This window comes from Chanodichthys erythropterus, chromosome 13 (genome assembly GCF_024489055.1).
Source record: "Chanodichthys erythropterus isolate Z2021 chromosome 13, ASM2448905v1, whole genome shotgun sequence".
Classification (NCBI taxonomy): domain Eukaryota; kingdom Metazoa; phylum Chordata; class Actinopteri; order Cypriniformes; family Xenocyprididae; genus Chanodichthys; species Chanodichthys erythropterus.
The window spans coordinates 35,288,834-35,414,641 of record NC_090233.1 but is presented as its reverse complement, the minus strand read 5'-3'; the positions used below and the strand labels follow the sequence as shown (position 1 = coordinate 35,414,641).

Genomic DNA, 125,808 nt, shown 5'->3' with positions numbered 1-125,808 from the left:
AATAACCAAATACACTGAAGAGAAACAGAATCAGCTTGAGGAGAAAGACACACAACTGGAGAATATGAGCAAACAGATAAGCGAAAAAGAGAAACTGCTGGAGAGCACAATTAGAGATGGAAACCAGTAAACAACAACTAGAGACATTGAGACAGGAGCAAATGAGACAGCAAGAAATGGTGGAGAAGAAAGAACAGTTGAGGATTTCAGGTAAGAAATTTAGTCAATGATATAAGCCTTTGTATATTTTAAAATCTGCTCAAGCACATACATGTTAATATAGTTGTTTTTTAAGGAAGTAACTTGCTTGATCTAACATCTTGGTTTTATATTTATTCTTCCTTTAGAGTTGAATGAAAAATCCAAATGTCTTGATGAAACAAAATCTCTAGAAGAAAGAGAAGGAAAGATTAAAGATCTGGAGAAAGAGAAAGAGAAAGACAGACTTAATGAAGAACTTCAAGACAAGGACAAACGTCTTAAGGACATTAATGCTAAACTGATACAAACATTCAGAGAGGTTGAAAAGAAACAAAATCAGCTTCAGGGGAAACACACACAACTGAAGAATATGCACAAAATGTTGAGTGAGAAAATGAGACGCCCAGAAAACAAAGAGCTGGAAGCCAGTCAACCAGATGAACAGGAAACTAAAAGCAAACTGGAGAAATAACAGCTGAAGTGTTCAAGCCAGATTTTTTTAAATAATGTATGGTGGCAGCTTCTTTTTAAGGACATGCATTTAAGGTAATGTTTTTAACAATCTGTGTCTATGAATATAAACAAAACAGAAAAGCATAAAACTATTTAAAACAAGAGATTTTTTATATGAATTTTCAGACCAAATTTAAACAAACAACTCGACAATGAGCGTACAAATGCAGTAGGAAGCCATTGTATTTACAGAGACAACTTTTCTTTCTTTCTTTACTGTATATATAGATATTCTTCAAAACTTAAGATTTTAATGATTTAATCAGATTTTTATATAATTCGGTTGACAAATAATGTACGCCGTTATAATGTATACATACAGTATAAATGGCAATAATTGCAATGTTGTGGTTGTGTTCATTTTAATAGGCTAGGTATTTATTTTGTGGGTTGTGTTACTTCATACTTCTACTATCTGCTACTGTGCCTTTAGGCCTAATGGTAAATGTGTGTCTCCCACATCTATAAATGATCTATAAATGACATTCATATAGATCAGTGGCATCTCTTTTTATTTAACTGTGTTCATGTAACAGGGTCATGACATTCCTCAAGTCGCTGGTGGTGTAAATGGGGTTTACAGTTTACTTAGTTAGTTAATAATCCATCGTTTTTAGGCTGAACCCGATGAAAATTAACAACTGATCTTTTATTTTTAAATCATTGAGTGATGCTATAAAGTATAGACTTTGGCTACGTTCACACTGCAGGGCTTAATGCTCAATTCCGATTTTTTGAAAAAATTAGATTTTTTTGCAAGGCCGTTCACATTTTCAATTAAATGCGACCTTTTGGCTACGTTCACACTGCAGGGCTTAATGCTCAATTCCGATTTTTTGAAAAAATTAGATTTTTTTGCAAGGCCGTTCACATTTTCAATTAAATGCGACCTTTTGTGATCTCCTGTGTGAACGTGAAATGACCCAGAAGTGACCCGCATGCGCAGAAGAGTATGCAACGGTCAACGACGTCACTCGTTGTTTGCGGAAGTAGACGGCCACCTCGTTTGTTCCAGTCTTTAACCTCCTTGTATTTGGATCGGAGGCTTTTTATTTTTCGCTGACATTGGAGCCAGGATCGTCTGTAACCACGCTCGGCCATTCCGCTGGAAATGTTATCGTAAACCGCCCGGTTCCGATAAGAGCCCTCGAGTTTGGCCTGAGTGGAGCTGTCACCACAAATATTAATTAAATCTGTGACCTCGCTTCCCTTCCATTGACTGGTCTCAGCAGCATCGTCCGCCATGGTTGTTGTTTATCTTCTCGTTCCCGCCTACTTCAACGCACAATTATGACATTTGTAGCGTATCAATGACGTACGGGTCGGATACATGTGGACTTCGGTAAAGTTGGTTTTATATTCGCACATTCGGACTCCCGCGTTTGAGATTTGTCTAATTATATGTGCTTTGAAGTGAATATTTGCAAATACAAAGCATGGCATGCTATTCACAGCTAATTATTATCAATCTGTACATTTTCCAGAATCGAACAAGACGGCCATATATTGTTCAATCGCTTACTTGCTGAATGTCTGCTGAATGTCCAATGTTGTGCGGAAAACCACACAGGGAGCGTCTCAAAAGTTCGATATTGTTTTATTTTGTGCAAACAGACAACTACATTTTATCCAACTATGTACAATATAGAATTTAGATATTTTTCTTTTTCTGTTTCTATACCTACAGAACATACAGCCCATGTATTGCTTTTTTATTCACCTCTGTTTCTCTGGTTTGAAGTGGTAATAAAAACAGTGTTCACCACGTGTTAAATAAAATAAATGGCTAAACTTCTAAACTATCTTTTATATTTTCCTGTTGTATGACACCTTCGTTTAACAATAAACTCTCACAATATCACAAATCATGTGCATTGAAGGATGTTTAGTCCTGCAGAATTATCACTGTCCATTGTACTGAATCAATCAGATTATTGACAAGCATTCACAAAGTATAACAGCAAACAGGATGTTTAACTTGGGTGAACACTTCAAAAAGTAGTGTAAAAACTTTTTTTCAAGATGGTTTACTGGACATTTATGAGAAAGGTAGGGTACCACAATACCACAGGTTTATTCACCCAATTTGTAGGCTACTGCATTTAAAAAAAGTAATAGGCTATGTGATCATAAAGATGTTACTACTTTTACAAATCATATTTGTATATCCTTTTTTTATGAACACATCTATATTGAAATATTACAAAATCTGAACATATTACAAAATTATTTTTTATGTTTTATCACAAAAACGGAGATTTGCGTTTGTGGCTACGTGATGATGTCATCACGCAATGAAATCACAACGTAATTTAGCAACTTATAGCAACAAATCGACCAGCCTGAAATCAACTGAAGGCAAAAGACATTAAATCTCTTAATATCTCAGCAGAGGAGGATTAAAGAACTCCACAAACAGCATTACCAGCTTCACTTATTACTAACTTCACTGACATTTATTTCTGTCAGACGTCTGCAGCAGTTCTTATTGTTAATTAACACAACATATTTCTTTCATTTAAGGTTACCGTGATGGTGATTGATGTTTCCATTTATTGGTCTGTAAAGTTTTGTTATAAGAAGCGGCGTTCTTTGGTTGCTAAGACAGTTTGTTTAACAAACATGTTAGCAGTATATCAATATTTGTAATGTTATGAAAAGATAAAAGATCGGAAATTACGGTTATATACGAATCATAGATTTTCCTTACTATCCAGTGTTAATTTGAATGTAATTGTTAACATGTACTATATTAATAAATTTAAATAACTTTTTCTGCAGTGACACAAGAACACATCAACAATCAACCCATGATTCTCAGTAACGGTGACCAAAATTTCATGCCGCAATGCATGCTGGGTACCATGGTAAACAAAACAAAAAAACCTCCCAGAATGCATCACACTATTAATAAATAATGCAACTGAATTTTTCTAACTATTGTTGGAAAACGATAGTTGTTTGCTGTGATTTTTGTTGTGTTTTATTCGCTTTTTATGTCGAATTTATCTTTATGAATATTTTGTTTATTGTCACCATTGTTGAGATTCATATGCTGATTACTTATATCTATATTTCTCATTAGAGTCCGCTTTCTTTCAATCCTGCAGTACAGTTATAATCCGTGTTGTGCTATCACCGGATTAGCGAATACAATTTATTACGGGCTCATATGAATTATTATATTTCAAACTCGTTGATGAAACAAGATATAATTAATGACATCTAAAAAGAACTACCCATAATACTACTCATATATTTCCACTTCAGTTTATTGCTTCAATTGTGTTAAAACACACACCGATTCAGCAGCAATGCATAAACCAAACGTTTAAACGTTTAGTGGCCAACTACTGGAACCACCTATCACCATCATGGTAACCCATCTTTATCAAGCCTCTGACAATTACTCACAAGAACACTACTGAAAAAAAATCTTGCCTCAAATCTGCGCTTAAAAGTTACTTATGAAGCATCTCAGTCATAATTGAAGTGAACTACATTTCAAGTGGCAGAGCGTCAGCGTCTTAGAGATGATTCACGACACTTTGCTGTGCCACAAATGGTATTTTGGATGACGACATAGGCATGGACCAATCACTGAATAGATTTCCTTATTTAAGAATATTCTCAGATAAATTCACACTGAATGGTGTAATTCCTCAGAGGACTTTACATTCAACACATTTGACAATAAATATTTTTCAAGGTAATACATTACGATATACACATTGGAAATTAAAGATACCCATGTTTTCCACCACGTTTTAATAGTAATTTTTTAAACGGTATTAACTGACCTGCCTAGCCTAGATTTTATGATCATTCCACGCCAGATCATTCCAGATGTGACAGATACCTTTATATAGCCCACGTTCGTGATTTTTTTTTTTTTTTTTCCAGCGGTGAAGGGGAGTAGTGTGGAATCCTGCACAGAAATCACCAACATTGTATTACAGTGAGGTTCTTGACTGTTCGAAGTAAAGTATTTGGAGTTTCGTAGGACTTTGCAGACGGTTCCTTTCATTCTGTCTCTTAGCCGTGTGCGTATAGAGATTAGTGCGTGTTTTCCACTGCGGATGAAAGCTGGTTTTGAGGAAAATAAGGCTGTTGCTGCTTGTCCCTGTTACTACGATTAAAAAGAGGTGTTATTTGTGTAGTAACAGCGTTTAGCGCACACGTTATTGATCCGGGAAATTGGAATCTGTGAATATGCGGCCAAGTTTACTTTTACTCTGAAACCCTGTATTAAGTAGCTTGATTAACCAGTCGTTTATGTTTTGTTTGTGTGTCATTTATGTTTTAAACTTCTTCAGTTAAAATTATCATTAAACACTTTTTATTTGTTCTTTGCATTAATATAAATATTTTACAACTTCTTTTGAAAGGCTGTGAGTGTGTTATCAAAAGCTATTGAACTGGAACTGTCTGTGTCCATCAAAACAGCCTTAGACCTTTGATACTGAACTTTTTCAGTTAATATGACTTCATTAAACACTTTTCAACTGTTCTTTATACATTAAGATAACTATTTTTTAACTTCTTTTAGACTGATATGAGGCTTTTTTCAAAAGATATTAATTTTAGAAGTGTGTCAATACAAAATAGCTTTATTAGACATTAAGGGCACAAACTACACTTTTACAGTAAATATTACTATATTAAACACTATAAGTGTGTTCTTTACATTGAGATAAATATTTTGCAACTTCTTTTAGACTCATATGATGCTTTTTCCCAAAGATATTAATTTTAGAAATGTCAATACAAAATAGCTTTATTACAGTTTAAGAGTAAAAAGTATCCTTTTCCAGGCAATATTTGTACATTAAACACTATGACTATGTTCTTTACATTGAGATAAATATTTTGCAACTTCTTACACTGATTTGATGCTTTTTTCAAAAGATATAAATTTTAATAGTGTGTCAATACAAAATAGCTTTACTACACATTAAGGGTACAAACTACACTTTTACAGTAAATATTACTATATTAAACACTGTGACTGTGTTCTTTAAATTGAGATATATATTTTGCAACTTCTTTTAGACTGTTCTGATGCTTTTTTCCAAAGATATTAAATTTAGAAATGTGTCAATACAAAATAGCTTTATTACACTTTAAGGGTACAAACTACACTTTTACAGTAAATATTACTATATTAAACACTGTGACTGTGTTCTTTAAATTGAGATAAATATTTTGCAACTTCTTTTAGACTTTTCTGATGCTTTTTTCAAAAGATATTAATTTTAGAAATGTGTCAATACAAAATAGCTTTATTACACTTTAAGGGTACAAACTACTCTTTTACAGTCAATATTACTATATTAAACACTATGAGTATGTTTGATTAACGAGTAATTTATGTTTTGTATCTGTGTATTATTTATGTTTTAAAGTACTACCATAATAATGATAAATCAATGACAACTGCATACATAACTATAAATGATTATGAATTTTTTTATAAAAACAAACAAAATAATGTTCAAAATAATAAGAAAGTAAAACACGAATGTATAGTTGCCTTTGAAGAAGATTTTACTATAGTAAAATTGATAATAATACAGCATAATATAAGCATGTCTCACTCCACAAATATAATCATACATGAACAAAGAGCAGAAAGGGTGTGCGCTTGCTAGTAAAAAAGTATGCTGTATGAGAAAATTTAGGAATGTGTTTACATGTATGGAAATGTATATTTCAAGCTGAAGAATATGTGTCACATGGTAAATGTTAAATTTCTCAGAATATCTATAAAATGTATGGCGAAGGGCTTTTGCCTGTATATATAGTGAGACGATAGCAGAAATCAGGAGCGGTCTCCTGAAGAGGCTATCTCCTTGGTTGTACAATAAAGTAAAAATACTTCTGTAATCAAAGATCTTTGACAAGTCATTTTTTTGCATAAACCACAACACTTTCTTAAAGTAAAAGAGGTTGTTATTGAAAACCCTTACATTGTTCATATCACTTCACTTGCATCCTAATTATGAAAAAAAAAGAAGAAAAAAAAACATTTTAGGTGTTTTAAATGTTTTTGTAGATAATAAAAAGTAAACTACCCAATATCACAAATATTTCAACCTCCCAAATGCAAGTATTTCTTCCCCCAAAATTCATTCACATAAAAGACCAGCAGAGGACAACAAGCAACACAGCAATATGAAGCCTATACCAAATACTAAAAAAGTGTAAAGCATTTGCATAACATATCAAATAAACATTTTTTCTTACAATGTAAGAACACTTTCAGCATAAGCTCCTCTAACTGAATTACAGACACAAATCACAAGTCCATGGTTCTTCCTGTGCTGGCACTTTAAGACGATACCACCTCAGATAAATTTCACATTGAACCTGGGAGGAAAATAGGAAATGTTGTTAGATTTATTTGCACAGTGTTGTAATTATTAAATGTAGTTGTGAAAACACATGCTTTCACTTAAAAAAAAAAAAGTCAACAGCCGGATAAACAATACCCAGTCGTAGAGCACATCTACACTGTAAAAAATTTACTGTGAAATTTACAGTAACTTACTGGCAACAATTAGCCAGTAAGTTACTGTGAATACGTTTTACAGTAAGGGTACTGTACTTCCATTTACAGTATTTTATGTATACACTGTGAATTCAAAAACAATTAAATACTGTGATTTTAGTTGTATTTACAGTAACTTACTGGCTAATTGTTGCCAGTAAGTTACTGTGAATACGTTTTACAGTAAGGGTACTGTACTTCCATTTACAGTATTTTATGTATACACTGTGAAATCAAAAACAATTAAATACTGTGATTTTACTTGTATTTACAGTAACTTACTGGCTAATTGTTGCCAGTAAGTTACTGTGAATACATTTTACAGTAAGGGTACTGTACTTCCATTTACAGTATTTTGTGTATTCACTGTAAAATAAAAAACAATTAAACACTGTGATTTTAGTTGTATTTACAGTATTGATTGTTTTACTGTAGAAGAAAAAAATACTGTGATTTCGATTGCATTTACATACAAAAAACAGTTAAGCACTACTTTTTTTATGTATTGTATGCAATACAGTACTATAAACAGTAGATAACAGGTAATCACTGTAAATTCAGTTTCTCGCTGTACAATTTAAATACTGTATCACTGTGATTTAATATTAGCCATCATTAAAAGAATCACCCATATTCTAAAACATAGCAATCAACTGCAGACAATAAGATAATTGTTAACAGTTATTTATTTAAAAACATTTGATGAACAGGAATGACAAAACAGGTACAACATAAAGGGATAATGGACATTGGACAACATGCCATTATACCATCCAAAGTTAAACGAACATTCTGTGTTCCATGCACAGAATCTATGCAGAACTGAACACTTAATTCTCTGCTATAAAATATTATAAATTCTAATTGTATGATAGAAAATGGCTAGAAACAAACTGCATCCATGAAATCATCAGCATTGTTACTTTGTAAAATAAGCCAATACATTAACATTACCATGCAACCAAGTGTTATTAAGTTATGAGTACAGAGAATTGAACATGAATTTATAAATCAAACACATTCATAGACCAAACAATACAATCAATAAATAAATGTAACCAATGATTAATGTTTTGTTCTTTTTATTGAAAAAGTGTTTCATCATTAGAGAGATGGGTATAGTTAAATAATGATTTTATCAATTATATTTATACTCTTATGATTACTACTCTCCAAAATTTAGCACAAAAATGATATGTGAAAAAGAATAAATATTACTTTATTTGCAAAAAAATGTTTTAAACCATTTCCTAAGTGTCCTGTATGAGTAATATATACTGAGGTAATGTGCTTTAATACTGCTTTACTAGAACTTTTACAGTCCTTGAGCTTCCCAAAAGATAAAAAAAATCTAGAAGATGACACTCATAAAGAGTAAAAGATATGTATAAAGAGCAATATAGAGATTTTTAGCATTTCTTCAAATAATACTTTGGCCCACCCAAAAATACATGTACAGTTTTTTGTTCAAGAAAATAAACATGTGGACTTTCTCAGGAAGAATTTGAGATCTCTCATTACCGTGTCCTCAGCTGTGTAGAACACTCTTTCCAACAGTGTTGAGGAGGAAGATGATGGAGAGCTGTGAGAGAAGAGGAAGTGTGTCTTTCTCAGGCTCTTCTGAGGCAAGGATCACTTTGGATTTTTGCAAACTGGAAGCTAAAAAACAATGTTATTGTAGTAGTTGTTGTAGTCAGGTTTATTATTTGTTAGAAAGGAATGAGGAAAGTGTGTCTAACTTACATGTTCCTCCTCCTCTTCATCTCGGTCACCACTGCCATCATCCTCCTCCTCCTCTGGCAGCTGAAAGAGAAGATTACATTGATAGAAGCTGCATTTTGAAAGCAGTCTCTTCCACTTACCAAGGCTGCATTTGTTGAAAAATATAGTAAAATAATAATATTTTAAAGTAGTTTTACTTTAATATTCTAAACAATTTTACTATTAGCTATTTCCTTACAGATTTTAAACACTGACTGAATGCAACTGGCTCTGACTAGGTGAGTTTGGGCAAGATCCGTTAAATTACCGAATTACATTTATAATCGTGTCACTGTCAGACTTACTCATTTTTCACCTTTCCCTTAAATCTAGGGTCTATCATAGCAGCATCCTCAAAAAATACATCTTCATGTACACGAAAGCACAAAAAAAATAATTTAAATATTACCTAAATGTTTTTTGTATTCTTCAAAGTATTTTGAAATCATTAAAATATTATCATGTATATATTGTAAGTTATAACATTGTTTTTATCATGACATGAGTTCATGTCGTTCCAAACCTGTTAAGACTTTCATTCATCTTCAAGACACAAATAAAGATAATTTAATGAAATCTGAGAGCTTTGTTCCTTTTATTGACAGTCTACACAACTGCCACTTTGATGTTTAAAATAAAACAATTTCATACAGATCGTAAATCTAATCTAATAAAGAGGTTTAGTCCAAATTTTCTGAATAAACTTGATCACCTTATATAATAAACAAATTCAACACACTAGTGCATTTACAAACAAGTTGAGCTTCCATTTTCCATTGTTTGCTAATTAATGTTTATATGTGAAAAAAGTCTAAACTCAAACTGTATATTGCATTAAGCGAACAAGTCTCTTCAAAAAATTTGGAATAAACTTCTCCATTCATATGGATCACTTTTACAATCACTTTATGAACTTTTTGAAGTGTCAAAGTGTTAGTTGCATGGTCTGTAAATTGAGGGATGGAAAGCTCTCAGATTTCATTAAAATATCTTCACTTATGTTTCGAAGATGAACAACAGTCTTGGCAGGCGTACACTGTGAAAGTTCTAACAGTTTGTGAGCCTTTGCATACAAGTTAGTTAACCCAATAATCATATCAAAGCAGTTGGTACATTGCACGACTGCACTACACAGATTTTTTAAAAACAAGACTTAACATTTATCTATTATGGGTCCTAATTAGGAGACAATGAATACATTAAGCTTTGTGCCATGCTGTTTATATTTAAGCAGTAAAAATGCTAATTTCAACGGCCAAAACAAGGAGCTTGTGGATAAGATGATGAGTGGAAGGAGATTTTGGATTGTATTTGATAGTATCGAACAGATTTAAAAAAAAGTTTTAAACATGCTCTTTCAATCCGAATGAAATGTCAATTGGACCCGGCCAATTCATTCCAATTAACATGTGACTTCTTGTTCCATCTGTGCTACTAGTCTGATTATTAGAACCCATGTAAACACAGCTAATGTTGCTGCTATAGTTTTAGATAAAAAAATATATATATATATATATATATAGGGTTGCCAAGCAGCCTATGTGATGTGATTGTGTATCATTTGTAAAGGATAAGTAAAGGATGACAGAATTTTCATTTTTGGGTGAACTTTAAGTCACATGCAACAATGTCATTCAGAATAAATTTGCCAAATCAAATTTTTTAAAATTTCATTCTGAATGTAAGGGGTGGTTTAAACCTTTTCTAATATGTTCGATAGGACATGTAAACACTTGATTAAAACAGAAATTTGAAAGTGTAAAGCATGTGGAATGATGTAGAAATGATGCAATGACGTACGAAATCAACCATTGCTGTTGAATGAATGGAGTGTAATAAATGACTGTTTTCATAAAATTTTTAAATGCTTGTTTTTAGTTTTGAGCATTTTTACTGCTTGATAAATATAAGCTGCACGGCACATACTGTAGCTTCATGTTCTCTGCGTCTCCTTATCAGGACCTGGAATGATAAAGTCTGCTTTTTGAAACATAAAAGAAGCAATGACAGGATGATGGTTAACATGCACCAACAGCAGGAAAGTCTGTAATTTTGGACAGACAGTGCATTTTAAGATATCAAATCTGATCTCTAAATAAATGTACACATCAACTATGTTCAGATTCATCAATCAGAGATTTAATTTTGACTGAAATAAAAAGTGTAAATGTATCAAATAGTAAAATTGCTGACCCCTTGAATTCAGAATTATTAACATCTTGTCTCTGTGAAATTCAACCCTGTGAATTACCTGTTTGTCCTTCTGAGCCCTTTAACGAGAAGGCTGCTTTTATGGCTGGATGCTGATTGACACACCTTTTGACCATGTTCTCACATCCAGGACAACAAAATGATCAAGCAGACCTGAAAGACATGACCCATGATTGAAATCAATTTAAATACATTTAGTCTTACCTGTGATATTGGAAAAATGAGGCATAGTTTTTCACCCAGTATACGCTGCTTCTCCTGGAACATCGTCCTCATGATGGATGATCTCTAGATCCTGGACCCGTGCAGTCCACCTGGAGATTATCTGAATGATATGTGGTTGTATATAAAGGGTAATTAAAGACTGAACGTTACATACATATCAATAGCAGTCAGAAACGAATTTAATACCCACCCCTGCTTTTAATCATCAATTATTGTCATGGCATCATGGCTGTCTCTCCTCAGCTACTGAAAATAAAAAGTATGTTAGATAGGAATGAATAGACTAATCACACATAACGTTAAACCAGTAAGTGGCGACAAACGAGAATATTTCGTTATGAACAACTCTAAATCATTGACTTACCAGGATTATTGAAAGTCATTACAAATAATTTTAGTAAACGAATCGTTAAGTAATTAACCGTGTCTGATTAACGTTAACCGTTTTATACACAATGGTTCACGTGAGCTTCAGGAGACCAGGCAGGGTCTAAAATTAACAAACACTCTACTACAGTTGCCATTTAACGAATATAAGTGATTATTCTGCTGTTTATAGCATTAAACAGTTAACATTACATTTAAAATAACTAAAAGAAAAATGTAAAACTGTCTCAGATTTGAACGTTACCGCCTCACGGGAGACAACGCTCGTGCGCACATAACCAAAACGGAATTTATTTATTAAATACATTTAGAAAACCAAAAACACTGCACTAACATTACTCGTCACAAGTGATATTTAGTGTCATATGGGCAAAAACGATGAATAAAAGAAGATTTGCAGGGCTTACCTTTTACTCTGTGTCCGTCTGCTGGAGGTCGACCGTTGATGCGCATGCGCAGTACTCAGATTCTCCTAAAGTCCGTTTGACCTGCTTGTTTAAAAGTTCGAATTTGTCTCGCGCATGCCCCATCCAATAAATATCCGTAATTCACAAACACGACATATATATATAATATATAAACAAGTCTTTTGGCACTCTAGCAGTTCATAAACAAAACGGCATATCTTGCGGAAGAACACTGTAGCCGGAGCTACTTCTCTCTGTTATCTCTATGACGAGTCACGCAGGTATTTGTGCTACTCCGCAGCGGTTTCTACACGGTCTAAAATAATCCAAATATACACACTTATTCTAGGTGTACCATAATAATTCAGGGTAAGACAAAAACACGGTATGGAAAATAGATTCATGTTGTACATTCCCATTGTAGATTTTTTTGTACATTTTGAACACAAAAAGTTACACGTCTGGAATGTTATCAGGAGACCATGGATCGCGTCGCTACAACATTCTCCGTGGGATTAACCAGCGACGTCTTTTGAGGACGTGCCCACGACGTTTCTGGAACGTTAGCCAAGATTCTAAAAAATGGAACATTACCACGACGTCCTCATAACGTTGTCATAAAGTAATGTCACACTGACCAAATGACGACTAACACTGACGACGTCGTCACAATGTACTGTGTTTGCTGGGTTGCAACTTATAACCAATGGTCATGCTTCAGTTCAAATCTGAGGATGATATCTAAAAAAATTATGCATTTATGAAGCCTATATTGTTAGACCATGTCAGGGGAGACTTTGGAGATTAAGATAAGGCTTATCAAATATTTTATTGCCCTGTTAACACCTACACCCAAACACCCATTTACGGTCACAAAACAAACAAACAAAACATATTCTTGGAATCTAATGTGAATTCTTTAAAAAATATATATTGTATGGAATAGAAAGCTCCTGCAGCAGGTCCATCAGAGTACAAGTTACATGACACATTTTAATTTATTAATATTACACTTTTACTTAAAGCTCACTATCGAGTATTTACATCATATTCCGGTAATGAATTCTGAACAACAATAATCTGGAGCCGTCCATGTGAAAGGGGTACAAAGAAAGATATGATAAAAAAAAGGAAAATTACAGTAGTTTACTTTACTATTTACAGTACTATAGTGGCTAAATTGTGATTTTTTTACAGTAATGCTTTGACTACTGTGATTTCAACTGTAATTCTTGGACTACTGTGATTTTTACAGTCTTACTGTAAACTTTACAATATTCTACTGTAAAAATCTTATACAGTAATGTTACTGTGAAATCGACAGTAAATAACTGTAGATTTCACAGCCATTTTTTACTGGATCTCTTTGTCTGTATCCACAGTTTGAGCATTGATCATCTTTGTGACGCATTTCTTTGCGTTCACACTTAATGCATTGCTTCTCTTTTGGGGGTAATTCTTTTTGCAGTGTGTGATTATAGTCTTACACAACATGAACTTTGCTTAGTTTCCATTATTACTGTTTTGGATCTACACATGCTAAATATCTTTTTTAAAACAGACTATCATACCCGAATTTTTGGCATGCCTTTTCATTTCATTTCATTTGTACCACTCAGAGAGTCAAGCATGAAAAGGGTGTCAGTCTGAGCATATACAAACTAAATTGGATAAAAAGAAACAAATAAATTAGCAAATAAATGTCACTGAAAGATCAAACATGTCTAAATGGGCATATGTAGTAGCTTATCATTGAAATTAGAACTCTTTTACTTACCACAAACCTCCAGTGATTTTTGGTGATATTGACAAAAGTGATGACCCCATCATATTGCTGTAAGTTGACCTGTTTATCAAAAATTTAAAAGATCATGTCTGTGCAGTGTACATGTGAAAATTAAATATCATAAGTAGTTGCACTCTTCAAAATCCTTGCTGTTCCATCTGCTCTCTTGTGCCATTTAAAATGACACCTGTGGTGTCATGGCTTAGCTGGTAGAGATTTGCATCCTCCTTATTAAGTACAGTTATGAAATAGCACTCAATAGTCTAAAATGATAAAGCATTTCAATTTGAATCACATTACTTGATTGACATACATTGAGGACAACATTTACTGTTACATTCAAATATAATTGTAATTATGCATTTAGATTTTTGTTCTGTAATGTGTACCTCTCCAAATAACCATTCATGTGGCCTCAGTGCATTGAATTCCTTGTGATGTAAAAGGAACTCGAGATCCTGGCTAGGAGTCTGAACAATTACAACAACTAGCAGCTCTGTATGTTCCTTCTTCTTCAATAGCATCTGGATCTGTAATAATATGAAGTTCATAGAGTAAATAATAGCGTACCTTCATATATGCAATTAATAGTTTAACGTTTTGTTCTAATGACTTCATCACCTGTTCATCTACATGGAGTCCATCTGCAGGAGGCTGACATGCATCAGAACTTGAAGTTTCCACTTCCACATCCTTCTTGATCCTCTTTTTGGGGAGCAGGTATTTTATGTGGAACAGAAAAGAATTTGGATTTGGTGGATGGGAAACGTTCTTCCTTCTTCCAAGTTTCTTGAGACTGATCAAGGTTCAAAGGTGCCTCAGGTTGCCGCACAAGCTTTTGAGGGAGTTCATGCTTGATGATATGCTCTGTATACCTCGCTTGTAGAGACTTGTGCATTTTTCTTATGAAGGTCCCTGGTTTGACTTTTTTTTCTTTATGCATTATGGAATGTTTGACAATTCCAAACCACCTTTCAATGTGACAGTTGGCATCTCTTGTTTTTGGTTGTTTCTTTGTTGTCTCCATGTACTGTTCATGACATTCATCCATCAGGTCTCTCAACACTCCAAAGAGGAAAGATAGCAAGGTATACCAAAGAGGACTGGGGGATGCCTGGACAAAAGTATGGGTTGTTTTCTGTTGCCAACCCTGTGTCATCATCAACCATTTCTTCCTTCACCTCTTTCATAATCAGCTGAAAAAAGGCATAGAATTGTAATTTGCCACGAATGGTCATTGCATGTGTTCTGTCTTCCCTTTCACACATTTCCTAGTCTTCAGATTGGGGAGTTTCTTCCAGTGGCTCCTCTTTGGATCTTGAAATGACACTCTCCAAATACGCAGACTTTCTTTGATGAGGTCTGTGTTTTGTTGGGTTGTGAGCAAGGCACATAATGCACGGAACATCTTTCTTGATTAAGTCATGTTGCTGGCATTTTGTCTTGCAAAAGCATATATGGCATAGTATCTCAGTCCTTTGTCATCTGTTTGCCTACAGATTGCCAGTCTGACAGCTTTCAGGATGTGAGCAGAGCAAATGTGTAGTACAGTATGACTTCATTTCATCCACTGATTTTTTTGTTCATGCAGAAGTTATATGCTCTGTTGAGGTAAGTGCTGATGTGCTCTTTGTTGAAAGCGAGCATCACACTTTGTATTAAAGCCCAGCTATTATCAGTTTCGACCTGGTGAATTTTTATTTGGGTGTACTTTGATAAATGCAAAGTGAATTGCATGAGCCAAAATGTGATTGGTGGTACTGAGTGCTTCATTGGAGAGCATTTCACAAATAGGCAGTGGTGGTGCATCTCGACCTGCATTTCCTGGAAGAGTGAGCGCATAGTACAACACCGGTTTGGGCTGTTCTGGAATTTTTGACACTACACCACCAGTGGCATCAAGATAGAGGGACACAGGAGACTTACTTCACAAATGATGCACAAGAATGCTGATCCTCAACTAAGAGTACAAATGAACAATGAACCAATTCACACTGAAATGCTGTATGTAGCCTGGTATTTTGAAGTATTTTTCGTCAATGTCCTTAAATATTGTCTGCATTAAGGATATTTCCATCTTGATGTTAGAGTGTTTAATGAAGTCATATTAACTGAAGAAGTTCAGTATCAAAGGTCTAAGGCTGTTTTGATGCACATACACAGTTCCAGTTCAATAGCTCTTGAAAACACACTCACAGCTTTTCAAAAGAAGTTGTAAAATATTTATATTAATGTAAAGAACTAATGAAAAGTGTTTAATGAAGTCATATTTACTGAAAGAGTTCAGTATCAAAGGTCTAAGGCTGTTTTGATGGACACACACAGTTCCAGATCAATAGCTTTTGATAACACACTCACAGCTTTTCAAAAGAAGTTGGAAAATATTTATATTAATGTAAAGAACAAATGAAAAGTGTTTAATGAAGTCATTTTAACTGAAAAAGTTCAGTATCAAAGGCTTAAGTCTGTTTTGATGGACACACACAGTTCCAGATCAATAGCTTTTGATAACACACTCACAGCTTTTCAAAAGAAGTTGGAAAATATTTATATTAATGTAAAGAACAAATGAAAAGTGTTTAATGAAGTCATATTAACTGAAAAAGTTCAGTATCAAAGGTCTAAGGCTTTTTTTTTTTTTTTTGATGGACACACACAGTTCCAGTTCAATAGCTTTTGATAACACACTCACAGCCTTTCAAAAGAAGTTGGAAAATATTTATATTAATGTAAAGAACAAATGAAAAGTGTTTAATGAAGTCATTTTATCTGAAAAAGTTCAGTATCGAAGGTCTAAGGCTGTTTTGATGCACACAGACAGTTCCAGTTCCACATAATGCGCATTAGCGACATCTGGTGGTCAGACTTGTTTCTCCACCATATCTAAATCATCTAAATCACATATCTACGGTTTGAAAAAGCACTTGACCAAAGCTTCGGAAGTCCGTGACATACGGAATCACTCTTGTCTTGAATCAGTTATATCTAATAAAAACTAATCTCATCTAAATTAATTAATTTGTGCCTCGAAGCCTCGGTATCAACCGTCCCATCACTAGACTTAAGTACCATGGACAGTAAGTCTTTATCACGCTGTCAATCGAAACTTGCACTTTGTAGACGGTGCCTCAGATTAACAATGACGTCACAGCACTCCATAGAGGTAAGTGTGTTTGTTTGCTGTCGAGTTCTACAGAAAATTGTGTTGTACTTTGTGCTCATAACAGTCAGTAACGATAATAAAATTAAATTAGCCTTTTTTAATGCTGATTCACAAAGTTATTGAAAGCGGAAGTCCGAATGTGCGAATATAAAACCAACTTTACCGAAGTTACATGTGGCCTGGCCGTTCAGACGGAGGTCGCATTTCAAAAGATCGGATACGTATCGGATTCAGGACCACATACCCAAGTGGCCTGGGTCACATTTGAAAAGATCGGATCTGTGTCGTTCAGACTGTCATGAAAAGATCAGATACAGGTCGCATGGGGCAAAAAAAAAAATCGGAATTGGGTCGTTTCAGCCTGCAGTGTGAACGTAGCCTAATAGAAACACCCAGGATACTTGATATTAATTATTGATATAAACAGCAAAAGCTACATGTCGGTTTGCTGGAGTGTGTGGGAAGTGTTTAACCTCAGTAAAGTGAAAGTGAAAGTATTTTTCCTCAGAGGGTTGTGCTTGGGTAAAGTTGGTTTTATATTCGCACATTCGGACATCCGTATTCAATAGCCTTGTTAATCACACATTTGGACATTCAGTGGACATTCACAAGTAAATATGACATTAAATCAATACTTGCCTATTTTGATCGACTGTGAAAAATGTTGTAAGTTGACAATCGTTGGTTGTCAATATCATGTCGCTGCTTAAAATTCGCAAACATTAATTTATTGCACATTTATTGGAAAGTCGGAATTTATCAGAAGTCCGAATGTGCGAATATAAAACCAACTTTACCGAAGTGAGGGTTGTTCTGTTCAGATTTAGTTCGGCGCTGCACTTCAGCTGAGGCAGAAGATTTGAAGAAAGGTAAGTTAATGCTAACATACATTCTAACCATACACAAAATGTCACTTAACAACCGAAATCTACAAGTTAACATTTACTGTAATTTATTTTCACTGTCGTTGATACTGGCACTGTCAGACTGACCAAATTTGCTAAACTGAAAAAGTGTGTAGGCTATCTACTGATCGGGTGATGATCCAATCCAATTTTCTTTGAAAAACCGCCACAAATATAAACATTGGATTTCCAAGTTCAACTATGGCCTACTTCACTAAAACAACTTATACCCAGTCCAAATATCCACATCTTGCGATCTTGGCCACTTGAGAGCGCGTGCACGCGACAGGAAGTAGCCTAAGTGCACAAGACTGCTGAGTGATCCCAAATGGCACCCTAAACCCTCTCAGCCTATCGTGTAATGGCCTCTGGTCTCCCTCCCTGGGTACCGCCGGCCAGAGCCGGAGCGTTAGCTTTAGCCGTTACACCTTTTTGGCTAAAGGTTGCAGGCTTGCCTTCCAGTGGCTTTGCCGCATCGTCGATGGCGCATAGAGGCCGTAAAGTGCGCGCTCGCGAGCACAATTCTAAAACCTAAAATAATAAACCAGAAATGCACAAGTGCAGTGCCCTAAGCGTATCCCATCATGCATTATGTTCGGGAACTCGCATGCCCCGAAATCGCGAGACGTCAAGGAAAACATAAGACTGTAGGTGTGTTCGACATCACTTAAAGAAGCACCACAATTTTAAAATTGTATTCTGTTAGTTACATAGCGACCACTGAACAGACATTTAGAAATGTATTTTAAAATGCAAAGTACTGAAAATAATAATAATAATAATAAAAAAAAAGCTGGGAGTGCTCCTCAATATCCCTCCTCGTCTCCTCGCTCCTCCGCCCTCCATCCTATGACCCGGAAAACGATCGAGCTGAGCCATCTTGAAGGACTTCTCAATTATCTAATTGCACCGCCGCGAGGAGGCAAGGATCGAGGAGTGAGGAGGCTTCCCGAGGAGTCACGAGCGAGGATACACAGGTGCATCCTTTGCGGAAGTCTTTCTCATCGAGAAACGTGACACACGTATAAATTCTCCTCCTCCTTCATATCTGTCACAATAATATAAATGTATGCTTTACTTTTACAGTTTAAATAAACTTTATACCTCTTATATTTAAATGGGGCATCTTGCTTTATTAATATTTATTATATTTTTTTTAAATAACCAAACTTTATTAACATATGGATAGGTCCCTGAAGTGCAATTGATGACGCTTTGAAGTGACGCTAAAGGGAGTGAGGATATATCATTTCACTTGATTCAATTCCTACGTCCTCGCATCTTTTCCTTGCGTCCTTCCCTCGCATCCTGAAGAGGTGGAGCTAAGACGCGAGGGAAGGAAGCAAGGAAAGGAAACGAGGATGCACAAATAAGAATTGAGAAGCACCCTGGGTATTTGAACAGGGCAGTACAGCCCCCCCAGCCACTGACAGATCATGTGACTGGACACTATCAAACTTCCAATCACTAGCATCTGTCGAAAGTTTTACCGTTAAAGAAAAAACAACAAAATTACAGTGTGAAGTCGTAGGGCTGGAAATTTTAATTGTTCAGTCTGCGTAACAGTGAAAGATGCCTTTAAGAATTAAAATAGAGGGTATGCACATGACGTCACCGTCAGCCGGAGTGACTGCAGTTACGCCCACTGAGTGTCAAAAAGACTGAGTGGCAGCTTTTCAACGTGAATGCCGTGAAAAACACACAAAACTCTTCTAAAACTGGAAAGAGCTTTGAGATTGACTGTACAAATAGATTTGACAAAAAAATCTGAGGTATATTTTTACAGACTGCCGAAAGCTAAAGAAAAGAAAAGCAAATGAATCACTGCAATTCACAGAAACAACTGGACTCCAGGCAGTGAAACATGGATTTGCAGTTATCATTTGGTCAATATGTTGAATTTTTGGGTAAAAATCATACCCTATATATTGTATTGTTATATATTGTATTGACAACTCAATTAAATATTAAATCAATTAAATATTTACTTATGTTATATTCATAATTGGGTGTTTTTAAACAAACACTTCCAAAAAACTATAGCCTACAAGTATTAGGACTGGATGATATTACATTGATATAAGTAATCACCCGGATTTAGACCTACCTATAAAACATTCAAATTTACTTTGTGTTTCCCCGGCATCCAAATCAGGCACACATAAATGTCTGGAAACACGATTCCTTTGCCACTCATTCTGGCTGAGGGAGCATGTTCCATGTGGGAAAGTGACGTCAATGCATACCCTCTGCATAATAATGTACATTGAAGTTGAAACTGCTATGCCCATATCAATTTGCGCATGTTTGAAATCGGGGCTTTGCACCTCTGACATTAGGGATTATCATCCCCAACATGGCACTTAAAGCTTAAAGCTCATTCTGTGTCACTTTGTGTCTTAAGTTCCTGTTAAGGAGGCAAAATGGAAGCTTCAAACAACAGTAAGTTCTGTTAAAAAATCTATTTTATTTTCCTTCATAATCAAAAATACCATTAATATGATATAAAAATAATAATCATTTATGCAAGTCCACATTTTTTCTCTTTTTTCCCAACACAGATGAGTTTCAGATAGTTCTTTCTGAAGAAACTAAATCGGATACCATTCTGTGCCATCTGTCTCATAACATCAGTGCTGTTGCCATGGAGATCAGGTGGTTTAAGGAGACAGATTGTGTTTGTTTCTATAAGAACAAACGGTTGATAGAGGGGATAAGATATGAGGACAGAGTGAGTCTATCCATTGATGAGCTGGAGAGAGGAAATGTATCTTTACAACTAAAGGAATTAGATGTTGGTGATTACCTGTGTCAGGTCATCAGTGACAACAGAACAGAGGAGATAACAATACACACATGTGAGTGTTTCATATAACCCCATTCTACATCAGCTCTAATCACCTGTCAGAATGAACTAAAATCTAGAGGTTTGCTAAGCATTGGTTTGTCACTGATCTCTCATCAGTTTGTGATCAGTAAACTGTAGAAATAAGAAATGAGACCTAGTTCAAATGTGTAATGGTGGAGCTCCTACAGGGGTTCAGACTGTAGGTTTGCCGAATGACTAAAGAAACGTTGACTATAGGCCTTCATCACTTTCAACACCTTTGTGCTTTCCAAATGGCCCTTATAGCAAAAGAGGGGGGGTTGAAACAATAAAGCAAATGTCTTTGTTCATTTTAAAATATCTTTGGATATTTTCAGCCTTACAAATGTATTTTTAAGACTGTCTTATCAATGTGCAAAAAAATAACTTAAATTAACAAACCCTCATAAGATATTGAGTGCTAAATTTCAATCCCTCAATTTCCCAATTATCAGTATTTTCTCTATCTCTGAATTTAACTGGTTAAAATTTTCAACATATTTTTCTGATCACTCTATTATTTTAAATATTTTCATGTGATTTCACTGTTACTCATATTTTCCCAACAGCATTCAAGACTGATGAAGATGTAAAAAGGTCCAAAAAGGTAACAGAAAAATATACATTTTACTTTAAATACAGTATTTTTTTTTATTTATTACAGTATTTTTATACAGTAAATACAGATATGTTTCTAATATTTATGAAACAAATGTAAATAAATGAAAGTATATTCTGTAGTTCACTTTGCTCCAATAAGATTTATTTAAATAATTTTCTTTTTAATTTATATAATAATTTTAATTTAATTTGCCATTGCAAAAAATAATCTGCATTTTTTTAATACAAAACCTCAAAAGGTCCACACCTTCATTCAGTGAAGTTCTCTCTAATCTGGTTTCATTGATTCTAATCATCCAGAGCGCTTTAACTAGAAGGTTGTTGTTGTCCAATTTTGTCTTCTACTGTCAAAAACATTTGCAGTCACAGCTTACCACTAGGGCAGTACCCTTAAAGGGGCAACTTTGTACCTTATCTACACCTAAAAGATGCCTCATAGTAGAGTAGTATAATGGTACTACAATGAGTAAATGATACAAAGAAGTACCTTTAAGGGTACTGTCCCAGTGACACGCTATTGTACCACTGAAGGTAACATCTTTGAACATTTTTTTCTGAGAGTGTTATATCATCAAACCTAGTGGAATTTGATTGCTTACTTATATAGATTATATTCTCACCATAGTCAACAATACTACTCAACAGTACTTATATCAACCTGAACAGTCATATGAGTATTTCACAAAAGTTTGTATTTCATATAAGGTTGTTGGACAATGTTCTTCTCTTCAACAGGTTGACAAAAAATGGACTGATGAAGAGAGAACAGAAATGGCAAATTCTGCTTTATCGGCAGGTGAGATCTGTTAGGACTTTTTTTGTGTGTGTGTCAATAATCAGAACAAACACAAGCAACTCAGTGGACTCCATCTGAAAAAAAGCTTAAAATAAATGAAGTTTAAACACTTGATCTATTCAATATAAAATAAATAAAATGTGGTTATCTTGTATATATGAATGTTTATTAAGGATACATTATGCTTGATTTTTTTTTTGGGAATTGTGTGTACAGTTTTCCATAGTCTAGAAAAAAGAGATCTTCAGAATAGTAATTCTTCAGTGCTGCAGACAGAGAAACAGACAAAGACTGAGGAGAACGACATGCAACAGGAGCATTTGAGCAATCAACAACCAGGATGTTCAGATCAGAAATTACTGGACAATGGTGGGTGTTTATGGTATATCACATTCATAGTTTCTCAGGATACATCTAAATAAATAATTTTTGTGTATTCCAAAGTTAAATCTTTACATTAACATGCACATTATCCACATGAAGACAGTGGATGGAGCAGGTCAGCCATGATCAAGGTTTCAGTTTCAGTTGAAATGAGGGCTGTGCATTCAGAGCAGATAACAAACAATGTTGCAATGTACCACACATTCTAGAATGTATTCTGTCTAATCATTTTATCTTCATTTCTACTGATTTTACCAAAATGTTTTACAAACTCAGGGCCCGGACAAAACCGAAATGAAAACCCACACAAATCAAATAAGGTAAGCCTCATTTATAAAGCATGTATATGCACAGATTTGATGTTAGAGTGTGCGTACATATAAATCGCCAACGCATATATTTATATAAATGGTCTTTAAAATGGAAAAATGCTTAGTGTCACGCCAGGGTCAGAGCAGACGCATTTTTCCTCGTCAGTGTATTGCAGGTTTTTGGAAATCTAAGCTATTCTTGCAGCTCACGATTGTAAATTAAAGGATTTAAACGATGACTGGTGATTTTTTAAGGTAAATGACATTAATTAGGCATTGTTTACAAGGCAGAGAACTAAAACCATTCAGCTGCGTTCAAAGTTCAAAATCATTTGCAATTTATACATTTCACATCTGAAAGAGAGGTGTGTTTTGAACACGTGTTTTACACATGTTTTCTGTGCGTAGGTTCATTCTATGAATAAAATGTACGTATAGTTGTGAAATGATTGTAAGATTAAATGTAGGACTGTTTCTATACAACATTTTATAAATGAAGGCCCCTGTCTTAAATTGTTACACCTAAGATTGTGTTTAAAATGTCAGACTTTTTTATTTCTCTGGTAAACACATCTACAGAATGAAGGTGAATCTCAGTCAGTTTGGAAAATGTGGCCAAGAGGGGAGAACAATTCTAGTAAAAGTGAGTTTTTTTTTGTTTTTGTTTTTTTTGAGGAATCACTTATAATAACCAATTGTTTATTTACACATATTACATGCTTGACTTTTTGATTATAACTCATCTTTCAGGACACCATTCCAAAGAATGGAACTGATTTTTAAAACTGTGTTTTTATCTTGCATCTATTTTTATGATCTTATTTGTACATTCCCATTTTACTTAGTCCATCCCAATTTATTTTCCAGAGGGGGTCAAAGTGTCCTCCATTTTGGCTGGAAAGACAAATAATTGTGATAAGGATTTTATCAACATTCTGGAGGAAAAAATTGAGAATCTGGGAGAAGCTGCTACAGTGGAAGAGAGTAACATTATTTTGGTTTTCTGTCCTATTGTTTCTCGAGCTGGAACTGACATTGAAGCAGCACTGAACAATTTCAATTACTCTACAGGTTCTGTGATCATCACATTATTTTAATTTTTTTTAAGAGTAATTTGAGTCAAGGTGATACATTTATAAGTGTTTCATATTTGTTTGTCCTTGAACAGACTCTAAGCTGGTTGTTCTAGTGGTGCTTCATCACACGTTTGACCCAGAGAAAATTGTACCAGACAGCAGCAAATGTGTTACCAGGACAGACATGCTCACAGTGGATTGTCTGTTCTATGAGGATGGAGGATTACTGAAGTGTCAGAAGAATTCAGATGCATATAAAAAAGTTGTGCATTGGTTAATAGAACAGGTATTTAACAATATGATCCAAAATACGAAAACTGTCATAAAATGTAACATTTGAAAAACGTGTCACTCGTAAACTCATGTTGTAATCATTATTTTACAGGGGAAGAAAATGGATGTCAAAATACATAAAAGTAGGTATAGATTAACTATAATCTATATTATTTAAAATCATTTAAATAAAACATTTCCTGCATGAAAAGTTATGCATATGATTTCTGTTTGCTGTATGTCCTAATGCTTAGTAACACATTTTAAACTTTAAAACTCTCTCTGTCTCTCTCTCCAACAGAACATTTACCCAACAAACCAAACTGGTTTTCCAGAAAATCCTCCCAGCATTGAGGATCAGTACACACCTTTCGCTCTGTCCACATAATTTACTGCAATGCTAAATTATTATTAGCTATTATAGAGTGTGAATATAGGTTTATATAAAGTATGAAAATAGAAATAGTCTGATTATAATAAACCATTTATGTGATGTGGATGATGAATGAAGAAAAAGTCTACTATAGAGTCTAATTTATAAAGTCTACTCCAGTGCTTTAAGTGGGCCGGTACGCACCGGTACTCAGTACCGCCACTTCCAAATATAGCTCTTGAGCGTACCGCCACCTCTCCGTGCGCCCAGAACGTGCTTTTAGCGTACCGGTACGCTCATTTGGACTCATCTGTTTTAATAGAGGTTTTAATCCTTTGCCTGCGCTGTCGCTTTTCAGAGCGCCCTTCACAATGCACGTTTCTTAATTCGTCCCATATTATTTTATGTACATTTTGTTAAAATTTCAATACCCTTTTGCACATTTTATTTATGTTCAGTAGCTCTTTCTAGCTCAAGCAAATCCTCAAACTAATAAAAGGATTTATTATTTTTTAGGTCGTCTGTTGACTGTTGTATATAAAACCCCATTCAATATTGTTGTTACCTCAGGGGATAAGGGGAGTCATCAAAAAAAAAAATATATATATATATATATATATATATTGTGGCAGCAGCTCCAATAGCTGCTGATGGCTTGGTTATCCAACGCATCCTTTACGCACACTCAAAGTTCTCTCTTAGTTGATCTTTTGATTACTTTATTAAATATAATGCAAATGGTTAAATTACACAATGATAATGATAAAGGTAAAGGACATCCAACGTGAGGCCTCCACTGCCCGTATGTGTGTGTGGTAAAAAAAAACTGCATGCGTTCCCCTCCACCAAGCCAAGTTCCTCTATGTGTAAAACACCTGTTTAAAAACCTTCTGTGCCCACACTGCCCCCACCTGGTGACAGCCCGCAATACACGTACAACACTGGCTCCTATATATATATATATAAATTATATATAATTTTAGGCTATAATAGAGTACCGGCACCTCTTTTGGGCCACTTAAAGCACTGGTCTACTCTATACTCTATGTACTGATGAAGTATATCCATTTTTGCATTTCTCCTCTAATATTTGCCTGAAACCTAAGAGATATAAAGCATTATTATATAAATAATTAGGGTGTATAACTATTAAATGGGTATTTTATTGCTTACGCAAATTTCCTTGCAGTGGTCAAATGTGTTTGTTCCACCAGTTCAAAATACAGTTCAAACTATAGCTTTTGCAGATGCTAAACTGAACATGGAAAATGCTGGAAATAGTCAAGTCAGAAAGGGAAATCATTTGAGAAGTTACATTGAGGCAAGACGTTAGCTTTAAAATGTGACTTAACACTGTCTCTTATAAATAATACATTCTCTAGGTGCATCCCAATTCACGTATGCACTATTCTATGATGTTTTTAAGTACAAATAGTGTGAGTAGTGTGTTCACACTGAAAATGTAAAAAATTATTGCACTTTAAATACCCAGTTAATGGAAAAAATGAAGTGTGGAATGTTGGACACTTCATGCACTCAACTGTTGCAGCTTTAATTACCTTGCGGAGGGGGAGGGGGATATGATGTTGATGTTTAATGACAAAATAACCTTATAAAATGTACACACTACATGGATGAGTACATAGTGTAAGTGCATAGTGTTATTATTTGGACGCAACTTCTCTTTATCTGTAGGCCTATACCGCTCAGTCATGTCTTTTAAAGAGGTTTCTTTTTAAATGATCTGTGAAGGTTTTTTTTAATTATTGATGTTTAAATGTAAAGTGATGTACTTTAAAAGTGGACTGTCAAGTAATCATTAGTAAAGGGCCAATTTTTCAAACAATTGTATAGATGAATAAATATAATTTAAACATACCTGCAAATAAGACACAGTCACCAAAATCAAAACTCCACAGCACAGTGATATATACAACCTGTATTTATGAAGTAGTGCAGATATCAGTACATAAATTATTTAATGTTTAATTTCAGCTATACAAGTGATCTGCTCATTCCACTCATTTCTCCATCATCATCATCATCATCATCCAAACCCAGTGCTTTGCTGAAGATTGAAACCCTTTTGATAAACATGCACAGCTGTTGCATAGAAATCACCTCTATATTCTCTTTCATGCAACTTAATAGTGTTTTTCTTTGATGTAATGTGTGAACTTTGAATAAAGAAGGGCAACCCACACTGTGTATTTTAGGGCTTGTGTTTTTTTTTTGTTTTTTTTTTTTCTTTTGTTTTTTTTTCTCCATTCTTTCAGAAATGAATTAAAATATAAAGACTTGCTGGTGAGGTCAAGCTGGGGAGATAAGTGAGTGGCACTGCTAAAGAAACAAAAGAAGGTTTAGCAAAGTAAAAACTGACGACATGGTCTAAAAATCACTGACATATGCAGTGTAGTGACTCTGTATATTAGCATTGCTGGGTTAAAGAGTTGAAGAGTTCAAATAAAAGTTATTTTAGCACTGCAGTGAAATTGCAACACTGACCACATGTGGCAGCTTTAGGAAATGCAGGGATCATGGTGTAGTGCTGCCCAGTGTCTTTTTTAATACTCCAGATTGTTGTTTGGGGAAAAATTGTGCTTTTTGCAGGTAGACCATAGTCAATGTAACTCTGAAACAAATGTTGCATATGTACAAGAGTGTGAAAATGATTTCAAATTTTTGTTTTTTGTGGCTATGTTTTGGGAGGGGGGACTTGGTTGACTGGTTGTCAGGAGTGAATTTGCTTCAGCAAAGATAAGACAGAGACATACAGAGCAACATTTTGGTAACAGACATTCATTCAATCACATTTATCAGACAGATACATAGTGCAAAACAGGTTTAGACCCCATTTATGCAGTTTCTATGACATTATAATCAAAGACACATCCAGATTTGACTCCGCCATAATAAGTCTAAGCCAGTGTGTGACTGTTTTTGGCTGTCATAAAGGGCTGTTTTGTGTCATGTGACCGCAGGAACTAACTACTTCTGAAAGCAAATGCACATAATCAGCTCAACAGCCAACATGCAGGTCAATATTTGCATGTTTAACTGGAGCTGATCAGGGGTCAAGCGTCTGTAAGCAATGCTTTCTGTGATCAAAACTAACTGAATTCATAAATGCAAGTTTTATCTGAAACATACTGAATGTAATACTGGATGAAGTGCCTGCATCTGCTTATTACATGCATTCATAAGGCACCCACAGTGAGAAAAAACTGTCACAAAAACCCATCAGATGAGTCCTAATGTTTTTTTTTATCTTCCAAGCAGAGGTTTGTTGACAGTGTTAGATTATAATGAATGTGATTATTCACAGATTTAGATTCACAGGACTAGTTTCTACAAGGTCTAATGTCAAGTTCAGACATTGGTCTTAGTTTGAATATGATGCTGTTGCATAGACAATGAGGCCAGTCAGAGTTTAAACTCAGAAGATAAAATTTGTGTGGTGAAAACAGAGCCAGAGATTAAATGCTTGACCTCACCAAAATGATTTACAACGTAAATTAAAGCCGTATAGGACCATCAGTATAAACAAGTGGAAAAAAACACCTTAAAAACAGACAAATTGTAATGTTTATTAACGATTCTTGTTTACTCTGATATTTTTGTTTGTATCATATCTGTGTAAATATAATTTGCACATATATATTTGAACTATTTTAGGGGGAAAGTCATGGTCTTTGTTCTCTTAACATCTAAATTAAACACAGAAGTATTTTAATGGTGATTTCTTTTTTACAAGGATCCTGATCTTTCTCCCTGGCCCAAAAAACAAACTGTAAACAGTAAAAGTTGCTTTCCATATGCAAGAGATCTCGGAAAAGGCGGCTAACGCGCATGTTAACCACCTAAATTCAGCCAGGGGGACTTTAAAACAACTTTTTAACTTGTTACATTTTCATAAGTTGATAAAAATGATATATTTTCTTTGTGTAATTAGACGCTGCAGTTCATAGAAGTAAATCTCGTTTACTAGTATATATACAAATATATATATATACAATCTTTTTCTTTATAGCATGACAAAGTCACAGACACCCTATTTTATGTGTACTAATTTTACAATCAAAGAGTGATGTAAGGGGGCAGAGATGATAAAAAGCAGCATATTTGTACACATACAGGGGGGTGATCGTACTTCCTCTTAGTTCAGGGAAGAATAACCTTGCACTTTAAATTCGAATCACGATAACCTAATAAATACGATCAATGAGATTATACGTAGTACATTTGAGCTCTTTCTGGATGGAGCTGTATTCACACACACACACACACACACACACACTGCCACATTATGTTCACATATCATGATTGAGACTTTGTCGAGTGTACTTTGGACTGAATCACACTCACATCAGCACTGTGAAGCATCTCACATGATTAAAACCATTACTACGAGCAGCAGGTGGAAGACGTGTGCGGCCTCAGGTGAGAGAATGGTGTTCCATACCGAACATTTTCCCATGATGCACTGTGCATGTGCGTATGCATGTGTTGGGCTGTGTAAGGATGTCGATCAGGAGGAACACTGTCCCTACTACCGCACCAGATTTCTCTCTCGGAAAGTCCTCTCTGTCACTTTCTCTCTCTCTCTCGAACTCGCTTGGAAGAGCAGAGCAGCTAAAACAAGCGGAATCGGTTACTACATACAGTATATTGCTTCAAGAAAACGCTTCTAAAATATTAAGGGCTATAGTCATCCTCAATAATCTAAAGTGCCTTTTCTGTGAGAGTCGAGTAGGGCGGCTGAACGGGCCCTCTGATGCTGGGATACGTTCATATACTGATTCTTTCACAGACGTTCTCTTCAACACATTGGCACACGCACACAGACACACATCGACACATTCAAGAAACATAATCAATTACATCTGTCCTGAAATCAGGCTGTCAGGACAAACAGAGCGACAGAGACAGAGAAATGCAAGTCCTGTCTTCTCTCTGGAAAGATGGAGGGATGGATGAGTAAATAAACGTGTCGAGAGATGAGTCATTTGCTTTTTCCCGAAGTGCTGGAACCCCTGGAACCCCTGGAACCCCGGTCTCCTCCTTCGCCCCTCTCTCTCTCTCCCCTTTCACCTCTATCTCCTCTCTCTTTATCAGATGCGTCCCTCTTTTCTGAGCTTTTGTCCGATGCTTCTATTTTATCTGATCGGTCTGAACGCTCAGACTTCTCTGACCTCTCTGATCTCTCCGCCCCCTCCAATGGCTCCGCCCCTTCAGAACGCTCCTTGCGCTCTGATTTATCAGGGTCAGTTGAGGAGTTTGTGGCTTTTTCCCACTTGGCAATTTCCTCAATCTCTTTCAGGCTTGCGTTGATACTGTTGACCCAACCTTTTAGATCCTCCTGTCGGACAGAACATAGACACACTTGTAATAGGGCCACAATAGGCAGAATATTTATCAAACACTTTTGACCAACTCTGATCTTTTTTTTCCTCAGATGGGGCTTTGTTTGACGTACCTCGTCCTTAGCCAGGAAGATGTAGTCCCCTTCAGCAGTGGTCCTGAAAATAATCATTAGAAACATAAATATATATATGAAGAGTATTAAAAGGGAAAGATCATATGAAGCTAAGTTTGTGGCTTTAGATTTTTTTACATTTTTTAAAGTTTCTTATCTATTTTAATATATTTTTTAAATGTATTCAGTTTATTCAGCAGTCATTCCTCCAGTCTTTAGCATCACACAACCCTTCAGATATCATTCTAAAATGCTGGTTTAACATTTCTTCTTATTATTATTAATGTTGAAAACAGTTGCGTTGCTTAATATTTTTGTGGAAACTGTGCTACATTTCCCCACAATATATTCTTTAGAAAATATACAAATTTCTTTCATTTATTTGAAATATAAATCTTTGTAAAAAATATGTATTTACTGTGACTTTCAATCAATTTAATGCATCCTTGCTGAATAAAAGTTCTTACTAACCCCAAACTTTTGAACAGTAGTACAATATTTGGTTATTTCCAAAGAAATAAGTAAATCCTTCTGTATGTCCTGCCCCCTATCTTTCAGTTTAAATAGAAAATAAATCAAAACAAGAAAAGCATGGAGTCTTTAATGGAATGTTTACTGAGAAGTGCATTTCCTTCATGGTTGTTTGTCTTTTTTTTTTTTTTTTTTAGCAAGCAATGCAGCAGTGCTAGTTTTACCTGAGAATAAAGACATTCTTCTTCTTTTTGTATCCATTGGTAGTGTCAAATTCGCAGATGGACAGGTTGAGAAGTGGTTCATCGTTGTAGGGTGTGGTCTTGTGTCGTGCGTCCTTGTAGAAACCGATCTCCCCTTGTTTGAGCACGCAGAACAGATTAACCCACGACTTGCTGCAGTAGGTGTAAAAGGTTAGAAATAACTTTGTGAGATATTAAGCCTTACCATGGCATTTAGTATTGCTATTATCAGACAAACACACTCAGAACAGCATTACTAATATACTATTCCATGAGCACCATTGAGTCCCCAATATTCAGAACAGCAGTTGATCAGTATGGGTTTTAAATAACTAAAAAAAAAAAATACATTTGGTCTCGCAATCTTGACTAGTACATCTTTGACTATTCAAATTACATATTTATCATATTGGAAATGAACCTCAGTATGCCATATTCAAACTTAACCCTATACTGAATGTAGTATACTTTCAGTATGTAAAGGCTCAAATCACACTAAATTCATAAAATTCAGTAAGAGCTCTCTTAGTGTACATAATTTACCAGAATGTAATCTACCCCTAGCTTTTAAAGCGGCAGGTTGTAGGTCATGCAGTAACAATTTATTGTACAACAGTTAATGTAATTTATGTTTGCATTATTACATACTGTGTTTGTTAACTATCTAACAACTTGCATGCTATTCTGAAAACAGTGTTATTTGTGGATAAAATTAGCATAATTAGCTAATAGCTTGGTAACATGATTTCTAGTGCATTAGCAGGAGCGGTGAGAAGCATTTAGATGATCCACAATAAAATTATAATGATCAGAAAAAAATTCATAAGTAAAGATAGAGATTATGTCAGGACATTGCAATCAATTACAAGCCATTAGCAGCTAGTAAGAAACACACCTGTTTGGGCTTCTTTCTTTCCCCTCCTCTTCGTGTTTCCTGTACAAGAAGCCCTCGTGATTGACAGTGTGGGTAGGAGGCTGAGGTGTGGATGGGACGCTCTGAGCAGGCGCAGAACGGGACCTCCGTGGCTCTTCTGGTTCTTTTGGACGAGGTCTTCGCCGTGGTTTGGGGCGGTCACGAGCTCGAGGGCGATCCAGGCGGCTGACTGGTGCAGAGAGGCTACTGGATGGTCTGTACGCCTCTCCCCTCGCCTGAAAAAGAAGATATTCTTTGTGCATGTACGAACTGTTTATTGATACTGAATCTGTGTATATGGAAATTAGGTGTTTTTTGCATGACATTCTCACTTCATGACATTCAAGTGCTTTTTTTGCTTATAAAAATATATGTACATACTGTACTGTATCACACTTTTACTTATATCTGCATACAACAAAGTCTGCATAAGATCAATCTTACCTAACCAATAAAATGAGTATAAAAATACTTCAGAGACTGAGCTGAGATCACAGTTCTGCACTATCACCTCCGTGCCCTTGAGCAAGACACCGAACCATACTTCAGAGACACTTTATGTGCATTAAGTCTACACTTATTTCTACTTTGAATGACACACATGGCACACAAATCTTAAACCTTTAAATCAGTGGTGTGTGGACTGATTTAAAGGTAAAGAGAATCACCTGAACATACACTACCAATCAGTTTGGGGTCAGTAAGACTTTTATAAAGCAATTAATACTTTTATTCAGCAGGGATCCAATAAATCGATTATTAAAGACTTTTACATGGTTACAAAAAAAAACCTTTAAATAAATGCTGTTGTTTTGAACTGTCAATACATCAATGAATCCTGAATCCAAAAATGTATCAAGGTTTACACAAAAATATTCAAGCAACACAACTGTTTTCAACATTTATAATAATAAAAAATGTTTCTTGAGCACCAAATCAGCACTTTAGAATGATTTCTGAAGGATCATGTGACACTTGGAGACTGGAGTAATGGCAGGTAGGCCATCACAGGAATAAATTAAATTTTAAAATGTATTAAAATAGAAATAATTTATTCTAAATTCTAAAGCCTTGTTGTGAGCCTTTCAACGTAATAAAAAAATCTTACCAACCCCAAACTTTTAAATGTAGTGTTGTACTAATTGTTTGGAGCATGAAGCATTAAAATGGTGATTGGGAATATGATGCATGATTTGAATTAAATCTATGACAAATATAAAATCCAGTACAGACACATGACACATACATTGCAAGCTTCTCTCTCCTGCACTTGCTCAACAATCTCAGCCATAGTGGAACGCTTCTCCCTAAAAAAGATGAGAAAGCCAACTTAGAAGTTAGATACCCATATACAGATAAGAACACACACATACACAGATTTGCTATTTTTTCATGGCAGAGACTTTCTTTTGACTTTTATGCTTTTATATTGAGCTAATTATAGTTTCTAAATCTTAACCACAGACATAACCCTCACTACAAACTCAGCATTTTTATATTTTCATTATCATTTATATTTCATTATTCTGTATTATTTTGTATGCATTTTTATAGTATCATTTATATTTTGAATTAGCATTTGTTTTTATATTTTCAGTTTTCGTATTCATTTTAGTTTTTGTAATTTTGTTGTGCTTTTGTCAGTTTTATTAGTATTTTTTATATTTAGCTTTATTTTTATTTCAGTTCTAGTAGTAATTTTAGAACTTTAGTACAACTTCTTTTATTTCAGTTAAATGCCAATGAAACATTTTCAATATTTGTTTTCCATCTAATATTTATATTTTACTTTATTCCCACTCAATTAATTAATATTTCAATTAACAAAAATGATTTTAATAGTTAGTTAATAATTACAGCACTGTTCATTAATTAGTATATTTATTAAGCTTCATTGAGACTGTTGGCTGATTTCAGCTTTTACTCTCCTCGTGTGGATCTTTAACATTAACCCAAACCCTAAACACACCTCTAAAAGCAAATGCATTTTAGAATTATTTTTATTATTTTTTTATGAATAATTTTTACTTTAAGGACATCACAGAAAGGAGGATTTGGTCCAAAGTATAGCCAAACAAACATATACACACTCACCCAGATAGTTTCTTGTCGGATGGCTCTTTCCCAGACTCTGCATCGCTGGAGTCATGTTTCTGTACTCGCTGCCTACCGCTGCCCTCCTGCTCACTGGACGACTGTCTCTCCATTCTTCGGCGGTAGCGTTCCTGCCTAACAATCAGCGGGAGCTCGTTAAGTCGTGCCTGGATCTCCTGCTCGCTGGAGGTCTGCCGGCCAAGCCGGTATTCTCTCTCCCGCCGCAGGTGATCCATCTGCGGGTCAGAGCGGCTCCCACGGGGGTCTCTTTGTAAACGGCTGTGGATCATCTCCAGGGAGGGGTCCAGGCCCATAGGAGGAGCTGGGACACTTGCTCCTCCACCAGCGAGCTGAGCTCGGTGAGCCTCCAGTAAAGGTGGAACAGCTTTGTGAATGTGGTTGATTTTGGGCTGAAGGCAGTCAGCTTTAAGGTGCTGCCAAGCATATCCTACTTTGGGCTCTACCATCCCCACAGCACCTAAATGGTTCAGGCTATGGTAGCTGGAACCGTCCTCTCCTAAAACACCTTGTTGGTTTAGTCCAGTGTAGCTGGAGCTGTTCACCCCCAAGACACCAACTTGTTGGTTTAACCCCTGATAGCTGGAATTATCCAACCCTGAAACACCCTGTTGTTTTAGCCCATGGTAGGAAAGACCCTCTGCCACAACCCCTGATGGCTGGTTTAGCCCGTGGTAGGAGGAGCCATTCATAACGGGCGTGTAGGGGTTCAGGGTGGACCCAAGCCGCTGAGCGAGTGTGTGTGCCACCATGTGTTCTGTGGCGTGCATGAGGTCCGGCCCGGGCTTGGACTCCAGAAGTGAGTCTTGAAGAGGGTTACGGAAAAGAGAGGAGGATGAGGATGAGGAAGAGGAGCTGGGCACAAGACAGGAGAGAGGGAACATCTGCCTGCTGAGGAGAGAGGAGGTAGAAGGTGGCTTGTTCAGTTCCTCCTTCATCTTCTCTGCCTGCAGATGGAGGAGAAAGAGAAATAAATAAAGATACAATAAGCATTTAAATAAAGATACAATGAGCATTTAGTTCCTCACTTTATGTTATTTATATAATCTTTGTTTTAATAATGACCTGTCGTAATGAGCTGAAATGGTCCTTCCATGTGGCTGCAGCCTTCCTGAATGCTTCATGCCGGCGAATCAGCTCCTCCACCTCATCTGTCCCGCCCCCTGCCTCACGAGTGTTTGGAGTGATTGGTTCCTTGATTGTGAGCCAGGATTGCTCTGCCAATCCTGGCTGGGTAGACTGCAGCCTCTGCTGGGCTGAAGGGCACAAATAAAGCTTATGGATAACTAGGATCAAATTAGCAAACCTTTGACATGACGTCACAACAAAGTGATCACTGACCTTGCTGAAGCTTCTCCCAGTGCTGTTCCCATCGGTCATTCAGGTCTTTCTGCTTTGCCATGACATATTCTAGCTTTTCCTTTACCTGGATAAGAGGGTATAGATATTATGATCATTTATGAGCTGAACGCAAATTGTCCATGTTCCATGCAGGGGCACACAATGGGGGTATGCAATGCAAAAGTGTGCCACAGAAGAAAAGCACTAAAACAATGTCTTTTTTATTTTTTAAACCATGTCTTTCAAGACATATTTAATGTGAGTGTCATATAACACAAATAAAAAAATGAAATCCTTAGATCTTTACACTACTGTTCAAAAGTGTGGGGTCATAATTTATTTGTTTTTGAAGAAAAAAAAAAAGTTTAATAAGGATGCATTCAATTGATCAAAAGTCTTAAGACATTTACACTGCCGCCAAAGATTTTGATGTCAAATAAATGCTATTTTTCTATAATTTTATTTAAAAGAATTATCACAGTTTCCACAAAAACATTTAGCAGCAGAGCTGTTTATAACATTGATAATAATAAGAAATGTTTCTTGTGCACCAAATCAGCATATTAGAAGTATTTTTAAAGGATCGTTTTACAGTGTAAACAGTAGTAATGGCTACTGATAATTCAGCTTCACCATCACAAGTAAAAATTGCATTTTAAAATATACTCAAATAGATGTTCATTTAAATTGTAATAATTTTACTGTATGTTTGATCAAATAAATGCAGCCTTGATGAGCATAACAGACTTTTAAACGATAGTGCGATGGTCTCTAAAGTTTTAATAAAAATCAACTCCTGAATCATAAAACATTAAAAAGGCAAATTTTAAGACATGAGCCTGTCCATCTGCATTTTTACAAAAACTCTTTTACTAAGAAACTTTGACAAATCCAGCATTTGTTTTCTTTGAAGCATTCTTCTATTCTCTAAAGAACACTTAAAAACACTAGGGGAGTCCATCTAAACTGTGCCTATATATACTATGCACAATTTTTGTGGCACTATGAAAAGGGCAAAAAATTATATTCTTAAATTGTACATTTTTTCCTTCAAAATATCTTCTTTTTTAACTACAAAGTTTCAAACTCCATAGCGATTAAAACACAGTAATGGTTAATGGGACTTCTTTAGTTTCCCTGGTTTCATGTATGCATTTGCATGTTTTAAGGTGTGCACATAAATGGTTCAGTGTTTGAGTATGTGTCTACCTCTTCAGCTGCGGGGTTGCGTGCAGCGAGCAGCATCTTTCCCATCTCCACACAATGCACAAAGTTCTTGCTCTTGTTATCTATCTTACTCTTCAAATTCTGATGTTGGGACATCATGCCCTCCAGCACAGAGAGGTCCCTGTCACGTACACAAGGACCCACCCAACACCAAAACCCACGCCCAGACACAAACAAGAAACATGCACAAACATTATCCTGATGCACATTGTCAATCTTGATTGGTTTAAATCCAACTGTATATTCAGGATGATTCAGATAGTTCTATAACTGATCTGGTACCTGGCATCATCAGTCGAGCCAATCTGTCCCATGATTCCATCCATCCACATGCTCAGTTCTCGCACCACAGCGAAGAACTGGATCTTATCGGTTACTGTGGTAACCTGCACACGGCTGCCCTCACATGCAACAAGGAGCTCTTTCCAGGCCTGCATCACTTCCTGCTCACGGCACAAAATGGCATCTGCCTTCTCCCCTGCGTAAATTGCACGTAGCTGAGCTGCATTTTCTTGCAGTTGGCGCACCTGAGGGGGTAAGAGTAAAAACTAAAATTACTTGAGTCTCTATTTACTGACACTAGACAGCATCTGAAAATATTCTTTATATACACACACACACACACACACACACACACATTAAATCATGCGCCCTCATAATCTTCAATCAAAATAACTTCCCCCTCCCTCTTCAAACAACATCTCTTTTCCGTTGACGTGTTAATTGGCACGAGGGCGGGACCAGGGTTGGGCAAAAATACATCAAAATGTATTTTAAAATAAAATACCAAATACCTTAATTTTAAGTGTATCAAAATATACTACAAAATACAGCACCCACACCATGTATCAAAATAAACTATTGTATTTTTGTATTTTAAAAATACTACAAAATACTTTTACAAGAGACCATGAAATTTCTTCACAAACCTTCCATCAATTGGCCTATTTTATCGATCCCTTCACCATTATACTGACTCAGTTGATTAAGTACACAATGTTTGATAGCACCAGCTTTTTCAATCAATAAATCTAACATATGCAACCAAAGGCACAATATGTACAGTAGGATTTTTGGATTAAAATATCCAAAAACCACTAGATTAGAACAATGATATATATTTTGTTGACTTGTGTACTTGCATTATCCCAAATGTTTCCAAGAATGTTTAAATCCAGAGAAATAAGCAGTTTCAACCAGGACACGGGCTGTGTTCATGTGTCGCCTATCAACTACATACCCTCAATTTCCGGTTTTATTTTGTAGAAACCATGGAAACACCAAAGACACATTATATTCCTCATATGACTAATAAAACATATTATATGTTTTATTCGACAGATAAGAAATGTTTGGATTCATTCATCGACTGAAAACTAATCATGTTATATAGCTTCTTGTTTAAATCTCGTTTTCTTGATTTACCGCGAGTACCATGACTAACATCGATCTAGCTTACTGTAGTGTACAACAATTGTCTCATAGCAGCCACCAAGCAAATGCAGAGTAGCATTATAACAACTTTCAACACAAAAATGTATCTAATATGATAAACAGTGCCACATTTACCCCACATAAGCTTGGCCGAAAAAAGTGGAAACGACGACTGTGGCATAATAAAAGTTCTGCTGCTCTCAAGACATGTCGCTTTCGTCTCTCATTAATAATCTCTCCAGCGATTAACAGTCTCATTCAGCTCCAACATCACCCTGCTCTGCTTCATACTACTGTAACGTTAATAATCTCATCCATGACCATGATTTCTGCCCGAGTCCCGTCCCGATTCTTTTCCACTGGCTGTAGACGTGAAAACAACACATCCCATGATTCCACAAAATCAAGGATAAGCAACTAAATAAGTGACCTCTAGTGGCCAAAATGTACATAATGTGGCAGATTAACAGATTTAACAGATCAAATATTCACATATCCATGTGATCTCCCAGATGAAGGTTAGTTTTAAAGTTACCAACAGTTTAGTGTTTAACAGTTTGTGAATGACTTCCATCCTAATTTAATTACTTGGTGTTTGGTAACAAAGGGCCTACTTTGCATCAGCAACACTGACTCAATGACAAACAAGTCAATCATAAGAAGACAACTGATGGCTCCTGTATTCATAGCAACTAGTTCCTACTAATTAATCATTTGATTGTTTATCACAGACATAGGGGGCTGCTACTTGGTAAAATAGTTTTCAATAACATTATGTAAATTGGTAAACTATTTAGCCTACTAAAACAAACACTAAAACATCTGTTCTGAACTCAACAATCTGGGCAAACTACTGAGTAAGCACCAATCAGAGGCCGCATTTTTATGATGTCATCATGTAGACTTCTTACAAAGTATTTTACAGTATTTTAAAACTACAAAAATACAAAACACTAAAGTATTTTGATACAAAATACAAAGCCATTTTCATAAACCTGATCAAATACAAATTACAAAATACTATTTTGTATTTGAAATACATATTTGAAATACATGTATCATAAATACTGCCCATCCCTGGGTGGGACAACCTGTCACTCACATGAGATCACAGAAATAGCAAATTACAATGAGTGAGTGCGTTTACATGCACTCTCGTAATACAATTATAATGGGATTTTGGCAATATTGTGATTAAACTTTACCTCATGTAACCGCAATACTTCGATTAAAGTAATGCGATTAAGCTCATAATCTTGGTAAGCATAATTACATTAAACTAGGTGGTGTACGCCGATTTTAATCGCAAAAAAACGGGCATGTAAACACCTTAATCGCATTATTCCCACTCTGACCAAAGTGCGCATGTGTGCCCAAACGTACACAGAGTTCATGAATGAACGCCGGGACATTATTCTGAAGTTTCTCTTCACCAAATCGCTAAACTCTTTCAACACAACTCGCTGCGCAGTCTGTGCTCTGTATCTTCATCCAGACGCCGCAAAGAACGCAACAGAAGCGCAGGCAAACCCGGCATTGCAATGTTCATCACGGCGCCAAATAATATCCAGGACGTCCATAAAAAGGTATTTGGAATTTGATGTAAGTAGATTAAAACAATTTCCAGTAACATGCATACTGTATGCTTATCAGAGTGTGTAATAACCATACTTATTAGCGAATAATCAGAGTAATGAAAATTGCATGTAAACTGGAGTGAAGAGTTCTGCTCGTGTAATGTAAACATCTTACTGCAATTAAGTCCTTACTCTGATTATGAGAAATAATCACATTTTTGGTCCAATGTAAATGTAGTCAATGATCCAATCAATTCCTAATGGACAAAATAAAGTCCCGCCCTACATTTTTTCTTGTTCGAGGAGCCGTTTCACTTCATGACAGGGAAGAAAAGACAATTACAACTCCCGTTTCATGCCAATTTTAAAGTATTCAGCACTGTGCAATGGTTGTAACTGTGTTTCTGAGTATTGTTCAGCCGATTGTGCTAATCGGCTGAAATGGGAACCACCCCATGCTGGGTCAGGAGGACGAACCAGCCTAAACACTTATTTATCGTGGCTGCTGCACCTGGTCAGAACAGGTGTTGTTGTTTTGAGTGAGTGTGTGTTAGTGTGAGTCTTACCTGCGAGACCAGCAGCTGCAGGGAATGCTCGAAAGAGTGCAGAAGTCTCTGCAGTGTGCCGGGGTTAGCCGAGCTCACCTGACAGGACCTCACCTCTGGCAGCTGTCTCATCTTTCCCTCGATCTGGACCAGCACCTACAAAACAAAGACACAGATACATCAATGATACTTCAATATGTCAATCAACTGTGAAAGTGTTAAAAAAACATGCTTTATTGATGTATGTGTGCTTGCATACCTCCTGACAGTCAGTGAAGAACTTGTGCAATTGGTACGAAGCTGCTAGCATCTGCGCTCTGGTCTCCATCAGCTCCAGAAGATCCGCCCAGGACTCGTTCAGTCCATCCTTCCACTCAGCGATTGTGGCGGCATCAGTGTGACTGCAGTCAATCATCTCATTCACCATCTTATTGACAGAATCCATCTGTTTCTGACCCACTGCACGTGTCTCAGAGGAGAACTGAGTAAAGCTGCCCTGCAGAACCTGAGAAAATTAATCAACATGTCAGAGATGAGCTCAAAGAGGCTTTGAGACATTTCTGAGTGAAACAGAATATTCAAAGGGGAAATAGAATAGCACAACATTCCCATCTGCAACACTGTGGTATCAACAGTAGCTTAAAACACTGCCTAAACAGCTATTTGATTATTGGTGAATATTATTTCCAGCCTAAGTGACATTAGCATAAAAGGAAAATAGTTTCAGTGGCAGAGTAAATACAGTGATTAAGAAAATAAACAGGGTTCATTTTGATTTCATGTTGACTGGAAGTCAGTATTTTACATCCCTGAATTAAGTGTAAGCTGGTGATACCGTGACATGCTCCAGGTCCTGGCCTAATTCAGTGGAGCTGGCGACAGCCTCCCTCTCAGAGATCCATTTCTCCAGCGCCTCCACCTCTCGCTTCAACTGATACAGCCAGTACTGCTGCTCCAGCTTTGTTTTCCTCTGTTCCACCAGATCTTTCAGAGATACATACAGCCGGTCTATGTGAGCCTGCTGTTTGGTGATTTGCTCACTGAGATAGAAGTGAGAGAAAGAAAGAGATAGACAGAGGTTAAATTCTGAGAGAGGGCCACACCCCAGTTATATCAAATCGATAAATCTACTGTCCAAAGGTTTGGGGTGGGTTATATTTTTTCATGTTTTTGAAAGAAATCTCTTATGCTCACCAAGGTAGCATTTATTTGATCAGAAACGCAGTAAAAACAGTAATATTGTGAATTATTATTAAAATTTCAAACTGTTTTTTCATAGAACTGTTTTCTATGTTTTCTAACAGAAATAGAAACCAAGCAGCTGACAAAATGTAGAGCCTGTCACTGTTGTGGCTATTTAGGCCAAAAAATGTTTTCAATATGTTGCGGTGTGTCTGATTTGGACTTGGTGTAAGTGAGACATTTATATTTACCTATCTGGATGTCCCAACTCAAGCATGCGACGGCACTGCTGGGACAGTGAGCCCACTGTCTCTGCATAATTCTCCACTGTTTGCTCTAAGGCCAACTGCTCTTTCAGTAACCTAAGAGTGCTGGCCTCATCCTACAGACATAGAGAAGAGAGAGAGAGAGAGAGAGAATATCTCTTGGTTTACAAAGTGAAAGACAAACAGACCACACTGTATTGACCACAGTTTACAACCCTGATATAGTCTCTATTCTCAAAACTTTTAATAAACACACATATACACATGCCAGTGTTTTAACACACTGTAATACAATAATTCAACATTCCCAAGTAATGACGTATGAGAAAACAGTGTGATTTATGTTTGAATCTTTTAGAAGCCATGTACCTCCAAAATATGATTATTCTCATGCAAGAGTACCCCATCCAAAAATTTTAAAGGCATTTTTTTATTGTGTTTTATATAAAGACCTAATTTCTATTGTGAAAAATTAATATATGTCTAAATATTATTTCTAAAAATATGTATTTTCTAGGTCATTTTTACTTTTTTACTCATAGCACTGTATTGTTAGATGCATTATTTATTTATTTGCTCTTTTATTTACAAATTCAAATAATAATAATAATAATAATAATAATAATAATAATGAAATATTTATTTAGGTATTTTAATCTAATTTTTTTTTATTTTTTTTTTATTGTAATCTAACTTTTATTTTTTTATAACCCCTGAATTAAGTGATAGATGGATTGAGTTTTAAGTACAGTACATACGTTTCCTTTTTCCTCATTGAGGACCTGAAGTTTCTGTCCACTAAGCCAAGACTCCGCCTTTGCTGCCTGGGTATAGTACTGCTGGGCATGGCTCACAGCATCCAGCATCACTGTGCGACGTTCCATCTCTACCTGGAGCACCTCCCACAGCTGCCTCACATGCCCCGCCCCCTCCCGCACAAGCTCCACCTCTGGGGTCCTCAGAGCAGCAACGGCCTCCGCCCTGTCCAGTACCTCCTCGACCCGCCCCCTCCGAGCCTGCATCTCCATCTGCAGCGCCTACATGTCCGATTATACACACAAGTGAACTGTCAATCAAAGCTCTCCGACCAATCAAAATTCATCACTGGATAACCAGGAACCAGGCTATCAAACTCAGGGCAGCTAAATTAAAATATTAATAGTCTTAAACCACAACAATATCCAGAAATCTGCAATATGACTAATGATGTATGAAACAACAGGTAGGGTCGACAGGTAAGTTGACTGGATTCTGATTGGCTATCAATGTTTTTTATCATTCATCAGTTGAAAAAAAAAAAAAAAAAAAAAAGTAATTCCAATGATATTGTTCCTCTGCGTCATTATCATTATAGCTGTGGTATGGGCATCCCTGTTCTCATAGAATTAGATCAGGATTATTAAAACTCATAGTTATCACCATTGGTTTGAATGGACCTCTATAAATTAAGCTGATAATGAATCCAAATTGATTGACAGACTCCAAAAGCTATTTGTATATTATTTGGAGATAAATCAATTCCCAGACCTCTCATTTATTCTGTTGGCAGGAAATATCCTCTTACATTATTTTGTGAATGTACAAATAACATACATGACTGTACAATGTAGAAGTTACATCAGATCAGTTATGCAGCTGATGTCCCAAAACAAGACAAAAAGTAGCAATGACTGTTTATTTAATGTGATCAAAGCTAACCTTTCAAATTGTTTAGATGGACACTTTCTCCCAAAAAATGTGGGTATGACATATGAAAACATGATTAAAGTGATAGAAATTTAGTGTCCATGCTTTGCCATTTATAATGACTTAAGGCTTAAAACTAAAGCTTTTAATTTAATACATTGTTTTAGTGTGACTAATTGTAAAAAAAAAAAGAAAAAAAGAAAAAAGGAGCATAGCCTACAATGATTGTCTTTATTCTATATCACAGAAACACCTACTGAGAATGTACCAGAATTGTTTCTGTCAACTGGTTTGTGACTCTCACCTCATGGTTTTTGATTAAATGCTGGACACTCTGCAGATTGGTCCCATATTCTGTAGATGAGGCCAAATGTAACCGTTCCTGAATCCATAACTACAAAAGCCAAAATAGAGAAATAGAGGACTTTAGGTATAGTAAAAGTACATACAAATTTTTCCTAAGAACATGTGCGTGGTGATTGCCCATGCAAAACTCACAGAGCGCTGTGGGTGGTTACCAAGGAATTGCTATACAGCTCTGATCTGCATAGCATGATAATCTGTATGGTTAATCAAAATAAAACTGAAATTAAAACTGCTTTTTCACCAAAATACAAGCTTGGTGGTTTAACATTTAAAGATGAAGAAATTAAAATAGACCTAAATATTAGTACTGTAAACTGTACATACTGTAAAATAAAGTTAATATATTTTTCTTAAATAATCAAATTCACAGTAAAATATTACGATAGTAATATTTCTTATTTTAATATTTTATTTAGCAATAAAAATAATAAAATGTATTATTATTATTATTATTACTATATAGTTATATTTATATTTAATCACAACATTTTTGGCTAAAGTGTGCAACCCTACAAACAAGCACAGCAAACGTGGCATTTAAAGGATTTGTTCACTTTCAAATGAAAATTAGCCCAAGCTTTACTCACCCTTAAGCCATCCTAGGTGTGTATGACTTTCTTTTCTCTGATGAACAAAATCGGGAAAAATTATTAATAAATATCCTGACACATCCAAGCTTTATAATGGCAGTAAACAGGGCTCACTAGAATGAGCTGAAGAAAGTGCATCCATCCATCATAAACATGTAATCCACATGGTTCTGGGGGGTTAATAACATCCCTCTGAAGCGAAGCGATGCGTTTGTGTAAAAAAAAAAAAAAAAAAAAAAAAATCCATATTTAACAAGTTATGAAGTAAAATAACTAGCTTCCGCCAGACCGCCTTCCATACGTATGAAGAAAGTGTACAACTCTCGCAGTTCAAAATGCTTACGCTGTCCTAACCTTTCCCTATTCAACTTACAGAAAAAGCTTAACTGACGTGACGCCAGATTACACTTTCTTTGTAACTTAAATATGGAACGCGGTCTGGCAGAATCTAGATATTTTACTTCATAACTTGTTAAATATGAATATTTTTTAACGCATCGCTTCGCATGTTAAGTACGTTTATGATGGATTTATGTGGATGGAAGCACTTTCTTCAGCTCATACTATTGACCCCTGTTCACCACCATTATAAAGCTTGGATGCATCAGGATATTTATTAATATTTCTCCGATTGTGTTCCGCAGAAGGAAGAAAGCCATATACACCTGGGATGGCTTGAGGGTGAGTAAAGCTTGAGGTCATTTTCATTTGAAAATGAAATAATCCTTTAAGCATTTAAGATCGCAATCACAATTTTAGCAGAAAAATCACAATTAGATTTTTTCCCAAATCGTGCAGCCCTTTGTTCTGAGAATTTTTTAGAATGTCTGTATACAATTGTTAGGATTTGAGTTGGTTGCTAACTTTCGAGGGAATAACTGATTATTAAGCTGGGAATTTCTTCACACTTTCTATTGCTTAGAAAAGTAATAGCTTCACTCCTTAACAAGCAGCACAATTTGAGATATGCATTATGTCCATAGCACAATATGTGCACATTTTAATACTTAAATAAGCAATGATCAAATAGGAAGATTGGCTTGCCATAGGAAGCACCAAAAACTAAATGGAGAAAAGAAAGGGACACTCACAATCTCTTCCTCCAGGTCCTGGGTGACCTGGTGCATTTCTTTTGAGGCAAGAAGGATCCGCCTCCTTTCCTTCAGAGGCTCAATAAGACGCACGATTCGAGTCTCCACCACACCTCCTTGCTCTTCTCCTTCTGGTCTCCGGTGATCAGTGCTGCCCCTGACTTCACCAACACCATGATAGAGCTGCATTTGGGCTTCCAACGACTAAAAAAAGAAGACGAAGTGAGATTACAAATGCATACACAGTTTCCCAAATCAAGACATATCATTCAGTGCTCTCACTTGTATCCTCTGGAGTTGCTGGCTGAAAGTGGGGCGGGGCTGAAGGAGGGTGGGTTGAGTTGTGTGGGCGGAGCCTAGCGTGGGCAGCTGCTCCTGTATGACGTTGAGATGCTGGTCCAGGTCGCTGAGGTTGTTGGTGGGCAGGTCGGTAGTGCGGTGGTTCTGGGTTTCAAAGAGCTGGCGGGCCTTGACTTTTGTGGTGTTCTCCAGGTGAGACCAGCACTCTCTGATTTCCTTCAACTTCATCTCCACCACTGATCGCAACTCTGGCTGTTCCTGGATCAGCTCCTCGCCCTCCTACACACACAAATGTAACATTATCCATGGACTTATTACTGCTCTGACCCTCACCCTTCATCCTTGCTTGAGTATGTATGTGTAAGATGGAAAGAGATCAAAGTAAAGAGAGTATCTGTCTCTTCAGAGCCATGGCTGAAGTCCAGCCTCCTAAAATAGGGCACACAAACACACACACATACACACACTCACTCTCTCTATCTCTCTCTCTGCATCAGTACCTAAAGGTTCGTTCTTCCCTGCAAAAGCACATAAAATTAACTTCACTCCTGAATCTCTTTTTAAAATGATCTACATCCCTCTTTCCATCACAAAGCCGTGCGCATGTGTGTGTGTGTGTACACGTGTGCATGTCCATACGTCTGTGCGTTTGTGTTTCATAATGCAGTGCCGCATTTCTCCTTTTGGCACAAGTCGCCTGCTCCCCTGTACTGCAGAGTGTGTGAGAGAAGGAGAGAGAAGGCAGAGAAACAGATGGAGAAACGCAAAGACGGGGAGAAACAAAGAGATAGAGAAGGAATGGAGATAGAAGCAGGAAAAAGGGGATGTATGGATAGAAAACAAAAAGATGAAGGAGAAGAGAATGAGACTAAATATGGAATGAAAAACTAGATAGATGGTTCTAGCTGGATGCTAAGGTATTCTGGCTGGTGGCTAAGTGTTGCTAAGGTGATCTGGATGGTTGCTAAGGTGTTTGAGCTGGTTGCTGGGGAGTTCTGACTATTGCTAAGCATTGCTAGATTGTTCTAGGTGGTTGCTAGGCGCTGCCAAGGTGTTCTGGGTGGTTGCTAGGTATTGCTGGGGTGTCTTAGCTGGCTACTAGAATTTTCTAGCTGATTGCTAAGCATTGCAGGCGATCTGGCTGATTGCTAGGGTGACTGAGCTGGTTGCTGGGGAGGTCTGACTGGTTGCTAAGCGTTGATAGCATGTCATTGCTGGTTGCTAGGCATGCCTGTCAGTCAGACAGACAGACAGACAGACAGAGAAAAAGAGGGCGTACGCAGGGAAGCACACAATGGTGAGGACCTCTTATTATTTCATTAGATATGACTTTTAATTTATCAATAATTTGTAGTACTTAAACAGTGTACCAATCTGGGCATCTGTCTGTGTGCGAGAAAAGGTGAGAATGTGCCTAGAACTAGAACTATTATTGTGCATAATGTTACATTTTGTGTTCTTATGAATGGCCTGGTGAAACAAGGAGGCAAGATGTGTGTTCAACTTGAAGTGGTGCTGCACAGACCGAACAGCGTGTGACATCAAAGTACCGCGAGAGCGATTCAAAAGCACACAGAGCCGTCTGGTCTCTAATCGCTCTCACGGTACTTTGATGTCACACACTGATCAGTCTGTGCAGCACCACTTCAAGTTGAACATGCTTAACAGGGTTGCCAGGTTTTCACAACAAATCTCGCCCAATTGCTAGCCCAAAACTAGCCCAAAACTAGCCCAATGGTGTTTCAGGGGACCCCCCGGTAAAAATCACGTTCCAGGGGGTAAATTATGCATTTTTGGCATATATTGGCAGCCATCTTAGTTTAGCTGAAAAAAGAATTGCTAAAAAGCAATCAATTTTTTTCCTGCAACACACGCCATGTCTGACAATATTTCTATACTGAGGTGTCACAGAGGAAAATCATTGTAATGTTTTATTGTTGCAACATGATATAAGTTTGTGGTTTTTCAAGAGATTACATTTGAACAAATTCTGAGGCATCCATTTATGAAAATGATTAAGGATAATATGAAACTTTGAGATAATTAAGCTTACAATAATGTTATCTTATGTTTCTTGAATTCTGTGGCTTTAGCTCACGATACACTAGTAAAGAATCATAAAATTTGGTTTAGGTATGGGCAAAACGACCAGAGTACTCATGTACTCAAAAGTTACAGCAATGATCGATCATAAAAACAGTGGTCGGGTGGTCTTTAAAAAATTTATTTTTCTTTGATAGTGAAAATATGGTTAAGCACAAGCAGTGCCAATCTGTCAAATACATAACATTATAGTCAGAACATTCTTGTGATAGAATGTTGTAGATTCTTTGTGCTTCAATTGCCCATTTTAGCACAGCTTTCAGTAAGTGTGCATTCACAACAGGAGTTACAAATTCTGACTTGCACATATAAGTTAATTTGTGAAAATGTAGTTTATAATATCAAAGGCAACTGATGTACATTTTTGTTGATTGATTGCGGAATCATGGGGGGTGTTGTCTTCACATCTACATCCGGTGGAAAAGAATCGGGATGGGACTCGGGCATGGATGAGATTATTAACGTTACTATAGCATGAAGCAGTGCAGGGCCGAGTGCTGTGCGAGCAGAAATGAGACAGCTGGAGCGATTGCTAATGAGAGACGAGTGTGATACGCGTCTCGAGAGCAGCGGAACTTTTATTATGCCGCAGTCGCCGCTTCTGCTTCTACCTGTCAAGCGTATGTGGGGTAAAGCAGTGCTGTTTTATTGAACATTGTTATAGTGCTACTCTTCGCCTGCTCGGCGGCTAATATGAGACACTTAATTCACACTATAGTAAGCTAGATTGATATTGGGCAAGGAAAACATGGTACTCACTGTAACTCAAGAAAACAACATTTAAACAATAAGACTTGCTGTTTTGAGCTATACAACATGATTAGTTTTCTGTCGATGAATGTATCCGTCCAAACAGTTGCTCATCTGTCTAATAAAACACATCATATATTAAAGCGTCTTTGGTGTTTCCATGGTTTCCACAAAATAAAACCTGAAATTGAAGGTAATGCAGGTATGATGTCATTGATAGGTGACGCATGGACACAGTCTGTGCCCTGATTAAAACTGTTTATTTCTCTGGATTTAAACATTCTTGGAAACATTTGGGATAATTTAACAAAATATATTACACTGTTCTAGTGGTTTTTGGATATTTTAATCCAAAAATTTTACATATTGTGCCTGTAAGTTTATTATGTGTATATAAAGTGCTTCAGTTTATCGTTTTTTATTCACTCTTCAGCTTCAGCTCACACAGCTCAAACAGCAATCGATTTGCTGAATATTACTGAAAAATCATTGAATATGATCTTTTTATTTGAACCAATCATATTCCTTTTAGATTTATTATTTATTTTTCAAAAACATTGATAAAACATTAAAATGAGACCCATCTAGAAATCTGCAGAATAGAATTCTAAATTCTAAAATGACCTGCATAACTGTAAAATAGATACTAGAGTTCTGACACAGCTGTAGTCCTGAAACAAAATCCTGAAGAACAGAGAGAGAAAAGGAAGCATGTTCCAGATTGCACAGAAAGCAGAATTAGACTCTCCTTCTTCAAACTGAATAGAACAAGCATACATCTGACAATTCAAAGTCAAACACACAATGTGTTTAGACACAAGACTTTGATTTGACTCAGTAAAGCAGAAAACAATTTTCTACACATCAACACAGAATATTCAACATATATACATACGTATTCCTTTTCATCAGCTGGTGAATCTAATTAACTGCAGGATTCAGATTATAAAAAGCTATTTCTCTCATGAGATTGACTGCATGTTTGATATGGTCCACTGAAATTGCCCGAACAAAGCATTGAAAACGTTGGCACTGAAGTACCAGAAAACATTAATCACAAGTTTCACAAAAGGCCTGGAGATACATGTGAATCACACCCACAGAGTAGCCAAGAAGCTACTGATTTCCACTGGCATTTACAGATCAAGAGCAGAAGGAATCTTGCCATTTATCATAATTGAAGATATTATGTCATACTATGACATTAGCTTTCCCAACCTATGATTTGACACTGATCCACATCACATTAGGGCTGGGTGACCCATTCAATATTCACAGTATATTCACAATGACTTTGCTAATGATAACAATTGAAATAGAGAATACTGTGAGGATTATAATGTGCTTTTTATTTTCAAAAAAAAAAAAAAAAAAAATGCACCTAAAATTAAGGTTTTTAATATATTTTCATATTCCTTTCACATTTATTCTCCAAAACAATGTAGAAACCACATAAAGATGGTATATTTTAAACATTGTTTAAAGGCATCTTTTTACTAAGCACAATGAATGAAGGCCATTATCACAGTTAGCGATTACTGATCTCTATTAAACTGATTTTTTAAAATCAATTTTAACATATAATAGGCTTTAAAATAATATATCAACTTCACATAAACCAGTTGTAATAAATGTCATATTTAGCTGTGCCTTTAATATATCAGGGCTCAACAGTAAGATTTTTTTTCTACTGGCCCAGATGGACAGGTTCAGATTTTTACCTGCCCTGCCCTGCCAAAACCCAAAAAAAAAAAAAAAAAAAAAGTTATTGTTTTTGTTGATTTTGATCCATGAATCATTGTAAACAGTGCTTCAAGATTTTCAGATATGTCTAACACGTAAATATACAGAAATTGAATAATCAAACGCTGCACAGTCTTCACTGCATACATTTTAAAGTGAATATAGATTAATCCTTATTAAAGCTAAAAAAAAAGTGAATCCGTCAAGAGCAGTGAGTGATTTTCTCTGTCTTTTGTTGTTTGATTAACATGACAGGTTTAGGCTGCTGTAACTTTACCGTGACGCGGATCTTACACAAATCCTATTTTCTCACAACTCTTTAGGTTCATTTAACACTTTTTAACTAATTTGAGACTGTGCTTACGAGAATACTCGACAAAAGCGTTCAAGCGCGAAAGAGAATTCAAAGCAGCACTGGTGCGCTGTCGGAAGAGGCATTCAGTGTACGTGTTTGTTTGTTCACAGAGATCCGCTTCACAGACGCCATTACAGATTTGAGTTCTTTTTTGCGTCTTATCGCAATTGAAGAGTTTAATAGCACTTGAACGAATGATAGTGTGATCAATGATCATATACTGTAGCGCAGCCAAAGGATGACAGAAAAAAACTGATGCTGTGTTAATTTCGTTAAATATTTTTAACGCGTTGAACTGAAAATAAATAAATAATCACAAAATGAACGTGTTAGTTTTGACAGAGCTATTATAAAGTAAAATCAATAAATTAGTGTTCTTATGTTGATGTAGTGGAAAACAGTGGAAAGCTTGCCTTAATTTTTTTAACTTCTGGCAATTAAACATTTCGTACAGGCCTACAGTATGTTGGAAATTATGGTCTTTCTGACCATTTCTGTGCCATTTCAGAATGAATGTATAAATACAGAGATAAATGAATCTAGTATTGTCATATTAGATGTCATATTTTTAGTTATATTTCCCAGCCCTATGTCCCACACATTCAAAATTAACAGAACAAGTCTTTCTTGCCACAGGAAAAGATGTTTTAAGGTCTGATTTCTGCCTGAAAACTGATTGTTGACTTTAATAATTCCTGTAAAGGGGCTGCTCCTCAAGGCAAGCTCTGACACAGAAGTATCAGAAAACAAACACAAGTGACATTTAAAATCAGCTTGAATTAAGATTAGCTTAATTATTACAAAGTAGTTATAATGAGCCCAAAGGCTAAGAGTTTAGCATCTTACATCTATTCCTTGGTGAACTGTAAATAGCAGAAAGAAATAGAGAGAAATATGAGAAGAGAAAACAAGGCCAAAATAGAAAGATAGCAGGGCCACAACATCCAATAGGCTAAACCATTCAGAGTACTGTAATTTAAACATGTGGCACAAATCCACAAGCACACACTGAAGAATCAACAAGGCATTTGAGTTACTATTCGTCAAAACGTCAATGCAGCAAAATTCATTTGAAATTTCTGGTCATAGTTGGATTGTTTACCACATACAAATACACTTTTCAATCAGAACAGAACCTTGGCGAAGCTTCTTATGTTTAGATTATCTGGCCATCACAACCTTGCTTTGACCAACACTACATAGTTGATCTTTGTTCACACAGCATGTACATCTACCACAAACATGCCAAACCACCTGAAATATCAGCATATAATGGATTAATGTTTTGCACATTGAAACGCTTGGTTTTGTATATATTTTTGCGACAATTTATCATTTAGAAAACATTTAGCACATACCGGTAAGGCTGTTCGTCAGCTTTTCACCTACTGTCAGCATGAAAAAAGAACATCAGCATCTATGCAGTCATACAGCAACACACTATGTCACATGCTTCCCTGCCACTTCTGTGATCAGCAATACGAGCAGATATCCCACTAATTCCCCATCATACCTTTAGTCTGATTTACATACTAATCATATTATAGTCCCTGCCATCCCACAAGATGCCGTATGATTTCAGACACTTCACAGTGCAATTTGAAACCCAACCATCACACATCAGCTGCACCAGGATGTCCTGTTGTGTATCAGGTCATGATAAGCAATCTTTCAGAACAGCATGTACCAGATCAGAACAGGTCACCTGGGATCAAATATTGTATTGCAGGGCATCATAAAGTACCACAGACTAACTGCAACAGAGCATGTAATTTAACATTTAATGGCAACTGATATTAAACATAAGATGTGAATGTACATGCAGATGTGAAGACAGTGTGGTTGCATCGTGGTATTAAGGACAGCAGAGGATCCACCAGCCTTGTCTATCCACTACTGCTCTTCATTTCCACTATTAAGCTTTCCATGACCATTATCACCACCGAAGCTTCTTCTCGTTTACACATTCAAGGTTTTTTTCAGCTTCAGCTTGACACATTAAAACCTAAAATGAACTGAAATGAATGAATGAAATGCTTAAGTCAATGTAAGCATCACAACATTAGAATTTACAGAATGAAATGAGGATAACTGTTAATTTGAAAGAATAAGACATTTTCTATAATAAAGGTGAGAAAACGCCCTTCAAAAATTGTGCTGTCCTCAGCTCATCTTGAATCAAATAATCTTTTCTCAGTATATCCTCAATCAAAGTCAAATGCCCTCAACTAATCCACAACCAATGCTGAATCTGTCCTTGACCTATCCACAACTAATACCGAATCTCTCCTCAATTCATTTTCAACCATTCCTAAATATTCCTCAAACCAATCTTAGCAAATCCTGAATTTATCCTTAATAAATCTTCAAACTCCTTAACATAACCGAGTCTTTTTTTCTATCATACTTCTCATTTAATCCCTCTTGGCTCTGTATTCATTTCCATACTTCACAGAGTTATAGTAAAAACTGTAATATTGTGAAATAGTATTATAATTTAAAATAACCATTTCTATTTGAATATATTTTAAAATATAATTTATTCCTGTGATGGCAAAGCTGAATTTTCAGCATCATTACTACAGTCTTCAGTGTCACATGATCCTTCAGAAATCAGTCTAATAAGCTGATTTGGTGCATGAAAATTGTTTCTTATTATTCTTATAATTATCAGTGTTGAAAACAGTTGTGCTGCTTGATATATTTGTGGAACCCGTGATACTTTTTTCCCCCAAAATTCTTTGATGAATAGAAAGTTTAAAAGAACAGCATTTATTTGAAAAATAAATCTTTTGTAACATTATAAATGTCTTTGCTGCCACTTTTGGTCAATTTAATGCATCCTTGCTGAATAAACGTTTAAATTATTATTTTTTTTTTAATCTTACTGAACGCAAACATTTGAATAGTAGAGTATACACATCCTTATATTTTTATTCTTGTATATTTACAAAGAAATTGTGTTCATGTATAAACTAGCCAATGTGTCGAAAAGCTCTTGGAGCCCATGGAGTCACCTGAAGAGCACCTTGTATTAGTAGCATCCACCTGCATATTCATTTTTTCCTCCTCTCTCCCCATCACATTTCTTTCATTTCAGCCCTTGTGACTCACCTGTTCGATCTTGGCAAGCCATTCTTTGTTGCGGGCCAGTTCGGCCATGAAGGCCTGGTGCTTCATCCATTTCCTGTGCAGCTTCTGAGCTTCATCTCGAGCTCCATCTCGAGCTGTCAGCATCCTATCGGCCTCTGGGAGCTCTGCTCAGCTATACCATACACACACACACACATGCACAGAGCAGTCAGCAGACAGCTACGACACAGACACACTCTGTCACAATCTTTTAGCCATCATTTACACACACAGACACACACAGCACTAGGCCCCATACATTTAATAGCAGTACAACACTGCAGCACCACGAAAAACCTCTTCACCTCCACCACCAACACACACACACTTCCCGAAAATCTCCAGAGCAGAGGAGAGAGCAGCACCTCAGCAGAATGTGCAGCAGCAGTGGGGTCTGGAGCTCAGGGGTGGGAGATCCACTGGGTCTTCATGTCCTCCAGGTTAGCGTCCAGGCCCCTGCAGTTCTGCTGCAGTATCCGTGCGTCAGTCCAACGGCTCAGAAAAAACAACCGGTACGCACGCACACGCAAGACAGACACCCACCGAAAGCGTTCAGTCTCCTAGAGAATCTTCAGTGGCAATGACTCCAGCTGTTTTCTGCAAAAAAACACTGCATTATAATCCCTCAGGCGACATGAGAACCAAACGCCGTGTCTTTGCCTGCCTGTATACGTCCACTTTAGGGCGAAGCTCTGGTTTCAGCGCTGCGTCCGGAATCGTTACGCCGTCCTGCTGTCGACCTGGGTGGATGGGGGGTTTGGAGGAGGAGTGGGAGGAGTCGCGATGTGCGTGGATGTTGGGGGGGGGTTAGAAGATTTAGACACCTAAAGACACAAGTTACCCTCTCTGAATGAGCTCATGCACTCGCAAACATTGTGCTGCGGAGGATCCGATGGCTGAATGGATGCACACGTGTGCTTTTGTGGGCAGATTCTCATGTGCTCTAGTGTGATTGCAATGCAGCATGCTGCAGTCTCTCTCTCTCAGTGCAGAGAAAACCGCCTCAATCCTATCAACACACTTTACTGCAGTGCCTCAGAGTGAGGGAGGGAGGGAGGGAGAACAAGAAAGAGGGAGAGGCGTAGAGAACGAAAGAGAGAGGGAAAAAAGGGAGGGGGTGGTAGAGGATGAAGGCAAAGGGGGGTGGCAGAGACGGAGGAGAGAGAGAGAAAGGAAAAGACGAGGCATAAGGATGGAATGTTGGTTATAAAGGGAGATAGAAATACTGTAGGAGAAATGCACCTCGTAAAGGGCGAGGAAAAAGAGAATGGAGAGACAGGTGTAAAGGAAAGGGTAGAGTAAGTGGCGACATTTTTCAGTGTCACTAGGGACGTTTAGCTGCACCGCGGGGGCGGGCGTGTGTGTGTGTGTTTGTGTTTGTGTGTGTGTGTGTGTGTGTGTGTGTGTGTGTGTGTGTGTGTGTGTGTGTGTGTGTGTGTGTGTGTGTGTTGGGGGACAGTAAGGAAAAAAGAACAGATTGGTTTAGAAAACAACCACAGGGATGCTCAGGCATTGGAGGTCACAGTCTCAGCAGTAGTGTTGGGCAGATGCCACACAGTGTGTCTGTGTGTGTGTGTGTGTGTGTGTAAGGACATTCAGAAAGGAAGATGCATGTATGTTTCACATACACTGAGAAAGAGACTAGAGAAATTAACTTGAGAGGTGGATTGTGTCATTACAAAGGTCAAAAGGGAAACTTGATGGTTCAATGGGAGATATCTTGACTGTGTGTCTATAAGGTATCTGTCATCGTTTCAAACAGCTGAGTGAGAGCAAAGGAAAAGACACACACGTGTCACTATAGCATAGCTGCTTCGGATTTAAAGAGACAGGCAAATGTTTTAGAAATGCACACACCCAGAAAATAGAGGTTTGGACTGGAATATTTCTGAAGAAACTGACAGATTTTTCTTTCAGAAACAATTGAAGCAATTCAGCTTTAATGTTATTAACTGTAGAATTTGGATAAACAGGAAACTAGAAGCAAATATTGTACAATTTGAATAACAGAATCTGCATGAAACACATATTCCCTTCTAAAATACTAAATACTGCATGTATTTAGTAATAAATCATACAAACACACACAATTATACATATACAGTGGGCTCCACAAATATTGGACCTTGGTAAAAATGAGCAAAACTGACATAAAATTTTTAAAAATAAAATAACAGATCTGGATCTTCTCCTATACTGCATAATAAGATTGATGAACATATAGCAAGAGATCTGAAAACATTCCTACATATAGACAACATGAAAACATAAGGTGTGTCCCAATTCATGTACTTATGCACTATAGTGCAAGTAGTGCATTCACACAGACAATTCTAAAAAGAAAAAGTGCACTTTAAATACCTGGATGATACACTAAATTAATGGTAAAAATTAAGTGTGGAATGTTGGACACTTCATGCACACATTAATTACGTTGCGGAGGGGGAGGGGGATCAGACTCCAATGTTTAATGACAAAATAACTTAAAAAAAATTCAAACATTACATGGATGAGTACATAGTGCATAAGTGCATAGTGTATAGTGCGTCATTTGGGATGCAACTTTAAAGAGAGCATCAGCTTTCATTTCTGCCACAAGACTGCGATGAACACAGTGAGTGCATGTTAGAAAACATAAATGTTTAGAGAACATTGTGCTTAATACATTTTTCATCTTCAAACCAAACATATGACCTCAGCCGGCAAAGTTTAAATCCCATCTAGCTAGCATTCTTACAATAATGTTTATTGTGTCAGTAGGTGGAGAGTAGGAGGTGTTTAGCGGCTGTTCGAACACTTTTGTGTTACACGAGCGTCTACACCATGAACGCAAGCCGGTCAAATGCGTTTTCGACTACCTCTGGAAGTGGTCGAAAGTTAACAAGCTCAAAATGTTTTACACCCCATTTACACCTGTATTTAGTGTCGTCCACTTGTGATCCCATCCACCAAAATGCATCTTAAAGGGTACCTATTATGCAAAATCCACTTTTACATGGTGTTTGGATATAAATGTGTGTTGGCAGTGAGTGAACACAACCACCCTACAATGATAAAAAAACAAACAAAAAAAACACCAACTCCTTTTTTAATCTCCACACTGCTCAGGCCCCACCCACGGCTGCTGACTGACAGTCCTGCCATAGTTTCCGCCCTCAGTAAGTTATACCAAAGAGAATAGAAGCTAATAGTGGAAAACTCTGATGCTTTTTTGGTAGCCCGGCTGCCATTTTGGAGTGAAAATGCCTACTGGATAACAGCACAGATACACAAAAACAGACAGAATGACAACGAAGGAGAAGTCAAAGTGGAATAAAAGAACGCAATGTTTGGCAATCCACTGCAAAAAATATCAGTGTGACAGTACAAAGCTTGCCTTTCACCGTTTCCCAAAGACTCTTTATACAGATCAGAATCCATCACATCTTATGCACCCAAAATAGGCAAATCTCACAGCCAAAATCAGAAGCGCAATAGAAAATTTTTCAAATTAATTCATTAGTAAACTTTGACACCTACAGTAAATGTTGTATTGTCTTCAGGCCTCCAGATAACAACACATTTTCCAGATAATGGTCACATTTTGCGACCATTTTTCCTGCCGATGCGATCAAAATTTGTTAGCAGTCCCATTGGCGAGACCACCATAACGTTGCCCAGCATTAATGGCAAAGTAATGAAAGCGGAACGAAACTGCGCTACTCATTTGTGCATCATGGACCGTTACTACACGATACTGGGAGATCCAGTAAAGAAAGCCTTTGAAATCGCCACAGAATTAATAACATCACTGCGAGATCTAATGTTAGTGAGAAGCATTCAAATCCGGCGCAGAGTTCTCCATTATTAATCATAGATATAAGATCAAACAGCGCTGACGTGGAAACCAGGAGAAACATTGTGCCAAGTTATAGAGGGCTTTCAGTCCACAAATTAACAACATTCACTATTGATTTAATGTAGTAACACTAACTGTAACCATAGAATTTTGGCAGGAATAGTAAAATGCTTTCACGTACTTCACACATCTTTTTCCAGCACTTCAAAACTCTAATATAAGCATATTTAAATGTTATTTTTAATGTGATGACGAAGACATCATCTTTTATAGATTACCCTCATTTATAAAACTAAAAGTTTCAACATGTAGGAAAATTAACACTTATTTAAAAATAAAAAAGACATTAAATTACTATTGTAACCAGTAAATGGCTGCCATTTCCACTCCCTGATATATATTTTTCAATCATTTTGCATTTGAATGAGTATTTAGACATTATGAATGATAATGCTGCCCTCAAATGTACATTTGGAGCCTTGCAAACTTAATATAAAAATAAAACTGTACATTGCAATTTCTATAAGTTAAGTCTACCAAGGTATTAGTCAGTAATACAGACAAAATGGGGAAAATGTGAATAACAGGTTGATTTAAGGTGTGCCCCTAAATTTTCTGCTTATGCTCCTATAGTAAGGGGGTACAGTGCTCCTCCTTAATAATGTCGGTCTGGAGCCCTGCTCTTATATTTGCTTTATGTTATCAGTTGTGGAATCCATTAAGTACATATTTGAGATAGTTTTAGCCTACTTTATTGAATATTTCCATTTTATGCAACTTTACCCATGTACTATTACTATTACACCACTAGGTCTGAAATATATATTACATGTTTTAATCCCTTTGATCACGCTACAAATATGATGATCTTATAGAACATGAGAATTGAGCTTTGCTGTGTCTGTTATCCCATAATTCCCACTTTTGGACACAGTGGCAGTGTTTTTTTTTTTTTTTTTTTTTTTTTTACATAGTTTTGCTTTACTGGACATTAATATAAGACAACACTGCAAAAACAGTACTGTCAAGCTATTATATTCCTGTTATATATTTATTGTCCAACATTCACAATTTTTTCTAATGCATGTCCTTAATTTAATTTCATATGTTGGTATTAATTCAGTGTTTATAATGCTAATACTTGAACCCAAACTGACATGGTTTTATTTACTGACATCTGAGCCGCTGAACGCAGTGGATTAGTTTTATTTTTGAAGGGAATGCGCCACATATCTAATATACACATGTGATTTCTGTACCTGCTGTTTACATTCACAGACCTAACTGACTGTGTTTATGTGAAAAGTGTAATTTTTTTTTAAAGAACCTTGTGTGTATTAGTTTAAACACAACAAAAAATGTGAAAGAGAACTTACGAGACTTGACGTCTGACAGCCAGCTGTCTGTGTTTGTGCATCAGAAAGGTGCGCTCAGAAAACGATCCATTAAAACTGATATAGCTTTAAAATGCGTGGAAATAATAAACTTTAATGGTGAAAGAACTATGCTATCTGTGAGAGTGATCGCGATATAGATGATAATCAAAACCAAGCAGATATCTTGATGGTATTTGGCAGAGAATCCGATTGAGGCAGGAACTGTGGAAAGGGGGCGTCACACAGCAGCTCATTTACATTTAAAGGCACATGCACGGAAACAGCCTGTTCTTGATTGAAATCAGAAATAACAACATGGATTTATAAATGATCTGTGAAGTATTTTAAGCAGACACATTCCGGGGACACCTGAGAATTAATTTACATCTTGTAAAAATGGGTACAATGGGTGCCCTATTATGCAAAATCCACTTTTACATAGTGTTTGGACATAAAGGTGTGTTGGCAGTGTGTGAACACAACCACCCTACAATGATAAAAAAAAAAAAAAAAACGCCAACTCCTTTTTTAAAATCACCATTAAACCAAAGCAGTCTCTATAGAGTGCTCCAGGGATGACGCGTTTTTGTAGGCCAACCCGGAAGTTAGCGGCGCACGGGTTCCCTCGACTAAAAGCCTATTAATTTTTCACATAGACTTTTGGAAAATCGCAGAAAATAATCTCTGTGTTTAACAAAGGGTTATGACACTTACACGTTTTGTCTATCAAGATAATCTTTACAAGTTAACACAACATTTATAGATTTTGAAGCCTAAATAAAGTCGTCAGATATAAAAGGCTAACAGCTATAAACAGACTACAGCACACCATGGTCACGGATCAATGTCATCACCTCTGAGCGTCCTCAAACTTTATTTAGAAAACAACTTTATTTAAAAACATGCCCACTGATTATGATCTGCGCTGTGTATGAATACTTATCCACTTTTTCATGAGAAATGCTGTCCAAATGTCCCGTTTTTAATGATGACGTCCTAAAGTCCCCGCCAAATGAAGTAGTCCCTTTTAGCAATTTGTTAGCAACCTCCGATTTTAAGACACAGTAAAAGTTTAAAAAATCACAAGTGTGTTATAACTGGTGTGCTTATGTCATAGATCAAAACGTGAAAGTATTTAAAGGCTTTGTTAACCACAGACCTTATTTCAGGTGATTTAGCAAAAACCCATTCAAAAAACTTTACGGCGTTGGAACCGGAAGACCTAAAACGCTAACTCGCTTCCGGGTTTTGCCTGCAAATACGCGTCATCCCTGGGGCACTCTATAGACAGGGGTGCACATAACTTTTTTGGTTTGGTTCTCAAGGGAGTACCTGGAGATTTTGCTTGGTACTCACACTTTACACGACACATCCTAAAAGCTGTCCTAATCACTTTCCTCCTGACTGCTCTCCTCACTATCTTCTTTTCTCTCGAACATGGTAGATGATGATAATGATTTTTTATTTTTTTTTACTAACATTAAAAAAAAAGTAAAGGCTGCCGTCACTTTAAGAAGGAAAGCACGGACCGAAAAACTGACACACATCCGGTTTCTTTCTCAACACTTCACTTGTGACATAACCGAGAGAATACTTGCCGAGACAGGTATTTTGACATAATTTTGTGTGTATGTTTCCTTTCAAGCGCAAGTAAACGCGAAAGCGGAATTAATTCGGTGTTCGTGCGCTGTCTGACTCTCATCATGCATGCGTTTCGGGGGGCTGTGCGCACAGATTACAGTTCACGAGTCCTGATTTTCGCCTCTTCTTCCGCTTTTAAAGTCGTTTGAATGTGTTAATTGGCGAGACAAAACACGTCCAAATTACAAACTTTCACTCTATGATGGTTAAATATAGCAGTTAATCCGCGAATCACATGCGTGCCGAACCGTTGGACCTTATCCGTATGGATCACGGATGAACTGCGATCCGTTGCACACCTAATAATTAAAGAACACACATATTATCATGATTGCTATCTTACCAGAGATGGAGAAAAATCCTAAACCAGTAAGTAAACGTATCCATGTGAACCGGTACTCAAAAGCGCTTCCCTCCATGTTTTCTGGTACGCATAGTTTATTTTTACCGCGCATGCGTACCTGCGTACCTCTAATGTGCACCCCTGTCTATAGATATGCCGTTTTGATTCTCTGATTAGTATGACGTCACACTGCTCAGACCCCACCCACGGTTTTTTTACAGTCTATGCTGACAGTCCTGCATTACCATAGTTTCCGCCCTCAGCGAGCTGTATGCTGTCCGCGCTCAAGCAGCTTTACCGGCGACAACAATGTCTCGTATGCAATCATGGTGTTCTGTTGTTGGATGCAAGAGTGAACATAGGAGTCTTCATTTTTTCCAAACATCCGAGCCACTGAGAATGCAGGGGATTTTTTGAAAGAGGGACATTGCAAAGCGACAATACAACACACAGGTTTTACTAAAAAGTTGTTACTCAAGGATGGATCAGTACCAAAAACTATAGAAATAGAAAGACGGTTTACTCCTATTAGTTATAAATGGGAGAAACTGCAACATGCAATATTGTGGAATTTGTCCCGCCTTCTAAGTAAAAGCCATTGCGTGGCTCCAGTTCCTATAGAAATATCAAGGTCCCGCGCACACTCCCACAAAATCGGTTAATACTGCAGAACAACACATTATGTCGGTGTGAAATAAACAGTTCTGGAAATGTAGAAATTAAAGTTACAATCTCCTCCCGAAGAGTCAGAGACAAGTCTGTTGTGCTTCAGTGACGACTTTGCTCAGAGAAGCTGTAATCTCAGCTGTCAATCATGACGTCAAAACCCGCGTTTTTATAGCATCAAATATCTAACTTAAAACAAACTTATTTAAAGAACGAACACTTTAACTAACAATTTGACTAATAATTTGACTGTTTATTTTGTCTCACATTACATTACATGGAGAGGGCTGGGTTTATGACCTATACTGCATCTAGCCACCTGGGGGCAATTGAGACACTTTGGCTTCACTTTTCAGGACTTGTGTGGCACGCTTGGTTGCAAATATGACCGCCGAGTGAACAGGCTTTCCTTGAAAGGGACCAACTGTTCGTGTTCCAGCTTATAGTCTATATAGCTTATAATCGGAGCGATACTGGTTACAGCAGCAATGAAAGGGAGAGCACACACTTTTATTACAATTCATCGGAGCTGTTTTATGGATATAAGGTTTACCAGTTTATTAAGCACCCCCATCGGAAAAAGAATAAGGTCTCTATATATATTGCTTACTGTTAGTTACTGTTAATTCGCTGTGTATGTTGATGATAATGCAAGGGAGAGAGAGAGTTTATGGATAAGACTTTAATGCACACTACTGTGTTTTATTCAGCTCTCACAGTGATTTTCTGGAGTTTACACAGATGCTTCATCTGTTGTGTGATGTACAATAAACTTCATAAAACTGATCAGTTAAGATTTGGCCATCATTTGGACGGGGGCCTATACAACAGGCTCATACTAATAGTGGATAAATGCAAGATGACAACATAAGTTATAACCGCAATTAAAGTGAACTGTACCTGTTCTGTCTCCATGCAGCATATTGTCTGACTCTGGTTCGAACTGTTACCATTACTGACAGTTTCTGACATTTTCAGTGCTTGACATTGTCCTGTTTGTTTGTTCCATGAGCTTTTGAAGCTCTGCCCTTTTTTAAAAGAGCAGCTCATTTGCAATTAAAGGGACATACACAAAAACGTGTTTTTGCTCACCTCCCAAAACTGGCCATTTTAGCATGCTATAAAAATGATCAGTGTGGTATTTTGAGCTAAAACTTCACATACACACTCTGGGGACATCAGAGACTTATTTTACTTCTTGTAAAAAGGTGAATAATAGGTTCCCTTTAAATAAAGGTAAAGGCCTCCAGCTATTTGGCGCCCCCCTGTGGATAACATGCTCTGCAATCTGGGAATAATGTATTTCCACTCCTTCAAGATGCCAAATAATCAAGGATGAATGATTATGGAATAGTACAAACATTAAAGAATAAAATCTGAAAGAATGTTCATGTGAAATGTTTGGTGGCATTTATATGAAATCAGTGTAAACACAGTTGTTTTCCTATATGAATAAGAACAAGGATATCATGACATCACATATACTATTTCTACATTAAATTATCACAAATAAAATAACTGGTTAGCAATACAAATAGAAATACAGAAATAGAAATACAATACAGGTACAGCATGCAATAGCCCTTCATAAATAACTGTAGGCGATTTGAGTTTCAAGTTAATTTTTCTTTTACATAGTTTGTTACAACAGATAAAGATGATAAATTAAAATGTTTAAGGAACAATGTTAACCTGTTGCACTAACATTATTGGCTCTCTTTAAGAATAACAATGGCCAATGTTGTGTCAAATGTAAGTGTGAGAATCGGCAAGGAATCTTCAACAAGACATCACCACAAAATTTGAGTCACAATTTGTTAATTGCATTAGGCCAGATGTGGTCAAAACATTGCTTCGTTTCTAATAAAACCTTATTGTCAGTGTGTGCATGTCTATTTCTTTTATCTAGGTTTGCAAATCATACACATTTTTCAATCACTGGCACTTTAAAAACAGAACAAATGCCCCACACACATACATGGTTTGTTCTTTGTCTTTTCAAATTATTTCACTTTAATTAACCTCATTAATCTGCATGAAGGGAACCAAAGGCGAACATGTACAATCAGGTGTTATTAATCAATGCTCCAGGACATGCAGTGTGTGTGTGTGTGTGTGTGTGTGTGTGTGTGTGTGTGTGTGTGTGTGTGTGTGTGTGTGGATGAATGGATGGTTGAGACTGAGAGGGTGGTTGTGTTTAGAAGGCATGTCAAGCAGCTAAACCGTTATTGTGCCGGCGTGAATTTCTAGCCTCATCTAGCAGGCCAGTATAATGTGCAGTATGCACTACAGAATGCACCCTGCAGTCATTGGGTCAGGCAGATGTTATTACTGCTCATCAGGAATGACCTAGTGAGTGTCGCCATGGTGATACTGGCAGCCAGCAGCATGCTGCATGTGCCACTCCATATCAGCTTCTCAGGTGGCCAGTGGGCACACAGCAACACAGGCAGTTTTTCCTTTTTCTACTGGATGTTTGTTGTCTATACTTAATTATTCTCTGACAAACCACACAATAACAAACAAGGAACATCAATAAAAAACGTTGTTCTTAAAATATTACCATGTTTATAACTCACTTCTGATTTCAATATATTAGTCATTTAGTACAATAATAATGAAACAAATAATCTACATAAATTAACTCAACATAAAATGAATCTATGAACTCAAAACCGAAACACAAATATTGTACCACTGTAAACAATTTACAAACATACTTTCCATAATCTTTGAAGCTCTTCTCTTCCATTTTTCCTTATTATGAAATCAAACTTCATCAATCTTGTGTTTCGACTCTAAAACTGTGCAAAAGTAGTGTGTTATTATTACAACTACTACTATTATTATTATTATTATTATTAAATTTCACTGTAAACAATCTTTTTTTTTTTTTGTCCTGCAAACAATTGTAGAACTATTTATTTTAATGTACAGTACAATCCAAAAGTTTGGAACCACTAAGTTTTTAATGTTTTTAAAAGAAGTTTCGTCTGCTCACCAAGGCTACATTTATTTAATTAAAAATACAGTAAAAAAAACAGTAATATTGTGAAATATTATTACAATTTAAAATAACTGTTTTCTATTTGAATATATTTCACAAAGTAATTTATTCCTGTGATGCAAAGCTGAATTTTCAGCATCATTACTCCAGTCTTCAGTGTCACATGATCCTTCAGAAATCATTCTAATATGCTGATCTGCTGCCCAATAAACATTTAATGTGTACAATTGTACAAAATATTTGTGTACAATATTTTTTTTTCAGGATTATTTGATGAATAGAAAGTTCAAAAGAACAGAGTTAATCTGAAATCTAATCTTTTGTAATATTATAAATGTCTTTACTGCCACTTTTGATTGATTTAATGAATCCTTGCTGAATAAAAGTATTCATGTCTTTAATTTCTTTAAAAAAAATAAAAATAAAAATTCTTACTGACCCCAAACTTTTGAACGGTAGTGTATAATGCTACAGAAGCTTTGTATTTCAGATAAATGCTGTTCTTTTTAACTTTCTATTCATCAAGGAATCCTGAAAAAAAAGTACACAACTGTTTTCAACATTGAAAATAATCATAAATGTTTATTGGGCAGCAGATCAGCATATTAGAATGATTTCTGAAGGATCATGTGACACTGAAGACTGGAGTAACGATGCTGAAAATTCAGCTTTGCATCACAGGAATAAATTACTTTGTCAAATATATTTAAATAGTACACAGTTATTTTAAATTGTAATAATATTTCACAATATTAATGTTTTTACTGTATTTTTAATTAAATAAATGTAGCCTTGGTGAGCAGACGAAACTTCTTTTAAAAACATTAAAATCTTAGTGGTTCCAAACTTTTGGACTGTACTGTATATTTACCTAGAGTGTATTATTTATTATTATTTTTAAAAATATTTTAATAATTTTACAAAACAGTATTTGTTTTAGGTTGCCCTCATCGTCCTTTCTGAGTAGGTAGCCTACAAAAAGGAACGGTGTGTGTGTTTTGGTCACGTTTCGAGAAAATGTCGCTATAAATAGAAATAAATACAGCCTAGTCGAGTCTATTCAGATTATCTGAATACTATCGAGCTTCTGCTTCGCCGGTGGTATCAAGTATATAAATATTAGTCATTAAAATACTAATAGTATCGGTATTCATTTGTATGCGCGGTATCTCGACCATTAGGTGGTAGTATCGTGCAAGAGCAAAAAGCGCGAGACCTCTCTTGTGCGACCCGGTACTAATACTCTGAGTGACGTCGCTACTTCCTCTTTGCTCCTGCGCCGCGAGGGCAACCATGGTGTGTAATATTGTCCTGTGGACTTTTATCCGAAATCTGTTTTAATCCTAATTATGTGAACAACCTAGACCTAAACAAACTGCACAATATGAATGTATACAGCTTCGAGACCATGTACAATGTTTTATTGTGTTGTTTATGTGACGAAATGATGATTATTCTCCACTATTTGCCGATTTCCCTGTTCGTAATTTAGATGCTTCAATTATGGACTCCTATGATTGGTATTTGAAATGAGCTTAATAAGAACACTTGCTTTCTGTCTTCGTTTATTCGAATGTATTATTCACACCTCTAAATGTGCGGAATTTTGTGTATATTTAGTGACAATGCTGATTAGCTCGAGCGCTAGCGTCAGTCCGTCTCCTGCTGGGTTTAGCGCCGCTTGTAATGAATTCAGACTGCATAGGATTTTATTGACGAGACGTGTTTATCCGTAGGTGAACGTACCGAAGACCCGCAGGACATACTGCAAAAAATGCAAGAAGCACCAGCCACATAAAGTGACCCAGTACAAGAAGGGCAAAGACTCTCTGTACGCCCAGGGTAAGTCCTGAGAATTGACTGAGACGCTGAACAATGTGGACTAAACTTTCTGAAGAATTTACTGCATTTGTTACTTACAGGAAAGAGGCGTTACGACAGAAAGCAGAGTGGTTATGGAGGACAAACAAAGCCTATTTTCCGAAAAAAGGTATGTTGGGTCTTGCAGATGGGTGTCAAGAGTTGCCATGTTTGACCAGTTAAATGTTACATCTTCAATATTGTTCCAAAGAAGTATTGCTGATATATTTATCTGCTTGTATTTGACCATTTAAAGCCTCTTTCCATATTTGAAATGCTTCAGGTATTATTGCAACACAAAGAAAAGATACTAAAAATGAACAATGTACATCTAGTGAAGTTCATTCAATTGAATTATTCAGCAAAGGGTGTAAATTCTCAGTAGACAATAAAACTAAAATGAAAAACCTCTAGTGAAAAGCAATCTTGACAAATGTGACCCACTGGTGTAGAACATGGTAAACTGTGGGCTTGAAGTGTCTTTGAGTTATTAATGTTTATATATATATATATATATATATATATATATATATATATATATATATATAATCAAAAATAAAAAATCATGTAGCCTTACATTGTTTACATGTGTACATTAACATAAATTTCAGGTTATCACAAATGGTTCAGTACTAAATGCAAATGAATGAGAACCAAAAGGTTTTGTAATCCAATCACTTAAATCTCATTTGGAGGTAGTGGTCATATGCATTTTCAACATCACATTTGTAGTGCAAGCCTCTCAACAGGTTAGAGGAGATGCATTTAAGTAGCAGGTTACCACCAGGTGTAAACAATGTTCTGTTCTGTCTGACCACTTCCAATTAGATCACCAGATATTAATACTAGGAGAATTGTATAAAACTCCAGTAGATTTCATTTTTTGTATGCACAAAAGCTAGATTTAGCGTACACAAGTTTTCAGATTTAAAAAAAGCTTGTGCGAAATTCCTTTTATAAAACCCAGTCAGTGGAAGATTGTGCATACATGCATCTCCACCCTATCTCCTCCCCGAAATGACCATATTTGGAGCTTACAATGACTAATTTTACTATGCGTATCCTCATCTGCGTATTTCCATCCATATGATACACTAGACATTAGGAAAATAAGATATGGACTATAAATGCCACTTGTGCTGCCACATTACATTGCTCAAAACCATTTAGTATCCTTTTTTTTTTTAGAATAAATATAGGCTATCAAAATGTCCCTAAAAGTAAAATTGTATGAAATGCTTTTCAGGGAAAATATTCAATCAAAATCAAATTTATGCAATTTTGCTTAAGGTAAACGTATGTGAGGATAGGATGTTTATACAGTATATTTTTAATGGACCTTTTTCACAGACTGATGACTCGTTTTAACGGTCATCAATATAGTAAATCCTGTAAAGTTTGTTTTGTTTTTTTTTAGATTTTTAAAAACGTATGTACATTTATAACACTATACTTAGTATTATACTACCTTTGCATCAAATTACATAAAGCTAGTTAACGCTGCTGTGAGGGTGTTTCTAATACAGCAGCTATGGGAGTGATGGTAAAAATGACATCTTTCTCTCTTCTGATTGCCGTTATCAATCGCTCTCTATTTTTTTCCAATATATGAAAGTTGTGAAAACACTTGTGCTATTTGCTATTTGAGCAAATGGAAACACACAAAATATGTATTCTCTTTTAATGTATTCTCATTCACTGCTATAGAATTTTACACCACTATGGCAACTTCCGCTTCTGAGAAACCCGGAAATGTGAAAAGGGTGTATGGTCAATTTTATATATTAAAAAAAAATGCAAATCAGTTTCCTTCAAGTGCTATCCTTCAAATACAGTTGTATTTTTCATAATGTTGGGAGACTCTCCCTGCACATGACTTCAGCAGCGCACCTCCGTGCAACAGTCGTTATGCAGTATTGTCATTGGACCTTTTCAAAACGACTAGTTGACCATTCTACCACCGAACAAGTGCACATCATTGATCATTGTTCTTGTGAGGAATATTTTCTCAGAACAAGAGTTCTGCAATTGATTTTAAAAAGGAATTATCATGCATCTATCACTCACTACTGTCATTAAAATGTAGCATGCCAAAGGTAATTGTTCAAAAGTAGTGTATCAACTTCAAATAATCCTATCTAAATCTGTTAATTTTGACAGCAAATTGATAGTTTAGTCTTTTGACTAAATTGCAATTTAGTTTGTCATATTTTAGTCTTTTAAATTGTTTTAGTCTAGTTTTAGTCCATTTTAATTTAAGTATATTTTCGTCATATTTTGTCATTCAAAACTGGCTTTTTAGTTAGTCTTGTTTTTGTTAGTAAAATGTCATTGATGAAAATAAACATTAATTGTCAACAAAATTAACACTGATCTGAGTTCATATAATTTAACGTCTGGATAATGTTTGTAATTTGAGGACTCAACTCCTTTAATGAGTGGAATATTTAACCTAAATGTGTACATCAAAACGAAAAGTTTAAAATATGTTTCTCATTACTTCACTCACTCCAGTAAAAGAGTATGTATGCACAGTCTAGAGCAGGGTTCCTCAAATCTTGCCCTGGACCTGTAAAGTTTAGCTCCAACCCTGATCAAACACGCCTGAGCAAGTTAATTGAGGTCTTCAGGATCACTAGAACTCAAACACACAAACTCACTAGGTAGGTGTGTTTGATCAGGGTTTGAGCTAAATTCTGTAGGGTAGTGGCCCTCCAGGACCAGATTTGAGGAACCCTGGTCTAGAGTGCGCATATATTAACACCTTAAATTTTTATGAAACCTGATGTGTGGAAAATTTTGCACTTCGCCTTTTATGCAACATTTATACATCAGGCCCCAGCCTTTAAACGGATCCTTAAAGGGAACCCCTGGTGTTAAGACTTGTATGGCTTAATATAACGTAAATTGTCTCTTACTGAAATGCGTAGTAAAAAATCCATGACACATTTGGACCGATTTGGACAATTTGTGGCGCCATTTTGTTTGCATTCTATGTCGGTGATGTCAAATGGTTGCACTCACTGCTCTACTGACACCGTCCTATTGCTATTTTTACCGCAACACAACTCGGAATATAATATACGATGCCACATTGTGCAGCTTTTGGTTGTAATTTTCAGTCGATGAGCCACAAGAGAAGCAATGTAAGTCTTTACTGCTTTACTAGCGATAAGAGGAGAAAAGAATAGGAAGTTGTGCAGAATGTGGACGAATAAAACTTTCTAACTGCGTCTTTGTTCTCTTCTCTTTAGCCTTGATGACTTTGAGGCTTTTTATCTGTATGTTTTGGTGTAATGGTAATCTAGTAACGCATACAGGTCTTAATATCCACAGGGTTCCATTTAAAACATGATCAGCCTCTTCAATTCGAGCCAGAGTGCAAAATTCTCTGGTTATTCGAATTACTGTTGCATGATTGAAGTGTTAAAATTGTCTGATCATCTGAATGCATTACACAGTTAAACATGCTGAGAAGATGCTACAATTTTATGCGATCACAAATATCTCGTTCATCACACCGCACGCAAGCTTTGAGGCAGTCTGTCTCAATTGAGATGTTATAGGCTTACCTTCGTCAGTCTCCACGACAGGCGCGGCATTTGGTTAAAGCATACTTGTATCCATTGGCAACTGTAAGCTCTTTCAGCTGTGGTGTTCTAAAAGCCTTTAAGGCACCAGGGCTTGTGAAGAGAACAAAAACATGGATCTTTAGGAAGTGTTATTCGTCCAAGTTTTTCACAACTTCCTATTCTTTTCTCCTCTTATCGCTAGTAAAGCAGTAAAGACTTACATTGCTTCTCTTGTGGCTCATCGACTGAAAATTACAACCAAAAGCTGCACAATGTGTTATCGTATATTATATTCCAAGTTATGTTGTGGTAAAAATGGCAATAGGATGGTGTCAGTAGAGCAGTAAGTGCAACCATTTGACATCACCGACATAGAACGCAAACAAAATGGCGCCGCACATTGTCCAAATCTGTCCAAATATGTAATGGATTTTTTAAATAACGTAAATCTTTCGTGGGTTTTCTACTACATATTTCAGTGAGACATAATTTACGTTATATTAAACCATACAAGTCTTAACACCAGGAGTTCCCTTTAAGTAGTATTTATGTATATATGTAGCTTTGAACCTTCCACAAATTACTATTTAAGCATCTTAGTTGAGTTCAGATATATAGTGTGTGGAGAATCTAGGATTAAATATTAATTGTTGATCATATGGATTTTTACATATTGGGTTAGGTGTAATTGTCCCTTCTTTTGCCGTAGGCTAAAACCACGAAGAAGATTGTGCTGAGGTTGGAATGCGTGGAGCCCAACTGCCGCTCAAAGAGGATGTTGGCCATCAAGAGATGCAAACATTTTGAGCTGGGAGGAGACAAGAAGAGAAAGGTAAGGGAAATACACATCAGCCAGTTAAAGAACAAGTAAAAGTTAATTTGGAACTATTTGTACTGTTGCTAAAACTTGGGTCGGAAGTGAAATGGTGGTTTGAAGCCATTATTTTAGTAATTGTCTTCAGAATTTTCTCTAACTTGGAAAAATGGAAATACGATTTGATTTGTGGCTTATGTGCATGGAAATTCGTTTGACCTATTTTTATAGTGAACAAAGATTTGTGGTTATACTCTCCTCTAAAAGATTTAATCAGCTAGAAAATGCTTTTTGTGAGGCAATCGCTGTAAAATTATAGCATGAATTTTTAAAAAATGTTATACAGTAATCGCAAACCAGTCATGGAAAATCATTGAAGAAGAGGTGTGGGAACCCTGGTGATTTACTAAAATAACCAGTGGGTGAATTATTTAACATTTTTGATTTTAACATTAAATCAAAAGGTTAATCATTTGGGCATGGATTTTCAATTGTTAGAATTAATTAGATCAAATGTTTGGCCTTTCAAATATGTACTTTTAGTCAAGTACTGAAGTCAAACCAGTTCATAATCCTCTGTGTATTGGAAAAGGGGTGACTGAACACATTGTATCATTTTGAATGGCAGAGAGTTTGGCATCAGGACCGAACCACTGAAAGCTGTAAAACTATTTCAGACTGTTACTAAGAGTATTAACATGTATCATTTCTGTTCTCTCTCTTCCAGGGCCAGGTCATCCAGTTCTGAGCTGGGCCAAGTGCTTCTTTTGTGGTTTACCATCACTGTCAATAAAAGTTGTATACAGTTATGCTGGACTTGCCTTTCATTTCACATCAGTATCAAACCGTGTTTCCAGATTAGTTCCTATACTAAATGCACTGTAGGGGACCAAAATAGCAACTTTGCTTCCATAAATGCTTAAAGTGTTACTATAACAGCATATCTGTTGCCTCCTGCTGCTGTTGGGGTAAAGCAAATTATGCATCCCACAGTGAAAGATGAATCTTTTCTTAGGCACTTGCTGAGTTTTCTGTGTAGTTAGAGACAAAAACAAGGAGGGGGCATTGCCACACGTTAAAAAATGAATGTGAGCAATTGTAACACTCGACAGCTGTAGAAAAAGATGTCTTAAGGCATTCATTTAAAAAAGTACAGGCACTGTTGGATCAACCTGAATAAAATATTTTAAGTCTGTTAATATTTTAAAACATTTGTCACTTTTTACAGCCAATTTGATGCATGTCAATAAAATGAAAGTTTAGTATTGAGATTTTCGTGCTTTCTCATATCTGTACATGCATGATTAGAAAATAGAAAACCAATAAACAAACCCTTCCTCGTTACCCATCACCAACACCACTTGATATGACCACAAAGTTATGCTGTCCTTTGCACTGAAAATGTTATAGTCTCTTGAATTGGTGCTTATTTGCTGATAGGTTTTAAGAAAACAGCCCTGAGGAAGAATTTATAACATTTATTTTTAATAACAGACAGGAACAAATGTGCTCAGTGCAAGAAAAAAAAGACCATCTGAGGAGTGATTCAGTCATTCTGCATATAAACAAGATTTATTTAGCTCTTGGTAAAAGTGGTCTTAGACATGCATATATGCTCACTCATGCAGAGAGAACGTGTTGCACCTTTTCCTAGACCAGTTTGATTTTCAATGTCTTTGATACAGGATCTTATCCTCAAACTGGATTTTAACTGACTTACAAAATGTGACACGGAAGTTCAGAAGTCGTAAAGGCAGTCAGGGTTGCAGGGCAGGGTGAATGTCCTCATTTCTAAGCACTTTATATGTGAACCAATATAATACATTGAAAACAAGGAAGCTGAGTGGGAAGACGGCTCGTGAGATGGTGTCAATCCGTTTAGCTCGTTCCACGAAGCGCCGGCGGATGTCAAACAGAATGTGGCCAGGCGGCAGGCCCGCAAACATAGCAGCAGCCTCAGAGAGAGGCCCGTCCCCAGACAGACAGGTGTCCATCTCATATCCATTGTAGTACAGGTCTTGATTTTGTGAGGCTAACAGCTCTTCCTGAAGAAAAATAAAAATACACTATGGTTCAAAAGTTTGGGGTCAGTAAAATTTGATGGTTTTGAAAAAATTCTCATTTTCAACAAAGCTGCATTTGTTTGATCAACATTCCTATAAAAACAGTAACAGTGTGAAAATTTTACAATTTAAAATGAGTTTTCTCTTGATACATTTTGAAATGTATTATTCCTGAAATAGCAAAGCTGAATTTTTAGCATCATTACTCCAGTCTTCAGTGTCACATGATCCTTCAGATATTTGGTGCTCAAGAAACATTTCTGAAGTAAACATTTTTGGTAATAAATAGCTTTACTGATTTTTGATCAATTAATGCATCCTTGATGAATAAAAGCAGTCCTTTAAAAACTAAATCTTACTGTCACCAAACTTTTTTAACAGTGGTGTATATATGAAAGTATGTGAATACATGAGGGACAATGAACATTCAAGTCAGTTATCACAAAATATTGGGGCCTTGAAGGGGTGACATGAAATATTGATTTGAAATATTTATCTTAGATTAGCTGAAAGCATCCTCTAAGAAAATGTGTTTTAATAAATTGAATTATTTTAAATATATTTTAATATTTTAAATATACATGAAATGCATTACAAGTCTTACAAACTTTTTATGGGCTAGTTAGCTAACATGTATAGCTACAATGTAAAATGTCTTCCTCTATTTTAAATTCTCTCATCCAATTATTTTTATGTGTGTCTTTTTATTTATTTATTTGTTTATTTTTTGCTTTAACTGATAAAAAGTAAACCTTAATTTTGTTAACTGTATTTTTATGACAAGGGAAAGACAGCAAAGCAATATGGGAGAAAGTAGCAGTTATGTTGACATCAATCATGTCCAGACGAACAGCAGTCATTGAATAAAGATATTAGAAAGCTCAATGTCACAATTGACCAATCAGAATCAAGTATTCAATATCAAAGTGTGAAGTATATGTAAATATATAGTTTGTGGGTGCATATACCCGTGCACAGGCACTGCATTGGCGTTGTGCACTTTTGCTTGGTGTGCTCCCTGTGACGTTGTTGCATTTGTTCTTCATCTCTGCTCCTCCAGCCTGACCAGAGGCCTGAACACAATACAAAGATATTTAAAAACGGATTCATCATTTATTCAAACAATAAAATATTCTCTTCCCATGCACTCCCCGGCTTCTCCGTAACCAGGCAGTAGAGATTTGAAACAGGGTCACAATGTACCTTAAAAGTCTCTGGTGGGCATGTACATTACAGTTAGGCCTATATCTTTAATTTGTCAAGACGTAACTAAGCCAGGCGGCAGATTGCACTCTGAACTGTTTAGTGTTTTAAAACAATGCATTTACTGTCTAAGATACATGCATTTTCTATTTGTTTTTTAGCCTAAATTTGTTTTGAGCGTGCATGCATGCATGTTTTTGTGTGTGTGTGTGTGTGTGTGAGAGAGAGAGATCAACAATGACAGCGTATTTGTTCCTTAGGGAAAGGATGCTTTTTTGAGTATGAGATCCGGTTAGGTGCGTTTGTGTTGAATCATGTTGTGTATAGGCACATGAGATCAGACAGCCTACTGCACCGTGCTGCTGTGACCAAACAACCAGTCAGAGTGTGTGTGTGTGTTTTTTTTGTGTGTATGTGGCTAACACCACATGTATATGGTGTGTGTGTGTGTGTGTGTGTGTGTGTGTTTATATGTGCATGTGCCTTAAAGCTTGAGTGCAGTAGTGTGTAAGCATGTTTGCATGTTACATGCCTAACGGCATCCCTAAGGCAAATGAGGGGGCACAGTGCCACCAACTCACCCACTGGGTCACACATACACACACACACATACACACACACACACACATACACACACATACACACACAGCCTGCCCTGCAGGGCGATAGAGGGAAGATGGAGGAGGAATAGAAAAGGACAGGATAGTGTAATATTTATTTTTTCTCCTCTTATTGGCAGGACAGTGTCTGCTGTGTCCAAAAGAAAGCCACAATGTTCTCTCAGCTGGTTAAGAGCAGAGTAATAAAGAAAGGGAAATAACTGCAATCTCTGCAGACAAAAATTCCTGAGAGGAGTCTGGGAATAGCCTCCTATTTCAGGCAGACAAAGGGCATGTCTGGGTCATAATACACCTCAAAAATCAAAAGAAAAATTGTAAAGTAATTATATAGCATAAAGAAAATGAAGCCTATTTTTAGGACCATTAAAAGTGCATTGTGAGAGTTTCCATGACAAGCTCAATTACCCTGACCCTCACCCCATTCTCATTAGCATAATGCATCTGGATGTTTTTCTTAAGGGTTTGTTTGTATTTTTTTCACTCTTTTCACATATTTTAAAGAAACGAATTATATACTTTCAATTAAATAGTATACTGTGTATATATAATACTGTTCAAAAGTTTGGGGTCTGTAACTATAATGTTTTTGAAAAAAGTCTCTCATGCTCACCAAGGCTGCATTCATTTATTTCAAAAATACAGTAATATTGTGAAATATTATTACAATTACTGTTTTCTGTTTTAATATATTTCAAATTACATTTAATCCTTTGATGGGAAAGCTTCATTTGCAGCAGCCATTACTTCAATCTTCAGTGATCCTTCAGAAATCATTCTAATATGCTGTTTTATTGCTCAAATATTTGTAATATTTTTATGTTTAATATTTTTATGGTACCTGTGATACATTTTGATGAAAAGATAGTTAAGAACAGCAATTATTTAAAACAATTTTGATCAGTTTAATTCATCTTTGCTGAATAAAATACATGTAAAATTACATTTCTTAAAAAACTGTTTTGATAGGTACATTACTTACATTTATACATAAATATAGTATTTGTTGAATTTAACTTTTGTTTTCTTTTTGGGTAAAATATTAAACAAATATGTTAATGAGATTTACCTTTATAGCCATTGTCATTGAGTATAACAACACAAAATGCATTTTTAGAGCTTAAAAATTAAGAACATTTTCAATGTTAAAATGCTGTCTTCACTCCACTTAAATTGAAAATAGGCTAATTTTCCAACTCCTCTAGAGTTAAACAGTGCGTTCCTTTAATAAATGAGGAAGCTTAATATTTAGAATCTATAAGAAAGACATTTTTAGGTTGAATTCCCCCAAAACAGTATAAACACTTGCTCTGTCTGTGGTGCTATCAAAATACTGCTTTGTTTATTTGAGCACCCGAACCAGCTTGATCTAACAACACTGGATTAACCAATGGCGTGAGCTTGGGGCAGCATCTGTCTCACCAACCAATATATTAAAGTTCAGAAAACCTGTTTGAATGCAATTATTAATTTAGCAATTCCATTTGCTGGAGCTAGTGGCCCAGAAATTACACATTTCAACTTTAAAGGTGCCTTAGAATTAAAAATTGAATTTATATTGGCATAGTTGAATAACAAGAGTTCAGTACATGGAAAAGACATACAGTGAGTCTCAAACTCCATTGTTTCCTCCTTCTTATATAAATCTCATTTGTTTAAAAGACCTCCAAAGAACAGGCGAATCTCAACATAACACCGACTGTTACGTAACAGTCGGTGTGTACGCCCCAATATTTGCATATGCCAGCCCACGATTGAGGCATAACACAAGGGCAGAACGTCTGGATGTGCACAGCTGAATAATCAGACTAGGTAAGCAAGCAAGGAAAACAGCGAAAAATGGCAGATGGAGCAATAATAACTGACATGATCCATGATATCATGATATTTTTACTGATATTTGTAAATTGTCTTTCTAAATGTTTCGTTAGCATGTTGCTAATGTACTGTTAAATGTGGTTAAAGTTACCATCGTTTCTTACTGTATTCACGGAGACAAGAGCCGTCGCTATTTTCATTATTAAACACTTGCAGTCTGTATAATTCATAAATACAACTTCATTCTTTATAAATCTCTCCAACAGTGTAGTGTTAGCCAATTAGCCACAGAGCACAGCCTCAAACTCATTCAATATAAAATGTAAACATCCAAATAAATACAATACTCACACAATCCGACGCATGCATTCAGTATGCATGACGAACACTTTGTAAAGATCCATTTTGAGGGTTATATTAGCTGTGTAAACTTTGTTTATGCTGTGATAGAGTCGAGAGCTCGGGAGGGGGCGGAGAGCACGCAATTTAAAGGGGCTGCAACCTGAAATCGGCTCGTTTCTAATTATGCCCCAAAATAGGCAGTTAAAAAAATTATTAAAAAAAAATCTATGGGGTATTTTGAGCTGAAACTTCACAGACACATTCAGGGGACACCTTAGACTTATATTACATCTTTTTTAAAAAAAATTCTAGGGCACCTTTAAAAGAGAAATGATGCTTAATTTATCAGTTCAGCTAAGCATATAGTATTCCGCAACACTGGGACATTTTCCATATTTAAATTTCTGCAGCTCTCTCACTTTTTTCCCACATTCACATTGTCCCACATTTTATGTGGAAAGAACAGTATTACTCTATGCAATATTCATGACATAGTTTTTATGCCATCCCTGACCTTCCCTCTCTGCTCTGGAGGGGGCCAGCAGACTGCTCTCATAACAGATCAAAGGATCACAGTGGCTGTACAGTATCTTAAGGGCACTCAAAGCATGTCGCGTGTGTACGACAGAGGAGAGTTTATGACTGCCACTCACAGCTCTGTAGCGTTGTTCTTCCCGTAGTTTTCTCCGCAGTCTGAAGAATTCTTTGTGTTGCCGAGAGACAAAGTTAACTGCTGCATACTCCAGCAAAGCAGCAAAGACAAACAGCAAGCACACAGCCATCCAGATGTCAATGGCCTTCACATAGGACACCTGTTCACATGCACACACAACACTGTTAATGCAAACACTGTCTATGTTAGAGGATTAGTTCACTTTAAAATGAAGATTTACTCACCCTTAAGCCATCCTAGGTGTATATGACTTTCTTCTTTCTGATGAACACAATCTGAGTTATATTAATAAATATCCTGACGCATCCAGGCTTTATAATGTTTATAATGCCATTATGGCAGTGAACGGGACCAATGAGTATGAAGCTGAAGAAAGTGCATCCATCCTTCATGTCAGTTATGCTTTTTCCGTACGTTGAATACGGAAGGCATAGGACATAGTGTAAGCATTTTGAACTGCGAGAGGCGATACACTTTCTTCATAAGTTGAATACGGAAGGTGGTCTGGTGAAAGCTAGATAAATATGGATACTTTTCTTACACAAATGCATCGCTTCACTTCAGTAGTCCTTTTTTCACCACCCGGAGCTGTGTGGAGAACGTTTATGATGGATGGATGCACTTTCTTGAGCTTGTTGGTACTGTTCCTTGCCATTATAAAGCCTGGATGCGTCAGGATATTTATTAATATAACTCTGATTGTGTTCATCAGAAAGAAGAAAGTCATATACACCTAGGATGGCTTGAGGGTGAGTAAATCTTGGGGTAATTTTTATTTTAAAGTGAACTAATCCTTTAAAAGAATAATCTGGATTCAACAGACAATAAGAATCTGTCAAATGCTGTTGATATACAGAAGAAGGAAAAAAAAAAAACAATTTTAACAAGTCATACGGGACAACATAAGGGTGAGTAAGTAATGACTTGATGGATGAATGTATGGATGGATAAAGTAGATTCTCTCCCACCTTAGGCAGTGATGCTCTGGATCCAGAGCTCTGTGTTGTCATGGTGAGAACTGTAGTGATGCCCAGCCCAACCCGGGCCGGGGCAGCATCCATGTTAATCCAAAAGGAGACCCATGACAGGATAACTGTTAAGAGGCTGGGAATGTACATCTGGATCAGGTAATAACCCATCTGCCTCTCCAGATGAAACTTCACCTCTATACAGGTGAACTTACCTGGGTGAAACACACACTCATGTTAGACAGTAAAAATAAATAAGCATCATTTATATTTATTTACTAACTAAACACATAGCAACCCCCTGGCAACCACTCAAACCACCATAGCAACATTGTAAGAACCCATTTAGAAAAAGCAATATCCGAGCATCCTATAATGGTGGCAAGTTTTGTACGGGAAGCATCAATTCAATTTACTTCAAAAAACCCTTTTGCCATTATTATTCCTTATAACATTCATTATCTACAGACTTATGAAATATTTGACTGCTTATATGAAATAAAATAATAATAATGGTTGAATTGCAACAGCATTTTACTGTACATCACAGTGCACAATAGTGCTGTACTTAAGGTTGAAGCATTAGTACTGCAGTATTTAGTGCTTTACCAGTGTTGTAGTGTTTTGTACAGTATCCCAGGTCTTTCTCCTCTTTCAGGACAAACTGGGGCAGCATAAGATCATCAGCCACTTGTACTGGGCCTTCATCCAACCACTGAAATATCAGATCATTCATAGTGTAGCCAACTAGAGAGAGAAAGACAAAGAGAATAATGAGCATATAAAAGAGAAATGAGATAAAAATGAGATGAGCTGATGATGCTGTGTCTTACAGCTCTCTAACTGCATAGTACAAGTCTGTATGTCCATTGGAAAATTCTTCAGATCCATAGGACACGACAGAATTAGAGTGAGTCTGAGAGAGAGAGAGAGAGACATTTCTGATGATCTTTCATGTAATAGTTTGGAATGATTTATGTTATCTATAGGGGATGATATTGCACCTGATGCTATACAGAACATTTCCGTTCTGGAAAATCCTCAGCAGCTTGTTGTCCGTGGTGACCTCATGAAAGTTGGCGCCTTTCTCATTGGCAAAGAACAAGTCTGGCTTCCAGATGGAGTCCAGCATGGATGGATCGAGATCCAGGGAATCGTCTGGATACTCTTTATAAGCCAGCCGTGGATCATTCCACTGCTGCCGTAGAAAAACGTTCAGCCGATAATCCTGATGAGTTAGTGTTCAGAAATTTATCAGATGACAAAGCAACTGAGGCAACTCCAGGTAAATATGTAATACTATCTACATTCATGTGAAAAAGAAAGGACACCCTATTGAATTCTATGGTTTTATGTATCAGGACATAATAAAAAATCATCTGGTCCTTGGCAGGTCTTAAAATTAGGTAAATACAACCTCAGACGAACAACAACGCATGCCATATTACACCGTGTCATTATTTATTTAACAAAAACTAGGCAAAAAAAAAAAAAGGGAAAAGCCACGTGTGACAAGCTAAGTACACCCTTACTGCTTCCATAGGAATTAAGAGGGTAAGCAGCAGTCATGCGCTGCTAATTAAATGCCTTTGATTAACTGATCATCAGCAAGTGTGACCAATTCTATAAAAGCTGAATTTTCGGCAGTTTGCTGGTCTGGAGTCTTTGAGTGTGTGTTAACACAATGCCAGGCAGGAAAGACATCAGCAACGATCTTAGAGAAGCCATTGTTGATGCCATCAATCTGGGAAGGGTTATGCAGCCATTTCCAAACAATTTGAAGTCCATTATTCTACAATAAGAAAGATTATTCAGAAGTGGAAAACATTCAAGACAGTTGCCAATCTTCCCAGGAGTGGATGTCCCAGCAAATTCACCCAAAGGTCAGGGTGTGTACAATGTGCAGACAAATCGCAAAACATCCAATGACTACACCTCAGACTCTACAGGCCTCAGTCAACATGTTAAATGTTAAAGTTCATGCCATACAATTAGAAAAAGACAAGTAGGGCATGTTTGGAAGGGTTGCCAAGAGAAAGCTTCTTCTCTCTAAAAAGAACACAACAGCACGGCTTAGGCTTTAAAAGTTGCATCTGAACAAACCTCAAGACTTCTGGAACAATGTCCTTTGTACAAACAAGACCAAAGTGGAGATAATGCACAGCGGCAAGTTAGGCGAAAACTAAACAAAGCATATCAACACAAACACCTCACACCAACTCTCAAGCACAGTGGTGTAGGGGTGATGGGCTTGTTTCACAGGACGTGGGCACCTTGATGTCTTTGAGTCGATCATGAACTCCTCTGTATACCAAAGTATTCTAGAGTCAAATGTGAAGCCATCTGTCTGACAGATAAGGCTTGGCTGAAACTGGGTCATGCAACAGGACAATGATCCCAAGCACACCAGCAAATCGACAACAGAATGGCTGAAAAAGAAAAAGAATCAAGGTGTTGCACTGGTCAGTCAAAATCCAGACCTCAACCAGACTGAAATGGTGCGGCGGAACCTTTAGAGAGCTGTGCATAAACAAATGCCCACAAACCTCAAAGAACTGAAGCAACATTTTAAAGAAGAGAGGGACGAAAGTCTTCCAGAATGATGCAAGAGACTGACACTGACATACAGAAAATGATTGCTGCTAAAAGCAAGCAATTGATTCATAGGGTGTACTTAGTTTGTCACCCATGGCTTTTACATTTTGGCTCTATTTTTGTTAAATATATAATGACACGGTGTAAAATGCCATGTGTTGTTCATATGATGTTTGTACCTAAGTTTAAGATTGGCTAATCTATCTATCTATCTATCTATCTATCTATCTATCTATCTATCTATCTATCTATCTATCTATCTATCTATCTATCTATCTATCTATCTATCTATCTATCTATCTATCTATCTATCTATCTATCTATCTATCTATCTATCTATCTATCTATCTATCTATCTATCTATCTATCTATCTATCTAATTTCATATAATAGCACTGGAACTTTCAATATCACTCCACTTCTGTGTTCACTACAAATAATTACAAGTATATGGCTCAGTAAGCGACTATTTTTGTTTGTGGAGGGAAAAGTAAACAAAATATATTCTGTCTAAAATATCAGTTACTCAATATTAACTTCTAGTTGATACTCCTATCACTTAATAAAAATAAAATTAAGTCGATGAAAACAAAAGTGTGAAACAAAAGTGTGTGTGTGTGTGTGTGTGTGTGTGTGTGTGTGTGTGTGTGTGTGTGTGTGTGTGTGTGTGTGTGTGTGTGTGTGTGTGTGTGTGTGTGTGTGTGTGGTGTACCATGGTGGTCTCTGTGATGGAACCAAAACTGTTGATAAAAATGTTGCAGGTGACATTTACAGGAGGACCTGGAAAAAAAAAAGAACATTGTAAGAAACATTAGCATCTCACTTTAAAAAACTTACACCAGCCTAAACTGTTTCTTACCTGGTTTACAGTGGTCTAGCCTGTTCAGCATGGTGTTTTACTGGTCAGCTAGACTGACTGAAAGGTGGCCAATACCTCTCAAAAACCAGCAAACCAGGCTGGAAAACCGGCTAAAATTAACAAATAATCTTAGGCTGGTTCAAGCTGTTTTTCAGTAGGAATAACAGTCGACTAAAGATAACGGGAATCTGAAAGCCGAATGTGATTCATGCACATGGCCTAAAGGAAAACTATTGAAAACTCAACATTTATGTCAACCATTTTAACATATTAGATTAGATAAATAATTCAAGCAGAAGTGACCTGCTGTGTCAGCTTCAGTGTCTTGAATAAAGCGGCAAATAGCAACAGAATGTTTCCAAGACAAAATACTGAAGAGGTTGTCCAAGACTGTTAAATCAATTTACAAGTGATGAAGCATTTTCATGAACAGGAAAAGCCCATAGTGAACCAGACAACTGTAAAATGCATCATTTACTTAAAAAGAACTATACGGCTGGCTATGCTGATTTAGTCAATATGTTTTGTTAGCACTCGGCTGCTCTGTAAATATTTGATTGCAGCATTTTATTTATTGATTTAACGTTCATGACATTAGCGATTTATATATAGCTTATCAGAGGGGACATTCCCCCACACATGCTGACAGCCACATCTCTGAGATGTAGAACAGATATGAAATATACACGAGCTCACAGACGCCCACAGAGAAAATGCAAGAGAGAGATCATGAGAGAAAAAGAGAGTAAGTGGGGAAAAAAAAGTATAAATAAAAAAGAAATTTCAGTTTAAAAGACATAAGCAAGAGAATGAAAGGAAAAGACTTATTTAGGTCTTTGGGTTAGCATGCACTCGAGCGGACAGCATGGCAAACTAAAGAGCCCTGATGCCAACGAAGAAAATGCCGCTCACAAATCCTCACAGAGGCTGTTGTGACACGTTTTACGGAGAGAAATCTAGCGTGAGCTGACAGCCGTATCCTGCATGTTTCTGAAATCATTCTCATCGTCTGGGGCTGAAAGTCTCGTATTCTGTCGGTTTTCGCCTGTGCGTTTCTCTTGTTGAATGGTCACTGGGAGTCTGTGTGAGGTGGGGAAGGGAAAAAATAGACCATAGAGAACCCATGGGGGGCCACATAGTTTAATGAGATCTTATGTTGCTCTGTGTTTTCAGGCTGCAGCACTTTTTCACATGCAAGGCTCAGAGAGAATGTAAATATATTCTTTGCTGACCACATCACATTTTTGCAGAGTTCCTGCCAAAACAATCTATGTACAAGAGATTAAGCTGCAACAGCACTTTTTACTTACTTCTGTGTTGCCTTATATGATGTTTAAAAATGACGAAGCTATCATTGAAAGAAGAGAGTGAGAATGAGAGGAGTAACAAGAGAAAGACCAGTGGACAGACTCCTAATGTCCTTCCAGCTTTATGTGTTCATCCATCAGCAGGATTCAGCAGAAGGGAAGTACAAAATAGTACAAAGGAGATTCAACACAAGAAGGCTACTGCTTTGGTGTTGTGTCTGTAAAATGTACAGTGAGTGTGGTCGTCTTCAGTATTGTCTACAATTGCTTTTACTATACAGTCAATAAAACAACTATATTCACTACCATTCAAAAGTTTAGTCAGTGTTTGAAAAAAAAGTGTGCATAATGAAAACTGACAACAGAGACATTTATTTAAAAAAATACAAAATATTTCTATTTCAAATACAAAACTGAATCGTGAAAAATATATTGCAGTTTTCACAAAAATACAACCTGAATTCTAGAAAAGTTGGACATTTTTTAAATTTAAATAAAAGGAAAACTAAAAGACTTTCAAATCACATGAGCCAATATTTTATTCACAATAGAACATAGATAACATAGCAAATGTTTAAACTGAGAAATTTTACAGTTTTATGCACAAAATGAGCTAATTTCAAACTTGATGCCTGCTACAGATCTCAAAATAGTTGGCACGGGGGCAACAAATGGCTGAAAAAGCAAGAAATTTTGAAAAGATTTAGCTGAGAGAACTTCTATAACTAATTAAGTTAATTGATATCAGATCTGTAACATGATTTACTATAAAATGATGTCTTAGAGAGGCAGAGCTGTGAAAGAGTGTGAAAAAAGATTGTGGAATACTTTAAAAACAATGTTCTTCACGTCAAATTGCAAAGGCTTTGCAAATCTCATCATCTACAGTGCGTAACATCATCAAAAGATTCAAAGAAACTGGAGAAATCTCTGTGCATAAAGGACAAGGCCGAAGACCTTTATTGGATGTCTCTGGTCTTTGGGCCCTCAGACAACACTGCATCACTCATCGGCAAGATTGTGTCAATGACATTACTAAATGGGCCCAGGAATACTTCCAGAAACCACTGTCGGTAAACACAATCCGCTGTGCCATCTGCAGATGCCAACTAAAGCTCTATCATGCAAAAAGGAAGCCGTATGTGAACATGGTCCAGAAGCGCCGTTGTGTTCTGTGGGCCAAGGCTCATTTAAAATGAACTGTTTCAAAGTTCAAATTTAACATTCTTGTTGAAAATCACAGACGCCGTGTCCTCTGGACTAAAGAGGAGGGAGACCTTCCAAAGTGTCATCAGTGTTCAGTTAAAAAGCCAGCATCTCTGATGGTATGGGTGTACATAAGTGCATACGTGATGGGCAGCTTGCATGTTTTTTAAGGCACTATGAATGCTGAAAGGTACATAAAGGTTTTAGAGCAACATTAACTCTTCAGCAGCTGTAAACAAGAATGGGATCAAATTCCAACACCAAAACTCCAGAAACCCATTACCTCAATGCCCAGACGTCTTCAAACTGTTTTGAAAAGAAGAGGAGATGCTACACCATGGTAAACATGCCCCCGTCCCAACTATTTTGAGACTTGCAGGCATCAAATTTGAAATTAGCTCATTTTGTGCATAAAATGTTCTGTTGTGAATAAAATATTGGCTCATGTATTGGAAAGTCTTTTAGTTTTCATTTTAATTCAAATTTTAAAAAACGTCCAAACTTTTCCAGAATTTGGGTTGTACTAAGCAGCGCAACCATTTTCAAATGTGATAATAATAAGAAATGTTTCTTGAGCATCAAATCAGCATATCAGAATGATTTCTAAAAGATCACGTGACACTGAAGGTTGAAGTAATGATTCTGAAAAATCAGTTTTGCCATCAAAGTTTTGGCATATCACAGTTTTGCCATATTTTAAAATATATTAAAAACCACTAACTTTTGAATGGTAGTGTATGATAGACATAACATTCTCACACAGTAACTGACTGTTTTTTGCCTCTTATTTGCATAAATGTGAGCAATTTTTTGATGCACTCATCACTTGCTATACTCATCTTAATTTTTTTTGTGAACTGCTTTTAACAGAAGTTATGCTACAGCAGATTGGAGTGGAATACCTTTAAAGTTGGGCCTGATCCGAGCATCATATCCAGATGTTTTTCCCATTAGTTTATCCAGAAAATCAGACGGTGACATGGGCTTCACCCTACTGCTGGGAGATTTTAACTCCTTACTAAACACACACCTGAGAGAGATGAAATAACAATAATAATTCACATCAGAGCATCAGATCTATCATCATATCAAAGAACTGTTTGTGTTTCAGTGAGCGTCCAAATTCTGAGAGCACTAATGAAACAGGTTTTGTTGTGAACCAGATTTCCCTAAACCATTTATATTGAACACTCTTCTTTGTCTTCAGTAACTTCAGTTTTTCAGTTTAATTGATATTTTAAATGACCAGAATCACATTGTGGTGTCAGACTTTTAATCTGTATGTGTGTGGTTTATTAATAAGTACACACCCTATTAGCTCTTTCTGTTGTTCATTTTAACATTCACTGGCGCCAAAAGGCTTTATTATCATTCCATTATTGACTGAATGCTTTGGCAATAATGTATGCCAATTTTAAAAATGAACGAAGGAGGGAAATCTGCTTGCTAACTTAAAACCTTTAACAAAGCCTTTAAAGGAGCACATCAGAACATCTGTCCCATGTTTTATTAAAACCCCCCTCCACTGGACATGTCCTGTCTGTTTCTCTGTGTGGCTGCAGTAAAAATTAAGATAGCAGTGGCATCTTTATTGCCTTGGACCTAATTGCAGGTTGTTGTAGGTGTTAATATTTTATTAAGAAAGAGTTAAGTAGAAGTCCAAGTAAGGAAAAAGACAGCACTTTCTCATACGCACTTTAAATCCTATTCCACATTTAGAGAAATTTCCTGGTCCAGTTCCTCTTCAATGTTCTTGTTTGTAGGCAAAACTGTGGCAAATTTTATTTGTGAATGTATAACAGTGCACAGGGAATGGAAATAAATACACAGTGAATGCATCCTCAGGTGAGTCAAATCCTTATTGTAATTCTAAACAAATGTCTTGTTCCAGACAGGCCAATAATAGTTCAATCTCATTATGTGAACTTCAATAAATCTGCAATTTCAGTAACAGTGAAAATGACTTCAGACAGAGCTGTCTCTATGTGTCAGCTTCATACTTCACAGACCCAGAATCATAAAGCCAACAAACACACACTCAGAAATATAAGAATGCTCACTGGGATTAAAATAAACCCATCACCCATGAAGACAACTGAACTGAACACACAAGCCAAATACGGACGACTGAGCACACAAACACACACAAGTATGGAAATTGAAATATTAAGGAAGAAACAGGTCATTTTAACCAATTACACGCACACAAACACACACCTGAGTTCTTCTGAGGACACTTTAAAACTATATTTGGATCTTCACAAAAAAACGCTACAAGTGTTTTAATGAATCACATGGTGAAACCAGTGAGGAATGATGGCACACCTGTGAAAAACTCACCTGATGACCCCTTCAAACATCCACCAAACCAGTAAGAGCTCCAGCAGGATCCTCCAGAACAGAGAAAACATCCTTTCACTATTCAGCTGCTCTCTTTTCCTCTCTGGTGTCCTGTGGCGAAATCTCAATAAGCAGATGTGTTTTGGAGGGGCAGAACGCCCATTGTGATGCACTCTGGTCTCTCCTCCACTGCCATCTGACAGAGCACCGCATCCCGAGACGGGCACACTAAGAGATGTGTGTGTGTGTGTGTGTGTGTGTATACAGGGGGTCTTATGCTCTTTCTTTCTCTCTCTGGCCACATGTTAGCCTGAGGAGCAGATCTTCCATAGAGAAGAGAGAAGGCAACAGGGCGTAAGATGCGTTTAAAGACTTTTATCAGAATAAACAACTGTGACACGACTCCACCTGAGGGGCTCCAGATCCACATCCCAAAAAGCACTGCAGCAGAGGACCATCATTCATCCATATATCTAATCCGATATCCGCATTCTTGAGTATATTGTGTAGATGACACATAAAATGGGCTTCCTGTTACTTACTAGTAAGAATTTAGGTTCAAATTATATGTATTAGAGACATTTTAGATTGTCGGTTCTGTGACTGGTCACCATTTCTTTTGAATTTCCCACCATTTTTAATCACCTGGCACTTCACTTCAATAGTCATGTGGTGTGACAAATTCATTTTTGAAGTTACAAATATTGCATGTCGTCTCGTAGTAAATATGAAACGTAATATTGTGTATATATTTACTGTTCAAAAGTTTTAGGTCTGTAAGATTTTTTTTTTCTTTTTGAAAGAAATCTCATAAACATTGTTATCAACATTATTAACAAAATACATTATTAAAAAATACCTTTAAATACAGCATGTATTTCAAATAGAAATCTTTTATAATGTCTATATTGCTGTACATGAACCGCCAGCTCTATAGGATGACATTGAATAATAGAGAGAAAAATAAGACACGAATTTAGAGTGGGTGTAAGAAAAACAACTGAAACAAAGAGAAATCTGACTGAGCTCTATGTGTTGAGTCACAGTGGATAACTAGGCCAGTGTTAATTTTAATGTGTCTTCACTCTAGAGTGAAACAAACTAAAGAATAACAGACCCAGTTTTTCTCTGAAATCACACACGCTCAGCGGTCATGTCGATGACGTGTTAAAACATTTCCTTGACCTCAGGAGGAATTAGAGCACATGCCTAAACTACGCTACGCACACACACTTCTGCTCTCGGTCTCAGCCAGCATAATTATCCAAGACCCTCCAAATACACACACACCAGATTTATAATCATTAACATACCTGAAAAAAGAATTATTAACAACTGAATCATAAAATTTTAACTACCACACAAACACACATGCTCTTTAAATTTGTCCATCTCCACAGAGGTTAGAGGTACTTAGGCATTCTGAACTGAGAATTGCTGACTGACTGCAGATTAACTGGCGTGGAAGTAGAAACTTGCGTGTGTGTGTAAGGCCTATGTATGTACGGGTCAGCAACATCCAGCCTGTTCATATGCTTTAGAGAATATCGCAGTCCTGAGGAAGTTTATCTCGGAAACATCTGATCTTGTTTTTGTGGAGCTTAGATTTTGTCTATGTTTCCTGGTGCTTCTACAGAACTCAGTCGCTGCAAACCACCAAAAATACGAGTTACTTTGCAAAAGAACAAACAACCAATGTTGTCCAAATCACAAATTAATAATTCTTATAAGCCGGTTCTTTTACCAAGGAGTTGCCGGAATTTAATCAGTCTGAAACACTGACTTGTACAGCATTAGCAGAGACAGAATTACGCATTTAAACAATTTGAACATTATAGCTGAAATACACCGAAAAGAATCAGAACAGAGATCAAGAAACCTGAAACTTAAATTCTAGGGCATGTTTGATCCTCTGTTTTGAATATTATTTATTCAGCAAAAAATAACTAGACCATAAATTAATAAATCTTTTTTTCCTAAAACTGAATTAATGTAAATCTGTAATATGTATATAGAAGCCAATTTAATGCTGATTAAAGTGTGAGTGCTGCATCAAAATAACAGCATTTGGACACGTCAAAACATTTCGTTAAACATCAAAATTTCATAAGGCACAAACTGTATTTTTTCCCATGGTTATCACTCTGCAGAAAGACAGAATTAGACATTTTCTATTACTCTGACCTGTATAACAGAGCACTGGTGCATAAGGAAATAGGTCAAGGCTATGTTAGGGAACATGTTTGCAGGCAATCACAGGTTTAATGAGCCTTAACATATTGCATCCTCTCCACGCATCTCAAAATCCTCAGGGTCACGCCTATATCGGACACACAGGCATTCAAATGCACAACTTATGAATTTCTTGCATTTGCAGAGGGTTGGTAGGTTCCTCTGACTTCCAGGAAAGTCAAAACAATTGCTGTACATTGTATCTGCAAATATTAAAAAGTTAGGAAGAATTCAAATGAAACATGAGGCATAATTAAAAATAATTTACTTTTATTTAGTTTCATTGGTACCAGCTGCTTTGATCGTGCAGACAGAAAACATTGTGCAACCAGGTGTCAGAGGAATGTCTTTCATCTGGTTTTGTTTGATTCAAAATGCAATTTTATTGCAATACTCAGCAAAAGTGGTTATCCCATCTGGTTTTGAGGTTTTGGAGGACGTGTTTAGAAGGGATGCACACAAAAAGTGAGATGAAATTTTACTGACCTCAACAGAAAAAAAAACAGCACTTTTCAACACAAACAACAGGTATAGATTTCCCTCAGTAGAAAATTGAGTGATACAGTTTGAACCAATCCATGAGCACATTGAAATCACAGCGCCACCTTGCAGCCCAGAGGCAGCATTGCATGCCTTGATCTCAGAGAGTTCAAGGTCAAAATGACAGATGACAGGCTGTTGTAAGCCTGTATGTGTTTGTTCTGTGTATATTTGTCTTTTTCCAAGTTCATTCCACATAGATGTGGACAGAGAACAGAGAAAATGAAAGATTATTCAGTCCTCATGGATGTTGAAAAGCTTGGCCACCTCATTCAGATCTGTATGTTCCTCTCCATCTTTGATTATCTATAAATAAAGTCAAAACAATAAATTAATAATCCTTATCATAGAAACACTGAAATGAAGATGAATGGAGAAAGGGAACAATATTTCTGCTCACCTTCCTTGCGATGGGCATTCTGTTGAAGACGTTCCACAGAACGATACCGACCACCACTTTGTCCCTCAGGTAGAATATCACTCCCTTCCCATAATCCTCCTTCTGCTGGATAAGGGGTGGAGGGGCTGTTGTTCCTGCCTTCAACGCTCCAGCAACCTCCTCTGTCTCACTCTCGGAACGGATTCCGGTGCCTGTAAACAGAGAAAATGCACATTTTTTGTTTTTGTTTTCAGGGCATCTAGTAGCTTATTCTACAAAAGGACACAATATCAAAATAGAGCAACAGCAAATATGTTAGCAAATGTTTGTTTACCTGATTGTTCGGTTGCAGCTTTTGGTGTGTCCTTGGCTGTGGCTTTAGCAAACACTCCCACGGTGGGCAGACTGCTGTCCACTATACCGATGGCTTCATATCCAACATCTGGTCCAAGATCACTCCTAAAGACAGGGACATATTTTGAGTGTTGAATTATGATACAGGGTTCCAACTCTTTCGCCTTTTATTTTATATTATCAAGCATTTTATATATATATATATATATATATATATATATATATATATATATATATATATATATATATATATATATATATATATATATATATATATATATATATATATATATATATATATATATATATATATATATATATTATAATATATATATATATATATTATAATAATATATATATATATATATATATATATATATATATATATATATATATATATATATATATATATATATATATATATATATATATATAAATAATATGTTTTGACAAAAACAAGTTTTATAAACAAAATATATATAAAAAATTAAAATTAAAAATAAAATCTCAGCCTTTAATCCATTTTTTAAGAAAAGTCAAAATTATATAAGATTATACATAATTTAAAATATGATTATATATAATATTATAGATACTGTACTATTCTACATTCCTGGAAAGCACAATAGCTTCTTATCAATCCATCGGTTAACATTTATAACACTGCGTGTAAGCTGTGTAAAAATAACAACTTTATAAAGGTATTATTCTTTGGAATTTTGATTAGCAAATTTTTATGTAGCTAAATCCTGAGCCAAGCAACACTGAATTTGCACTTTCCTGATATTGAGGTAGTTAAATATCTCTACACTTCACATGTGTTCACCATGCAGTGCTGTCACGCATGATCATAATCCAAGAGCTCAGACCTTTTTTTCCCCCATGCTACTCTAACAAAATTTATTTCATGTTTAATTCAAGCACTTTTTCAAGGACTAATGTTTGTTTTTACATACTTTCAAGTCCTTAAACCCATGTGTCTGAAATTCAAGTACTTTCAAGAATATTGGGAACCCTGATGGTATTAAAAACACATTAAAAGGTGAGTTTGTTGAAGATGTGTGGATACCAGAACATAGACTGATGCCAATAGGGTTTGCTGGCTCCAGTCATGTTTTCACCGGCCAGTCTGCCGCTGACCACTGCGTGATCATGATGCTCCACACGCCGGCGGCCCAGCCTGATGTCATAAAAACATGCAGCATCTCCTGCCTGGAACACAAACAAAGAGGAACTTTATTATCATGTCAAAAATTTGTGTTTCAGAACTAGTACAGTTCCTATGAAAACTGAGGGAAATCATCCCCTTTCATTCTTTGGGAACTTCTGTCTTGGTACCATCTGCTAAATATAGACACTTTCAGTTGTATAAGATCCTCCTCTCTCCTCTAAGTTTAGCCAGAGAAAACCTCAGCCTTACATACCACCCAGATGTTGGAGCGAGCCTGGAGCTCAGCATTAACACGGTACCCTCCGAAATCAGAGTCCACCTCCAGTCCACCCGATTTGGCAAGATCTACACTGGGCTCCAAACCAACTGCTGCCACAATGTGGTCCGTCTTCACCTAAAAAAACAACACAAGAAAAAAACTATTAGTGTTAATAACATGAATCTTTATTATTTACCATTACACAAATATAACCATAATACAATGTAATTAGCAAACTGATGATCAAGAAAAGCAGACTCACCAGTCGTCCATCCTTTAGTTTGATCTCCAATTTGTCATTTTTGTAGCTCACATTTTTGACTAGAGCATCCGTGATTACGTTCACACCCTCTATGAATGGTCAAAAGGTTAGATTGGTCAACTATAGGCATTTAAATCTAAAGGAAGCAAATCCTGTGCCAAACAGAACTTAGGTTTCCCAAACATGGTCATTGTTTTTTCAAAAAAAAAGCAATCCCACTCAAAACACATGCAACTGGTTGAGACAGTATTTCTATGTCAGGCTGCTCAAACAAACATTCCCTTACCTTTCCGGACTTTCTCAGTGGTCCAGTTACTCAAGTATTCAGGTAGTACTTTTCCCATGTTACCCTTCTCTGGGAACATCTGGATCACCTCTACACCAAGGTCAGTGGCTAAAAAGAGTGAGAGAGAGAGAGAGAGAGAGAGAGAGAGAGAGAGAGAGAGAGAGAGAGAGAAAGAAAGCATCAGCAAAACAAAGGAGAGAGGATAAGTCAGTTGTTTGTTTCAATAATAAAAAAAAAAAAAAAAAAAAAAAAAAAAAAAAAACATTTAAATGAAATGAACTCCAACTCTTATAAAAAGATACACACATATACATACATATATACACACAAATACATACAGTGCTGGATAGATTACTTACAAATTGTAGTTAGTTATTGATTTCAAATTACATGACCAAATTTGTAATTAATAATGTGATCTATTACATGACACATTCTAGGTAATATAATATAATTTGACTACTTTTAGAACAACTTTTTGAACTGATTTATCATATTGATTTGAATATGACAATCTTAACATTTATATACAAATCCAAATAGAACGAAAATATATTCCATCTTTATCAACAACATGATATACACTAAACATTTGGGCTACATCAGGATTACATCAGGGTTTTCTCAATGAATAATATGTAATCATGTAATAAATAAAAAAGCAACTGTAATCTGATGATGAGCATTTTAAAACATAATATAATCTAATTGCAACAACTTAATTTTGGGAATCTGATTATGTAATAGAGATTACATATAATCAGTTACTACCCAGCACACACACACACACACACTTTATATATAGAGTAAGGTGTTTGTTTGTTTTTTGTTTTTTTTTACAATCAACATTTTATCCTGATTTTTTCCCGTTTAAAATGACAGCTGAGGGTTTGGACTCACATCTGCGACCCATGGCACATGCTAGTTCGCTACCGAGAAAACCTCCGCCGATGATGGCAATGGACTTAACCTCTCTAGAGATCTTCTCTAGAGTTCTAAAGTCTTCAATCTACAAAACAGAACAAATGAAGGTTAAACACTGGAACAAATAGATATATAAAGACAGGATTCCCACACATTTTGACCATCAAATTTTCATTAGCTTTCTAGTTATTACATGTTTTTAGGATTTACAAGGATAAAGAGGAAAAAAAAAAATAATAATAATCACAGAGCAATTTTGAGCAAATTTTTTGTTTATTTTAATTATTTTCCCGAAATTTGAAATTCCTTGCTATTTCCAGGTTTTCTTGGACTGTAGGAACAAGACAAAGAATTTGAGGCAACACTGAATGCTAATATGTAGGAAAATATTCACCTCAACAGTGATGTCTGTAAAACTGTACACTAGGTTTAATGTTTAAAATAAAAAAATCTACTCTTGTAATTTATAGTGGTCTGCAAAATGCTACAGTGACATAATTAAAATCAGGGTGCCCTCCAGTGGTGTTCTGCACATTTACAGTGTCCTCCACAAATATTGGCACCCTTAATATGAGCAAAGGCGGCTGTGAAAATAAATCTGCATTGTTTATTTTTTTGATCCTTCATTAAAAAAAATTCACAAAATTCTAACCTTTCATTGAAGGAAAAGAATTGAAAATGGGTGGAAAAGCTCATTATGAAATAAATGTTTTTCTCTAGTTCATGTTGGCCACAATTATTGGCACCCAATTATTGCAATGTCCTTTTCCCAAGATAACAGCTATATATAGAGTCTTCTTCTATAATGCTTCCAGCAGAAAAATAGGCCCACAACATTAAAGATCCAGCAGTATATTTAACCGTGGGCATGGGGTACTTTTTATCCATGTGTGCACCAAACCCATCTGGTGGGTTTGCTGCCAAAAAGCTCTTTAGTTGATTGAAACTTCTTAATTATTTCCCTGATGGTGGAAATTGGGATTTTCAATGCATTAGCTTTTTTCTCATACCCATTTTCTATTTTGTGAAGCTCAACGATCTTTTGCTGCACATCAGAACTATATTATTTGTTTTTTCTCATTGTGATGAATGATTAAGGGGATTTGGCCTTTGTGTTTACACATATTTGTACTCCTGTGGAACAGGAAGTCATGGCTGCACAATTTCATGCTCCTAGTCACCCTGGTGTGCTAAAAAATGTAAATGTGAATGGGAATATACTTCAGAAATATTTTACTCAGAAGAATTTCTAGGGATGCCAATAATTGTGGCAAACATGTATTGGAGAAAAACATTTATTTCATAATGAGCTTTTTACCCCATTTTCAATTCTTTTCCTTCAATGAAATGTTAGAATTTTGTGAATTTTTTGAATGAGAGATCAAAAAGATAAACAATGCAGATTTTTTTTCACAGCCACCTTTGCTCATATTTACTAAGGGTGCCAATATTTATGAATTTGGTATCTCAAGAAATTATGTGCATATGCACTTAGTAAAAGAGCTCATCTAAAAGAAACATTATTTTGGTTCTAACTGTACTGAGACTGCAGATTTAAGTATAATCTGATCCTGAATCAAGTGCATTTCAGTCAATTGGCTAATATTGATGTCAACATGAAACGGCATTCACAACCCATTAATGTGAATAATGTAAACTGTTAGAGTGTAATAGGAAATTCAGCAAGGAAAAAATGGGGCAGGACATGATTTTATCCATCATCTGAAAAGGAAAGCTTTTAAGTGTCCAAGTGATGCATTGCATGTTGATAAAGACAAACTTTTTTCCTTTAAAATAACGTACTAATGAATTGTGAACTGTAAGACCAGGAACATGTTTTAAGAATATAAATTGGATCAATTTTGATTTCATGTCAACATAGACATATTAATTGAGGATTTGATTTGAACACTGCTTCACTCTGCCCAAAAAAATGTGCAGCAGACATACTTTCCTAAAGAGGGTCGTCCTCTTCATCACCTCCTCTCCTGCCCTGTCAATCACTTGCAGGTTCCTAGGCACCCCACCTGATACACACACATATACATTTACAGGACAGTCAGCAAGAGATTTTACACCTCTGCATATGTGTTCACGTGTATATTGTATGCGTTTTACCTGTGGCAATCAAGCACTTTTCATAGGAAATCTCTCTACCATCACTTAGTTTGACTTTGTTTCCTCTGACATCCATGTGTACCACCTACACCATAGGTACAAACAAGCACATACAGGGTTATGATGAGGACAACTCAACTGCACACACTTTTGAATCCATAAAACATTCCCTACTCTTCTGTGACCTCAGCATTTTTCAGACTTGTTCAAGTGAACATAATTAAGAATGCAACTCTACAGCAACATGAGATGCTGATGTCAGAGTTTCTCACCTTATGGCCTGTAAGAACAGCCACACCCCCATTCTCCACTTTAGCAAGATCCGCGGGACTGACATAGAACGAGGGAGGCTGGAAGTAAATACTAAAACAAACAGAAATAAATTAATATCACAATTTCTGCAAAGAGTCTGAAAAACAAAATCCAGAATTCTGATAAAATTATGACACTTTGACAACAAAACCAGTGTATCAGTGTTTGGTCTGGTTTAGGTGGTCTGGAACACTCTTGTCACACACCTCCTCTCTTTGCCATTCCATTGTTTGAAGCGCAGTGTTTCAGTGACCTTGGGGTCATCGGAGAACCAGAGTTCTTTAGAGAGAGGGGGTCTCATGTAGGGAAGGTCAGACTCCTCCGTTACAATCAACACCTGTGTAACAAAAACACACAAAGCGCACACACACTTTAATACCTAGATATGTTTTGCATATGGGATTCAAGTAAGGGCACAATGCATGGTTAATTTTTTTTTTTTTTTAACTGAAAGAAAACTAAAAGACTTCACGAAGTGTATTTTAGGGCTCTTAAAATGTATGTAAACTTGTGCACCGAAGATATTAAGTTTTTATTATTCACCAAATTTGATTATATTACTCTTTCTGCTTTCTAAATACTGGTCAGATTAATTGATTAATCATGATTAAGTAGAAAAAACAAAACAGTTTTGTTAATCAGGTACGCTATCAACTTAAAAGTAAAAAAGTAATATTTTCTAGATATTTTAACCGATTTCTTTAGTAAAATGACAATATGAAAACATTTTATTTAATTTTGTAAACAATGGTTTAATTTTTTTGTCTTTACAATATCACATGTACTGTATTATTTTCTATATTACTGCTATTAATACAGGAAAATGTCTATATTTAAGAAAGGAAGTCTCACACAAGGTCCCTCACCCTTATACTTGGGGGATCTTGGCAAACACATGTTTTGATGATTACAATAGATGAGCGTTACCATAATTCCGCCAAACTACTACCAAACTGACAGACTCACCCTGGCACCAGGGTCACGTGCCCGAATGGACCTAGCTGCAGCGAATGAAGCTGTGCCTCCACCAATCAGCAGATAGGGAGCGTGCTCAGGGACATCTAATTGAGCAGCAGTGGGTTCAAGGGGCACAGCAGCAGAAGCTGGATCAGGATCAGGATCTGCAGCTGGTTAAAGAAAGACAAATTTAGTACAAACACACACACACAAACAAGCGCTTATGAATAACTTGACATGAATCGTGAATTAGCCATGTGCACTTATTATTATCTGTACAAGAATATGCGAGTAATCTCCGGAACACAGCGCTAGATGAGGGGAGAGATTAGCATTTTTATAGTAATATTAGTGCAAATGATAGCTCGCATAATCTAGAAAAGCGGCTGCAAATTGGTCATAAGTGTGTGACCTTGTACAATTAGCATTAGCCATTAGCATTAAATCAGTCACACTGATGCAACAAACGTCCAAAGAATGAAATGGCTGAGTTGGGAAAAAAAGATAAGGCCTTGAAAAGAAGTGAGGACAATGTGGTTTATATAGACAAGAAAAATGAATGATCTTCAATGATAAAGGAAATAACCAACCAAAGACAGACCAAGACACAATCTAGTCAGACTCAAAAAAGATCATATGTAGACATAAAAATTAAAAGGTGTAGTAATAATAAGTTTTGAAATAGGTGTCCATATGTGTAAATCAAGTAATTATAGTATGTTTATCGGTAACATGTTTAAACTGCAGAACAGTTTCCCATCCAGTCAAAACTGGACTCTTACCACTCTCAGAAACAGATGAAGCCTCTGGAACATGCTCAGCGATGATTACAGGTGTGGGCTCTGTGTCTTAATCCCAATGTAAGAGGAGAGGAAAGATGTTAACCTCAGTTTCCAAATCAAAGTATTTCCCTCCTTTAAAAAAATCCTGGATTTCCATGCAGATGTGTCAAGCTTACCACTCTCACCTACAGGAGCTAAGGGCTCTTCACTCTGTGTAACTGCTGGAGCTTCTACAATAGGTTCCGTTACAGGGACTTCAATGACAGATTCTGCTACAGAGGCTTCAACAGGCTCCGTTACTGGGGCTTCCACAATGGCTTCCGGAATAGAAGCTTCTACAACGGGTTCAGTTACAGGTTCTTCTACAAAGGGTTCAGTTACGGGAGCTTCTGCAACAGCTTCAGTTTCAGTGGACTTCACAATAGCTTCTGTTACCAGAGGTTCTTCAACAGGAGGTTCTGTTGGTGTTGGTTCTTCAGCAACAGGCTCTAATGCCACAGATGAGCAAAACACAAGATTGTTTGATTGAGACAAAAGAGGCACCTAAACAATCCTCCACTCCATCTTCCCCAGCTCTTACCACTTATAACTGGCTCTGGAGATGGTTCTGGGATGGATTCCAGAGGTGCTGCAGCATCTAAAGCAGGATTATGAGTAGACAAGTGACTTTAAAAAAAATACCTAGCATTTTTTCCATTTCCCTGAATCCTAAAACTTTCAAGCTTTGATAGGTTGTAGGAGGGGTTCTTCTGGTGAAAAAGGAAAAATAAAAGGATCCAGGATCAGGAATGAAGTTGTCGGAAAAGGGTAAAAACATAAGGAAAAGGACAATAGTTATGGGTGAATGTGAAGGTGTCAGAGTCTTCATCCACTTCCTCCCATAGTTGCAACATTTTCTTCGTGAATTTACATGACAGGATCATCATGTTTTGGGGAAAACTACCATGTTACCATGAAGTGCATCAATTCCCAGGAATTTTCTCTCGGACTTCACTACCTTTACATTAAACTCATTCCAAGATTCTTACATCAAAAATAAATGGAAGCTCCTCTCTGCCATTTTTCTCTTAACACTCGTAGCTGCTTCTGATGCTGGGTCAATGTGTCGATGCCAATCAAAAATCCAACAGAAACTTGTGAGGAACATGGACATTAACAGATTTTCAGTAGATTTCAAAACAAGTTCCAGAAGATGATGAGGGTTTCTCCAAAACTTCAGCTTCATTGTGCAAGCAGAGGACAGGACAGACAATCCAGACAAATGGATAGTCTAGCCATCTAAAAATCTTTGCACATATTTTAACAGGAAAAAAGCAGTTAAAGCAAGACAATGAGCAAGGCACAACAGCTTTCTTCAAAACACTTAAGAGTTAGTAGGATGAACGGAAAAGGAGGAAAAAACAGTGCGGTGTTCTTGTGGTGGAAATGTTTGGTTGTTGACAGACAATGTGTGATGCACAAAACAACTGACAAATGAAAGACATGATGAAGAAGAGCCTCAGGCATATCCATCAACGATGAAAGAACATCACCTCAATCCAACCATTCTTGGCTCAATGGCAAAAAGAAAACATTTTGCACAATTTTATCCTCTCAATTCAAAACAAAAAACAAAACAATGGATAGTCAATTGGTTGGGTGAGGAATGTCAATGGAGTTACCCACAAGGCAGTCACACAAAAACAAAAGCTCACAGTCAAACACTTGATATAGAGGAGACAGTTCACCATATATGAGCAGAGGTGGAAAGTCACGGTGACAATTCTAAAGACAGCTGACAGGTCACATTTACAGTTCCTAGATGCTTGTTTAGAGTTATTTAACGTTATTTAGAGGAAAGTGCTCATATAATGCAGAAACATTAGGAGAGTTAAAGATGACATTTAAAACAAGTAAAAAAGACAGTTAACAGGAACATTAAATAGTCACATCATGCAGCATGCAATGTCCCAAGAAGCATGCATGATCACCAAGGATGCATTTGTTTGATATTGAATTTATTTAAAATGCAGTATCAACAATAACGTTGTGAAATATTGCTACAACTTTAAATAACTATTTATTTTTTTTAAATGTAATTTATTCCTGTCCTGTTTTCAGCATCATTACTCCAGTCTTCAGTGTCACATGATACGTCAGAAATCATTCTGATATGCTGATCTGCTGCTCAAGATACATTTCTTCTTATTATTATCATCAATGTTGAAAATGGTTGTGCTGCCTAATATTTTTGTGGAAATTTGAATTTTTTGTAACAATGTAAAAGTTACCTTACTGCCACTTTTGATCAGTTAAATGCATCCTTGCTAAATAAAAGTATTAATTACTTTAAAAAAATCTTAATTGAATGGTAGTATACATCGTACATCAAAGTCCCGTATTCTACAGTCTTTGATCATACATGCACAACTTATAACAGAAACTCTGGATTTGTTTTTACTAAGAGTATGCATTTGCTGATTATAGCATGTTATGAATAAAGACCATGTTAATAATTAGAAGAAATTAAAGAAGAAAACTAGCTTCCTCAGGTAATTACATGCAAAATTAAAATGGTTCTTATCATGGGAAATTTAATTTTCCTTGACTTTTCTATAAAATAATTTTAAAACTGATTTATAAAACTTCTTGTCCAGTCAAAAAATATATATATATATATATATATATATATTTAAAATTTAAAATATTTGATACTAACTAAAACTCAAAAGCTACCCATTTATTTCTAAAAATAGTGAAATTGGAAGAACTAAATTAGGAGTGATTTTACCACAACAAACCTTGACTAAAATTATAAGAGAACTGTGGGAAAAAAATAATAAAACAATAAAATGTTGGATATGACCCGTTTCAGATTACATTAATTTTACTAAATCAACTAATTTTACTCTGATAAAACTGAGATGGTTAAGCAATGTTATGTTATGCTACGTGCATACCAAAATGAAGATATTAAACATGCGACCAGGAGCTGACTTTATCGTTGTACATAAAATATAATATACCATTTAATATGTTCAGGTTGTTAATCCCTTTTTCAGACTAAGCAGAGTTAAGAATTTTTCCTAATTAAAGTGTTGCATCATCATGCATGAACAGGGCATGTTGTGTATGTTAATGTGTGTCCAAATAACATTGGCAAATACCATCCAAAGCCTTGAGACCTCAGAGCACAACAGTATTGCATCACATATCTCATATGATTTCATCTTAATTTTCCAATCAAATCGGAATTTTGAAAACTTTCAAATAAGTCATCAGATAACTGACATTTAAACTAAGACTTAAGTTTTGCACTGCATTCAGCAGCCAATGCACAGGGAGTGGACAGCAGTGCTCTGTGTGTAAGGCTGAGAATGTGCACATATAGAATAGGGATGTGCGAGACTATCTGACAAGTTGATTAAACGATATTGCTGCTGCAAGACGACTTGGAAATACTAGTCGTTTACGTTTTATTTAATTTGAAAATTATTTTTTTGCCACTGAAATGACGTGGAAAAAGTGTCCCAATCAACCTGAATTCACCCTATATAACAATTAAGCTTGCGTATAGGCTTGGTATACTACCGGTCATACGGGACAATACGGTATGATAATTTATGTTGGATTAAAAAAAGAAACATTATGAATGAAACTTACATGACACTTGAACAGTTGCTATATCAACATCCTAACGAAGAGAATATGTTTAAATAATGTATAGCTGTCAGTACACGTCAAGCTTTTCCTGCAATTTTGACTAGTCGGTTGCAAAATATCCGTTTAAACGTTAATGAAATTAGTCATTGCGCACATCCCTAATATAGACAGACGAATAGAAAGAATCTATAGCAGCATATAGAAATAACATCTCACCTTCTTTTGATTCTGCTACAACTTCAGCTGAAACACAAAGGACAACAGTGAATTAAAATTCTCTGATACTAAATAAAGAATTTTTTTCACATCTGTGCTGCAGACAGCAGTAAATTAAAGGCAAAAACGTTTTTTTATATGTTAAGAAATAAGTAGGCAGGAGGCACACATCAGGGACTCTTTAAGATGAAAATATACTAATTGAAACAACTGCTAATTAAATGAGACCAGTGATTTATTGTTTAGTTTGTGTTTATGTAGTTAGCATGTCTACATGTGATTAGTGCAATCACTTACCTACAGCCTCAGCTGCTTTTGGCTCTAGTTTTGGTCTACTGGCAAGTTCTATCATACGCTCATTAAATCTTTCCTTGTCCCCTGAGACAGTGCGGTATGCCTTCAAAACACACAAACAAATAAACAACACTCATTTTGAACTCTGCAAATCTGAGAATGAACATCATATTTAAAAACACAGCACTCAGTGTATCTCGACAGCACTCAAAATGCTAGGGGGAAATGTTGGTATCATCAATTTTTAAAAACTTGGTACCAAAGTCAATAACCACAACAAGAACAGTTCCAATTCAAATATCTGTAAAAGTTGTAGTAACTATAGCCTCGTTTCCACCGAAATTACCCGGAACAATTTGACCCAGGAACGTTTTTCTCTGTTGCTGTCTACGTTTCCATCAAGGTCTAAAGTATCGTGAAGATTAGTCCATTGATGTAGGACTGCACACAACTTTCCAGTTCCCGCTGGATTTCGTCCTCTGCATATACATTTAATAAAGCCTGATCCTCGTCGTTGGTCCATCGTTTGTAATTTTCAAACTTCATTGTTGATTAGAATAGCAAACAACTCTGACTGCACTTTTAAATTAACGCACTTTTAAAAATGATGGTTGAAATAAAATGCTGTGTGGAGTCAACTAATCAAAATGCTGCATGATCTCAACCAATCAGCATGTACAGCACCCAAGTCCCAAAAAAAAAAAAAAACTTCATTTAGACCCTGTTATCTGCGGTCAAAACACACAGAGTAGTATCACCCCAAAGTCCCTAGTCCCTGCCTCCTGGGGAAAGTTCCTGCAGTGGAAACGCAGCTTATGTGAGAATTTGGGTGGCCTAATGGTTAGAGTCAGACTGTTAACCTGAAGGTTGCAGGTTTGATTCTCAGTACCAACAGGAAATGACTGAGGAGCCCTTGAGCAAGGCACCTGACCCCTAATCGCTCCCCAGGCACCACAGAAAAATGGCTGCCCTCTGCTCTGGGGGTGTGTGTGTCCACGGTTTGCAGTGTGTATGTGTGTGGTCACTACTCCTAATGTGTGTGCAGCACTAACTTGGATGGGTTAAATGCAGAGGATAAATTCCGAGCTGTCCATACTTGGCCTTCACGTCATGTCAATAAATATTCAGCATATTGTCAATATGGGGCTGATGAAGAATCAAGTAATAAAGGTGTACTTACATAAACTCCCGCCCCCAGACATGTTGCTCCAACCAGAATGTAATACAGAGTGTTTTCCCCACTCCCTCCTGCTGGCCCTGATGACATCTGGGCTTTTTGAACCATATCCAGTCTTCTACCATGTCTCAACACTGAAAAGTCATAAAAACAACAAAAAAAAATGTCTAAAACTCATTGTACTGGTGTTACACATATCAAATATATGGTTATCCATTCCTTTAGGAACTCCAGAATAAAAATATTTTTACACCCTTAGAAAGACATTTTCATAGTGCTAAGCATCTGAGTATCACAGACTTTCAAGTCATTCCGAACACAACAAACTCACATGCACCTCGCCCCTCGTCACGCTGACCTTTCTAACGTGATTACATAATGCGTGGCACATCGCAAAGAAGTGCAAGATGAGCATTTGTGGTTAAAAAGTATATAATCATTTTATGTCATTTTTTTTTTTTTTAGATAATGTAATCTGAGCACTTTGAAGCTGCACTGAAACTGTAGTTTTGACCTTCAATGTCCCCATTGAAATCCACTATATGGAGAAAAATCCTGGAATGTTTTCCTCAAAAACCATAATTTCTTTTTGACTTAAGAAAGAAAGACAAACATCTTGGATGACATGGGGGGTGAGTGAATTATCAGGAAATTTGAATTCTTAAGTGAAATAATCCTTTAAAATGGATTAGGAACTATTCATCTTTTTTATTCTCTTTTTAAATTCTACTCCAATAATATTTAAAACCAAGATTTGTTTATATTTATTAATGAATATTAATATTGACATTAATATTTATTAATGTCCATGTATTTATTTAGTTGGCAAGTATCCGTGTAATAAGCGGGATAGTATCCAGTCAGTCTATCTTATAATAAACCACAATAGTGCAGCAATAAAATTCCCTTTGATAGCGTCATGGAGTTGTCAGAGCCAAAAGTGAAAGAGAGGGGGACTTGACGATCACCGACCTTGACCAAAAATTACTCCAACACTTGCACTCCTGCATTAACCCATAACGTTACGTCTTTTCGTGCCAAATAATTATGTTTACAGAATGGTCGCATAGCGATTTTGCTGAAATTGTGTTTGAAGGTATGCGCTGTCACCGCAAATATAGCAGTGAATAAAACTTCAGTGGTGTTTATCTATTCAACTGAACTCGGTGTGCTTCACTGCTTTGACTATCCACGCGGTCAAACAAGCTCGTATTCTACCGCTGCCTAGACTTGTGCTGCAGAGAAATTCTGCAAGCCGTTGTTTGCTAGACTGAATGAGGTTCACAGGTGATTTTCTGAGCAACAGATTTCTGCCGTTTATCTCGACTTGCCTGATTTCCTCGCATTCTGCAGACACAAAGTGGATGAGGCCCGGGCCAGCGGAGCCAGCTTATTCCATACTGTCTTGCACTTAAACATCGCAGCTCTGCTGTGCTTTTCGGTAAGACAGTCTGGGGAACTTCTCTGCCAAACTCTCCGTGCAACTCTTGCACAAGGCCGGAGACCTTCTCAGGTCACACAGCTCCTGCAGGCGCTTCCGGTTTCCGCTAACGGCCCGCCCCCTCCCTGCTCTGATTGGCTGCGGTACTGAAGGATTATTGAGTAATTGGTCAGTGTTTCTGTCTGGTAAAATTTCCTAGCGTCACGATTGGCTTTTTGTAAGGAACGCCTTAACGACGCCATAGGTCGTGTGACGGGAGACGTAGAGAGACATGTGAGAGAGACAAGTGATTGATATTTCTTTTCTAACTTTCTTCTTTCTAGCTTTCTACTACTTTATCTGGCGTTTAAAAACAACACACAAAAATTACTGTTCAAAGCATGTACATGTAATGTACATGGGTCATTCCTGGGATTCTGTAATAATTTTAACTATAACTTCTTTATATGATTAATTGCCTAAATACCCCACATCATTAGGCAGTAGGCACATATCAAACTTCCAACAAATCATTTTTTCCCACCTCCCGCATTAAAGTCCTTTTATTATTTTCAGTTCCCAACCAGATTTAAACACCTTTTATTCTCAACCTTATAACGGAAAAATGGAGTTTGTTTAAAAAGGATTTGCTCATGTGTCCCTCATAACAAAACTACAAATGTAACATTTATGATCATTTTCACATTTTTATTAGACCAAAGTCAGAGCCATAGAGATGGCTCTGACCAAAGTTAAAAATAGACAAATTCTCTGTCTGTAGTCTTTATTTTTGTAAAATAAATAAATAAAATAAAAGTTTTTCAATTTAGATAAAACCACAAATTTATTGTGTTAGTCCTTAACATGTCAAGTGGTAATCAGCAAGAAATGCCTTCATTTTTAAAAATGTCTTCCATATTTTCCCCCCAAAATATTAATGTGACAAGGTTGAGAATAGTGTGACACAGTTAAAGGTTTGAAGGGAGACATTGCTTTCAATATTATATTTTTAATTTGGTATCCCTTTCATATTGTGCCCTGCTTTCAGGATCAATATATCTGCATGCACAACACAGTATTTCTGCTGCTGATGTGACTGCCATTTCTGACATAGGATGCTTGTCAGTGTTGTGGACAAATTAAACAAAATTATGAGTTGTCATGATTTTTGTAAGTATATCTTCACTGAAACCATGACTAATATATTATTGTTTATTAAAATTATTCTTAAATGAAGTAAATAACTCAAATACACTAAATAACACTGTCACAAGTTAACAACCCCAAAACAATGAGATACAGAGTTTTGAGCAGTGAAAAAAGTGTATTGTATATACTTATGGATTAAAATAAAATTTAAAATAATCACTTTTCATCTTAATTTTATGTGATGGGGTTGAGTTGGGGTGTTCGCGCAGGCGGCTGTGTGCAACTCCGTGTAAGTGGTTAAATGTAGGCCTACTTGCATCTCAAAATGGTTTTATGACAGAAAAATGTATGTAAACACATTCAGTTATGTCTTAAGGAATTAAATACAGGACAATCTTATGTTTCAAAAGAGATCTCTGCATTAGTTCAGTGCAGCTTATTAGATCTCCCGCTGCCTATGATGTCAACAGTTAATTAAACAACAGACGAGAATGAGAAAAAATCACTCGCAGCTCTTGAATGGAAAACATTCAGATAGGCCCTGTCCAAAATGTCACCCTAAATTAATGGGACTAATTTGACTAATGGGAAGTCTGCTGCGGAGCTCGCTTCAGTCTCGGCAAAAGTGTGCATCGAGGGCGCATATCGACCACAAAGGGGGCACTCGCGAGCACACTTCTGAAACCTAAAAAGACAAATGTGACTCCCTACGATCTCATGGGCTTAAAGGACACGTGTGCAGCAGCTATTGTCCACATTTGGGACAGGGCCATACTCTTAAATACTGAAATCATTCTTTGTTTATTGCTTGATTATGTTTTTCTTCCCCCTCTTTATTATTTACTACTTGCTTTTATGTTTTGAAGCTATACTAGTTTATATATTTAAAATTCTTAACATACAATTGTTTTAATTTAAATTTTTAATTTGTAATTAATTTTAAAATACTTAAAATTACATATATAATTTTAAAAAGATTGTCAAGTCTGTAAACTGATTAATTAATAAGAAAAAAAAGTAGATCAAAAATCGGTTTAGAATCGGATCGTGACTCCCAGAACTGGATCTAATCGAATCGGATCATGAGGTTTCCATCCTTATGCGTAGCTGTCAATAGAGGGAAATCTCTTTGTGTTCCGAAGAAGAACAAAGGTCTTACGGGTTTGGAACAACATGAGGGTGAATAGCCTAAATGATAACAGAATTTTCATTTTTTGGTGAACTAATCTTTTAAGCGCCTGTGAATTACCTGAGTCTGTGGGTCTCTCAACAGTGTTCAGCAGCAGCATCTCTACAAGCCTAATAGCGAATCTGTAAGTTTATCTGTTTAAAGAACAGCGCCGTTATTACCTCGCTAGTGAGAAATGTCATGTAGCTTTCAAGTTGCTAAATTATTTTAATCATTAGAGCAGCACTAACAACACATTTCTGTGTTGAGTGAGTGAGTGTGTGTGTCCATGTGTTGAGATGCGATCTTTATCTTTGTAAGATTCTTTTGAAGGTATCTAATTGTCATAAACAAGTACTTTTTTGGAACTTTTTTTACAACTCCACTCTTTGGAACAACAGGGCTATAGCTCAGGACTAAATCTCTGTTTAAAATAGCAAAGGCATTATTTTTATTCATGATATATTAGATGATGATGGCTATTCCTTATCTCATAATGATTTTATTTATAAATACAGAGTTAGAATTACGATAAAACGTATATGCAACGCTATAACTGGATTGTTAAGAATCACTGAAACTCAAAACATGACACTGATGTTTTAAATTTTGTTTTATTGAGATATTATATCCATATATCCTTGTAAATGGAAAAAATGTAAGCCCTCCTTTAACATGTTTCTATGAGTTTGTTTAAATGTTTCAATGCAAATGCTTGAAAAACATAATAAAAAACTTTGTCAAAATATTTATTATTTTAGTTTTTTTTTTCTTTGATCTCTACATCAGCTACATCTTTGTCTTCATCCTTGCTCCTTGTGTTTTTTTTACTCCTCTTTTTCTTACTAAAAAAAAATATGTGTGTGTGTTTGAGTGGGAGACAGAGCGGCAGTACTTTCCGTACATAATAAAACTTAATTTAGTGGCAAAACATGGAAATAATTTGTCGTTTTTATAATATTGTTTACTATATTTATTTGCTTGGTCAGTGTCGTTGTGGGTTTGATCTTTTGCAGCTGTAGGCTATGATGTTCCCAGAACGTTAGCACAAAAAATAATAACAGGCTACATCATTCATGGAACGTTTTTTTTTTAAGTTGGATGGTCCTCTAACGTTTTATAAATGTTTCAGAATTTCAAGAGAACATTAAAAAAAACAAACGTTCCAGTGATGTTAGCAGTATGGTCAAGTGGAATGTTCTCTTAACATCAGCATAACCACAAAACAAAAAAAAAAAAAAAAAAAAAAAAAAAAAAAAAAAAAAAAAAAAAAAAAAATATATATATATATATATATATATATATATATATATATATATATATAAATATTGTTTTTTTTAACGTTTAAAAAACTCACCTCAGTTTTCAGAACTTTCATTCAATCACGCTGATAGAAAGAGGGTCGGGGCGGTGACCGCGGGACTTTCCAACAAGGAAAACAAACTAACATGCGGAAGAGCTGAACAGCTCCTTCAAGACCTTTGACTCCCTCAGGAAACAACAGGAAAGGCTACTTTCTCTTTCTGTCATGCGAATATTGTGTAAAACGCTGTTGGAACATGACATCAAACCTACCAATCAGCCCCAATTATAGTCAACTGGACGAAAACAAATCTGAAAACAAAAATGCAAAAGGGCAGTACATTTTTTTCTTGATTCTGATTTTATTGTTAGGCACTGAGACGTTTATCACAGCTTTTCTTCTTTATGACTTCTCGGAGGATATTCACAGAGTGAGTTAAATCGTGTAATAAAAGCGTATTATATGATCTAAACAAAAAAAAAAATTTGTTATTTAGACAAATGTACTTTTAATAATTTTTTTTTGTTTACTTTAAAAGACTCGTGAATCAGGCAGAGATGGAGGATATCCAATCCACTGTCTCTCCACAGATGTCACCCTACCAGCAGATCAAGCAGGCATCGCAAGTTGTGACTTGCTCAATCAAGAACTGAAACAAACTGCACGGCAGGTATTTAAAACGGCTTCAAAACATCAATACATTTTTGAAATCGAGAAATAAGATTACATGTATGTAATAATACATGTAAGATATTCCATACTAAGAGTCTAAATTTCTTTTTGAACAGAGGCTGTTGCTAGACATACAAAATTATGTACTGGGAACATTAGAAGGTAAAACAAATTTATTTATTTAAATAATTTTTGCTATTATTGCTTACTTACATATATATATATATATATATATATATATATATATATATATATATATATATATATATATCTCATTTATTCTGAAATGTTGTATGAAAATGCTGTTGAAACTACATTATTATATGTAAAACGAATATGCCATTTTTTTTAGTGTTTTTCTCCTTAAAACTGCAGTTTACCAAAGACAGACTCAAAAACGCTGTTTGAAACCGCCCCCGTTTCCTACCGTCACAAACATGTAACCAATCCTGTCAACATGCGGGGCGGGGCATTTCTCCACTGACTTGCTTTGATGCTCAAATACTGATTTTTAGAAGGCAGCTGTCTGACTCTGAGATGGCGAAACGGAACGCGGTTTGTGTAACATTAGCAATACACTATTAGCTGTTTGATAACAAAGGATAATCATGTCAGTTACCGTTATGTGTCTGACGTTGTAAAGAGCGATACATAAAACGCATTACCATTCTGATACATCGACTTGTAGACGAGCCTGTATAATCACTCTTCATTTTCTTCTTCTGAATCAGTTTCAATAAAATTTTCCAGTAGTTTACTACAGCTGACCGAGTGGATCAGGTAGTCAGAGGTGGTGTGATTGAGAGGTGGAACAAATTTGCATATTCATGAATCCACATATAGGCTACTAAATGAAGCAAGGGTGTTATATTCAAGCTATATTAAGGCATAAAGAAATTATTTTCAAGGAAAAAAAAATAAATATGTCAAACGCTCAAAAAATGATTCTAGCTGCTTGCTCAGTTTATTTAAATAAAATAAGCTGAACCAACACAAATCTTTAGTTTTTTACTTAATTGGCATTTGCACTCAATTGTATTATGTTAAATGAAATTGAATTTGCAAATTGTTAGGTTAACCTAAACCATTTGTGTTGGGACTACACAAATCATTTATGTTGCATTGATTGAAACTGGGCAGTGGATTTCTAGTTCCCAGCATGCTTTTCGTAGGGATAGATCGGGGGTGCGTTTCCCGAAAGCATCGTTGGTGAACCATGGTCGTAAGTCCCATTGAACTCTATTGGTAACGACCGAACTTGCGACCATAGTTCGCTTCGGGCAACGCACCCCTGGACAGTAAATGTTGAAATTAAGTGCTGTTTAATGTGTTTTTTAGGAAAGGTAAATACCTTTTAAAGTTTGATGTTCAGTTATATTTGACATTTAAAAGGGTTTATGTTATGTCGATTTTTATGAGGTTACCATTATGCTGAAGTGTAGACCTTGTAGTTAGGCAATGGGTGGCTGCATGAAATAAATCTATGTTGTTCTCAACAAGCTTTAACTGTGCTAAAGCCAGTGATGAGAAGTTTTTTACCTGATCATTACCTGCATGCTACAAATGTTTCACAGAAAACTTGAGCAACTCTGCACCAGTTTGAATTGCAATAGCACTGGTTGGATCAACAAGAGTGAATTATGTTCAGGAAACATTCACAGAATAAGCTTAAGTTCAAATAAATCAGTTCAACTGTGTGGAAATAGGTGTCATAATTGAATTAAGTTAGATCAACAAGTTATTTTTTTGAGTGAAGATGAGTTTTAAGAGCTAAAATTATTGACTGCAGGGGGACTTTAAGTTGACATGAAATCAAAATTACCCCTTTTTACTTTTTTAGTGCTCATTACTAGTCTTGTGGTGAACAATTCATCCGTGCAAGTTAATTGACACACACAAACCTGAAAATGTTCCTCCCATCTGGAATGCCATCCTTCTCTGAAGATATCAGTTTGACGGCTTGGGAAGAACATCCCCTTCAACTGTCAGTCTGCTGCGAGCTTTGACAGTGAGCTGAAAGAAACACCTACTTTTCTATATCCAGTCAATTCCCAGTGGAAAGAAACATGCCCTCTTTCTTCTGAGGCTTGTAGGCTAGTCCTCCTCAGCACTAAACGCTATATGAGGCAGTCTAGTAAGTGCGGATGGCTACGTCACACATGTTCCTGCCCCCAAGGTTACAGCACCATAATACTATTAAAACTTAATTTTGGAAATATATTAAATGTATTAAAAATTCTTATATTAACTGACTTTTTATTGATGCAATACAGTGAATGACTACCATCTGTGCTCTATCAGTGGCTTACATTATTGTCAGTTTAATTAGTGTTAGGCCTAAATAATTCATTTACACAAAAACAAAAGATAAAATGTAATCCTTTGTCTTGAAAACATTATTATTGTCTTACATTTCATAATGAACTCAGACAAGCTCAGTGCCGACTTGTTTTCCGTCAGTTCTTTTTTGTGAATTGGAATGTGTGCAAAGGACTTGATGCATCCTTGAAAATTAGCTAAATGAAGTACGCGAAACAAAGGCTGCCTTCCGATGATCTTTCAAATTGAGGCGCTTGATGATGTGGCAGCCGAGATCTGATTGAGAAGCACCCAACAATCCATTTTATTCTGAAAATAGATACTGAAGTAAAGTCGGTTGCAACTTCAGGTTCACGCGTGACTTTTATTTGTGATGTTAGACCCCACAAACCCCTCAACATTTCCTCCCTGCTTCAAGCATTGTTCAACTGAAAGTATGTTCTTGGACTTTACAGAACATAACATCACTGATGTTTTCAAACCAGCTGTGCACGTTGGAGCAAAACAAGAGCTTAAGCAATATCAAAGGCTTCAGATAAATGGTAGGATCTTTCCCAGATTAACAATCCACTCTTTACACTGTACATAAGAAAATGCAGATAAGTTTAATAGACTAATGATATTCTTGTCTTTACTTTCTGCAGACGAAACTCCTGCACTGGATCGTATCCAGTGGGACAATATGAATGGCCAATTCAGTCAGGAAGGGTTAATGCGCTTGAGCCCCGAAGGAGAAATAGCGGTTCCACACGACGGAATTTACTTTGTTTTCTCTCAGGTTAATTTCGAAACACAAATAGGACAGAATATGCACTTTATGCAGTACTTATACAAGAGGACAGCATCCTATCCACGACCAGTGATGCTCGCAAAAGCCGTAGTGACTCCCTGTGTGAGCGTAAGGTCTGATGTACAGCTTTATTCCAACCACCAGGGGGCGCTGTTCCGCTTAGAAAAAGGCGACAGGCTCTCCTTGTACGTGCTGAATATAAGCGCCGTGCGCTTCCCTCAGGAATCCACTTACTTTGGGGCATTCATGATTAATTAAGCAAAACTGGAGCATTTTGATTCAGTTTATTTCTTATTGGCCTATTATGTTAGGCCTATCTGTTCCCATGATATTTACGAAAAAAATGTATGTAGAGATGATGAATAACAGGTTATTTTGTCCACATCAATGTTAAAAAATAAAAGGCATTTTAGTTTAAATGGATTGTTCATTGTTAATTAAATCCCATGTGTGAATTCTTCAGTCGTGTTGATATGTGTATAGGTGTTTTAATCCACAGCTAAAAGAGTTCAAGAGCAGCGTAAGAGAATCTGATGTATTTATTGAAGAAACATCAATTCATTCATATTCTTGACACTTATTAATAAAACCATTCTCTTCTTTTTGTTTACATGGTTAAATGTGGTACACAACACATATTCGAAAGAGGAGGTGAATAGAAATTCTCTTTCCATGTCATTGATTTTCTTCTTCTGTTGGTGAAAGAAGGTGTTTATCCTGATTTCTTCTATTTAGAAGCAGCAGCCTGATATAATGGGGAATGAAGCTTTATTTTATATATTTATATATATTTTATAAGTATTTTATATTTAAAATGTTGCTCAATTCATATTTTTTTCTGTAGTAGAACTGAAAAATATCACACCACAAAAATGTACAGAAACCACAAGGCAGCTCTGAACTTGAAATAAGAAGATGCAGCAACAGAACAATGTTCAGTTTTAAATTTACACAGAATTGTAATCTATGTCTGTTAAAAACAACAACAACAACAAAAAACAGAAATAAGTTCTGACCTTCGGAGCTCTGAAAACAAGAAGCTTTCTCAGAGTGAAAAGGGGCTGAGGGGTCATCTTTGCATCTATTTCAACCTCGTTAATGGTTACCTTGCCCTCTCTCTGGCTTACTTCATTATTGACTTTAGTGAGGATCCTCAAGATGTCCTGGCCTCTAAAAATGAAGGAAGAAACAAACAAATATATAAACCAGACAATACAGTATTACTGCATGCAAAAAAATCAAACAAAAAAACGGTGCAGATTGCTTACCGTGTACTTCCCTGTTTTAAATGCTTGCAAAGGGACTGTATAAACCATGACCCACTGTTTTCATTACGAAGCGACACATATCCCTCAACCGTGGACATGGCAATCAGAAAATCAGAATCTTTGGGAATGCTGTATGATACATTGCCAGATTTCTGCATACGACTGGCACCAGGACCATCTGCAGCCAGCACTTTACTCTGCATCTCATGCCCTCTACATGCTTGGATAAAGAAGACTTTAGGTTTGCCAAGAAGAAAGGGGCAGTTGACACCATCAAATGGGGAGGTGATAGCATTCAGGGGACATATTTCCTCATCCACTCCCAGGACACCAGTCTCATCTCCATGACTCAACACACAACAGACAAAGCAGTCTGCATGATGGCGATCCTTGTATTTGATCATGAGCTGTTTTATGTCAGATGCGGTCTGATCTTTCTCGATTTCAACCAGAAAGCCCAAATCTTTAAACAAGTCTTTCAGAGAATCTGGAAAATACATAAAAGAAAGAAAAGTAAGGTGAAGGTCATAAAATACATGACCATAGATCCACAGAGCAATTACTGAAATAAAGAAAATGAAGATGACAAAAAAAAAGGAACAAAAAGTGCATAAGCCTCTTCTAAAAAGGATATGTGAATGAGTTTGTTGTTTTGTGGTTCATAAGCATCAAAAATGAAAAATCATTTGTTGCCTACCAACATCTTTTTGGGATCCATGTCGTTTATGGTCTGGGTTCTTAAAGTTCTCGTTATTAATAATTACACAAAGTCCACGTGGATTACTGACCATTTTGTACTCCTCCTCCTATCAAAATTCAAGACATTCAAGAATAAAATCTGTCTGAAAATTTTAGAATTTGTAAAAAAAAAAAAAAAAAAGTGAAATGTGAAAATATTGCATTGCTCCACTTCATTACCGTATTGCTTGGTTCATCTGGGAAAAAAAAGAGATAGGCCTACTGTGAATACCAAAAGTATACAGTCTTTAAAGTTATATATATGCTTCCACTCATTAGTTATAGGCTAACTAAGTTGAACTTTAAAACATAGGCACGAAAAACAAAAAATGAAAATGCTGTAATACTGTATCGAGAAAAGATAGCCTACACACACACACACACACACAAAAAGAATAAATATTTAATAATTCATGAAACTGTACCTGTAGCTGAAGTTTTATGTAGGCCTATGTTACTAGATGTCACTCCTGTTTCGGGAATTTCTGAATGACCGTATGTCTAGGCTCGTGTACAAATACTCGTCCCTGTTCTCCAAACATTTGAGCAGAATTTCACTTGCTTCCCGCCCCTTTCTCTTCACACAATCAATCAGATCTCGAGCTTGATCAGTTCGCGTTTTGGTCTTCTGCACAATTTCTTCAATTTCGCCAGTGTTTAGTACATTCTTCTCCCGAAGATCATCCAACAAACATTTGATAACAGGCTCGGTCAAACCATCTCTCAGTTGAATCCGAATTTTTTCCAAGACTTTTTCTAAATGAAAGCACTTTGTTAAGTAAAATGTTTATGTAGGCCTATAGGCTATTCGATTTAATTATAGATTAATTATTGTCACATAGTGTAGCTACAATGTATTAAATTACTATTTTCAGTTGCTATGACTAAAACTTAATATAGGCTAATACTTAATTTGAAAAGGTTCGTTGTCTTCGTTGACTTTTCATCTCATTCTTGTTCAGCCATTTCTTAAAAAAGTATTGCAATAGCCTATAAAAAATTAAGTTTTTAAACTCACACGCATAATTTATTCATATTAACCTTACCTGCCATTTCGTCGTATAAACGTGTTGTATTAGGACTGTTTTATGTAGCCTAGCTGTTGCTAAAGGGTAACGACCTGAATTCGTGAAAACAAGTGAGCCTGAGAAATAAGGCTGAATAGTAAAGCTACGCCCTTTTTAGGTAAAAAGGGCTTAACTAAAAGGGACCTATCAGCCTTATTTTTCAAAGCGTAAGGTGTTTTCTGTGATTGTGCTAGTCAATCTGAGACCAAGACCTTGACACCAAGACAAGACCAAGGCAGGGCGAGATGGAGTCAAGACCAAGACCAGACTAGCACTCCTCAAATTCATCTGAAAGATCCACATTTACTGTCGGAGAAATATCTTATTTTTAAACCTACAATTAGAATAAAAAGACACTTGCCTATAGAGCTGTTACCAATCAAATGAAACCACTAACAAAATTCAACTTTGTGCAGCAGAGGTAGGCTACAGAAGCTGCATCTGAATTGGTAAAATTACAAATGCATAATGTTGAGAATAATGTTTTAAAAATAAAATTTTATTTAATGTTTGTTTAAAAGCAATATCATGTTTGCAATCATGCTCAAATTTGTGAAAAGGGCTCTCTTGCGATCTTTTTGTTAATTATATGTTAAAACAAACAAATAAGTACTTTTTTACAACAATAATAGAATAATAGAAACAAAAATAGAATTTTGTGGGCATTTGTATTAATTTTGGTGACATTTTTTATTTAATCCTTCATTAATTTCTGACCTGGCACAATAGTATAAATAAATCAAATTAGAAACAAGTTATTGATTGCATTTGAAGCAGCAAGTTTTATATCCAATCACATTAATGATGTTAATAAATAACTAAGACAATGCACCAACAATTTAGTGATATCCCTGAAGTCAAAGTCTTGACCTGTCTTGAAACAAAATTCTGAGTCGATGTGGTCAAGACTGAGACAAGACCAAGACCTTTTTAAAAAATGGTCTTAACCCTTAAACAGGCAAGAGTGGAAAATGATAAGCAAAAAATATTTTCATGATATTTTTTATATAATCTGAGCTTAAGTAAAACATATCCAAAAGAATTTTTGAAATATTTGATATATTTTGGATTTTATGAGTTGTGACTCCCAGGTCACGTTGCCTGATTAGGGTATAAAAAAGGACCAAGTCATTAATCTGTTAACTGTTACTGGACTACTTGCCACTGCATGCTTAAAACAATTATATCATATACTTTACCTGATGTAATATTGACAAATTATATATCATTCAAAAGCTTACGAACTCAAGATTCAGCCTGTGAAAACCATTTTGAAATCGGACCTTGCTTTACCATAAAAATTGTACTTTAATTTCTTTTAGCAAGCTCCTCACCTAGTGGGTGGTGTCAGGTTTTGTATTACACAATTTATTTGAACTACTTTATAAAAAAAAATTCTAATCTTGACAAAACACATATCATTGGAAAGTTCTGAGTCTCACGGTCCCATCTGCCAACTGTTTTTTGATATTGAGACTGAAATGTATAAATTTGATACAGGAGAATGCATTAAAAAAACACCCAGTGGCTATTTTTGGTACAACGCCTAAAAATCTCATGGGAAGTTACATTTTGTGATATTAAATTAAAATTTAGAAAACAAATTGGTTAGACATATGACTTTGATTTGATAGTAATTTTAGAGTAAAAATTATTTTGTAAAATATACATTTTATATAAAATATTTACAGTACAGTCCAAAAGTTTGGAACCATTAAGATTTTTAATGTTTTTAAAAGAAGTTTCATCTGCTCACCAAGGCTACATTTATTTAATTAAAAATACAGTAAAAACAGTAATATTGTGAAATATTATTACAATTTAAAATAACTGTTTTCTATTTGAATATATTTCACAAAGTAATTTATTCCTATGATCAAAGCTGAATTTTCAGCATCGTTACTCCAGTCTTCAGTGTCACATGATCCTTCAGAAATCATTCTAATATGCTGATCTGCTGCTCAAAAAACATTTATGATTATTTTCAATGTTGAAAACAGTTGTGTACTTTTTTTTTCAGGATTCCTTGATGAATAGAAAGATCAAAAGAACAGCATTTATCTGAAATACAAAGCTTCTGTAGCATTATACACTACCGTTCAAAAGTTTGGGGTCAGTAAGAATTTTTATTTTTTTGAAAAGAAATTAAAGAAATGAATACTTTTATTCAGCAAGGATGCATTAAATCAATCAAAAGTGGCAGTAAAGACATTTATAATGTTACAAAAGATTAGATTTCAGATAAACACTGTTCTTTTCAACTTTCTATTCATCAAATAATCCTGAAAAAAATATTGTACACAAATATTTTGTACAATTGTACACATTAAATGTTTATTGGGCAGCAGATCAGCATATTAGAATGATTTCTGAAGGATCATGTGACACTGAAGACTGGAGTAATGATGCTGAAAATTCAGCTTTGATCATAGGAATAAATTACTTTGTCAAATATATTCAAATAGAAAACAGTTATTTTAAATTGTAATAATATTTCACAATATTACTGTTTTTACTGTATTTTTAATTAAATAAATGTAGCCTTGGTGAGCAGATGAAACTTCTTTTAAAAACATTAAAAATCTTAGTGGTTCCAAACTTTTGGACTGGACTGTAGAGTACATTTGATTTACAGTAAATAAAATCATTTTTTGAAGTTACTTTTTCTTTTTAAAAAAAAACAAGACCAAACTTATGTCTAAAACATTCTTAAATTACAACCATTTAAATTTAGTGTAGTGTTACGTATATTCTCAAAAAAGGGAGCAACAGTTTTTTTAATATGGTTACCTTAGACTTTTCCACTCTTAGGGTTAATCCCTTTTTTATACCCTAAACAGGCAACGTGACTCAGGAGTCACATACATTTCAAAACGTGCTAAATAACAACATAAACAACATATGACAATTTTTTTTTCTTCAGCAGCCTAAGACAATGTTCAGAATTAATGTTAGCAGTAATATAATTTTTTTTCCAAAAGAAAAGTAAGTTTAATATATAATTATCTACTTCAAAATCTGAATGTTCTCCACCACTGGCAGCCATGTTGGATTTAGATCAGGCTTACTAATAGATCACTGAAAACTTGAAGCAAATCATGTGACCAGCAAACTTGAGACAGACCAGGCATTGATAAATGATAAAAGGATTTAATAAAAAAATTGTTCTTATGCCCCAAAAAAGACAATAAAAACTATGTGACTCGTGAGTCACGTTGCCTGATTTAGGGTTAAAGGGATAGTTCACCCAAAAATGAAAATTACCCCATGATTTACTCACCCTCAAGCCATCCTAGGTTTATATGACTTTCTTCTTTCAGCCAAACACAATCAGAGTTATATTAAAAAATATCCTGGCTCTTCCAAGCTTTATAAGGGAGTGTTTGGAGGATGAGATTTTGAAGCCCAAAAAAGTGCATCCGTGGCTCTGCTTGGTCTTCTGATTGAATTGATGCATTTGTGTAAGACAAATATCCTTATTTAAAACTTTTTAAAGTAAAATAATGAGCTTCTGGCACGACAGCTATGCGCATTTGACTTGCTTCTAAAAACCGTTAACTTCCGTGACGTATTATGACATGACGTACAATGCGTTATAATGTATGTCATGGCGTAGCGTAGAATGTCATGCATACTATGTCAAGGAAGTCAACGCTTAATATCAGGCTTAAGTTTGCCTAATTTTAAAATGTAAATTCATTTGAATAAAGTTTTCTTATTGATTTTGGTAATCACCACCTATTCTATTATCCTCAAAAACCAGCTACGCCGGTTCATCACTGGGGTCAATTTGACCCCAGCAATTAAAAACCTCCAGAATATGATTTTATTTTCAAAGGTTTATGTATCAGGTACTTTATGTTTCTTCATTGACTAGTCAAATAGCTCTTTAAATAAAACAACACCCCCCATCACCCCCAACCCCCCTTCAGCTGACCCCTATTGCTTGTCTATGGCATAAATAATGGACAAAAATGGCTTATTAATATATTAATGGCTTTATTATATTATATTATATTATATTATATACTATATATTATAACCCCCCCCCCCCCCCCTACACTATTATGATGTATTACTACAGGTATGGTTATGATAGGTTAGGGCCGCAAAGCAGATGAAAGTTGTTTGAAGATTATAAAATTGCATTTTATAATATAATATAATATAATATAATATAATATAATATAATATAATATAATATAATATAATATAATATAATATAATATAATATAATAAATATAATATAATATAATATAATATAATATAATATAATATAATATAATATAATTTGCTATCAAGTGTAACATGCAGTATGTTTGGGGTCAATTTCACTGTTGGCATGACACAGGACTTATCATGGTAGCGTTCACCTTGTATTTCCCTGGACTAATCATTTTTCAGATGTCTCAAACAGTTGGAAGGGGGCTTCATCAGAAAAAAATAACTTATTTCAGTCTTCTGCTGTCCAATCCTTGCTGTACTTTTGTACCTTGATGTTTCTCATGGAGAAAAGTGGCTTCTTTGCTGCCCTTCTTCATCAAGCCACTGTCCAAAAGTCTTGACCTCACTGTGCAGATGCACACCTGCTGTCAATATTGAGCTCTGCACATGCTTCAGGATTGACTCTTCTGCCGCTTGCTGGACACTCTGGGATGTTCTGAAGGCTTCTTCATTGCAGTTGAATTTCTCAACTTGAAGTTCTTGATGATCCAGTAAATGGTTCTTTCAGATGCTTTGCATCAAAATGGCTTCACATGCAAAGAAATTGCTGCAAAACAATGATGGGTACATGTCTTTCTTTAGAGGTAACCATTGAAGACGCAAGAACACAATGACTGGAAGCACTTTTTCCTCCTGACTAGAACTTGTTTGCACTTTCCTATGTGCTGATGTGATTAGTGAAATTATGCTAGCTGATCACTTTTTACCAGGACCTCAAACAGGTCCTTTTTTTTTTCATTTTTTTTTTTTTTTTGCCAATGTAGCATTTACTGTATTTACTGTAAATACTGTATGTAAAATGCATCTGATCAACACCACAACTGAATCAGCAAACTTTTAACAAGCAGTTCACCTAATGAGGGTTTCTGAGACTACAACCCACTGCAGAGAGCCACCAAAACTTTTGGCCATGGATTTACCCTATCATTCAAGTGGGGGGCCATTTGCCATTTTTGAAAGGTAATGTGGTTGAGAGACAACAGAAGAGAAAACACTAAGAATCTCATTCTGAGCAGGATGTCTCAAAATTAGGATTCTCCTCATCTATGTTTTTTGTGAGAATTATGACGACGATACAGATAAATGAGCCTGGGGTCAAATTGACCCCAAGAATCACCTATGTGTATAGGACTGTATACAGGACACTGAAAATATGTCATCGTGAAAAATGTTTACCTAGTTTGATGAAAAGTCATCAAATATGAAAAAAGAAGATGTCAACCATATTTTTTGAGGCATTAAACATTGCGTGGGGTCAAATAGACCCCAAAGATAATACGAGGGTTAAGCTCAGCTGGTAACAATTTGTAATTGTGCCTATAGAAGGCACTTTTCTTTCTTTTTTTTCACTTTATTTAAATTAAATATTTTTGATATACCCTTGCTTTAGTCTAATTGTTCGTTTATCAGTGTGCAGACAATTTTGTTTATTTGGTTAAAACGTAAATTAATAAAATCTTAAAATGCCATGAGCATTTTTATACAGAATATAAATTTTTCTAGTTCTGTACTTGGTAAAAATGTACTGGTTAAAAAGAGTAGGATCCCTGAAAATGTAGCTATAATTCTTAATCTTTATATTATATACAGGTCTGGTCATATAATTAGAATATCATGAAAAAGTTAATTTTTTTATTGTAAATTATTTTTAAAAATTAAACTTTCATATATTCTAGATTCCCTACACGTAAAGTAAAACATTTCACAAGTTTTTTTAATTTATTTATTTATTTATTTTTTTTAATTTTGATGATTAATGCGTACAGCTCATGAAAGTCCAAAATCCAGTATCTCAAAATATTAGAATATTTCCTAAGATCAATCAAAAAATTGATTTTCAAAACAGAAAAGTTCAAGTTCTTTAAAGTATGTTCATTTGTACACTCAATACTTGGTCGGCAGCACATATTACAGCAAATGACTTGCTCCTAGCACAAATTACAGCATCAGTGAAGTGGGGCATGGAAGTGATCAGCCTGTGGCACTGCTGAGGAACTATTGAGCCTTCAGATCATCTGTATATTGTTGGATGGACTGTTTCTCATCTTTCTCTTGAAAATATCCCATAGATTCAGGGGTCAGGCATGTTGGCTGGCCAGTAAAGCACAGTAATATCATGGTCAGCAAACCACTTGGAAGTGGTTTTTGCACTGTGGGCAGGTGCTAAAGTCCTGCTGGAAAAGGAAATCAGCATCTCCATAAAGCTTGTCAGCAGATGGAAGCATAAAGTGCTCCAAAATCTCCTGGAAGATCGCTGCATTACTTTGCACTTGATAAAACACAATGGACCAACACCAGCAGACGTCACGGCCCCCCAAATCATTACTAACTTCAGAAACTTCCCACTAGACTTCAAGCAGCTTGGATTCTGTGCCTGACCAGTCTTCCTTCAGACTCTGGGACCATGATTTCAACATGAAATGCAAAAATTTACTTTTGACCACTGTTCACTGTCCAGTGCTTTATCTCCTTAGCCCAGGTAAGATGCTTCTGACATTGTTTCTGTTTCAGAAGTGGCTTGGTAGTTCTTTTCCTGAAGATGTCTGAGTGTGGTGACTCTTGATGTGCTGACTCCGGCTTCATTTGACTCATTGTGAAGCTCTCCCAAGTGTTTGAATCGGCTTTACCTGACAGTATTCTCAAGCTTGTGGTCAGCCCTATTGCTTGTGCACCTTTGCCTACCCAATTTCTTCCTTCTAGTCAACTTTGCATTTAATATGCTTTGATACAACACTTTGTAAACAGCCACCACATTCAGTAATGACCATCTGTGACTTACTCTCTTTGTGGAGGGTGTCAATGATTGTCGCCTGGACCATTGCCAAGTCAGCAGTCTTCCCCATTAGTGTGGTTTCAAAGAACAAAAGATACCCGGAATTTATACTGTAGGGATGGTCATTTAACGAAACTCAAATGTAAATATTCTAATATTTTGAGATACTGGACTTTGGACTTTCATTAGCTGTACACTCTAATCAACAAATTGAAAAAAAAAAAAAAAATTTTTTGAAATGTTTTACTTTACATGTAGGGAATCTAGTATAAATGAAAGTTTCATTTTTTAAAATAATTTACAATAAAAAAATGAACTTTTTCATGATATTCTAATTATATGACCAGCACCTGTGTGTATATATATATATACAGTGGGTACAGAAAGTATTCAGACCCCCTTAAATTTTTCACTCTTTGTTATATTGCAGCCATTTGCTAAAATCATTTAAGTTCATTTTTTTCCTCATTAATGTACATACAGCACCCCATATTGAAAACAAAAAACAAAAACAAACACAGAATTGTTGACATTTTTGCAGATTTATTAAAAAAGAAAAACTGAAATATCACATGGTCCTAAGTATTCAGACCCTTTGTTGTGACACTCATATATTTAACTCAGGTGCTGTCCATTTCTTCTGATCATCATTGAAATGGTTCTGCACCTTCATTTGAGTCCAGCTGTGTTTGATTATACTGATTGGACTTGATTAGGAAAGCCACACACCTGTCTATATAAGACCTTACAGCTCACAGTGCATGTCGGAGCAAATGAGAATCATGAGGTCAAAGGAACTGCCTGAAGAGCTCAAAGACAGAATTGTGGCGAGGCACAGATCTGGCCAAGGTAACAAAAACATTTCTGCTGCACTTAAGGTTCCTAAGAGCACAGTGGCCTCCATAATCCTTAAATGGAAGATGTTTGGGATGACCCTTCCTAGAGCTGGCTGTCCGGCCAAACTGAGCTATCAGGGGAGAAGAGCCTTGGTGAGAGAGGTAAAGAAGAACCCAAAGATCACTGTGGCTGAGCTCCAGAGATGCAGTCGGGAAATGGGAGAAAGTTGTAGAAAGTCAACCATCACTGCAGCCCTCCACCAGTCGGGGCTTTATGGCAGAGTGGCCTGACGGAAGCCTCTCCTCAGTGCAAGACACATGAAAGCCCTCATGGAGTTTGCCAAGATGGTGAGAAATAAGATTCTCTGGTCTGATGAGACCAAGATAGAACTTTTTGGCCTTAATTCTAAGCAATATGTGTGGAGAAAACCAGGCACTGGTCATCACCTGTCCAATACAGTCCCAACAGTGAAGCATGGTGGTGGCAGCATCATGCTGTGGGGGTGTTTTTCAGCTGCAGGGACAGGACGACTGGTTGCAATCGAGGGAAAGATGAATGCAGCCAAGTACAGGGATATCCTGGATGAAAACCTTTTCCAGAGTGCTCAGGACCTCAGACTGGGCCGAAGGTTTACCTTCCAACAAGACAATGACCCTAAGCACACAGCTAAAATAACGAAGGAGTGGCTTCACAACAACTCCGTGACTGTTCTTGAATGGCCCAGCCAGAGCCCTGACTTAAACCCAATTGAGCATCTCTGGAGAGACCTAAAAATGGCTGTCCACCAACGTTTACCATCCAACCTGACAGAACTGGAGAGGATCTGCAAGGAGGAATGGCAGAAGATCCCCAAATCCAGGTGTGAAAAACTTGTATCTTTCCCAAAAAGACTCATGGCTGTATTAGATCAAAAGGGTGCTTCTAATAAATACTGAGCAAAGGGTCTGAATACTTGGGACCATGTGATATTTCAGTTTTTCTTTTTAATAAATCTGCAAAAATGTCAACAATTTATTTAAATTAAATATTTTTGATAGACCCTTGGGGTGCTGTGTGTACATTAATGGAGAAAAAATTAACTTAAATGATTTTAGCAAATGAAAAAAAAAACAGAGTGAAACATTTAAGGGGGTCTGACTATATATATATATATATATATATATATATATATATATATATAATAATCCTTACATTTATATAGCGCTTTTCTGGGCACTCAAAGCGCTTTACATATTGAAGGGGGAATCTCCTCAATCACCACCAATGTGCAGCATCCACCTGGATGATGTGACGGCAGCCATATTGCGCCAGTACGCCCACCACACACCAGCTTATTGGTAGAGAGGAGACAGAGTGAGGAAGCCAATCAGTGTATAGGGATGATTAGGAGGCCATGATGGACAGTGGCCAATGGGCAAGTTTGGCCAGGATGTCGGGGTTACACCCCTACTCTTTTCGAAGGACATCCTGGGATTTTTAATGACCACAGAGAGTCAGGACCTCGGTTTAACGTCTCATCCGAAGGATAGAAGATTTTATATATATATATATATATATATATATATAATGTGTGTGTGTGTGTGTTTGTATATAAATTATTTTAGCTACTTATTTTAATTCATTAACACGGTTTCTATATATTAAAAAAAAGTGAAAACACATCTTTACAGCATTACAGCAGATGTACCAGAGGAAACCTTGCCCATAGGGGGCTATGTGAATAATTTTGTGGTCAGTTGCATCAAAAGGGTTGTAAGAGCCATTATGTTGTTTTGAATGTTTGTCATTATTATGATTTCTGACACTGGGTGGAGTGTGGGTTTAATTAGTATAGGCAGCCAGAGAGGAGTCAGGTCAGCTCTGGTGTAATGGAGGGAAGCGCAACAATTTTTGACTGGACTTGAGCAGGTTTGTGGGATTTACTGTGTACGTATGTGTATCAGAACCATGAATGTAAGGGGGCATTTATGAGCTTTCTGATAAAGTTGATAAAAGCAGTACTGGAATGGAAGGGTTTCTTGTTTGGATCTCACATGTCAGAAACAACCCTACAACAAAGTTTTTATTTATGTCACTTCAAGGGTTGAGAACTATTACTTTAGAAAACATGGGCTACATACACTAGTGGCCACAAGTTATGTCCAGCCTAGGAAAACGTCATCTTCACCCTTTATTAAAATTATTAAAAATATGTTAAGATTTTGTAAGCATATTGTGTAGTTGTGCTTGGAGTCAATTGTTTGTTTTATATGTGATAATGCAGTGAAACATAAAAAATTCTGCTGACATAATTTTTGGCCAGGCTGTCATACAAAGAAATTATGAACACGTGCAAAAACAAGAGAGAACAAAATATTAATAACTGATTGTTGCAGACAACATATGCCGTTTCTTATGAGCTTTTTGTTTTTTTACGCATTTTTTTTGTGTGTGAATAAAAAACTTTTGCTGTAGTTTACCCTTTTTTTTGGTAAACTTTGCTCATCTTTAAATATAAAATAGTTTCCTCATATTTTGGTTGAAAAAACTTGTAGGGGTCAATAAAAACAGATCTTAAAAATCAATCATCTCCGGACATCACTTTTGGCCACTACTGTATATAGAACAAGCTATACAGTATACAGACTACTTCTATAATGCTTTTGGTGATAAAAAGGTCAGCCTTTGTAACTGCATAAAAAAGACCAGTAAAATAAAAAAAAGTCATATTGGTTCTCTTCAGTAAATTTACAATTTTCATTTTTTTTGTGGAACAAATCCCTTTAAAATCCAGAACAATATCCAAAATCTAATTATTTTAAAGATTAGAATTGTTGTGGGATAAAAGAAATGCCCTAAAAATGCTCAACATTATAAAAGCAAACCAATCCTATGAATAATAAAAATGGACAATATGCATAAAATGGACATGCCACTACCTGACAAAATACTTTCATAGAATGGTTACCGTCTGGACTTAATTTTGTTAGTAGCAAATGCAAAGTGAGTGTGGTTGGGTCATCTTTCCTGAAATACAATTTCTTTTTTGTAACTTTTTTGTAAGCTCTCATGTACAAAGACATACATTTAAATCCAAGAATGCTGTCAGTAACACTGGAACGTATATAACATGTAGTTGTGAATTTATTTAAAGTTGACTAGAAAGGCAAGCGTTGCAGAGGACAAGACGGACAAAAGCTAATTTCTACTTTAGAAAAGGAATTAATAAAAAAAGAAGAAAATAGGGCTATACAAAGCTGAATGTCCACCCTGGAGTTGTTTCCATGCACAGATAAACCCTCGTCCCTAGATGAAGACTCTTCAGTAAGCAATTATAAGCATAAGGGTCTTTTACCCCAGAACTGGGCTCAATCAGT

At 36.2% G+C, this 125,808-nt stretch overlaps 8 protein-coding genes and 2 long non-coding RNA genes across 17 annotated transcripts in view; 3 read left to right on the top strand and 7 right to left on the bottom strand.

Moving 5' to 3' along the window:
• Positions 1-6,251: 6,251 nt before the first annotated feature.
• LOC137033955 (uncharacterized) lies at positions 6,252-17,190 on the bottom strand. Of its 2 annotated transcripts, XR_010896891.1 has the most exons (5): positions 14,663-17,190; positions 14,431-14,571; positions 14,033-14,101; positions 13,827-13,916; positions 6,252-7,083 (listed from the first exon to the last, which is right to left on the bottom strand). It is a non-coding gene; the product is annotated as an uncharacterized lncRNA (long non-coding RNA). The 2 variants fall into 2 exon arrangements; XR_010896890.1 differs by lacking the exon at positions 6,252-7,083 and having other exon boundaries at positions 13,712-13,916.
• LOC137033661 (uncharacterized) lies at positions 11,291-12,004 on the bottom strand. Its single transcript, XR_010896870.1, has 3 exons — positions 11,652-12,004; positions 11,476-11,561; positions 11,291-11,389 (listed from the first exon to the last, which is right to left on the bottom strand). It is a non-coding gene; the product is annotated as an uncharacterized lncRNA (long non-coding RNA).
• Positions 17,182-27,011, top strand: si:dkey-27p18.3 (uncharacterized). Of its 2 annotated transcripts, XM_067406469.1 has the most exons (13): positions 17,182-17,204; positions 18,026-18,073; positions 20,514-20,551; positions 20,671-20,967; positions 21,545-21,582; positions 22,332-22,392; positions 22,609-22,761; positions 23,053-23,096; positions 23,667-23,730; positions 23,955-24,158; positions 24,256-24,449; positions 24,549-24,579; positions 24,738-27,011. In XM_067406469.1, exons 3-13 carry the CDS (start codon positions 20,533-20,535, stop codon positions 24,788-24,790), a joined length of 1,158 nt encoding a protein of 385 aa, XP_067262570.1. In that variant the 5' UTR covers positions 17,182-17,204; positions 18,026-18,073; positions 20,514-20,532; the 3' UTR covers positions 24,791-27,011. The 2 variants fall into 2 exon arrangements, with proteins under 2 accessions (XP_067262570.1, XP_067262569.1); XM_067406468.1 differs by lacking the exon at positions 17,182-17,204 and having other exon boundaries at positions 17,211-18,073.
• A 2,800-nt stretch (positions 27,012-29,811) lies between these two features.
• On the bottom strand, positions 29,812-53,816 carry sptbn4a (spectrin, beta, non-erythrocytic 4a). Its single transcript, XM_067408226.1, has 19 exons — positions 53,694-53,816; positions 45,611-45,907; positions 45,329-45,532; positions 43,586-43,675; positions 42,354-42,632; positions 41,581-41,711; positions 40,983-41,187; positions 40,407-40,652; positions 40,169-40,303; positions 36,874-37,118; positions 36,574-36,712; positions 35,365-35,449; positions 35,089-35,279; positions 34,006-34,970; positions 33,158-33,218; positions 31,894-32,147; positions 30,981-31,151; positions 30,286-30,328; positions 29,812-30,168 (listed from the first exon to the last, which is right to left on the bottom strand). Exons 1-19 carry the CDS (start codon positions 53,814-53,816, stop codon positions 29,812-29,814), a joined length of 4,221 nt encoding a protein of 1,406 aa, XP_067264327.1.
• A 12,011-nt stretch (positions 53,817-65,827) lies between these two features.
• rpl36a (ribosomal protein L36A) lies at positions 65,828-71,637 on the top strand. The gene is made up of 5 exons (XM_067407723.1): positions 65,828-65,878; positions 66,319-66,424; positions 66,505-66,572; positions 70,724-70,846; positions 71,556-71,637. Exons 1-5 carry the CDS (start codon positions 65,876-65,878, stop codon positions 71,574-71,576), a joined length of 321 nt encoding a protein of 106 aa, XP_067263824.1. The 5' UTR covers positions 65,828-65,875; the 3' UTR covers positions 71,577-71,637.
• Positions 71,638-72,585: 948 nt separating this feature from the next.
• On the bottom strand, positions 72,586-85,460 carry glra4b (glycine receptor, alpha 4b). The gene is made up of 8 exons (XM_067406514.1): positions 85,382-85,460; positions 81,820-81,887; positions 79,517-79,740; positions 79,346-79,428; positions 79,122-79,259; positions 78,513-78,727; positions 77,521-77,683; positions 72,586-72,860 (listed from the first exon to the last, which is right to left on the bottom strand). The coding sequence occupies exons 1-8, from the start codon at positions 85,458-85,460 to the stop codon at positions 72,586-72,588; spliced, it is 1,245 nt and encodes a 414-aa protein (XP_067262615.1).
• A 3,844-nt stretch (positions 85,461-89,304) lies between these two features.
• On the bottom strand, positions 89,305-107,887 carry aifm1 (apoptosis inducing factor mitochondrion associated 1). Of its 5 annotated transcripts, none has more exons than XM_067406510.1 (20): positions 107,819-107,887; positions 102,728-102,858; positions 101,551-101,650; positions 101,254-101,280; positions 97,976-98,032; positions 97,572-97,883; positions 97,396-97,461; positions 96,623-96,783; positions 95,863-95,993; positions 95,617-95,707; positions 95,345-95,429; positions 95,177-95,253; positions 93,203-93,311; positions 92,303-92,410; positions 92,017-92,105; positions 91,749-91,889; positions 91,394-91,536; positions 90,305-90,429; positions 89,992-90,182; positions 89,305-89,897 (listed from the first exon to the last, which is right to left on the bottom strand). In XM_067406510.1, exons 2-20 carry the CDS (start codon positions 102,830-102,832, stop codon positions 89,826-89,828), a joined length of 2,190 nt encoding a protein of 729 aa, XP_067262611.1. In that variant the 5' UTR covers positions 102,833-102,858; positions 107,819-107,887; the 3' UTR covers positions 89,305-89,825. The 5 variants fall into 5 exon arrangements, with proteins under 5 accessions (XP_067262611.1, XP_067262609.1, XP_067262610.1 ...); XM_067406508.1 differs by lacking the exon at positions 107,819-107,887 and adding an exon at positions 104,056-104,265; XM_067406509.1 differs by lacking the exon at positions 107,819-107,887 and adding an exon at positions 104,056-104,265 and having other exon boundaries at positions 97,581-97,883.
• A 39-nt stretch (positions 107,888-107,926) lies between these two features.
• tnfsf10l4 (tumor necrosis factor (ligand) superfamily, member 10 like 4) lies at positions 107,927-112,031 on the top strand. Its single transcript, XM_067407417.1, has 5 exons — positions 107,927-108,194; positions 108,303-108,434; positions 108,553-108,598; positions 111,211-111,297; positions 111,400-112,031. Exons 1-5 carry the CDS (start codon positions 108,021-108,023, stop codon positions 111,801-111,803), a joined length of 843 nt encoding a protein of 280 aa, XP_067263518.1. The 5' UTR covers positions 107,927-108,020; the 3' UTR covers positions 111,804-112,031.
• A 170-nt stretch (positions 112,032-112,201) lies between these two features.
• On the bottom strand, positions 112,202-114,604 carry casp22 (caspase 22, apoptosis-related cysteine peptidase). The gene is given in 7 exon segments (XM_067408225.1): positions 112,202-112,290; positions 112,562-112,715; positions 112,814-113,300; positions 113,511-113,619; positions 113,972-114,038; positions 114,040-114,307; positions 114,598-114,604. Coding segments are annotated over 7 exon segments (1,110 nt in total). The 3' UTR covers positions 112,202-112,272.
• A 9,994-nt stretch (positions 114,605-124,598) lies between these two features.
• Positions 124,599-125,808, bottom strand: part of nono (non-POU domain containing, octamer-binding) — a 15,113-nt gene continuing 13,903 nt past the window's right edge. The window contains exon 10 of one of the 2 annotated variants that reach the window (XM_067406825.1): positions 124,599-125,808. This exon is cut by the window's right edge and continues 313 nt beyond it. The gene's annotated coding sequence lies outside the window, so the exon portion shown is untranslated. The other variant, XM_067406826.1, reaches the window with a different exon arrangement.

Coding starts and splice junctions, on each gene's coding strand:
- si:dkey-27p18.3 (XM_067406469.1), top strand. Junction 23,731..23,954: donor GGAGAACAATTCTAGTAAAA/GTGAGTTTTTTT, acceptor TTTATTTTCCAG/AGGGGGTCAAAGTGTCCTCC. Junction 24,450..24,548: donor TGCATTGGTTAATAGAACAG/GTATTTAACAAT, acceptor ATTATTTTACAG/GGGAAGAAAATGGATGTCAA.
- sptbn4a (XM_067408226.1), bottom strand. CDS start 53,816: ATGCTGACAGCTCGAGATGGAGCTCGAGATGAAGCTCAGAAGCTGCAC. Junction 41,188..41,580: donor GAGTTGGGACATCCAGATAG/GTAAATATAAAT, acceptor CTTCTATCTCAG/TGAGCAAATCACCAAACAGC. Junction 32,148..33,157: donor AGGAGAGAGAAGCTTGCAAT/GTATGTGTCATG, acceptor CTTCTTTTTCAG/GCGAGGGGAGAGGCGTACAG.
- rpl36a (XM_067407723.1), top strand. Junction 66,573..70,723: donor AGCCTATTTTCCGAAAAAAG/GTATGTTGGGTC, acceptor CTTTTGCCGTAG/GCTAAAACCACGAAGAAGAT. Junction 70,847..71,555: donor GAGGAGACAAGAAGAGAAAG/GTAAGGGAAATA, acceptor TCTCTCTTCCAG/GGCCAGGTCATCCAGTTCTG.
- glra4b (XM_067406514.1), bottom strand. CDS start 85,460: ATGTCACCGTCTGATTTTCTGGATAAACTAATGGGAAAAACATCTGGA. Junction 79,741..81,819: donor CCATCACAGAGACCACCATG/GTACACCACACA, acceptor CTAACTCATCAG/GATTATCGGCTGAACGTTTT. Junction 79,429..79,516: donor AATGTTCTGTATAGCATCAG/GTGCAATATCAT, acceptor TCTCTCTCTCAG/ACTCACTCTAATTCTGTCGT.
- aifm1 (XM_067406508.1), bottom strand. CDS start 104,143: ATGTTTAAGTGCAAGACAGTATGGAATAAGCTGGCTCCGCTGGCCCGG. Junction 93,312..95,176: donor GGACGACCCTCTTTAGGAAA/GTATGTCTGCTG, acceptor TCTGTTTTGTAG/ATTGAAGACTTTAGAACTCT. Junction 92,106..92,302: donor CACTGAGAAAGTCCGGAAAG/GTAAGGGAATGT, acceptor GACCATTCATAG/AGGGTGTGAACGTAATCACG.
- tnfsf10l4 (XM_067407417.1), top strand. CDS start 108,021: ATGACATCAAACCTACCAATCAGCCCCAATTATAGTCAACTGGACGAA. Junction 108,435..108,552: donor TGAAACAAACTGCACGGCAG/GTATTTAAAACG, acceptor CTTTTTGAACAG/AGGCTGTTGCTAGACATACA. Junction 108,599..111,210: donor TGTACTGGGAACATTAGAAG/GTAAAACAAATT, acceptor TGGACTTTACAG/AACATAACATCACTGATGTT.